This window comes from Odontesthes bonariensis, chromosome 4, assembly GCF_027942865.1.
Source record: "Odontesthes bonariensis isolate fOdoBon6 chromosome 4, fOdoBon6.hap1, whole genome shotgun sequence".
Classification (NCBI taxonomy): domain Eukaryota; kingdom Metazoa; phylum Chordata; class Actinopteri; order Atheriniformes; family Atherinopsidae; genus Odontesthes; species Odontesthes bonariensis.
Window position 1 is genome coordinate 32,273,372 of NC_134509.1, and position 144,179 is coordinate 32,417,550.

The 144,179-nt window shown below is 41.0% G+C and overlaps 3 protein-coding genes across 13 annotated transcripts; 2 read left to right on the plus strand and 1 right to left on the minus strand.

Annotated features, from left to right (window-relative positions):
- Positions 1-2,793: 2,793 nt before the first annotated feature.
- On the plus strand, positions 2,794-20,824 carry tab1 (TGF-beta activated kinase 1/MAP3K7 binding protein 1). Of its 9 annotated transcripts, none has more exons than XM_075463977.1 (11): positions 2,794-2,843; positions 3,544-3,677; positions 4,597-4,750; positions 5,200-5,295; positions 5,879-6,017; positions 9,761-9,877; positions 11,506-11,617; positions 13,728-13,872; positions 14,307-14,520; positions 18,942-19,095; positions 19,859-20,824. In XM_075463977.1, the coding sequence occupies exons 1-11, from the start codon at positions 2,811-2,813 to the stop codon at positions 20,394-20,396; spliced, it is 1,836 nt and encodes a 611-aa protein (XP_075320092.1). In that variant the 5' UTR covers positions 2,794-2,810; the 3' UTR covers positions 20,397-20,824. The 9 variants fall into 9 exon arrangements, with proteins under 9 accessions (XP_075320092.1, XP_075320096.1, XP_075320098.1 ...); XM_075463981.1 differs by having other exon boundaries at positions 20,171-20,824; XM_075463983.1 differs by having other exon boundaries at positions 20,174-20,824.
- Positions 20,825-24,575: 3,751 nt separating this feature from the next.
- Positions 24,576-98,424, plus strand: mgat3b (beta-1,4-mannosyl-glycoprotein 4-beta-N-acetylglucosaminyltransferase b). Of its 3 annotated transcripts, none has more exons than XM_075463987.1 (6): positions 24,576-24,728; positions 78,992-79,152; positions 81,400-81,847; positions 84,229-84,854; positions 87,485-87,767; positions 87,934-98,424. In XM_075463987.1, exons 2-6 carry the CDS (start codon positions 79,076-79,078, stop codon positions 88,429-88,431), a joined length of 1,932 nt encoding a protein of 643 aa, XP_075320102.1. In that variant the 5' UTR covers positions 24,576-24,728; positions 78,992-79,075; the 3' UTR covers positions 88,432-98,424. The 3 variants fall into 3 exon arrangements, with proteins under 3 accessions (XP_075320102.1, XP_075320101.1, XP_075320103.1); XM_075463986.1 differs by lacking the exon at positions 24,576-24,728 and adding an exon at positions 31,100-31,857; XM_075463988.1 differs by lacking the exons at positions 24,576-24,728; positions 78,992-79,152 and adding an exon at positions 31,100-31,857.
- A 20,122-nt stretch (positions 98,425-118,546) lies between these two features.
- Positions 118,547-130,827, minus strand: c1qtnf6b (C1q and TNF related 6b). Its single transcript, XM_075463989.1, has 3 exons — positions 130,758-130,827; positions 125,959-126,151; positions 118,547-122,439 (listed from the first exon to the last, which is right to left on the minus strand). The coding sequence occupies exons 2-3, from the start codon at positions 126,137-126,139 to the stop codon at positions 121,892-121,894; spliced, it is 729 nt and encodes a 242-aa protein (XP_075320104.1). The 5' UTR covers positions 126,140-126,151; positions 130,758-130,827; the 3' UTR covers positions 118,547-121,891.
- Between the last annotated feature and the right edge of the window lie 13,352 nt (positions 130,828-144,179).

Consider the following 144,179-nt stretch of genomic DNA (forward strand, 5'->3'; position numbering starts at 1 on the left):
TGTGCGCAGTCTCTTTCAGAAACAAAAGATAAAGAAGGCTCCAGGACCTGATGGCGTATCACCCTCTTGTCTGCGCGTCTGTGCTGAACAGCTGGCGCCAATCTTCACGCAGATCTTCAACTGGTCCCTGAAACTATGTGAAGTGCCCTCTTGCTTCAAAAGCTCCACCATCATCCCAGTACCCAAAAAATCTTCCATCACAGGTTTGAATGACTACAGGCCTGTCGCCCTGACATCTGTGGTCATGAAATCCTTTGAAAGACTGATGCTGTCCCATCTGAAGGACATAACAGGACCCATGCTGGACCCTCTGCAGTTTGCCTACAGGGCAAACAGGTCGGCGGATGATGCCATCAACATGGGACTGCAATTCATCCTGCAACATCTTGACTCCCAAGGGACGTACGCCAGGATCCTGTTTGTGGACTTCAGCTCGGCGTTCAACACCATCATGCCTGAACTCCTACACCAGAAGCTCACTCAGTTATCAGTGCCTGCCTCTACCTGTCAGTGGATCATCAGCTTCCTGTCAGACAGGCAGCAGCATGTCAGACTGGGGAGTACCTCATCAAAGACCCGGTCTGTAAGTACAGGCGCCCCACAGGGGTGTGTCCTCTCCCCACTGCTCTTCTCCCTCTACACTAATGACTGCACCTCAAAGAGCCCATCTGTAAAACTCCTGAAGTTTGCAGATTACACCACTGTCATTGGTCTGATCCAGGATGGGGATGAGTCTGACAACAGACAGGAGGTGGAGCAGCTGGTCCAGTGGTGCAGTCAGAACCACCTGGAGCTTAACCCCAAGAAGACTGTGGAGATGAAAATGGACTTTAGGAGAAGCACCCCCCAACTCGCCCCACTCACCATTCAGAACGACACAGTGTCCAATGTGGATTCCTTTAGGTTCCTGGGATCAACCATCTCACAGGACCTAAAATGGTCTCCCCACATTGTCACTATCCAGAAAAAGGCCCAGCAGAGGTTATACTTCCTGAGACAGCTAAGGAAGTTTAATCTGCCTAAGGAGCTGCTGACCACTTTCTACTCGGCGATTATCCAGTCATCTGCTCCTCCATCACTGTCTGGTTTGGGTCAGCCACCAAACGAGACAGGGCCAAACTGCAACGGACAATTAGGGCTGCAGAGAGGATTATTGGGCCAGGAAAAGGGCAGTAAAAATCTCTGCAGACCCCTCACATCCTGGTCACAAACTGTTCAATCTCCTCCCCTCTGGCAGACGATACAGGGCACTGCTTGCCAAAACCAGACGACACAAAGACAGCTTCTTCCCCCAAGCAGTCACTCTGTTGAACACCCAGGAATAGCATTGCCACCCATAGTTTCTATTTATTCATATTTATAATCAATTCAACTCTTACTGTTCTGCATTTCTAATTTTTATTATTTCATGTTATTGTTGAGTGTTGTACTTTGTGAGTGAAGTTACCGGAGTCAAATTCCTTGTTTGTTTAGTCAAACCTGGCCAATAAAGCTGATTCTGATTCTGAATACAGCCCCAGCATTTCGTGGTTGCCATGGTTCTTTATCAGGTTGCATCATCACAGCTTCATTTTCATTTAAAAACAAAAAACATTCAAGCCATGTCAATCAAAGTTCACTCAAACAGTGCTAAAAATGCATCACTAAAACTAAAAGGAACCCAGAAACTCACAAGTAGTGCATCTAACCTCCAACATCGAAAATGGCCGAATTGACCATTTCCAAATTCTGCACTCTTTAATATGTGTTTCAATGCAGGAACTTTTACTAACATCAAAGTTAACTCGTGTTGTGATGATCAAAATCGCTGAAACAAAAATCTAAACCTCACAGCTTACATGCTAGATTAGGTACAATAAAGTTGTAGAAATGAGTACATCCATGCTTGTGGCCTTTTCAAATAGGCTACGTCTAAGTGTAGCACAGGTACATTTTTATGCTCATCTTGTCAAAGAAATACTGCTCTAAACCATGGTCATTTTCTAACTTTAACTGAGTAGTTTTGATTATCAGTTTGAGCCTAATAATTATTCAAATTCTCACCCAGGGAAAAAATAGCAGTTGATTTTTCATAAAAACTTTCTATTACAAGTGAAAGTATAGGTTACTTTTTTTTTTAGCCCATAACACACAAAATTTTAATTTAAAAACTGTGTTTTGTAGCCATCAGGAAACTGAAATTGTATTTTGCTGTTAGTTGCAGTTCCTATACTGTCCATAGTGTGGCGGTATTATCAATTAAACCGGCGCAGCAACTAGCCGGAAAAGGACTCCCGCACCCCATCCTCACGCCTGCTTGTTGTTTTTTCTTATTAACTCTGTTAACACTGTATTAATCAAGTTAGTTGAAAAAAATATATTGTAAACATTTCATCTAACGCACACCTTCACACTTTTTTTTTTAATTTTGTCAAGAAAATAAATATATTCAAGTTGCTGCCTTCAAATATCGTCGGAAATTTGTCAAACCAGTGTCATCTTCTAAACATACAAAGGGGGGAGGGAGTAATGAAAGGCTATCTGTAGATAATTGTTAAAATAAATGTAATTTTTTTATGAACAATAACCGAATGCTTTTGGAGTCACTTCATGTAATGTAAGCAGCTGCTCAGTTAAGACACACACACATACTATATTCGTATTCATCCTAACGATGCCGATGTCATTACAGAAATTACAGGTATCAGCTTTTATATCTTCTGTGTCATGTATTATCTTTTAATTCCCATTAGTTCATAAACGTTTGTTTATATCGTTGAAGCTGGTATTTTGTACCTTGATGGTCTTGAACGCATCGAGCCCGGTCCAACATGGCGGCGCAGCGCAGGACTCTGATGCAGAGCGTAAGTTAAAAAAAAAAACAACAACAACTGCTGTTTAATACTCTCACTGACCCATTATGGTCATGTAGCACCCATCTGAGAGATGTTTGGGCTCTCTTTTATCTTTCTCCATGGTTGTGTTTGCTTGTGTTGTGTCATTAAGTGTAGATTCTAGTGATTCAGTGATGCCAGTGCTAGCTATTTTGAGTTGAGCTCATTAAGTGCTTTGCTAACAGTAAGCTAACTACCAACACTTTAGTCATCACAGTAATGTAATGTATTCTAGTCATCAAAACGCGGAGGATATACTCGGGATTCAGAGGGGTTAGTAATGTTACTTAGACGACCTTTGCCTTCCCAGATACACCATTGCAGACTTAATGAGTGAATTAGCCCGGTAGCTTGTATAAACTGCCAGTCAAGTCCCTGTGTAGGTGTTGACGTTTGTGACATGTTAGAGCAAACTGAGGGACAACAGAGAGGTATTACTGAGCTTTTCTACAGAGAATGACAAGAAAACAAGTTATGTGTGAATGTACTTGATGTAATCATTACTGCCCTGTCTAATTTTGGAGTACATCAAACCATAATAAAGTGGTGCAACTTCAACCAGATCTAAACAACTTGTGGTTTTCAGTTGACCTTCAGTCTCAGTTCACTAATTAATACTCTGCTGTGTTTTTAAGATGTTTTCAACCCCTCCTTATTTCTTCTATCATAGCAGCATCAGAGCTGGACGGATGACCTGCCCCTGTGTGAGATGTGCGGAGTTGGTACAGCACCAAACTGTGTGTACGGTCCCGACGGCAAAGGAACTCAGAGCCACCCCATAGAGGATGGACACCTGAGGTTGAGGTGAATAAAGTTTGGAATAGCGCATCAGATATGAAAGGAAAACAGCTGAAGAGGCAACAGTGATTCATGTTCGGGGCCTGCATCTCAAATTGGAAGATCACGATTTGGGAAAATGGTTCTTTAAGCTTTTAGTGCCACAATTTTGAGGGTGCCATTTCCGGAAAAGGTGCTGGGATTTTTGTGTTTTAAAACTTGTTGAAAACAAGCCAAAAAAGGAAAAAAAAAAAAACAGATTCTCTGCTGGTTGGAAATACGCTTAATGAAGTACCTTTCCACTCACTACCGCTGTACAGGTTTGACCCTGGTGACATTTCAAGAATCTGTAATGAGACCTATGTCAACATTTCTGTTCTTTGTTATGGTAGCAAGAAGCGTTTCTTTTTTCAGGTCACATGTGGAATTGAGAAACAGTCTTGTATGTGTAATAAGTGGTTACACTATATTGGTTAGAGATTACCAATCCGGCTCAAACGAGTAATATCACGCGTGACACAGTTTATTTTTTCCAAATATAACATATAAAGTAGATCCATGTGTTTAATCGGCCTCATATTTGCTGTTGTCACAGTTAGTGAGAGCCATGCTATGCAGCATAAAATATCACAACTACAACCATTGTTTACGTGTCCAAAAAAACCCCCAAAAAATAGCATTTAAAGCAATTTAGATCTGCACAATTTGTCAGGTTCTTCAGTTTGTGTTTACTGGGCAACTAAGTTACCCTCGAACGTGACCTATTATTTGATTCCTTTTTTTTTTTTTTAAATGAATGATTTATTTCAGTTCCAGTTTACACAAAATGTACTGCAACCCAGAGTCCTGGATAAAATATGTTATCGAGTCTAATCTTCTTCACTGTTTTTGCTCCTTGAAAGACAAACGTGGGCCTTGTGTTTGTTGTGTTTTCTCAACCAATTAGAGGTGAAGACGGCTGTTTCCTCTACGGGGTTTTCAACGGTTATGACGGCAGCAGAGTGGCCAACTTTGCAATCCAGTGTCTGACGGCTGAACTCCTACTTGGGCAGCTAAATTCCAGCCACACAGACAACGATGTCCGCAGGATCCTCACACAGGTCTGTGTTTTCTTTGGTCTCTTTGTTCCTGTTTGCTAATGTCTAAACCACATCTCACCCAACTGAATGCCTCCCACCTTTCTTTAGTGGTCATAACGGAAACGCTCGGATGTCCACGACGTCATGTTATAAGGGTATATGATATTTGGAATTGCACTAGAATATGCAGTAGTCACTCTATGACTATGGTGTATGTTCTTTGGATGTAGCTTAAATCTTGTTTTACTTGTACAACATATATCGAAAGAAAATGAAAATTATTCACACGTACCGAGAAAACACAAGAGATTGTGGCCTGGGCAGAGATGGTCATTTCTACCTTTTTTTTTTTTTAGTTTTTTTTTTTTTTTTAGTTTTTATCATTTTTTCTGCATGTCCTGTTTATTGATCCACAGTAAAAGCCATGTTTTACAAAGCCTCTCAACAATCTAATATGCGCGTGCTCACAGGCCTTTGATGTGGTGGAGAAGAGCTACTTTGATACGATAGATGATGCTCTGGCAGAGAAAGCTCACCTGTCCAACTACCTCCTGCCGCACAATGAGGTATACACATGTGCTCACACACACACATCCCAAAGCATATCGACAAATGAGAGCTGAACATTTAAAACAGGAGTTTGTTTCCATAGCAACTGCAGATTTGGGCATTTTGTGAGTCAATGTTTAGACGTCGGGGGATCAGCTAGTTCTGTTCGAACTGGTGTCATCAGGCTGTGTCCCCACATATGCTGGTCTCAGGCCTCCTTCTCGGGATCCAGATCTCCCTGCTTTTCTGTGCGCTCTCCTCCACCAACCCCCCACCCACTTTTTTTTCTTTTATCTTTTTTTCAATTATTAGGTGTATATGGCCCTTTTCTTTCTCTGCTATGCATGTATACACCCCCCCCCCCCCACACACACACACACACTCTCTCATTTTCAGTGACATTTAGCCTAATCATTTGTCTCTTGTCCACTGCACTTTTTCCTACCTCCTTTTACCATTTGCCTGGTTGTCCCTTTCCCCACCAACCCGCCTTCTCCTTCTGACTTTCTTCCCCTCTTTCCTTTCCTCTCTCCTCCTGTCACTCACTATGTTATCTTTATTCTCTCCATCTTTCTCTCTGTTGGACTCCTGGGTGGTCAGAATGTGTCATTCCACCAGCTTTCTCCTCAGAGTCAGAAGGTGCAGGAGCGCCTGAAGGAGCTGGAGCAGGAGGTGTCGGGCGGCGCTACGGCGGTGGTGGCGCTGATGCTCAACAACAAGCTCTACGTCGCTAACGTTGGTATGGACACAGGCTTTCACTGGCATGAGTTACGTTGATACCCGATTTCTTTGTTAAATCGAAGCACACGTTTATCATAAACAGCCAAAGCAGTTGACTGCATTCTGTGTAGAAGATCATCCAATTATAGACGGTTCTCATCTGACATCTTCTTTACACCAGCAGATGTCAGACTTGACACAAATTTGGATTCGATGTTTGGTTCCAGTCATAGACTGCTTTAGGTTTTGAGATGCAGACCATGTTGGGTCCGCCACATTTTAAAACCCGTGTTACTATAAACACAAGGCCGATTTAAGGGCTTAGCAAATAAAACCATCTTAATACAACATTTAATTTAGAATAACTTGATTAGCGTTGTGGGAGTGCATCGTGTTGGGGTAGTTAGCGCTGTCCCCTCACAGCAGGAAGATCTCGGTCCAAATCTCAGCTCGGCCCTTCCTCTGTGGAGTTTGCAAGTTTTCCCCATACGTACACGAGTTCTCTCCAGGTACTCTGGCTTCCTCCCACAGACCAAAAAGATGAATGCTTGGAATGACTGTGGGCGCGCATGCTTGTTTATCTCTGTGCTGGTCCCATGATGGCTGGCGAACTGTCTAGGGTGTATCCTGCTTCTTGCCTGATGGCAGCTGAGATTGGCTCCAGCCCCCCTAACTCCTAACCCTGAATGGGATCGATGCGTGTTTGGAAAATGGAGAAATTCATATTTCACATTATGGCTCGGACTCCACAAACGAAAAACAAATGATTTTTCTTGGTTGGGGAAACTGCTTCTGGCTGTGATTTCTTGTGTAGACACTTTTCGTGGTAATTGTTAAATGATAATTCCATTCTGTGTTAGTCATGGAATAAAAACAGAACGATGAAGGGTCAGAGAGGCCATTCGGATACAACTTTGTTTGTTAAAAAGAGAGGAAAATGTCATTGGCTGTGAGACAAGACAGTTCATTCATGAATAAACCAAAATGATTTGCTTCATCCTCTCACACTCGGATGATAATTCAAATGATTACTCGCCATGACATGACATCTTCTGGCTGTCAAAAATAGTGCTGCCACAAAAGCTATAAAAATCCTGTCTTGACTGCTGCTATTTTTAGCTGCTATGGAGGCTAATACTGGACTCACAACATCAGCTTTAGAGAATATGAGCGGTCCAGTTTTTTAATCATTTTTTGGGATTTTATGCCTTTAATGGATTGGAAAGTTCAGAGAGACAGGAAGCAGGGGACAGAGAGAGGGGAACAACATGCAGCACAGGGCCGTCCGTTGCAGGACTTTAACCGGGGCCAGCTGCAGCGAGGACTGTAGCCTCTGTACATGGGGCGCCTGCTCAACCCACTACACCACAGACCACCAGTAACAGCTTTTTAACCTGTTTGTTGCTTTTAACCCACAGCTTTCTATAGGCTTTGCATTTAACCTACCCATTCATTCTGGCTGAGTACATATTTATATTTTACAAGAAAGGGTCTATTTCTTCTGTCAAATTAACCCTGTTTTTTGGTCCAAAAAAAGAAAATCATCCCACAATAAGAGGGATGGAACCAAAGTAAACCCTGCAGCTGTTTTCCAGGAACGGGTTTGTTTTGGTTGTGTAAAACCTTTGGTAAGGTTCTATGTTGGACCATTGAATTCCCAGCTTGTAGGATGCAGGAACACATTTAGCCGCTGAATACCTCCCACCGACTCTGCTTTCACAGAAACATAAAGCGAGGCAAGGAGAGCGATCTGCTGTGTTTTTTTGGATATGAGTTGTTGTTGTTGTAAGTCAATAAAAACTCTAAAAATATAGTATGGTTCTCATATTGTAGTTCAGCCAATTGATTGCCTTAAATGTCACACACTGGAGCTTTTAAGTTTGACAAGACTCAAAGTAGTCTGTCTCCAAATTGCCTCATGTCCAGTTTAGTAAAACACTGCTACTTTGTAAAAGTGATGTGGCATTTGCGCACAGAAAATGCTTGTTTTTATTTTCCTTATCCCTAAACAAGACAAGCTCAGGAAAGCTTTGAGCACAGAACATGTAGACCATGTGTGTTACATTTGCTTTTTGCCTGAAACCCGGAGGAAAACCCCCTTAGACTGATTGAGTACCATGTCAGAAAGGAAGGCGCTTTATGCTGTGTAGAACGTTTTACAGAGAACAAGAACCGTGTTCCCAAAGCCGGTGTTTCCTGTGGCCAACAGACGGATGTTGGATTGATCTTGAGACTCTTAATTCATACCTGCAGTGTCGGTCTGTTTGCTGCATCCCCGTTGCCAAATCAGCCTCCTGCAGCCTTCAGCATCAAGCATGAGAACATAGTTCTCAGTGTGTACTTGTTATGTGCTTTCCTGTTTTCCAAAACAGAAAAGAGAGTCTCCTGTGAATATGATAATGTGTTATCCTGAAGACCATTTAAGATCCATCCACAAGGAGCCACAGTGAGTCCTAAAAATGGTTTTACTTTAAAGGGTTATCAAAGATGATGTCCAAGATTCTCAATGCTGCAAGCTGATACTTGTTGTATTGTTCTGCTAACAGCTGTGATTCTGGTACGGTGTAAAAAAGAGACATCCCTTTCCTTTTTTTCATCAAGCGGTACTCCTCAAAAAGTGTGGGCTAGTAATTAGTAATGTGTTAAGGCACTTGGCTTTCATGTGCGAGTCAAAAGTTAAACAGTTTACAGATTCCCAGAGAGGTTTAAGTCTTAAGACTAAATGTGCTCATTAAATCACTCCCAGCTGTTTGTTGATGTTAAATATATTTGAGCCGGGAGCAGGACTGTGTGTGTGTGTGTGTGTCTGGTGGGGAGGTGGAATACGTGAGCATTCAGCATCAGAAACATCACGTAACGACATTATTTTTGCACATATGAACGTGAAATCGGGCTCATCAAATGGACAGATGTTTCCAGACTGGCGTATCAGATTTAAACTCTCACCCTGATTAACACGAAGTGGTGTGGCTGTTTGAGTGGTCTTGTCTGATGATTAGTGTAGCAGCGCACACTCACATGTTCAGGCGTTTTCAGGTCATATACTTAAACTGGGTTAGTCTGGAGTTCCATGATGGTTCTGCTCATTGGCCCTGAAGTGTAATTATTAAAGTTAATTAGTCATTGATCTGTCCTTGGTCAGCTTTTATTTGGCTTTATCAGCAAAGAATTGATTTTCAGATACCACAGTGTACCACAGTTTCTTACTTTGTTCATTTCTGGGGTTCTTATTTTTTCCAGTTTCCAGTTCAGCTCCAGTAAAGGATGCGTTTATACTGTCACTATAAGCTGCCATAGCAGTGCTGTTAAGGTGTATCTGATAACGTACATTGTTTTCCGAGTGTCAATTAAAACAACTCAGTCCACAGCCTAAATGAATTAAGACTTAAGTGTCAAACATTTTCAATTGTTTAACGTAGTTTGAAGTAAATCGTTGTTTTCCCACACAGCCATATCCCATGTGCAACTGATGCTGCAGATGTTGCTGTCTCATTGTGACTTGTCAGAGGGCTTTTATTGGAAGTGTTCTGTTGTGTAAACGAGGTTATTGCACGAATAAAAAAAAAAAAAGAGCCATTACTATAGTTATAGTAGTAATATATAGTTATAGTTCTAGAAGCTCTTATCTCTGTTCTGCCACGTCAAGTTAAAATATCTGCCGTGAAGAAGGTGAATATGTAACACAGAGATAAGATTTGTGCTTTGATAGTCTTATTTCATGTTGTTGAGCACTTCCTTCAGCGTATTTACCTGTGTCTCCAGGTACCAACCGAGTTCTGCTTTGCAAGTCCAGCAGTGATGGCCAGAACCAGGTTCTTCAGATCGGTCGACCACACAGTACTGACAACGAGGATGAGCTGCAGAGACTGACCGCACTGGGTGAGATCCACAGACGTGTAGAAAGCTGTCCAAAGAAAATGTAAAGTAAAATCACTTTTTTTTTTGTTGGTCCAGAATGGCCCCTCAGTGTTTGTTCAGTTTAAAAAAAGAAAAGAAAAAAAGGTGCTCTGTAGCCGACAAAATCTATTTATGAATGTGTATCTGTTAACTTTGACACATTGCATGTGGGACTGTAAGCAGAGTGCTTTTGCTGAAGGTGTTAGGAATTTACATAAAGCATAAACTTTACACACTGTTGATAAACTCAAACTTTCGGGTTCAGCAGACGCTCCTTGGGCTCGTTGTGAATGAATTTATCACTTGGTAGCTTTCCTTGTGCTTCACGTACCCAAAACACATGATATAATCAAACATTTCCGAAATCTTGCGTCCCTTTGGAGTCTACTGTTATTACAGAGCGGGCTGTAAACGCTGCAGTAAGTCACTCGGATCTTGGGACAGTCACACTGTAGATCCCTGAGAGACCAATGAAACAATTAGCTGGGTAGCAGCTGGGTTTCCATTCACGAGCAAACAAAACCGAATCAATGTTTTGAAAAGAAATTGATTATATTTCATCGACCGGTTTGAAGTGAGGAAACCAGACCCACCCAGGGTGGTTGCATAGGCTGTGTTGCTGGAGCTTGTAAATTCAGTAGAAGTAGTTGTCCTCACTGGAAACAAACTTAGAGGAGGAAACAAAACAACAACAGCAGCTGCAGTGGACATCCTCAAGAGGAAAAAAGGAGAGAGCTCTTTCTCAGGAATAACCTTAATGTCTGGGAATATCGGGGATCTTGTGTCATATCTAGGAAAATGCTGGTTGGTCGTGCCAGTTTATTATTTTATTCATCTTTCAGATGTGAATCAAAAGCAGAAATGGAAGCCTTGCTGGTGTGTGAAAAGGAACATTTGTATTTGTTTGGCATAGGAAAACCCGCTGTTCTCAACCCCTTGAAAATGAGATGCTAAATCTGAATAGAGCATTGTCTTGATTGGCGATTGTCAATGATTACTCTATTTCTAATAGACTTTTGTCAAATCATTCTTGTGTCACGGCCTCATAATCTGCCACAGGAAACTAGAAATTTTCCAAAAAATTCAATCGAGTGGGCTGTTAAGCTATTAAGTGAGACTCCGCTCAGCCCAGTAGCTCATACTCCTTTCACCTGCAGTGTAAGGTTACCGTTCCCATCTCTTACACAGCTCTTTTGTTCCAGCAGCTGGAGTTTGACCCCAGCATGAGAACAGAATGATACAGAAAGGCCTCTGCCCAGGTGGACTACATACCTCCCCACCCACCTATCTCTGTATTTTTACCCATGACACGATGTGCAACGAAGGTGCAATTCTCCAGTTCCTGTTGAGTCACACGAATATTCTGCTGTTCAGGTCTCCTTCTGAATGATTCAGAAATAAACAACGGTCACTCCATTAACCCAGGCCACGAGCGACCCTGAAAAAAAAAAACAAAGACATTTGCATTGTCCTCTCCTCGCCCGGGTCCCGCTTCCCGCACCAATTCATTTCTCCCGTCCTCCTACAAAATGCGCCGCTCCACCTTTTGCTGTCATAAACGTCCTCATTGTCTGCTCCGCTGTGTGTCCAATGTCTCCCCTGTTGTATAGGTGTGGATTCAGCTCGCGTAAGGCAAGCAGGGCAGATAGCTGGACAGAGCAGCACCAGGAGGCTTGGAGACTACAGAGTCAAAATTAACTACAATGAAATTGACCTGCTCAGGTGAAGCCTGTCTTCATAACATTGCACAGTGGCCGTCCACACCACAACAGTTGTATTATGGTTTATTTGGCTTTTTTTTTCTTTCATGAATCAAACTTTTCAAAAAAAAAATCAGTACTCTAAAACCCCCGGAACAGTTCTGTTGCTGCGGTGAACTCAGTGAACTCCAACCTTAAGTTGGTCTCTCACTGTTGTTTTCTCACATCCTTTGTTTTGGGTATAAGCATGGTACAAACCTTTTCACATCATTCTCTGAAAGAGAGCAAATTCATGGGAATATTTGCATTCAACACAACTTTTTGAATAACTGTCATTATTATCTGACTGTTCCAACCTCCCTCTTTACGCTGCTGAGTAGGGCTGAACGATATATTGCATTTGCGATAATATCGCGATATGACCAAGTGCAATTTTCTAATCGCAAAGGCTGCGATTATTTAAAAAAAAAAAAAAAAAAAAAAAAAAAAGGCTGCGCTTATACTCTGTTCACGTGACATGCGCGAGTAAAACATGTGATATGATCAAACGAGATTGTCTAACCACAGAAGCTGCACTCAGGTCACGTGACACGGGGAGCAAAGTTATGAAACAGTCTACTGGAGAGGACTCGCAAGCAAAGCTGTAACCTACACAATGGCCTCAGGCTCAACAGAACCAGACCCTGCGGGGATGCTAGTTTCAAAGAGGAACTGCACATCAGTCGTGTGGGACTATTTTGGTTTTAAAGTGATGGTTCGGAGTAGATTCACCAGGTCATTTGAACCGTGACATCCAGCCAAGTAGCCCACCCGAAGTTTTTCCGATCTTGGCCGAACATCAGCCGAGTTAGCTTAGCCGAGTTAGCTTATCCCGAATAGCTTAGTAGGCTACAAGCGCTAACGGACCCTGGCAGTATCTCCAAAATTACCACACTAAAATCATATGCCATGACACCAAACTTCTACAGAAGTATAAATATGGTCTGTACTCACAAAACGATGCATTTGGAAGTTTGTACATAGTCCAGGAGTTTATTATTATCAACACAAGCCTGATAGCTTTTCTGCTGCTAAAGCTGCGTCGACGTCACTTCTGGGAGCTTCAAAGTAAGATGAGGGTTGATCTACTACTGTAGACAACAAAGCAAGGCTGCTCAATTTCTCCATTTATAAAATAAATTCACAACTCTACAACATAAAAATTCATGTAGAATATAGCACATACTTTGTTGTCTACAGTAGTAGATCATTGATAATAATAAACTCCTGGACTATGTACAAACTTCTAAATGCATCGTTTTGTGAGTACAGACCATATTTGTACTACTGTAGAAGTTTGGTTCATGGCATGTGTTTCCTTGTTCCTTGTCAACACTTTATGCTCAGATGTTTGTAAGCTCAAAATATACTATTGTGTTTGTTCAAATATACTGTTTTGTTAAATAAAAACGTCAGTCATCAATTCATGCATCACCTCATGTCATCATAACAGAGGTCTGTCTTCCAGGAAAGAACAGTTTAAAATTAATGTAATATAGTTTTAGCCATACTGTATGATGTATTGCTTGTCTTTGTTTAATAATACAGAAGACAAAGACCTTAAAAAATAATCGCATCGCAATCGCAATATTGGCGCGAAAAATCGCAATTAGATTATTTTCCATAATCGTTCAGCCCTACTGCTGAGTCTGTCTCAGCTCCATGAATGTCAGTCATTCTTTTCTCACACTTGGCGTTTCCTCTGCTGCCCAGGCAAAGCAAATCAGGATACCTTTGAATCATTCCAATTATGATCCTCAATCAGACACACAATAGAGTCTTTATAGAATTTTTCTCCTTGGAACCATAAAAACTGCAGGAAATTTAATACAAAACACACAGTGTGATTGATTCTTTGGATCAATGAGATTAAATTTATAGTCTGTAGGTCAGGGACACTTAAGTTTCTTTTCATCTCCTTTCTCTCCTTCCATATTATCTTCCAGTGTTTGTTTTGTTTTTTTTTAGTTTGGTCTTTCCTTTGCCGAAGTAGTTTAATTCCTTATATTCATGTTACTCACACCTGCTTCCACTTCTTGTTTGATCTTTCACTGCTGATAAATCCATCCTCTCCTGTCCTCCTCCACTATTAGTGCGGCCAAGACGAAGCCCGTCATCGCTGAGCCAGAGATTCATGGCAGCCACTCTTTGGATGGTGTGACAGGCTTCTTGTTGCTGATGTCAGAGGGTTTAATTAATGCCCTTGAGTCTGCCCACGGCCCAGAGCAGGTCAATCAGGTTAGCAGATAAGTCCTGAGAATGCTTTCCCACGCCCCTTTATTTTCTGCACACAAAATGTTTTTCTGCTTTTGTTCGCAAAACATCAACTGTGCTTTCCATGTAAATGTGCGTCCCTCCCTTTCTGCCCTGCTTTTACTGACCCTGCGCCATCCTTCATCTCCCTCTGCTTCTTATCCTCCTCGCTGATATCATCTCTGTTATTTTGTTGTTTCCGTTTCTAGTCTTTGGCCTTTGTGGTTCAGGTCTGGTTTCCGTGGCCCCTTTGGTTCAGTATCCACTGATGTCTTTTCTCCCTCTCTTATTCTCCTTTCTGATTGGAATCTTTTTAGACTCACGTCCTCTCTCATTATTTTTAATTGTGTTCATCGTCCTCACTTTTTCAACCAGAATCTCTCTTACTTCAACCCCGTCTTCTCTGCTGTACTCTGTAGGAAATTGTTGCCATGGTAGCAGCGGAGCTGGCCCAGCAGAGCAGTCTGGAGGCAGTGGCTCAGTCTGTGGTGGAGAGGGTCAAGCGGCTTCACCATGACGTCTACGTGTCCGGCCGTCAGAGGGCGACCTACTGTTCTCGGCACGAGGACATGACCCTGCTCATCCGCACACTCAATTACCCACTGGCAGACGCAGTGCTCACACCCACACAGGGTAGGAAATTTCACTCTGGGAAGGCCTGCCTGGAGACAAAAAAACCTCCTGTAATGCCCACACCATGACAGCATTCCTTCGTTAAATTTTTCATAGTTCAGAATCAGATGGGAAATGCATTATTCATGCATAACGCTGAAAAAGGTCGGGACCGGCGGCTTCCAACCTTTTTGGCCCGTAACCTTTCAAAACGACGCCAACTCTGAATCTCTTATCAAAGGTGCCATATTTTCATGCATTTTTGGAGCAGAGAGCAATTTTCTTCTCAGATATGCTTTTTTTTTTTTTTTAAATCATGCTCGACAAAAAAAAATTATTTAGTGTCTAAAATAGGGGGGGTTGTCATCTTACCAGACAAGGTGTTAGTTTCTGCTACTATTTAAGGCTACGGCTACACAAAGACGTTTTTCACTGTAAACGATACTTTTGCTTATCGTTTGGCTGTCGCGGCCACACGGAGCCGGCGTTCCCACTACCCCAAAACGATAGTTTTGGAGAACGGGTTCCAGAGTGGGAAGATCTGAGAACGGCGTCGTTTCGTTTCCATTGTTACAGCCAAAACGGATTCGTTTACATCTGCGTCACAGCCACATGGCCAACGCCAGTGACGTATACACATACGTCAGTGACCAGGACAAAAAGCGGCTTCGCGCGCAACATCCATTCAAAATCCGGAAGAAGAAGACAACACAACAAGGACAGACAGCGATCATCATGGACCCCACAACATTGATAGCAGCACTGCTGCAGACACTGCTAACTACAGCGGCATTGTTGAAGGAACAACGTGAGCTTTGCGTTGGTAGAAGTAGGGGCGTACACGCATGCGCATTGCTTCTTCTATTGTTCTGGTGTAACCGGTGGGGGTGGCTTACAGCGCACCTAGAGGTGTTTCGTGTGTACTGCATCGTTTTCAGCAAGCGTCGCGTTTCTATATGGACACAGAAGCTTTCCTGTGTGGTCGCAATCATTTTCGTACCCGTTTTCAAAAAAACCCTCGTTTCGTTTTCGTGTAGCCATAGCCTAAGATTAATTCAATCACGTACGCGTTATTTTTCCCACCCAAACGGGTGACAACAGGAGGGGATTAAAAAAAATTGCTGATTAACAACTAACTGTAAGACAGGTATATACTCATTTTGATCTTGCAAAACCACAGATAACTTTGTGTTTTGTACATGCTTTGTACATACTTAGCTTGTTTGGGTTTGTTGGGGTTTTTTTTGTTTGTTTTTTAGCACAAACATGGTCACAAACAATTTGACAATGTAGCACTATTCCTATATGGGTTCTGTCTGACTTATCAGTGAAAAAATATTATTAAGATCCCCCGTTGACACGCCTCTGTTCCTCTTTGGTAATTCACACATACCAAACAGGGGACTCGGCACCACATAAATACATACAGCCTATGGAGATTGTCACCGCTAGCTGGTGTGAACGTTGCTGTTAGGATTTTCCTCATTTTGGTTAGCAAATAACACTCCCCCATGAAGTCTCTTTATGCCTGAGCTGCAGGACAAATCATTTGTGGTATTTGTACAGGAAAACGGGTTCAGGGTGCGTCGTAATGCAGCTCATTGGAATGCTTTAAAGATCCTTTGACATGAAAATAAATGGAGGCTTTTATGTATTTTTATAGGCTTTAGTGGTTCCCTAATACTGTATCTGAGTTTTTTTCCCCAAAATTCTGCCTTGGTGCAGAATTACAGCCAGTCCCAAAAATGAGCTTTCCTTAGGATCCCCAGAATGAGCTGTTTAGTGGGGGTGTGGCCTTACTTACGCCTGTGGTACCTTCGCTATGGCACGGCAGCCCTATGCCGTAAAACTAGCGAAACCTGTTGAAATGAGCTTACTTTGACAATGTGACGAACTAGTTACTGAACAACCCTCCTAACACAGTCAAACATCAAGCAAGTGCTACACAAGACACAGCAAAAAAGGCATGCGTGAAGGGGAAAGCAGGAGTGAGGATTTTGACATTCTCAGCTGGTTGCTCTGGTTTGCAAAGATGCACGTAGCGCGAGTCATTTCAATCAGGGGAAAGGCAGATATCGTGCGCGCCATAACACCAACAGCAGGACGGCTATCAAAACAACAAATACGTACACAACACTTGCGTTACAGTAAATGAGGTGTCCACTCGCATACCTCATGCTATTTACCGTTACATTAGCGACAGTGACCGAGCTATTAGCTGCAGAGCTAACGACACAGACAGACTGACCGTTTTGACTCTGGAACCATGAATGACTCATTATCCTGATGAAATGCACTGAATTTACGGATTCATTCTTCTTCAGGAAGCTTGAAGTAGGGGCTTTTGGTCTACAATGAGCGAGCTAACCATCTCATGGGCATGCAAACACCTCCAACAGCCCAGTTGGCAGAGATAAGAGCTTGCAGATGCTATTAGCTGTATAGCTAACGTTAGCTGCTAACGATACAAACCCTTTCCTGTGGTAACAAGCTATGTAGCTATACTGTACATACAGGAAAGCAACACAATAATAGAGCGTTAAATTACTTACTCGGGAATGAGATCCTTCCCCATGTAAGGGGGCGAATGGGGCAGGAGACTGATAGGCGGATCGGTGCGGTGTCTGCAGTGATGCGGGCTCGGCTCTGCACCGGCCCGTCGCGGTGAAAAAGGAGCTGAGCCAGAAGGCAAAGCTCTCGATTTACCGGTCAATCTATGTTCCTACCCTCACCTATGGTCAGCTGTGGGTAGTGACCGAGAGAACGAGATCGCGAATACAAGCGGCCGAAATGAGATTCCTCCGCAGGGTGTCTGGGCTCTCCCTTGGGCTCGGTATTGGCCCAAGTTCTGGAAACATTCGTCTGTGAAATATTTGGCGCACACACAAATCTCTTCAGTTCTGTCGTCACTTTCCCAGAAAAAAACAAAATCTGTCCACTGGCTCTTTAGAGGTTCTGATGCAGGAGCTCTAAACAGATTTTTTACATCCATATACAGCGCAATGAGCTGGCCAAAGAGCTGTGGGTGGGGAAAGGCAGTTTATTGGCTCTGGGGGAAAACAACCTCCATGTCATAAGAGGCGCCACGTCATAACAGGCGGCTTTCCCGATCAGGCCATCTGCATGGTCACATTTCCAAAGGCGGAGAATAATTTCCAGTGCATGGTTTAGGTCTATCGTCATTTTTAGCCACTGGGGGACCGCAGGCAGGCTAGAGGATTAATGTTAAACAACCTTAAAAAGTGAAAATTTCATGCCATGGGACCTTTAATGTTTTAACCGTGGCTCTTAAAACAGCTGTGATACAAAGTTGATATTATTATATTGAAGATTTGTATATTGTAACAGCTGTGGCTTATGTAGATTGATAAATTGCTATTTAAAAAAATAATTACAAGTGCGCCGATATATTTGTGGACAGAGATTATTAATTAATCAAACGCAAGTTTTCAACCAAAAACTGCCACCTTCTGTTGTCCATCGCTTCAGATTTGTTGCGTACGTGTCCTGCTGTCGTTGGTTTATCTGACGTGTAACTGAATATCATGACTATAAATCACCTTATTGTTAGCTTTGTGTTGATACTGCACCTGCAGCTGCTTACCCCGCCCACTATTGAGTCCTCTGGGCAGTAAACATAATAAATGAGTGAGTCAACACTCAAGTAGGCCCCCGTCGGCGTTTTGAGAATTTCTCAGTGAGTCGGTGCCAATCACTCTGATTGGCTGATCGGTGTTGTGAATGAGCTCTAACAGACTCTTTATGTGAATGTAATGTCAACTGGTTGTGTTATTTTATTGAGCTTAAAGTTAAATAAGATTTAAAAAGTACAAATCAATGGAGACGATGTGTTAGTTTGGAAAAACAAAGATGGGTTTTTGAGTAGTCACGTTAAAACACGTCTATGCTAGAGATCCGCTGCACTCAAACTGCCTTTATGCAAACACAGCTTTATTTCTAGGCGTATCGGCACAGCCTTTCCCACACTGAGTAATGCACATAGACCATTTCCCCTGTCTGTGCAGGAGACCTCGTAAAGCTTTTGTAGATTCTGCAGCATAGCTGGCAGTTGGACTTTGCTGTGTATTTGAGTTTTACCTTTTCTGCTTAGATGTGTTCGACATCAGGAGACACAGCAGGCGGCCCTTTTGACACCGCTGCTTCTTGCCATTGGTGTCACTAAGAATACTAAATGGGCCAAAATGACGAGGTTTATGCTTTAGTTTAAGGTTCATTTTATGCTGAAAGTGCTTCAGTGTTTTTCTCGGTAATAGTCCTTACATAAAAGTTTGGTAAATGGTGTACCTCACACATTTTTCATGCCAGTACAAGTCTCAAGCCGTCGTTAACATGGTGGAAATAAGAATTAGTTTGAGATGAAAAGGATTCTAATTTCATGTCAATTTAAATATTTAATTGGATGTGTCCTGCACTTCTTTCAGGTGGTCGTATCTACCCCGTGTCAGTGCCATACTCCAACAGCCAGAGCACCAGTAAAACCAGTGTCACCCTCTCACTGGTAATGCCCTCCCAAAGTACCCTCACCAATGGAACTAACACAGCCTCCACCCTGGAAGAAGGCACCCCCACACCAGGGTAAGCTCAGGTTCTCTCTTGCCCCTTTGTTGTACTCTGGGTACAGAGTAACCCGCCCCACCCTACTTTTCTGTAGTTGTGTGGATGTGGTTTCCTCTGTGCGAGTGTCACACACAGACGAACACAGGAAGCTGCTTATCAAGTCAAATTGGAAGAGTAGTGAACTTGCTCACTCACAAAGTAGATACCATGTGTGTTCTGCAGAAACAAACAATTCAGAAGCAAAAATGTATTTATGTTGAGTGTTGCAGCTCAGCTGGTTGTTGTTCTTTTGTAAATAAAGACCAAACCTATTTGCTATTAACAACACAAAGGGATGCGATGGTGAGGGTGTGCCGTTTAAGGGTTAATCTCATTTTCAATACTTTTTGTGATTGCAAAACAACTTTTCGGCTCCATAAAGTTGGCACTTATCAGGAAACTTCAGAGCAGTTGGGCATTGCACTTTTTATTTTTTCACTGAAATGATAGCCGCTGGACTCTGAGTGAGCTTTTATCTCGTCAGGGTACCAGCTTGAAAAGCCCTGTCGCATAATAAGAATTACTATGACAAGATACGGCTGCTGCCTTGTGGTTGCTGCATCTCTTCTCTTTTTCTTTTTCTTCCTCTTTGTTCAGTCGTACAGCTCCTTTCACTTAATGTGTTCCACTCTTACTGTCTGTCACTTGCTGTCTGACTCACGTCTATATTTCTCTTCTTCATGCACCCTGGGTTGCCATTATCCACCCTGTTTCCTTGCCTCTCCTTTTTCCACTCCTTTAGCATGTTTCACCCGACTACCTGCCAAGCCTCTGTCGACATCTTAAAGCCCATAATTGAACTTCCTCTTTTCCCTCTTTCTCCGCTACCTCTCTCCACGTCTGTCTTTTCTCTTTCCACCACCACTCCTTCCCGTCCCCTCCCCACCTCCGCTTCCCTCTTTTGTCTCTCCACCCGTGACATGGACCTCTTCCCCTCCTATGACACCCCCACCTCTGCCTCCTCTTCCTCCTCCTCTATTCCGACCCTTATACCGGTCTCCTCCACTTTCCTCAACCACCCAACTTTCTCCTCCTACCCCTCCTCTCTCCCCAGCAGTCAGAGCCCCACAGCCACCCTCCAGTCCACCAACACCCAGACACAGAGCTCCAGCTCCAGCTCGGGGGACGGGAGCCTGTTCCGTCAAAGAGGGAGCCAGGCGGCGCAGCCTGATGAGACGGGCAGGGTCCCGCCCTACGTGGACTTCACTCAGTTTTACCGACTCTGGGCAAGCGACAACAGTGATGGTCAGAGCACCCAGGGGGGCCTGGGACCACAGTAAGGAGGATTTGGGGTACCAGTGTGAAGTATACAGACTGGCTTTTCTGGCAGCAGGGAAACAAATGGACTGTGAAGGAGCAGGGTTTAAGAAGTGGCCCACTTGATGGATCATGTGCTTTTAATGTCTCACACCAGAGAATAAATGACCTAATGTTGCATGTGGATGGAATTAGAATTTTTTTGATATCTTGTTATTGGGTGTTGCCAGTGAGACTGTGGGGAGATTGTGTCCAATTGTCTGTCATTCTGTAAGAGACAAACATGACAACATGTATGTAATCCAGATTGTAGAATTTATTGTCATGACCTGGAAGTTTGTGGAGTAAAGAATGCTTACACACTGCAAGGCCTTAAAATGTAATGAATGAACATGTTTGGAAGTGCTTTTTTATTTGTAATGAAAATACAGTATATCTCCAGATTATTCCAGATGCCGTGTAAGCTCTTCTTCATGCCCGTCTTGTTAGCGCACTCGACAGCTGGTATTTTTCCCCTGAAAAGAATCGCTTTGATGTCCTGACTTTCATCACAAAACATTCATCTACTTATGCTGAAGGCTGACCTGTGAAGTGAGTATGAAGACGTTTGTGGTGACTGGGAAGAAACACGTTTTTTTCTCATGAAACATTGCACAAGCCTCGGAGACACCAACAAAACACACCCACTCTTACTCCACATCCAATAGGTTTAATTTTCTGTTCAGCGGTTGGAAACTGGATCAGGCGAATAAGCACTTTTAAGGAACAATGGAACAAACTGGTAGGAGTCTAAAACCACATCTTCAAATGTGGTGTTTCATACCCTTTACGTATAAACTCAGATCTCACTTTATTGCCTCCAACAAAGACTTTTAATTTGCGTTGTAACAGAAGGAAATATGGGGAGCCAGTGTAGAGTCTTCCCAGGATGAAGGACCGTGATGATTTTCTTTTTCTTTCAGCAGTTCTGTAGTTTTTGCACAACATTTCAATAGCATTTCTCTTCTAGATTTCCAGCTCCATGAAATAGCATAAATGTCAACATGCAGGGAATTAAGTTGATTGAGGGAATTAGTTATTTTAGGGACATGATCTTTTAGATTGGCATACGTTTTAATCTTTGGGCTTGGTGTAAAACTCAAAAGAAGCTAGCTCAAATGAAGTCTTGAGTCATTAGTGTTCTATTCCAAGTGGAATAGAACACTAATGACTCAAGACTCTTGTCAGAGTCCAGTGTCATCAGATTTGAGACTTGAGTCTAAGCTGCGAGACTCAAGCTCACACTTCTTGCCTTTGATGTAGTGATGCAAGACGAGCATCACTGTGCAAGGATAGCGAGACATAGCGGAGCTTCAATTTTACGTTCTTGGCTATGAAGCGTGGTCTAATTTCTGCGCATGATGAGGAAGAAAAATGGAAGAAAAAAGCTCTTTGACAGTTAAGCAGCATAGCACTGACGGATTGTAAATGTGGAAACTTGAGCATCAGATGACAATTAATAAGGCAGTGCGAGTGAGAGGTTCTGCAGGAGCTGCAGGAACAAATGACGCCCGACATCAAAGTTGAACTGAGCCATCGCTCATTGCTTTTTTCTATCCCGTCAAGATTTCACAGTCAATAATCAGAACTTCCACATTACTAACAGAAAAGTCTTGGGTGGAAACTGCTGGATATCAGTTTATTAGTTATTTCCTCAGCATGAAACAGGGCTGTGATAACTGTCACAATGTCTGTGAGCATCTGTGAGATTAAAAGCATCAGTGTTCAATTTTCCCGACCTTATGTCAACATATTTTCCACAGCCCCCTTCTTCTTGGAGACCAGTATATTATCTCATTCCCAAGTTAATGTCGCTCAGCTATAAAGCTCTAATTGGTTTAATCAGGAAAGTCATTCAAATCTACAAAGCTGTAATCAACCACAGTTTGATGTGAATGATCCCAGAGAACCGTGTGGCATCAAAGTAGGCAGTAGCAAGAATCTTGCTGATTGCTCATTTTGGTGGCAACTCAGGCTTTCTTGCCGCTTATGCTACATGAACTTATTCAGGAAAAGGGTGTTCACTTAACCCTATAGCCTTCTGGACATTAGGAACATTAGGGTGAATGATGAGAGAGAAAAAAAGCTGCATGGTGCATTCTGCTTGTACCTTTCCTCTTCTTGTTGTATGTAGGGAAGTCTTCTGCAGAATCTCAAGGTCAATAATGAACTTAAGTCACATATGACAGGTAAACTTAGAGGACACTTGGCAAACAATATTCTTATCAGCCACCAAATTGTATCATACATTATTTGACTTAACCTCTAGTCTTTATCATGCAGGCCCACTTTTAGAATAATCATTAGACGGTTATTAATAGTCACATCAGATTTCAAACCATAATTTAATGTAAAACACCATCAGGGATTTACATTGTTACATTCGAAGCACACTGAAAGAGTGTAGTAGACACCTAATAAGTGATCATTCCTCTGATTTACTGACAACGCAGCAGTTATCGTAGTCACAAAGAGTCAGATTAAACTCAGGTGCTACACAAAAACACTGCAGCGTAATTTGAAAATATTCAATTGTTTATACTTCATCCATCCATTTGTCATTCCTGCTTCATCCTATTCAGGGTCACAGGGGGCTGTAGTCTAATCCAGCTGCCATTGGGCGACAGGTTACCAGTCCAGCACAGGGCCAACACAGAAACATACAACCACACAAGTTCATTCTCACAATTTAGAATCATCAGTTAACCTAACCTCTACAACAGCTCTCAGTGATGGTACTTGTACCCCCATTTTTAAATAGCTTATAGTTGTGTAAAACATTTATATTGTTGTTTTTCTACTGGATGCTTGAATTTCCTTTGGGATCAATAAAGTATGGATCTATCTTTCTATCGATCTAACATGCAGGTTTATTAACTGTGGAAGGAAGTCAGAGTACCTGAAGACAACCCGCACATGCTAAGGGGGGAACGTGCAAACTCCACAAAGAAATGACCCAGCTGAGATCAAAAAGGACATTTCTGACTGTGAGGGGACAGTGCTAACCACCACACAACCGTGTAATCCTATTTTTACTTCAGATTTCTAAGAAAACAAAAAAGATGATTGAATAAAAAGTAATGTATCGTGTATTTGGTCCTTGGTATTTTAATTATAATAGGCGGTCTTAAGAGGTTTTAAGTCTTAAGTCCCAACTGTTGCACATACAACAGTCAAATACAACTGTGACCTGCATGCATTGGTAAGGATGTCCATCTGGCTTCAATGCTCTCACGGGTGACTCAGCGTTTACAACTTTTGCCCAATTCTGATACCCATCACTGGACAATGCCACTTGCCCTGGATAAACACTGCTCTTTGATATCCAAAAGAAAAGCAGGAGCTGCCCAAAGCGCAAAAAACATGGCATTAAACAGACTTGCTCGTTAGTTAGATGACATCCGTGTGTGCTTGTTCTACTCTCGCCTGCATCAGCAATGCGACTTTAAAAGTTGGTTTATTTGGTCAAAGATTTCGTTTAAGCTGTGAAAATGTGCGTGTTTGCATCTACTGTCTATCTCTTCCAAAGAAGAAGCTTGATGTGAGATTAAATTACACTACTGAATGACAGATTCTTCTTTTTTTTTATCCCACTTGATGAAAATTTGCAGGTGATTTTGCGCAGGTGATGCCCCAAGCCTGTTTGAAAACGTAAGCCTTTGTGCTATATTTATCTTTAAAACAAACGATAGTTGTTCTCAAATAAATGTAGTGAGTGAAAAGCACAGCATTTGACAGTAAAGAAATTGTATAGATAATTACGTAAGGCAAACAATCATAAAAACTTATCTGAACTGCTTCATGTGCCTGGTGATTCCGCTGTGTAATCTTTGTAACCTCTTGTTCTTGGTCATGGGACTGCAGCCACTCCCATGGCTTTATGTTGTCTGTCAGGTATATGATCAAGTGACAGTGTGGGGCTGTATTTGTTGGTAACTTGAGCACAAGATACAATATCAGTACAAATGAACTTCTTGAATGTCTTCTTTTGAATTTTCTGGTGCGGAGTTTAAAAGGCACCAGCTACACAATCAACCTACCTCTCTGTGGGTGTGTTTTAAGACTTAAACACGCCTTGTTAGGTGCTGTATTTGTAATGCATCAACCTGTGGTTAACAGAGTTTGTTCAAACAACACCTACATCATTTTTTTCTTCACCTTTGCTGCCAGAGCTCCTTACTTTTGCATTGGAGCAGGAGACAAACAAGAAGACAACAGACAGGAGGTGGTTTTCCGGAAAATGGAGCCATGACTTTAACTCTTCACCTGATACTGCTTGCTAAAGAAAAAAACTGGGGCAGAAGAGAATAAGAAAGGTAAATACACAAAGCGCTCTCTTTTTTATGTTTAATCATATGCTAGCATATACTGTAGGAGTGACCACATGTGTACTGCTATTCTGGTACATTAGAGTCTCAGAAATGATGTGATTTAAACAATCACTGCCATCTTATTCTTGCTATTCTTGATTGGTCACTAATAATATAGTTAGTTTGCACAGCCTCTCATTGCTAAATCATATAGTGAATGAAAGAGGTATATTTCATATCGTAAATGCATTTAACGGCAGGGATACAATCTTATGAATCTTATCTCAGCAAAACCTAACCTATGAACCTACGGAGTGTTATAGAGGGTTATATAAGCTGCTTTCCTTGATCTAAAAGTGAAAAAGGTCTGCCAACACAGCTATCTTACAGCCTTTATGTAAAACTATGTTAAACTAGTTTAGACTGGAGACATCAATTGTCTTTTGTCTCAAGGCACACTGTACTTTAGATGTCTTTTTCCACACACACATACATTTAGATGTCTACTTTTCCTTGAATTAATTCTGGCTGTCTGCAACCAACTCCAGATTTCTGCCTGTCATTGTGGAATGTTATCGGCGGGGAGCTCGGTGGCCGTTGAAATGAAAGCTCTAGACAACAGTAATGTTTCAATATGTCTGGATTTGGATCAAAGTTGGTTATATCTTCAATGTAATCTGAGAAGGCTGTTGATTTTCTTTTCATTGGAATTTTTATATATATATATATATATATATATCTCTTAGGTTCTCCTGAGGGGACAGAAGTTTGCTGTTTTGTGTCAGTGTTGAATAAGTGCTTTCAATTTGTTCTTTTATTGAGGCATAAAGTTTTCAGTCTTTCCATGTCTGTATTTAGACTTTTCACCAAAATTGTGTGGGCTTTCGCAATGTGATGTAAACTTGTCCGATTTGAAATGAAAATGATGGCCAATAAGGTAACACTAGAGAAATTACTAAATATGTTGCTCTTTGGCTACCCTTACAGTTGTGGGATGTAACATTTCTGTCATATTTAGGAATCTGGAGTTCACAAAGTTAAAGCAAAGCGGCGGTGTTGCATCACAGGAGTGCAGGGCTGGACACCAAAGTTTTCTAAGATAGCTTCAAGTTAAAGATAGCTTTAACTTTAGTGAAGTTAATGATGTCATTTTAAGTGTTCCACTACATATTAGCTGATCTAACATGACTGGTTTTCATTTTGCAATGTTAGAACATGAGTGCAGTTAAAGCATAAAATCCAATTATTGTGTCTTATTTAGTGTTTTCATGTCTCGTGAAGCAGAGTCATTGTGTGATGGCCAACATGACTAATGCCACATATTCTTCTTGCCCAGACAGTTGACATGATTAGGTTTATAGTTAACAGTCAATAATTAAAGAAGTTTCTGGGATCGTTTACCTTTTGTCTCTTAGATTGTGCATGTTTTCATTTAACACTAAGAATACATTCTTTCAAATTCCTGGAAAAAATTAGAGTACATAGCTTTAGGGTCTTTAATTGTATCTATGACCTTGAGAGTAGGGTTAGGGTTAGGCTATATAAGGTAGCATCTTATTATCAGAGCCAAAACTTCAGCCAGACTCTCAGGTGATGATGCTAACAGGCTGACATCAATATTTGATGAAGAAAAGAAACAGCATGAGATGTGGGTCTCTAAACCTTCCCCCAATGACTACTGATTGCTCAGAGTGAGAACAAATGCTGACTTTGAAGATCCCAGACTGAGATGAGGGATGTTACTCTACAGGAGGCCCAGCATCCAGCTGGATTTGCTGCACAACAAGCTGAGGTGTTGCCAACTTCACCGGCTCACTTCACTGGTTAAAACGTGAAGGATCATAGACCACTGCAGGTCTGAATGTTGTCACAGATGCCAAATATCTAGAACCGGGGCCTTTAATTAGCTTGTTTCCTCCAGCCGTGAGTCTGAGAAAAGTAACACCACACTAACCCTGAAATAGTTATGGTCACAACAAACTAGACCAAAATGTCATTGTATGCAATGTTATTAGTTATGATTTGGTCAAACTGTGTTTTAAAATTATATTATAGCACAAATGTCAGAAAAAAAGTAACGTTAAGCAGCTGCAACATCAAAACTGCATAAAATCCTTTGTTTCAACAATCGATAGCTCTCAAGTGTTCTTGATAATACTATATTGATAACTTGAGTACAGTTTTTGAGGACAATGTCCCCTTCCAATCCAAGTTCAACTTTACTATGATAAAAATCTGTTTACATTTGCAATTTCTATATTCTATAACATTCGTTTTTCTCATTTCCATCCTGACAATAAATGTTTTGATTACTTTTAAGTAAATAAGTAAGAAAAGACTAAATTTCGAAATGTGAAATTTTGTACGATGCAGTCAACAATTAAGATCCTCAAGTCTCTGTTCTCTGCATCATGAGGAGTCAGCTTTGAATATTACCGGAAGACAATATTAGAACGTTTATAAAGACATCATGATACCGACACATGGTTGGTGTAACACAAAGTGCTCAAACATACATTTATGGTGGTGTTATCTGCCATGTTGGTTGTTTTAGTGCTGAAAAATAAAAACAAACACCATGGCAGAGAAAGTTAAACTGATCCATGTGACAAACAGTAGCACCTTGGCTTCAGCACTAATGAATGCAGTTTATTCCTGCATTATATGGCTCCATGTTTCTGATCCTTCATTACTAAGTTGTGAAAGACACAGCAGTTTATAAATATTTTAAACATGTTACAGCAATATAATACTTATTAAATGTAAATGTAGTTACATGTTGTATCCATGATTGAAGGTTGATAACAGTGGGTTTGTCAGGTACAGCAATTATTAGCAACCCCACCCAGTATCACGTGCCAATGCTCCTCTCTGTCATCATCATCATCATCATCAACTTTATTTATAAAGCCTTTTAACACAGCCGTGGCTGAAACAAAGTGCTGTACAACGCAAAATAAAACAAGGCATAAAACACAAGAACAATGTAAAAACAACAATAAACAACAACAATATTAAAATAATAAAAACAATAACAGAAACAGAGTCTCATGCTGGGTTAAAAGCCAGGGAATAAAAATGGGTTTTGAGACGAGTTTTAAAAATGGGCAGTGAAGGGGCTTGTCTGATATAAAATGGGAGGTCGTTCCAAAGTTTCGGACCGGCAGCGGAAAAGGCTCTGTCTCCTCTGAGCTTCCGTTTAGCCCTCGGTTCCTCCAGGAGCAGCTGATCAGCTGACCTGAGGTACCGGGCAGGAGCATACGGATGGAGCAGCTCAGAGAGGTAAGGCGGGGCGAGTCCATTTAAAGATTTAAAAACAAATCTTAAAATGGACTCTAAAATGCACAGGCAGCCAGTGGCGGGAGGCTGAAATGGGAATAATGTGCTCCCTCTTACGTGTTCCAGTTAGGAGGCGAGCGGCAGCATTTTGGACTAACTGGAGACGTGCGAGGGAGGACTGGCTGACTCCAAGATAAAGAGCATTGCAGTAATCCAGCCGAGATGTGATGATGTGCGTCACACAACCACTGCATACAGACAAGGGCTAAGCTACCTCAGTCAACAACATATATTTGACAAACTAAATGAAACAAAATAACATCCACATAAAAAGTCAAATTAACCAAAGTACCTGTTCACTCCCACTGCTCTACACTCTTAACTTAGTTTGCCTCACCCAAATGAGTAGTCAGGCAGCTCGCTTCAGCTTGAGTCTTTGTGCTCTTGTGTGCACTCAATGAAAACATGCCTCCAGCATATAAACCTCGGAGAGAGAGGTGTTTGTGTCCGCTTCCAAAATGAAATAACTTCCTGTGTAAATGAAAAAAAAAAAGTGACAATGTATGTATATTTTCACCTTAGTGAGGGGAATAGCAGCAGAGCATGCAAGAGCGTTTCCATGGTAATCATACCTGAATAGTTGCACCACTGACATAACAGTTTGTGCCTATAAACATGTGTTTTGAAATGGCTGACCAATTAAAATGCCAAACAGATTAAATGAATTGACATAAGACTAGACCAGTGTATTATGTGCTTGAAATAACCCATATCATCCTCTTATACAGGTTCATCATTCACAACATTAGTTTTCAAAGACTGCACATTGCTGCAGCACCTTTTATCACCTGTCACAAATGCTTGATGCTTTGATTCGTCAGAAATGGTGTGAGGGCATAGTAGAGGTTGCAGTTAAACAAAGACTTCAGCAGGGTGATGTAGAAGAGCTAATGAAGAAAAGGCTGCATTGCCAATGAAATGCATCGGGTTCGCAGTTCATGGGCGGTGTACTCTGCTGGACAGAATGTAAGTGTGAATTGAACTAATAATTCTAATATTAGAATTTGCATCTGGGCATCTGCAGCTGATACACACTGTGCAGAGAAATGGTATACTGTCACTCAGTACTTCTCTCTTCTCTACTAAATAAGCACGCTCTGGGGTCACTCTGTGCTCCATGTGTTAACTTATTACAGAAGCTATATTTTTATTTCTTTATTTTACAGTTTTAACCCTCTTACGACTACAACACAAAGGACGTAGATCTCCAATAACAAAATGGCAAAGTGTAAACATGGGGATTTCTCTGCCGTACGTCCTATAAGATATGAATAGTTGTGCATACACACAGTCATCTGAAAAAGAAAGTACACTCTTTCTATTTAGAAATTTTATGAATCAGGACATAAAAAAACCCAGAATATCTGGTTCTTATCAGATCTCTCACAGGTATAGAAACACTGACTGACAAGCTCGGACTAAATAACATTGCGTCATTAGATAGATAGATGGATAGTGTAGTATATAAGAGGGATGGTCGCCTGAGCCGATGTGGAGATGAGTGATGAAGAACTCTGGTGACACGAACTTAATCGAACATAGAAACCTTTATTGCATTCATCAGGTCCGTCTCGAATTTACAAAAAAGATGCATCAACTCTGGAGAGGTCATTGGCCAATGTTCGAATGAAATCTCTCCCTCTTTTTCATCTGCAGCTCATTTTTATGGGGTGTCTCCTTTTTACGTGCCTGTCTCCAGGCATCTTGCCAGAAAATAATGCATACGGACTTCACTCCTTTGGAATGTATTTTCCTCCGGATCTCCTTATTTGACTATATGCTTTCTCTGGTTGGGAACACATACACTCAGTGGCATTCATCAGTGACGTGTTTGGAGCCTATGCACTCAGCGACCTCAGTGATGCTTACTTTCAAATATTCTCTCTAAGTATCAGACACCTCAATAGATAGATAGATGACTTTATTCATCCCTGAAGGGAATTTAGCTCGTTTGTTAAATTATATATTTAACAAAAACAAAAGACAAAATGCAGAAGAAGTGGGTGAAAAAGTGCTTTCATAAGAATAAACAGGGGAAGTCCTAGTCAGATGCCGTTAATCAAAGGCACTTGATCAGCATCAAGTGTGAGCACATAAAACTGGAGGTTTTGTCAGTTTCCTGCTCTGGAGCATTCAGATAACATAATGCCAAAGAGGAAGGATATCAGCAATGATCTTAGAGAAGCAATTATTGCCACACGTCAGTCTGGGAAGGATCAGAAGGCCATTGCCTTCGTTTTGCAGTGAGAAAAAAATGTTCACAAGTGGAAAACATTCAAGATATTTGTCAATCTTCCCACAAGTGGACGTCCCAGAACCCCCCCCCCCCCCCCCCCCCCCCCCCAACATTTCTTTAAATCTTATCGAGAAACAATGAAAGTGTTGTTGTTGTTGTTGTTGTTGTTTTTTATCTGATGTAATATTTATTATCTCTTCCTATGTGAAGCCTATCCACTGAAAGCAAGATTCGACCCAAGAACCATCCTGCTCTGAGGGCAACCACTACAGCACCTCAAAGACCTCACGAAAGGGAGCCAGACTAATCTTAGCAGCGCGTGGTTCCGTCATACTGAGCTGACACACATGAGTGATGTGTCCCATCCAGCTGGGGCGCTGGGGTGGATCTCATGCGGTTCTGATCCACCAACATTCCCTGCATCTCACTGATCTTCTGGCGCCGCCTTCGGGCCACATTTTTAGTGAGTAAATGTATGCAACCAGCACCATCGTCTCTCCATTCTGGAGCCATGCAGGGGGCATAAATAGCACTCTATCTGGTTCTAAGTCTGGTTCGGTGTGCTTTTGTTTTGTTCCCGTGTTCCTGATGTCTGCAGAAAGTGTGGATATATGCAGGAAGACGAGACTTCTGGAAGCATCACAGGGGAATAAACAGTCCTCCGTTTAAAGCCCTCTCCATTCGTTTCCTCCCGCCTCCCTATCTCTCATATTTCAGATGGTATATTTCTCATGATTTACCCACCCCCGACCCGCTGATAAGCAGCATAACGGGGAGGAGCTCTCATTTCGCGGGGCTCCTCCTTCCCGTTCTCTTCGTTTTCTTTCTCGCCCCCCCAACACGCATACTGGTCTCCACCCCTTCTTTATTCGTATAGCCTGCTGTATGCATCGAGAGGGGAGATGAAAAAGCCGTAAAAGAGAGGGTCTTCGGGGGGTTCTTGTATTCTCCTGAGCGTAAAAAAAGGCGTCGCGGCGACTGCGGCGCGCCGCACGGAAAGAGTGGGAGACGCATCGCGGACAGGGATACAGAAGACAGAGGGAGGAGGCGGCTGTGGGTCGTAAACACGACAGAAAGCAGCGATTAGGACGGCAGACAGCAGCGATCACCCCCCCACCGCCACCCCCGTGTGCCTTCTCATCTCCCCATCTCCATCCTTTACACTCACCTCAGCGCGTTAAGAGCAGCCGTCGTTTTCCCTTTGTCTTGCAAATAGATTGCATTTACCGGTGTAGTTCGGACCTTCACGGGATAAACATCAAGAGGCAGGAACGGAGGCTGAGCCATCACCACGACCCACAGGATCTCTCCACCGAACGTCCTGCTCGGGACGTTCAAGCGGCGCGTCCGACCTACTGATTAAAGTCGGAGAGGCGAGATGTATGCAGAGTGAGCGGGTGGAAGCAGAGCCCGCGACCCCGGTTACCACCACCGACTCTCCGGCATCACCAATGCGATGGCATAGCGGCTCCTGCAGCAAAACGAAAAGGCTTGAGTCAGATCAGCAGGGCTCTCATCCACCATGAACCTCTGAAAGACAATCGGCACAGGCACAGATGGGTAAGAGGAGATGCTGTGTTTTCTATGAATTCCTTTTTATGTATATAATGCTTAGAGGGGGGGTGGAGCGGAGACTCCTGCCGTTCCACTAACCATGTTGGATGCAACGTAAGGGGGTGTATGTGATGAAGTTGTGCCCCTCTAATTCGGACGTAGATTTGTGGTTTGAGTTCGAGCCAATGGGTTCTTTGTTTGGTTTCTTGACTTTGTTCTAAAAACAGTATCTGCCAGGACTATTGTAGACTGATGAATTAGGCAATGGGCCTAAGACCTTTAAGTCAAGGGGTCAGGAAGGCCCTGTTTTGTTTTGTTTTTTACCTGAAAATGTCATGGAAGGAGACACAAAATGACAAGAAAGTCTCAGAAAGATGGAGAACAAAAACACTTGCAAAGTTAGCATAAAGATACAAGAGGCACACTGTCTTAAATCATCTAAATCAAATAAGTTTTTATGTTTTCAAGTCACTGAGTGACTCGGTGGATATATAAAGCACCAATGTTGTCAGGATTTGGAGTGAAATTCCCCTTTTGTTTGCCCCTAACTTACTTAGGGTGCCCACTGATACGACAGTGCTCTATGGGATACTTTTACGTTCTCACGCTGTCACACGTCCGATTTTTCACCAAAAACACCTGATCTGGTGACAGTGCTCGGTCCTGTCGCCACTTCATGGAGCCTCCCAGAGAAAAGCCTTGCCACACATCACCTCACCGTCTCTGAATCACCCTGCCCCTGGCACTCGTCTTCTGTATGCCACGGCTGCAAGCCAAGCTGACAGAAACTATTTTCATCTTGCGGATAGTCAGACTGACATCGAAACCTGCCACCACTGAGCCCATTGCTAATTTCCCATGAGAGGTAGTTCCAGCTCCCTGGCCTGTGCTGGAGGGTCAGGTATTGCTATAAAACTACGAGGGGGGGGGGGGGGGGGGTGCATGTAAATGAGAGGCTGGCTCAGCTGGTACCTGATAGACAGTTAATTGCAAGTTTTGTGCTTATGATTGAGGGAGATATTGGTATCGCTCAGGTTGTAGCAAAGCAGATGCAGGTTTTGACGGTATAGAAATACACTTGAGGTGTCCTATTGGGGAACATGCACATAAAGCACTTCCTCTGAAAGGCTGATGAACTGCAAAGGGAGCCTTTCAGTTGTGGAGCAGTTGCAGCCTGTAAAACCTTGCAGCTCTAGGTGTAAATGTGTGTCGCAGGGTATCAGTGATTATGCAGGTTTTCAAAGATGCATGTTGAGAGGTTCCTCATAGGGGAGTTGGAGTCGATGTGTTCATCGTAAGAAAGGCAAAGTGCTACTCCTCTACTCTTTCTGGGTACAATTGAACCAAGAAGCTTTTTCGTGAATTTGCTTTGGTCTTTTTATTTGTTTGGACCACAAACTGGTCCCATAACAGTGTATGTCAGGCAGTGAAGAGAGCAGAGAAAGAGCGGGCCACGGGAAAGCAGAGAGGGCTTCACTGTGTTTGCAGCTGCATCAGCTGAAACAGAGACACGCTACTACAGTGGCTAACTTGTGTCTTTAAATAGTCAACTATGGCTGAGCAAACATCCCAGAGCCCCCTGTTTCAAGCAACCACAATGACAAAGACCACATCTTGTGGGGATGTTGACCTTTTCACCGGGGTGATGCTTATGCTGAGAGACGGGGTAGTGGATTGGTTTGTGTGTGTGAACGTTTATGTTACATGATGGAGACTCAAAACCTGAGAGCACACCAACTTATGGGGATTTCTTGTAAGCGTGGGGACCAAATTGTGGCTCCCTTGAGCACAAAGTGTTGTTTGAGGGTTATGGTTTGGTTTAGGGGTCAGGGTTAGAATTATGATTTGGAAGTTTAGGGTAAAGCTGAGGGTTGGGCATTCAATTGTAATGGTTAAGGTTAGAGTAAGGGTCTAGGGAATGTATACAAGTATGTGTATGTATATATATATATATATATATATATATATATATATATACATATATATACATACACAGTATATATATGCAAAGATATATGACAAATGTGTATGTGTGTTTGCATAGAAAGGATGAAGAGGGAAAGAAAATATTTCAGGGGAATTTTATGTGGCTCTGTCATGAGCTGAGTTGGAGGTGTGGTCTGAATGGGGAAATAAATGCATGAATAATAAAGATTGAAAGTGGGTGGATGCCATGGATGACCTGGAGAAAAAAAAGCAGACTGATTGAACGAGCTCAAGGGGGGGTGAGATGGCTGTTCTGTCAGTCGTCTCTTTAAACAACTTGTGGGCTCAGATCCACCTGCGTCCCACAGCTGAAACTAACTATCTTTGTTAGATTTGATTTTAGAACTCATACATGGGATTCCTCCTTCAATTTTACTCTCAATGTGATTTTATTGAAATGATTAGCGGCGGACGCATCAAGAGTACATTTCAGGAAATCGTGCTACTCGGTAGGTATATAAGCTTTATTTCCCATTAAATGGAGATTTATGTTTTACTCTTGGCCACGGTCTGTAATTCCTGGCAGTTTTAACCAATAAATAGTCCAATGTGTCCTTATAAAAACTATATTTTGTTATTTTCTACTCCTTACCCTTTGTGTGAGCCTCTTTTGACAGGCATTCTCAGCTAATTACTAGTCCCCAAAATGTCAAACTATTACTTTAAGGCAGTGAAATGCAGTTTGACAGATGATTTGTCCTCTGCCCGTCTTTCCTCATGGCGACAGATAACAAACTTAGCTGCTGGTCCGGCGGTTTTCATGCCTTTACCCACAAAGAAAAAATTAATCATCAGACAGCGTCATAGCATTATTAGTTTGTTTGTGTTTTTGGTTAAGAGAAGACGATATTTCCAACTCTTGGCGGCAGTGACATGCAGTCTTCCCCACTCACTCGTTCTCTATTGCTAACCTCGTCACACACAGATCTTTCATTATGCTGCACACTCTTTTTAGTGCGTCTGACTCAGGTTGCAAGGTCGAAACAAATGGCTTTGCTGGCACACACGGAGGCTGTCAGCTGATATTGCAGAAGGTGATCATGGTACGCAGAGATTGGCATGCTGTTCGTGTGGCATTTATCAATAAGAAAAACAACCTAAATCAGATATAAGATTTCATCCCAATCTTTAAACTTGCAGGCTGCAGTCAGATTAAGAATTTTTGAAATTTCCTAAATCTTTGAAGTCTTTTTTTTTTGCAAGTTGCATTTTGTGAAACGTGAGAATGTCTGCAGGAAATTAGCACAAACCGGGCTCGTTGTTGCAGACATCTGATCTCCTGCCATGTGTGAACATCAGTGAAAGACATTAAAGACAGATTTACAATGCCAGAGGAAAAGTCCACTATCACATTACTGAAGCTACCTGTGAAATGGTGGCTTTTGTTCACAAACCTCTGGCTGCTGGGTTTGGAGCAGAGTAGATGGAAACAAGCCCTATGCAAAAACAGCACAGGTTAAGCATTACGTCCTTGTTTGCAACCTGCTCGGACATTATTCAAGTATGTTTTCCATCTCAGTTTAATTGTTCATTGAAAAGTTCAAATAAAGATAGCAAATCAAATATTTATAGCATGTGCGTAGTGTGAAACCCCCGTTGCTCAGAGGGCCATGTGTTTGATTATAGACAGCTGTCTCTGAATTAATCTGCTGAAAGAAAGTAGATTTTGTAACGTCACAACTACAGAGGAGCCAGTGTTGGTTCAGTGTTCACCACACAGAGATGTAATGTGAAAGTGTTAAACAGTTGGACACATTGTGCCTAGTGGTGAAAGTCATCGGACACTTTATGATTTTATGCAAAACATGCTCATGCTTTGCTCACAGAGTTTTGGTAGTCTTTGGCTCCATGTTCATATCTTCTCTGTATTTCATGGTACTATAATACCCTGACAGAAACTTAGATTCGTGTGCTTTAAGGATGCCCATTTAGCTCATAAGCTGTTCGCTGCAGACTCCTGAAGTTGAGATATTACGACCTCAAGCAGCAGCTGATGGATTCGGTAGTTCAGCAGAAGCTGATGTACAGGTTTAAAATAGAACAGGAGCAGAATAATCTTTAACTGAATGTAAATGATGTCCGGCTCCTTGTGACGGTAGACCACCTAGATCACCTGGATCTCTGCAGTGAGACGTGCTGTGTGGCAAAATCAGAGCCCAGGTTGACTTCGTGGAAGGCTGTGAGAAGTTAGTTTTGCTCTCTGTTCACGAGGGACAAGGCATTGTTATACACTTTATTACGTAGGTTGTCAAAGGGATGTTTTCAGTGCTGGGACACAAGCAAAAACACTGCTGTGCACCAAAGCAGGTAAGGCTCAGCTCAATAGTGTGTGAAAAGGGAGAAGATGGAAGCATTCAGCATGGGGAAAACCCATAAGATAATCCGTTTATGGGTATTTTCCTTCAGGGTGACTTCCTCTTCATGTGCAGCTCATTGTGTATTGTTTAATTATTTACCTGGAGCCTACAGTAGAATCAACCTCTGTGTTCAACATTAGCACCATGTGTGTAATCTCTGCTGTGCAGGGTCGTCTCAGGCTCCAGGAAGTCCAGACAGCTTCATACTAACCCTACCAAAAGGTTATGTTCGGCTGAGCACTGCCGGCCTCTGCTGCTGTGGGAATTAAGCTGTCTTCCACCTCTGATCTGGCATCCGTAGACTCACATGCACGCTCATGGACATGCACACTGCAATGATTCTGCCCAACAGCGTTCCTGGAGAGAAAAGGAGACAAATGCACACGTGCATTTTTTTTTTTTTTTGACTTGATTTTTTTGTCTTCAAATGAAGCTTTCTAATTCTTTTCCACTGCCCGCGCGTCTCGTAAACACGCAAATCCCCAACACGTACATGCATTGTGATGACTTCCTGCCCGCACGCACTGTAAATCCTGTGTTTATGTTTAAAGACAGGAGCATGGACCGAGTCAAAAAAAGACGTACTGGGTTTTAAGCAACATACAGGCTTCATGCTTTGGGGTTAAGTGTTCACAGCCATCATTTGTTGTTTAAAGAGTGTTTGACGGCTCCATGCATGAACAGTTCAGAGTTTTCACAACAAGCTGTGCGGGTTAAAAGAAACGCACAACGCTTGTAAGGTAGCGCCGCTGTGCTTTACTTTGATACTGAACGCTCACCTCTTACCCCAAACTACGAGGCTGTGATGTTACATTTTTCTCTGAGAGGTGTGCCGCTGAGTATGGCATGCAACACAGAGATATTGTAATGGGTGTTTTCTTGATAGATATACTATAGATATTGGAAGTTCTCTGTCATTTGGCAGTAATTAAACAAGCAAAACTTTGAAGCTTGAAACTCGGGTCATTAGCTTCACTGAAAAGATGGCAGGCTGAGCTAATGAGAGTTTTTGATGCTTAATGACACAGTGACTGTCTGCAGGGTGAGAAAGAGCAGGGCAAGGGATTGGTATTTCTAGGGTGTGTTCTTTTTGTTTTTATCCATCATTTCATCTGTCATCTTTTCTTTTCACACTGTCATAAACAAGATCCGGAAACTGCTGCCGTCCCTGTGTTATCATGGCTAGTTCAGGATTAACTGAGGATGCTCTTATGAGCCATATCAGGGGCATGAACAGACGACCAATATGACTTTTACAGTTTGAGGCATTACAAAACTAAAAATATGACAAAGGAAGCCCTGAACTGTTAGGCAGCTGAAATCCTTAATGTAGCAAGAATTTGCGTTCTTCTTTCCAATCTTCCACCTCGCATTGTAGAAAAAGGAGATTTGCAGCGTGCGGTGGCAAGCATATTTATTTACATTTTGCACAGAGCTCCAGTTTTTAAAAAGCAAACATCTATATACAATCAAAATGAAAAATTTAAAATAATTTGAAAACTTTTGAATGGTGTTTTTGTCTGAGGATGAACTGTCTGGATACACAGAGCAGACATGGGGCCTATGAGACCTCATCTAATGTAACCTGCACCAGAAGTTACACGTGACTCATCTAATGTCATGCTTGATCAGTTAACTGCCGGTGCATTGGTCTTCTCTCTAGCTCTCCCTCTCTGGCTGAAATTTAGAATAATGCTGCATAGTTTTCACCAGACCTTCCAAGCCCCAAAAATTTCACAGGGCCTTGTTAAGATATTTTTCTTTTGATTTGTCTGCCTGTATTAGTTTAATGTAATCCAGCAATACTAAATGTCCTCCCTGAAGACTAGATTGACACAATGTAAATTCTTCTTTCTTTGTTTGCATTGGTTTTATAGCAGAGGTCTTCAACAGGGGGTCCGCGGAGGTACTGCAGGGGGGTCGCAAAATCTTTTGTTGATTAGACGATTTTTAACATTTAAAAAAAAACATTTTTATTTTTTTTTTTTCAAACAGTTTTTTCTCACAAATTGTGTGCAAACGTGTGCCATCCACAGATGGTTTGAGGATTCATTGTCCCATCTACATGCATGTTTAAAGTTAAAATCTGTGGATTATTTGAATAGCTCAGTGTTGTATGCAAGATGTTTGTTTATAAATGGCAGTGGCACGGCCACCCTGTACCTTGCACATGTTTAAAATAAAAACATGAATATATTAACCTGTGTATTATTTGAATAGCTTAGTATTGAATGTACAATAACAGAGTAGCTATGTTTATACACGGCACCAGGCCCCGATAAATATAAAACACAATTGTATGCCATATAAATAGTAGGGGGGTCCCTGGCCTGAAAAACGTTGAAGACGCCTGTTTTATAGCATCCTGGAGTTTGCATGTTCTCCCTGTGTATGTGTGGGTTCTCTTCAGGTACTCCGGCTTCCTCCCATCATCCAAAAACTTGCATGTTAGGTTAATTTGTGACTCTAAATTGTCCCTAGGAGTGAGTGTGAGCATGCATGGTTGTTTGTCTCTGTGTGGCCCTGTGATGGTCTGGCATACTGTTCAGGGTGTACCCCGCCTCTCGCCCAATGACAGCTGGGATAGGCTCCAGCCCCCAGCGACCCTAAAGTGGCTCAAGCGGGTAAAGAAAAAAGATTGATGGAGATAGTATCCTGTATTTTAAGTGTCACTTTGCCTTTGAGCCATCTGTGCAGCTGTAATATTATTATTATTAGAGTAATTTCTGACACGATCAGCTTTACAGGAAAAAAAAAAAAAAAGGTGCCTTCAACCTCATCAACTCTACTGGTCATCATATAAACTTTGGACTTTGTTTTTTTCAAGTATATTTACCATTTTGCAAGTCTGTGCAATGACACGTACACTCATTGTTGTCTTTATACAGCAAAGAAGTACAGTGCAGTGATAGACCTACTTAATACTACTCTTTAGTCTCTGCAGTCTCTTACACACATACACAAACACACTATCTCTAAGGCAGGGGTTGAGGGGCTGTTGTTGTTATGATTAAGTATGGATTTCTGCTCTGGCAGGTCAAACTGAGTGTGGCTGAGCTTTATATGGATGAGGAGCACTCCAAACACAGCTGCTGTTTGTCAGAGACAGGACCGACCAGCCATCCATGCACCGGCATTACAACTTTTTCCTTTCCTCACTTGCTTTCTAGCTCCCTTCTGTTGCTCCCGTCTTGTCGTTTTAAAGGCTGCTTCTCTTTTCCAACTAAGTTTCTATTCGGTTTCTCTTTGGCTTACCCCTATCCTCTATATATATAATTACATAGATGCAGGCACACAGTGCTACTATGTTGTGTTTTTGTCAGTGAGCCAAGCTGAGTTGGCTCAAAATAAACCAGACCACCTGTCCAAAATAGAAGTTCTCTGTCCTTGAAGATTCATCTCTCCCTTTCTTTCAGTGCCCCAGTCTTTATTCCACCTACAGCCTCTTGGTTACCTCAGTATCTCATGGAGACTCTGGGACACCTCAAGTGTCCTTGTAGAGAAAATGATCCTGACCTGTGCTTAGCCTAGCATGTGTATTTATTGAGGCTAGAATGCAGGAATGTACCACTGCTGCACAGTTTATCTGGGGTGTCTGGTGCCAGTTGGAAATGTAGCACAAGTCACGGTGGGGTCAAAGATGAATATGCAGATCTGTTTGTGCGGTGTGCCAGATGGTGCTTGTTGATTCAGACAAAAAAGTTTAAGAAGAGAGCGTTGAAATAACACAACTTTGCGACAAATTCTCTGCTCATTAAGCCCAACATCTGTACATCTTAGTAATAACTGTATTAAATGTTGCCACATTTATGTTAGGCCTAATGTTTATGTTTATGTTTATGCATTTGGCAGACGCTTTTATCCAAAGCGACTTCCACTGGTAGGCGGGTAGAGAAAAGGGGTCTTGCCTCAGGACCCTTACTGAACCTTTCATGCAGGGGATGAACATTTAGGGGAACATTTAGTTGAGAAGTGCACACACTTTGCATGTTCGTATTGTTTCAGCTCATGGGCGACGTTATTTTGATCACTTAAAACACAGAGAAGCAGTTCAGCGCACACGTATTATACACGTTAGTTAGACAGCAATGGCTGCACTGACCTCGTTGTGCCTTCAGTTTAGCCTCTGTTGATGGAAAATGATTAATTCTCCTTTAGCATGTGCCGGGTGGTGTATTTCTAGCTCAGAGAAAGGGTGCGTTATTTTGCTTTTCCGTATATGAATACATGTTTATCAATAGGAGGGGTTACTTGGTGTGACTGAGGTGGCTTTAGAGGTGAAATTAGCAACCGTCCCATGCAGGCTGTCCACTTTGGTGTTTCATCCTGTCTTTGTATGTATAAGTAAGTCATGAAATTTGAGACTCCTTCAGAGCTACAGTGAACTTTCATTTATGAATACTTTCTTTTTTTTTCATTTATACTTTCATTTATGAAGTACAAATTCAATTTTGGAAACGTTGAGTGCGGTCTCACTGTGCTTTGTAAACAGGAAATTCCACCACACCTCTGATTGATGTGTGATTGTTTTTATGCCAGAAATAATCCTGCGAAAAAAATGTTGTTGTTGTCATTTTAAGACCATTTTTTACCTCTAATACGTTCATTTTATGCCATAATAATGCAAGCACAATCTTTCAAAGAGCAAGGAACATTTAATTTAAGAAGAAATGAAGACAAATGAGCATTAAAGTACCCCCCCCCCAAAAAAAAAAAAAAAAAAAACGACACATGAGCAGAGGTCCGTTTCACGAAGCAGGTTTAGTGAAAACTCTGAGGTGATTAACCCTGAAATGAGGGAAACTCTGAGTTTTCCGTTTCACAAAGGGAGGTAACTCAACCCCGAGAAAGAGGGGTAACTCTAGCCTGTTTCACAAAGAGAGGTAACTTAACCTCTCGGTCAGTTACCGTAGTAACAGACTCTACCTAACCAGAGGTCCGTTTCACGTAGCAGGTTTAGTGAAAACTCTGAGTTTATTAACCCTGAAATGAGGGAAACCCTGAGTTTTCCGTTTCACAAAGGGAGGTAACTCAACCCCGAGAAAGAGGGGTAACTCTAGCCTGTTTCACAAAGAGAGGTAACTTAACCTCTCGGTCAGTTACCGTAGTAACAGACTCTCTGAACCTAACCTGGTCGGGACCAGGTTTTATTCAAGAAACCTTGAGTTTCTTTCTGTCTCCGCCCTCTTTCAGCCACACACGCCATTTGATTTCCTCATTCATTCAGTCAGCAGAGCGAGTTCTTCTACTTCTAGAAGTCCATTAGGCACAGTAGGAGGCGACTTTTTTCACGAACATGTCCTTTTGACAACGATCCCGTGGATGAAGGTGCAGCATTATTGCGCAGAGAAATAAATATTCGTCGGAGATGGTTATCAGACCGCGCATAGATTTTTGCATTTACAGACAATTATCTTTTTGAGCGGCACCATCACAATGTGTTGGGACAAAAGAAAAAAAAGACATAAAAGACAAATAAATATTTGTATGAATAGGCTTAAAAAAGACATATATAGGCCTATTATATTTTATAAAGGCACTGTGTCTTGGGGGTGGATTCCCTCCGGGGATTCCCTCAGCCACTGCCCTCCCGTTAGAGGTGGTGGCCACCACCCGTTTTACGGGCATCTGCCTTCTTTCTGTTGGCTCAGTAGAAGTCTGTGTTAGTTTAAATAATTATTTAACAGAACATGATATAGATGATGACTCTAAATTGTCCTTCGGAGTGACTGTGAGTGTGTATGGTTGTTTGTCTCGTTTGTCTCTGTGTGGCCCTGTGATGGACTGGCGGCCTGTCCAGGGTGTACCCCGCCTCTTGCCCATTGACCGCTGGGATAGGCTCCAGCCCCCCCGCGACCCGACTGACGGATTCAGCGGTGTATAGATAATGGATGGATGGATGGTATAGATGAGAAGACATAGTTTATGTGTGTGAAAACAGCATTATGTTGGAAATAAAATAACTGCACAGTCAAATAGCCACTTAATATTTATTTTACAGTGTAAAACATGATCAAAATGAGGTATCTCCATGCTGAGGTCTCACCTGTTTGAACAATGTTTTTATATTTCATCTTAAACTGCTGCCAAGTGCGCTTCTCCCCCGCGAGATTGCACCTAAATGAAATAAATGAATGGGCTACCATTCAAGCAGTTTCCCTGTAATATTATTGTGATTGCAAAGGACTACATTTAAACTTACACTTTTGCTGCTGCAACGGTGTTGCACTTATTTCTAAAAACGTATTGAAACTCGCCGTATGAGCGCATTAAGATTTCCAATTCGAGGTTGGTGAAAAACGTAGCCCCTCCTCTTCCCCGTTGCCAAGGTGACTCGTCGAATCGGGGCTCCATTGATGCTGGCTTTTTAAAGTTGTGGTGCACGCGCTAAACTCAAGGTGAACTTACTCAGAGTTGATTAACCTCACTCAAATCAGCGTTTCTGGAACCGAAAACTCAGGGTTTTCTATCTCAGAGTAGATCAACTCAGAGATCAGGAATAGACTCAGAGTTGGTTGAACCTGCTACGTGAAACGGACCCCTGGTCGGGACCAGGTTTTACATAGACAAAGACAAATAAATATTTGTATGAATAGGCTTAAAAAAAGATGTATATAGGCCTATTATATTTTATAAAGACACTTGTGTCTTGGGGGTGGACTCCCTCCAGGGACTCCCTCAGCCACTGGCCTTCCGTTAGAGGTGGCGGTGCTGGGCACCACCCGTTTTACGGGCATCTGCCTTCTTTCTTTTGGCTCAGTAGAAGTCTGTTTTAGTTTAAACAGGCTTAATTATTTAACAGAACATGATATAGATGAGAATACATTTATGTGTGTGAAAACAGCATTATGTTGGGGATAAAACAATTGCACAGTGAAATAGCCACTTAATATTTATTTTACAGTGTAAAAAATTCATCAAAATGAGGAACCTCCATGCCGAGGTCTCACCTGTTTGAACAATGTTTTTATATTTCATCTTAAACTGCTGCCAAGAGCGCTTCTCCCCTGCGGGAGTGCACCTAAATGAAATAAATGAATGGGCTACCATTCAAGCAGTTTTCCCCTGTAATATTATTGTGATTGCAAAGGACTATATTTAAACTTCCGCTTTTGTAGCTGCAGCGGTGTTGCACTTCTTTCTAAAAACGTATTGAAACTCGCCGTATGAGCACATTAAGATTTCTAATTCGAGGTTGGTGAAAAACGTGGCCCCTCCTCTTCCCCTTTGCCATGGTGACTCATCGAATCGGGGCTCCATTGATGCTGGCTTTTTAAAGTTGTGGCGCACGCGCTAAACTCAAGGTGAACTTACTCAGAGTTGATTAAACTCACTCAAATCAGCATTTCTGGAACCGAAAACTCAGAGTTTTCTATCTCAGAGTAGATCAACTCGGAGTTCAGTAATAGACTCAGAGTTTGTTGAACCTGCTTTGTGAAACGGACCCCAGGACTACAAAATCGACTTAAAAAATCCTGCTGCTCTGGCGTCACGTTGGCCAAAAACGGTGACTTCCTTATAGCAACTAACACACATACTGGCAGCTATAAACATCATCCATTATTGTGGTCAGCAAACTTATTGAGGTCATATGCATATCTTTGGAACATTTTTAGTCAGTTTATCCAACCATCCTGTTAAGTTGTCTCAGCTGAAACACCAGAAGCCAAATCTTCAACTCCTCTCTTCAGCGTCAAGCCAGATTTTAATGTTGATTGTTGTTGATATTGATGTTGCTCATGTTGGGGGGTGGTATGTGGGCAGTGTGGTTGTCGGTGTGATGTTGTGTGTGAGTTTATGCATGAATTGATTTCATTATTGATTTTATTTTGTAAAGCACTTTGTGCTGCTTTTTAGTATGAAAGGTGCTATATAAATAAAGTTTGATTTGATTCATAAAAGCCAACCTGCACAATAACAGCATTTACCCAACTGTGCAAAAAAAGAGAAGAAAACAGCAATAATGGAGGTCTTCAAGGGTTAGTTTGTAGTTTGGTGGAACGTTTAAGAGGTTATGGATGTGTGTAATTGGCATTGCATTGTTTTTTTTTTTTGTTTTTTTTTTACTGACACATGCTCACCAGATGCATTCATAAGCTTAGCAACAGAAAGTGTTTTCAAGCTATAAATGTAATATTCTTAACAGTCTCACATGTTGACCTCATAAGAACACTGAGAGTTGTTTGGAAATGCTTTACAAACCACATGAGAGGATTTTTTTCACGCAAGTTTGTTGTCCAAACTAGAAGTGGCATTGGAAAGATCAGAATGACATTGCAGTATGTACCAATCACGCATTTATGTGCGTGTGTTTTGCAACTCATTTGGCCCACAGCATATCCCAGAATGCATCAGGGAAAACACCACCTTGAAATGGCAGTCAATGCTTATACTATTCATACAGAGCACAAAGGTTTAGATATTTTTAGGTGCTGAGAACAGTTGTGCTTTTTTCCTCAAAACCACAGGCATATCAGTGCTTTAGAGAAAAGGGCTGGGCAGACTAAATGTTAATCAGAAAGTTTCGTGTCACTTTACTACAAATAGGCATTTCATAACATGCATTCAGGTATGTGTGAGAGAAAGAGGAGCAAACTGAAGAAAAAGACAGTTCTCAACAAATCACCGGATACAAAAGGTGAAAGCTGCAGACGGGAGATAGAAGAGGGAGGTCGGGGAAAGATTATGATTCATTTATAACAGCAAAACAGCAGGTTGACCATATAGCATGTTTTGTAAGAACGGCAGTGACTCACAGACATCGCTTTACTTTTCTTGTTCGCTGTTGAGAGATGCATACGTCATTGAGGAGGCTGCCTCTGGCAGTGCGAAGGATGTGAGATGTGAACCAAGGTGGGAGAGGAAAGAGCAAGTGTTGTGTTTGGATGGATTGACTGATGGAGAAATAGAGGGTGGGAGTGACAGGAAGAGGAAATTCATATTCATCGGATTATCCTCCAGCAGAGAATCTCATCTGGGAAAGTGGCCCAGTTCTCATCGAACACACAAATGCACACACACTGCCTCAGAAGGCTACAAAAACCTGGAAAAGCCCTGCCTGGACTCAGTTAGCATGGGAAAGCCCCGTCTGTGAGGTTACTTGCAGCACTGTGGTCCTCCCAGAAAGACACTACTCGTTGATATTCATGTAAAATGCTTTGAAATTGTGTGTATGTATTTGTGTGTATGCGTGCACTTTATTTGTCTGTTCTCTTTGTTGAATCTCACTGGAATTCCTCCCACTTGATTACACTGTTTATTCTTACTGCATCCCTAAAGTCCTGCCCACCCGCCAGCAAGCTGAAGCCAGGAGGAAAGCCTTGATAGCGGCACAATGCTTTGTATTCCAAAGTTGTAGTTACCACTTCAAGTTAAGGCCAGATGCATGGAGGTTGTTGCAGATTCACTGAAGTGCCACGACACAGCCAACATTTGAAGACATGAAATATCCTGGTCCGTTTTCCACACTTTTTACCCCTAAAGGTGTCATCTCTAGGCTTTCCCGGTGGGCACAGTCTGAGGCCTACTGTGATAAAGTTGACCTTCTGCTACGTTTTTTTTCTTCTGCTACTTTTTTTTTCTTCTGCTACTTCTTGTTTACTTTAGATTGTAGAAAAGATCTGCTCTCCCATAAAAACTGTTAAATTAAAGCCTGAAGCAAATAGAAACATGATACAAAATAACAATTGGGAGGTTGAACCTTAGAAACCTAGTGAGTGAATGTCTTTAATTATGTTTGCCAGTATTTTAAAAAAGACTCACTTTCATAGAATGTCAATCTTTTACAGTCTATGTCTGTTACTGTTTCACAGCTAAAAGGTTTGCTTCCCGTTGCACTGATGTTCTGATCATGGGCAAATTTGGATACTAATCTACAGGTATAGGCAACATATTATTAGATATGAAATCTAAATGTTTAAATATCCTATATTGTGGGTATGCTTGTAATTATTTTAGTTGTGGATGGATGCGACGCCTCTGTGGACATGTATGCATGAGATGGCTGTATTCTTTGTATCAGCTGAGAGTTACTGGAGCAAATATAATGTTTTTATTCTGAATATGTTTTATTCCGTTGAGGAAGGATTAAAAAAAAAAAAAAGGTTTCACTCTGCCACCTTTGACACCCTTCAGAGACATTGACACTGAGTGCTGATTGCTGAATGGGTGGCCATTGTGAGCTGTCACGTCTGCTGCACCTGAGCAAAAAATAGCTCTTGAACCTTTCACAAAGATCGCTTCCAACTGCCATCTTGGAGGTAAGCTCTACGCCTGCGCTAGATGACGTAACTCTCCAGTGCTGAGAGGGCGCAGCGGCATGTGCGTCAATCAGAAAGGAAAATCAGATGGCCTTGTAGATAAAAAAGAAAAACAAAACCAACAACGTTTTTTTTTGCGTTTTTTTTCCTGTATGGACATGCAGAGCTTATTTATCTTGAATCAAGGTTGTCATTTTGTCCATTCCACACGGCCACATTCTTGCGAAAACCGTTTCTAGTTTTGTAGAGATGATGATGACAAACAGCAGGAGAATGTGTGTAATCATTTTCTTTTTGTCATCACCGCTGCCTTCAGTCTCATGCACTCGTCTGCTGTGTTTAACAGCAACTCAGAGTGATCCCTCTCTCACTGACGTGATTCAAATTAAAGGAATGTCGACCAGGCCCAACGAGCTGTTACAAATGATTGTGAACCTGGGGTATAAGAACCATATGAAGCATATATTCAGTTTGTTCATATCAATTCAAATTGTAGTTGTGTGTAATAATAACTATTCATTTCTATTCTGAATAGAAATGAATATTTTTTCCCCAAGAGTGATTCAGAACCACCTATGGTCCTGTTGCCGGTAACATTTCTGCACAGCTCTCCGTCTGTGGATGGAGATTTATTCTGTCCGTGGATGGAGATTTATTCTGTCCGTGGATGGAGATTTATTCTGTCCGTGGAGGTGACAGGGTTAAAACGTAAACTTTGAGTCATCAACAGGACAAGAAGGAGGTCTTAGTGGTATTAGTATGAACTCTGGCTGGTTTTCCTTGGCTGTCCCTACTGGACATCTGCAGGACCTCTGCTATAGTCCAGTGATTGTTGGTGGTGATGGTTTTGTGTCTTCTGCCTGAATCCTCCTTTCCTCCTGTGGCCTCCCTCAATTCACCTCCTGCTTGTGCATTTGGACAGATCTCCCCACAAAGCTGCCAGATTCATCATACCAACTGGCACACCTTTCATTAGTCTTAGTCCTAGTCCTACATTTTAAATGTCCTGGTTGTGTTGCACTAAATATTCCGTCTTATCTTATTTAAAGTCAGTCCTCTGGTGAAACGGCTCTTCTCTTTTTACATAAAATAAGATCCCTTTAAAGTGTCTTATATGCAGAATAAACTATTCCAGCCACCATAAAAGCTATAAACAGTTGACCTTGTGCTGCCACTTGCATGGAATGGGCCAGCTAGTTGTATTTGCCATCTCTGATAATGTGACCGACTCCTTCATAAGGATTCACTTCTACACCTTAGATTTAATCTTTGAGTTTTCCTTAAAGTTTTACAGTTTCAAACACATTTTTAGTACCAGTGAACACCAGGGTCTGACTATAAAAGAGCTTGCCAGTGGTTTTTATAGCTTTGGCACAAACACGTTGTATTATAAAGATTCTTCTTTGACATTTTCAAATGAATAGCATCATAAGAAATAAACCGTGGATTCCCGGAGGCAAAACTCTCCCTATTGTTTGTAGCAGTTCATAAAACAATCCAGGAATCCTTTTCAGAATCCTAAACTCGGATGGATTTCCCTGCTTCGTTAGCACGTTGAATCTTCCCCGGAAAGACACAATTCGGGGAATTCTCTTTTGGTTGAATGCACCATTGCACTTTGAAAACCTCCGGCAGCTCTGAAGAACACACTCTCACACAGCTCGTCCAGATATTATTTGTATTGTTATTGCTGTTATTATTATTTTCTTGAGCGTGCAGTTGAAATCCATTTGTTTCCATGTAGGACTACCCTTGAGAGGTTCATTTTGTCACAAATCTCTTTTTTACGAAAAAATATTTAGTTATAAAAAAAAGAATGACACGTGATGAATCAAAAGATCACGGACTGGATAAAGATAAAGATGGATAAATATTTTATATTTTAAATATTAAAAGATCTTGCGTGCTTGGTCCACCTTTCACTGTTTGTCAGTTCAGTATTCCACCCATTTAAGTGTGCTTCCAGTATGACAATACTCCCCATTTTAGATGCAGCTCTTCCTGTTCCTCCTGCCTCGAAGTCAAATACAGATTATCTTTTGTTTTCTGTTCGAGGTTTCACTCCGTTGGTCTTGCATTGTTCTGTAAAGGTTGCGTAAGCAGACACACTCATGTTGACTCTGGAATGGTGTGATTATTATTTTCTGTGACCGGTGACAGCTTTCAAGCAAAGATTGTATGGGAGATCAGGTGTGTTAGGGGCTTTATGCCTCTCTGTAGCATGGAGGTCACCCTAAAAATTGGAGGCAGCTCACTTTCAACATCTGCAATGAGACAATTACTCGTTTTGTATACATTTCCGTAACCTAAACGTAAAACTTAAAAGAAGACGTTGCTGCGGGCGAGTTTTCTTTGTCTGCTTTTCTGTATGTAAGGCACCAAACAAAATTTGGATTGTGTCACTCGAAACTTTTTGTGAATGAACAGTGAGATGATATTCAGGTTATTAGATCTTTATTAATGTGAAGAGAACCGAAACCAAACCAGACACCCAGCATAAGGTATACAGGTAATGCTTTGTCTGCAATTTCTGAAAATAGCTGAAAAAATAACTGACCATTTTAATTGAATAGAAAAAATGAATAGATCATTGAGTTAATGTATCAACTGCTACAAAATGGCATTGACTTACAATACTTTTGAGGACATTCCTTGCATAATATTGATTTTTCTTTTTGATGATATTGAACAAAAATGAAGTGCTATCATATTTTGAATTTGGCTAAATGTGTTTTAATGCAACATTTTACAATTATTTCCTCCCTCAGAACTGTTCTTTGTTATTGTTGGTCTAGATACTGGACGTAAGGTAACTGAATGCCATGTTATATGTATGTTACACATGTGTTATGTGATGCCCTGCATCCAAGCTGCAAACATGACACCTGAAAGTTATTCACCGTGATCTCTGGAGATTTCAGCCACACCTGTGCAGCACTAACAATTTCCAACAGCTTGTCAAATTATTTTTCATTTGATTTATTTTCTGATTTCCTAACTTACCTCAGAAATAATTATACTACATATGCTACATATATTTATATATAAAATAAAAAACTGTAACTATATAATTTCCCTTTGGGTATTAAAAATAAATATTATTCAGTTGAATATGAAAATACTTGAGCATTGAATCAGACTTTATGGGTTTATGGGACACTTTAATGATGCATTCCACTGCTGTTTCCTCATATATTTACTTACTGTTGGGGAAGTTTAAAACAATAGCTGGTCACATGATAGTCCTTGGCCATGTTAAAGGCTCTGTGAGGCTGCATTTGTGTACAGCGCTATACGGTCGATATGTTGAGCTTTAAAAGACCGGTCACAGTGTTTACAGTTTAGTAACCATTGTTAGCATTTAAACACAACTGCAGCTGACGAGAATGTCCTTAGGGATACTGATGAAGTTAGACTGACAGAAGGTCAGTCTTCAAATGGACAAGTTGACCTTTAGCTTAAACCCTTGAGCAAACAAATGAATCTCAGTCAAGTGTCCGGCAGTGTCCTCAACTAAACCCACTGAACCTGAAACAATGTAACAAAGAGAAAAAATGATGTTGTCACGGGGATTTACAGCATTATTTATTTTAAGGTACATAAGGTATATATTCACATCTATATTAAGATACTAAAATTTGTGTGATTATAAATCAGCGATTTTTAAAAAAAGAGCTCGAGAGCCATAAGTTGCTTTGCTAGTTTAACATGCACTGAGTTTACACAAATGAAGGTTTAGTAGCCATTATGATTCACAAGGATGACCAGAGTCACATTTGCTTCACAGTAATGTCATAACAATTCAAAGATGGCCTTAATGAGGATTATGAGTGTGTCTGACTCTTAGTCCTTGGTGCTACCACATCAGAAGTTGTGATACAGCACTATTTTTGAGACAGGAGGCAGGCACCGAGTTGAATGGGCCTCTTTGTTTTTCAGCAGCACTGTCTTGGACACAAGCCACACACACACACACACACACACACACACACACACACACACACACACACACACACACACACACAGACAGCTAGATAGAAAGATGGATAATAAGAGGCTCTGTACTCGTCTCATCTCCTAACAGGCGCTATATATTATTCCTGTTTGTGCACAAAATCTTTGTGTATTTTACACTTCTTAACACAGAAGGTAATCTTGTCTTTAGGCCTGTTGGAAATCCTGGTATCGTAACATTGGCATGGAGATGCAAGGAAGATGTGAACGTTTTATGTATTTTTTTTTTTTAATTCACTTATTTTTATTTTACATTTTTCAAGTTAAAGGAGACAAATGTGGTTAAGTTTAGCTTTGTAGATTTTTTATTTTTTTCTCTTTCGCTTCTACCAAGCTCCGAAACTAGTAACATATACAAAAAAGAAATTACAATAATAATATAAACTTCACTAAAAGCAACCATCACACATGCATATAACCCTTTAAATCCACGAAGCGGTACCAGTGTACAGCTTTAGTAAGCTAAAGCTTAGTCAAATGAATGTCTCTTATTTTAAACTGTGCTGCAGCTCATCCCCCCTAATGATGCTTATAAAATGGTCTGTTCCATGAAATTTTGCAGACTGCCAACGCTGCCATTGGCAGTGCATTTTGAGCTGTACGAAATAGTGGTTTAACATGACTACTTCAACTGATGATATTCATGTATTTGAGTTTACTGTTTTTTTTGTTTTGTTTAGTAACAGATTTTCTCCAATTTACTTTATTGCAAACATGCAAAACATCCCTCTAAAACTAAGCCCAAACTGCATTTTATCCCCTGACACAGCCGCCTAACACGGCACTTCATTCTGTTCGGCTTCAATCTGCCTCTTTATGATTACGGGCTGGAGAAACAGAAGCTCACAGTTAATTTGAACTGCAGTGATAGCATAACGGTGGAGATGTGATCAAGATGTGAGAGATGACTCATTCTGCATCCATGCCACACAAAAACACAAGCTTGTTTTGCTCTCTGACAGCAAATTTAGTGGACATATGACACATTGCAAATCACCAATCCAATATGAATCAACCAGCTGGAGAAAAAAGCCTGCAACACAAGCCTGTGTTAACACAAATGAATTACACACAAAATCATTCTGCTCACAGTTCACTTTGGAAACGTCTGCTTGGTGTGTTGCAACTTTTGGGTCCGTGAAACCCCAAAGAGACACGTGGATTACAGTGAAATATGTTGCAACTTCCTCATCAATCCAACCAAGTTACTTGTTTTCTTGAAACATTTTTTATTCAGGTAAGACATGACAATTTGTAAGATATCAGTAACTGAAGCTTGGTTCGGTGTTACAAATTCAACGTTCAGTTCCACTTTGTTTTTGTTTTTTTCAACTTAAAACCAACTATCGAGCGCATGGGGTGGCCAACCCGCGGCTCCCGAGCCGCATGCGGCTCTTTGACTGGTTTCATGCGACTCTTGCGTTCATATCAAAATTTGTGTTTGTGGTTTTTTTTATGTGCATGTTAGCTTCGTTTGAGTTCAATACGGCAGCGGTCTCCAACCGTTTTTGCTCCATGGACCGGTTTAATGTCAGACAATATTTTCACGGACCGACCCTTTCGAGTGTGGCAGATAAATACTACAAAATAAAATAATACAACTAACACAGACTCTGTGGTATTTAGTAAATATAATAATAAACTTGAATCCACTGTGTAGTTGTATGTAACTTTATTATCAGCGTCCTCCTGACATAACGACTCTCTGCCTTCTAACGCTCTCTGGTCGCTATGGTAACTCAACATGTCTTCAAAATGCAGCTTTCTTTTTCTTAGTGGTCACAGCCTCTTCTTCTGTCTCCTCACTGGGAAGAAGCTTTCCAAACACGTCTGTTTTTGACTCATTTTTGCTCGGTTCGTGGGTTTAATATCAGCGTTGATGCGTCACGTGACCGAGACGAGAGCGAGTCAAGAACAGACGGATGGAACGGAGAGAATTCGCTCATTTTTCAAAAATAATGTGGCTCTTTGTGGTAACACAGTAAAAAATGCAGCTCTTAGTCTCTGACCGGTTGGCCACCCCTGATCTAGCGCTCTGTAATTAGCACCGTGTATCAAAGAGGTCACCCCAAAAAGTTAGCAAAAAACAAGCCCTTCAAACCTTCGAAGGTCTCCATCTCACATGTTGTGTTGGTGGTCATGCGATTTGAACCTTCTTAGGTTAACTGCAACTCTCAGTAAGTTCACACAGAGAGGTGCTTCAATAGGACAATTGCAGTGTTCAGTGCCTTGCCAAAACGCAGCTTGACATTATCAAACGACCATTCAAAGGACTGTTTCTTACACTGAAAAATTGTAATATATATATGTATGTATATATATGTATGTATATATATGTATATATATATATATATATATATATATATATTCAAATGGGAATAGGTGCTCTGCTCAAGCTCCAAAGTGCCATCTTTTTGCATCTTCACTGACATGTACAGCAATCTCCCACAGAGAAAGAAGTGGCAGAGTGTTTTGAACATTTGCCATCAGACCTATTTGAATGAATAACCTGATTCTGCTCCCATGCATGTATGCTGGCAAAAGGACAGTGGTCCAATTAAATATCATGTTTGAACTCTAACCGTAGCTCGAATGAGCAGTGCATATGAACAGACTGAAACAGTGCATTTAAATGTTTAAGTTGTGGGCACAATGGGACTAAATAATGCATGAGATAGGACAGTTACACGCTTAACCCCTGCTGTCCGTCTTTTTGTCTCAGACACGGTTGCTTGTTACAGACTTTTTTTTGTATGTTTTTATCTTTTGATTTTTCTATTCTTTCTCTTTTTTCACTTTTAGTAGATGCTGCATTTAAACATCTCGACTCAGTTTCAAACCCTGCTGTACAAACACTAGTCTTGAAATTATATAGTTGAAGTTGGATTGCATCAATATCTCTGGAAGAGCTGAGCCATCCCACCTGGGAATGAGGACCACCTCAGCTAGCGACGATGTGAAATGAACAAATTTCAAAGAAATTAAACATCAAGTTTAAAGGAAAGAGGCTGCACAGAATCCTTTTGGACACAAAGGTGCTGGGTGGAAAAGCAGGAGAAAAGTTCTGTATGGACAGATGTTTAACTGTTGCTATTTGTCAACACTTAGTAAGAAGAACATCGAATACATAATTTTTTTTGGAGCATGATGAACAAATGTGTTTGCAATACTTCTGCGTTTTTTTCTTTTCTAAATTTAAAGGGACAGTTGTCCCAAGCTGTGCTTTCCCGCACTGCGATTTGCAGCAAAACATCTTTTTCTAAAGAACCGTTGAAGAACCGCTGCTATTTATTTCTGTGGAACCTGACTTGGTTTGTAACAGGAACTGTGTGTTTATTCAAGTGGATGTGTGTGCACATTGAAACATCCATCATTTACTCTTAAAGACTCAGTGACGGGGCATGAAGTTGGAGAAAAGACCCCCGACTGTTGTGTTCTCTCGACTGCTTTAGGAGCATAATGCAGCATTTTATCAGAGAAGAGAAGGGCCGTTTGTTTCTAGATGATTGTGTTTACCTGTTCAGCATACAGCCATGTTTGTGTTCAAATTATACCCCAGGCAAACTGCCTCACCATTGTCAGCATAATTCAGGAATTTGTTTTTGTGTTTCGGGTCAAGACTCTCTTTGTTTCTTAAAGGAGAAATCTAATTTGAGTCAAATCAAGGAATGTGGCTGTTTAACACTGTAATTAACAGTGACAGTGCAATGACTGTCTCACCCTTGTCAAATCACGAGTCTGTGTTGGCTGAAAATCTGAGGTCATCACCCCATTGAATAACATCTTGTCCTCGGAATTGTCCTCTTCCATTCATACCCATTGCTTTAATTAAAGAAGGCCACCCTCTTCTCCTACCCTCAGCTGCCTTCATGCCTTATCCGTCCTACCATGATCGCTTTTAAGGTCAGTGATATTTTGTTTTTCTTTGTTGAGCAGAGCTATCCATCCTGCTTTTCATAAAGTTAGTCAGTTGAAACTGAAGTGATCCAGGAAATGAAACTTATTCTCTTGCTGATGCCCAAAAATGTAAAAGAGTAAGCTATCCAAAGAGCAGGAAATTGAATGAGCAGTGTGCTGCTGGAGTGTGCAGTAGGTCTGTTGTCAGCATGTTCAGAGCCATGGTTCATAGCCTTTTTTTTGGCGTGTGCAGTTTTTTAATAAAAGAACTGAAATTAATTTGATTGGCGTCGTGCTCCGTCAGACTTAGAAGCTGGTTTCATGAGAGAAACAGAAAAAAAAAAAAGCTTTATTCAATCATTTGAAAATGCAAAGAAATACAATGAAAAAGAATACAAGAAAACTGCATGTATTAGGCAGATGTTTATATTTTTGGGAAACATGAAACAAGTCAGACCAACTTGTTAGATTTCTGCGATGGACTCTCATTCTTCCACCATGAGGAGGAGGGCTTAACATCACTTCATGGGATGTGTGTGTAAGCTTATGGATGATTAATGAGAAACGGACAGATGTGTCAGGTGTGGGTGAGGATGGAGGACACGGATGCGGACTTTAAAAAAAATAAAGGTTGATTTATTAAAGCTGCGGTCGGCAACTTTTTTTTAGTCATATTAGCTTGAACTGTCATGGGATTCTGGAAGTAGAATATTAAATAGGCTGTTTAGGAAAAATAACGAAATCTGTAGCTCCCTCTGAAGCCTGTAATCATGCTTGCAAAAACCGAGCGCTCCCGGCTGTTTTTAACCAATCAAGTTAGGGTGGAGGAATCCTACCTGTCAATCACAGCTTGTGCACACGCTGCTGAGCGTGAGTCTGCCCCAGCTTGTGTGCGCGCACACTGGTGTAAACTCACGTGCACAACCTCGTCCACAGAGGGGGAGGGGTTTGGGGGGCGATTCGGAGCTTGTTAGAAGTTGGGAGAGGGACCTGAAAGTTGTATCAGTTCGAATTTTCCGACTTTAGACTTGCAATTTTGAAAACCTGCCGACAGCAGCTTTAACAAAAAACAAAGTGCAAACAAAAGGCGCGGCAAAGCCGGATTCAAAAAACGTAACTATGAAGAACAAACAAAAACTCTTGGCATAGCAATAAATAAATACTTATCTTGGGAAGGGATGAGGAACATGGAACAAACAAGGTTTCTTGGCATGGAGAGCAAACAAGGTAGGCATGAATGGCAACAAAGATCTGGCAAACTAAGAGGGGAGACTGGAAACTAAATAGGGAGTGAGAGTGATTGGAGAGTGAGTGCAGCTGAGGGAAAAAACACAGGTGAAGTGAGTGAACTAATAAACAGAGTGCAGGGACATGACTAAAAACTAAACATGGACTGAACACAAAAACATAACCTAAAACATGAAACTAAAAACGAGTCCATGGGCGTGACAGAACCCCCCCCCCTCAAGGGGTGGATCCCAGACAACCCTTAAAAAGTCTGAGGGTGGGAGGGAGGGGCTCGAAGCCTGTCAGGCGGGGGACCAGAAACAGGCATGTGGCTGTGATATCGGCTTCGGGCAGCAGGAGGCGGTGGTCTGGCGGACGCCCAGACCGCAGACGGCGTGGCAGGAACAGGCGGTGGTCTGGCGGACGCCCAGACCGCAGATGGCGTGGCAGCAGGAGGCGGTGGTCTGGCGGACGCCCAGACCTCAGACGGCGTGGCAGCAGGAGGTGGTGGTCTGGCGGACGCCCAGACTTCCGTCGGCGTGGCGGCAGGAGACGGTGGTCTGGCGGACGCCCGGACCCCCGACAGGGGGCAGCAGGCGGTGGTCTGGTTGTTACCCAGACTTCCGTTGGCGTGGCGGCAGGAGGCGGTGGTCTGGTTGGCACCCAGACATCTGTCGACGTGGCGGGAGGAGGCGGTGGTCTGGTTGGCACCCAGACACCCGTCGACGGCAGGAGGAGGAGCCGGGGACCGTCCGACGGTCGGGCAGACGTCCGGCGCGGGGGGAGCCCCCCCTTTAAGGGATGGATCCCAGACATCCCCAATGTCTGGGGGTGGGAGGGAGGGGCTCGAAGAGGTGAGTCCATGGGGCGTGGCCCCATGGGCTCTGAGGCTTTGTCGGGCCCTGTAGCCTCTTTGTCAGGCCCTGTGGGTTCTTTGTCTGGTTCATGGTCAGGCCCTGCGGCCTCTTGGTCGGGTTCTTGGTCGGGATCCTGGTCGAGTTCTGGGACAGGCTGGTGGTCAGGTTCAAGGTCAGGCTCATGGTCGGGTTCTGGGACGGGTTCGTGGTCAGGCTCGCGGTCGGGTTCTGGGACGGGTTCGTGGTCAGGCTCGCGGTCGGGTTCTGGGACGCGTTCTTGGTCAGGCCCTGTGGCCTCTTGGTCGGGTTCTTGGTCAAGATCCTGGTCGGGTTCTGGGACAGGCTCGTGGTCGGGTTCTGGGACGGGTTCGTGGTCAGGCTTGTGGTCGGGTTCTGGAACGGGTTCGTGGTCAGGCTCGTGGTCAGGCCCTGTGGCCTCTTGGTCAGGTTCAAGGTCAGGCTTGTGGTCAGGCCCTGGGGCCTCTTGGTCAGGCCCTGGGGCCTCTTGGTCAGGCCCTGGGGCCTCTTGGTCAGGCCCTGGGGCCTCGTGATCAGGTTCTGGGTCGGGTTCGGGGTCAGTTCCTGAGGCCTCTGGGTCAGGCCCTGTGGCCTCTTGGTCAGGCCCTGTGGCCTCTTGGTCAGGCCCTGTGGCCTCTGGGACAGGCCCTGTGGCCTCTGGGACAGGCCCTGTGGCCTCTGGGACAGGCTCGTGGTCAGGTTCGAGGTCAGGCTCGTGGTCGGGTTCTGGGACGGGTTCGTGGTCAGGTTCGTGGTCAGGTTCTGGGTCAGGTTCAGGGTCAGGCCCTGAGGCTTCTGTGGCTGGGGCCAGCTCTTGGACGGCTGGGGCCAGCTCTGGGACCGCTGGGTCGCTGGACACTGTGGCTGTGGCTGCTGGGTCCTGGGGCTGCGGGTCCTGGGAGCCTGAGGAAGAGGAGCCGTATAGCTCAATTACCTCGTGAGGCTCCAAGCCAAAAACGTCCTGCGAGGCATCGCGCTGCACGGTTCTGGCATGGTTCCACACGCCCTCCAGGGTGTCGTCCCACACCCGGAGCCCCCCCTTTGCTGATAGGAACAGCAGGAGCTCCGCAGCCGCTCGCAGTCTTGCGAACGCGGAGTCCCGGTCAATACTGCGCCACAGCTCTTCGTAGAGATCCCAAAAACAGCTGCGTCCATATCTGGCCGGATCTTTCAGTCAGGTGTGGGTGAGGATGGAGGACACGGATGCGGACTTTAAAAAAAATAAAGGTTGATTTATTAACAAAAAACAAAGTACAAACAAAAGGCGCGGCAAAGCCGGATTCAAAAAACGTAACTATGAAGAACAAACAAAAACTCTTGGCATAGCAATAAATAAATACTTATCTTGGGAAGGGACGAGGAACATGGAACAAACAAGGTTTCTTGGCATGGAGAGCAAACAAGGTAGGCATGAATGGCAACAAAGATCCGGCAAACTAAGAGGGGAGACTGGAAACTAAATAGGGAGTGAGAGTGATTGGAGAGTGAGTGCAGCTGAGGGAAAAAAACACAGGTGAAGTGAGTGAACTAATAAACAGAGTGCAGGGAAACTAAGACATGACTAAAAACTAAACATGGACTGAACACAAAAACATAACCTAAAACATGAAACTAAAAACGAGAGTCCATGGGCGTGACAAGATGTAGCTGAATTGCCAGGAATTCAGAGCTTATTGCTTCATGGGAATTATTCAGTCTTGTATGTATTTTTTATTTAATTATTTAAAAGCCTTCATACACTGCATGTGTATGAAGGCTTCTGTCAGATGAGCCCATCTAGGAAAACTAGGTCTCTGTCCGTTTGTATTGGTGACTATTAGAGTGTGTGTGTGTGTGTGTGTGTGTGTGTGTGTGTGTGTGTGTGTGTGTGTGTGTGTGTGTGTGTGTGTACACCTGACTCCTCAGTCATCTTATGGGAACTAAGAGCCAGGGTAAGAGGCCATCTGATGCTGACACTAAGCCACTACCCTTATCATTTACAGTTTTTTCTAATATAATGAGCTGCCAGGAGCCTCTCACTCCTCGTACGTGCTGATTAACATTTTCTAGCCCACAAATCCTCCTCACATATCCAGTCAGTCAGATTTGTGATCATATGACCTTCTTATCAACAAGGGCATATATTTGCCTCAATAAAAAGGTTGCAGGTATCGTGAGACAAGTTAGAAAAGTTATTTTGCTTGTCAAGCAAGACTGAGTGAAAAGACGATGAAATTTTCATTCTGTGCTGCAGCTGTATTGGTTTCGCTTGCAACTGGTGAGCTTTGTTTTCATCTTTCAGTCAACCACAAGGTGACCCAAAAATCTTGTTTCATCAGCTTATTTCTCAGAAGAGTTTTTAATCACATGGAAATTCAGCTGAAGTGTGTTGTGTAAAAAACCTTCTTTCCAGCTCTGGATGTCACAAGGCAATAGATTTTGGCATGTTTTGTAAAAGTGTATTGAAAAAAAACCCCAAAAAAGACTCCTTTTATGTGGCACTGACAGTTGAGCTTGGGTACTGTCACACTATTGCTGCTGTAAGATCAATCCAAATAAACTGCATCGCAACCCAGAATTCAAACTCATACCAGGAACCCTGAGGCCACATGGCTAGCTGTGGTCATTTTGCACAACCAGTGTTGGGAGTAACGGCGTTTAAGTATGACGGTGTTATTTTTCCAGTAACGGAGTAATCTAATTAATCACTTTTCCCATCGTTACAACGCCGTTATCGTTACTGAGAATATAAAGTGGCGCGTTACTACAATTTGGTTGTAGGCTTTCGGCTACACATCAGCTGCATGCTGCCTGGAGAGAGCAGGGGTGGGGATGATGACACCGTTGCAAATGCGATGATGATTGGCTGTGTGGGCGGATGCCCTGCTCACGCCGTTTCACTGCACCCGCTGACGACTACTACTAAACACACAAGACAGCAACAATGGCGACGAGCCAGGGAAGTTCAAAGGTAGCGTTCTCTAACTGGAAGTACCGGCTTCTCTACTTCTACTTCTCACTCGTGGAGATAAAAGGCAAGAATGTGTATGTAACATGCACTAACTATGCCCAGGGAAAAAAGCTTTATCCACGTCTGCCTCAAGTAACTCAAAACTAATGTAGCACCTTACATCAACCCATGCGAATATGAAGCACTTGTGCTTCTGCAGCTGCTAACCCAACCCCAAGCCCAAATGCAGCTAGCGTGAGCCCCAGCGAAGGAGACGGAGCCACTCAAAAACAAACAACACTCCATTTTAGGGGTCAGAAACAGGTGACCACCATCACCATTTTATATTCAATATTTATGTTTTTATTTCTATACATCACATGGCAGGCTGCAATCTATTGAGTTCAAATAAATACCGAATGTTCTAAATTACGGTATATAGTGTTTTTATTCTTCAATCAGTTAATATGAACATATTTGATGTTAAATATGTTATAGAACGTAACAGCGTTATAGAACATAAAAAATACTGCGACAGTTACTTTGCTGAGTAACTAATTACTTTTACAATGCTTTTACAATATTTTTACAATGCGGTAACTGAGTTACTAACTCAATTACTTTTTGGGAGCAGTAACTAGTAACTGTAACTAATTACTTTTTAAAAGTAACTTGACCAACACTGCACAACAGATACACAAAAGTCATTATCATTTGACAGATTTGGCATAATATAATATATACATTGTTTATTTGTGTTCTCGATAGATGAGTTGTAACGAATATAATGAAGTGTATAAATCATACTAACATCTGTCATTTGATCATAATGAACAATTATTATTCTTTTGGCTTCTTATTATGTTGTCTGGGTATTTGTCAGATTATTGATAATGTGTTATGATATGGATGAGCTGCACAGTCATTAGATCATTTTTTTTTTGCCTTCTATAAAAAGGGAAAATCGACTCAGCGGGAGCATCTGACACTACCAGCCTACCACCAAGGGGATAATAGCTTAATAATTGAGTTATTAATTTGCCATTAGTCACAGTGAAATGTCTGCAGACTTCCTATGGAGTAAAATAGCTGTCAAAAATGTTTGTGTGCATAAACTAGAAATGGATGCATATGTTTTGATGTTCGTGTGCATAAACTAGAAATGTGTGCATAAACTAGAAATGCATGCATATGTTTTGATGTTCGTGTGCATAAACTAGAAATGCATGCATAAATGAGTCCAAAAGTTTTGACATCAAGAATCACGAGTTACGAATTACGAGTTACGAGTTATGCATGCAAGTTTTTTTTGTTTGTTTTTTTTTTAAACTTTATTAGTAATTCAACAAAATAACAGTTTACAAATGTGAGCATAACGCCAAAAAGAAGATAGCCAGGAGGAGCATAGGAATAATAATAAAAAGAAGAAGATGACCTTCATGATGCACTTACAACAAGAAAGCTAATGAACACAAAGACATTTGTGCCAAGGAATCTTTTGTAACAAAAAAATAAAAAATAAAATAAAATAAAAAATAAAAAAAATTAGGAATTATGACAACAGTTCGTCCAAAATCCCAAGTTGGGAACAGGCCCATATAGTTGTTTTTAATAAAAAAAAAAGCAAAAACAACTATATGGGCCTGTTCTCAACTTCGTAATTCTTGATGTCAAAACTTTTGGACTCATTTATGCATGCATTTCAAGTTTATGCACACGAACATCAAAACATATGCATGCATTTCTAGTTTATGCACACATTTCTAGTTTATGCACACGAACATCAAAACATATGCATTCATTTCTAGTTTATGCACACAAACATTTTGAAAGCTACTTTACTCCATTACTTCCTCCTTTCTTTCTTTTTGTACCAAGATGACTAGTAAGAACTAGTGGAATGTTTTCTTGTGTTTTCTTAAAGCCTGCAGCAGAAGCAGAGATGGAGACGTGGATAAAAAGAAAAGTCAGTGGGAGGAGAGAAAAGGAATGACAATGAATTGTCAGCTAGGGGAAGGCTGAAAACAATGACAACAGGTGTTGTTGGTGTGTTTGTATGTGAAGATTAGCATAAGCGTTAGCCGGGGGGAAGGAGCATAGCAAACAGCCCAGGCTTATTTACCAGCTCTCAGGGGGATCCGACATACTGGCGTGCCACCTCCTCTCAAAGAACACACATCCTGCAGACAAGTAGCTCGAGTGGCCTGACATTTCCCTTTTTCAATCTTTTCTCCCAGTTTTCTTTTTTCCTGTACATTCCTGACCTTTTCCAGTTTGTGCTGCAAATGTTTCACTTAAAGAGAGGAAAGAAGGGCCGGCCGTGATTAGAGCTCTTGAGATGCCAGTACGTTTGCCGAGTTCGCCAAATGGTTGAGGTGGACACCACTGTCAGGGAGGCACGAGCCGGATATAGAGCTACAGTAATTGTTTGTTGCTGCACTGGTTGGCTTTTGAAATTTCTAACATTCTTTGCGTATGCTCTTTGACTATCAAAGGGAGCTTGCCTTGAAACAGTCAAGCCATAATCAAGCTGATAATTTCACAAGGGTGGGAAACTAAACAATGAAAGGCCTGTCAGTCATCACAGTTACATGCACAGCTCAGTTGGGCTATGGTTACACCTCAGCTTCGCCACTTAACGGGACACCGTCCTTGTGCCGGTATATTTGAGCGGGACCAAAATCTAGTGATTGGCTGAAGCATGTGAGACACTGCAACTGTATGAGACAGAACGTGTGACAAAACGTAAGACATTTTTAACTTTCTCTGTGGGAGATGGTTGTAAATGGAAGCTGAATTCACTGCACAGATGTTTGTTCTAAAATCAGGGTTTTGATAGAGCAGAGTGGCAGTCTGGAAATACTCAACCGCACTGCTTTTTAGATAATTATCAATCTGGGCAGACAAAAACAGATATTTCAGTTTTCTTGGTAGGTTTTATTCACTCCCTAAGTTTTGATATTTTGAAGCCGTGCCAACAAATATTTTACATCGACACATTTGTGTTTAAAATGAAAAGCTTGCCAGTTACAACAAATCAGGTTTTTACAGGTCCTTTCAGCTTCACAGCAGATTTCTGCATCTTCCAAGTCAGTTGTTTGGTTTTCCAACCCACAGCTTTACCGCTTTGATTCACCTCATGACTGTCGTGAACACTGTTTAAATCAGCACCAGCTGTTATAAACTCATTACCTACCAAGCACAAGATGGATATAGTTATCTGTTGACCACAGCCAATAATTTAATAGCTTTTAGGAGTTAGGCGCTGATAAACTTCAGACAGTTTCATGTCACGTGAGAAAACCCAAACCTCTGGCATGAGAGATGGCAGTGTCACTCTCAGAGAGAGTCTTTCTAATATAAAAACCTCAAAAACTGTATTAGTCAGTCTGTGTCTCCCACTCTCCCTCAGTGTTCTTATCGGATGGATTGCCATTCTCTCAGGCTCTGATCTCTGAGAGTGACTTCAACAGAGAGTCCACACAACAGATGCTTACCTCTCTGTCAGCCAAGAGAGTCATAGTTTATCTTGTCTGAAGGTGTGTAGTCCTAGCTTTAACTTTTTCTCCGTCCTTCTGCATTTTTTTTCATGCTCTTAAGAAATAGCAGCATTGCTATTATTGCTTTTTTAAAGCAGTTCTGTGGCACAGATCATCACTCACACTGGCCCCATCCAGCAGTGCCCGTAGAATACAGACTCGTACTCCAGGTTGTTAGAACAAATGAAATTAAGTGAAAGCTATGAAACAGTAACAGTTATCTAATGTAAACTGCAGGAATTTGAATTGGACTACTACCATGTGTAATGTTGTAAGTGCCTTTTCTCGGTTTCATCAGCTATTCTTAGCTCTTTTGTTTGAGCAATTTGTCAAAGTTAGAGGTCTACTGATTTATTAGTTTGGTTTTATTAGTTTTCAGTTTATTAGCAAACCCTGGACCTCTCTTTTCATTGCTGTTAGTTATGGATTTTAATCCAGAGGCCCCACATGGATCACGGAAAAGAGTGTGAAACTCAGTTCAGAAGTTATATATTCCCCCTGCATCTTCATTCTTGTGGCTGTAGACTTTTCCTTTAGCTTTGCTTCCATTTCTGCTTCTAAAATGAAAATATTAAATGTCAAGTCTGTACACGAGAGGGTGCGGCGAAAAAAAGCTTAGCGTTGTACCAGGACAACAGCAAAACACAAAAGTAACAGTCTATTCTAACAAACATGTATTCACATGTACAGCCAAAACACTTCGTTTAAAACACTGAATCACCAGCTCTAAATTCCTTGTTCGCAGAACTTCCTGACCTGTTCCTGGAAGAGATAAGTGAACTGTGGCGCGCAGAGACGGGTCTTGTGATTGCAGTTGGCACCAGACTTGTTGTAAATGTGCACAACTCCGCAGAGGCAGAAATCTGCCAGACTTGACCGGACACTGTTGCTCTCACACATGCAGCAGGCAACTGCGGAGCAGTCTGTCACACTGCTTGAAAACTCCCCCCTCGGACAGAGAAAAGAGCTGTGGTCAACATGAGGGGCAGGAAACAGAGGACGTTTTTGTAAGGATGTGTGCGTGTGTGTGCGTGTGTGTGTGTATATGTGTGCGCGCGTGCATGTTTCAATGTGTGCCAGTACTGCTGGTCTAAAAGTGTTTTTCAGGGTTGTGTGAGGTGAGGTACATGTCTGTGGCATGTGTCAACAAATGGGTGTTGGAGTCAGCTGCACCAGTGCACCCTGTACAGTATGAATTAAGACCAACAGCTGAATTTGTTCACACTTTGGTTTTCAGTCACTTGTATGTCACGCGCGAGTTTGCAACTCAATCGAAACACAAAAAGGACCTGAACTTAAAAGCATTCACTGTAACTTTGAACTTTAATTATTCCTTTATTTGGGTTTTCAAAGTTGCATACAGCCACTGATAAGCTTTGAAAGAGATCAGCAACCTTGCTGCAAGTGGTGAGCTGAAGAATGAGTTGGTGATCACTTCAGTCCAAGGAGGAGCTTAACTTTTCATACATAACCACAGTATTTAGTCACGTCTTTTAAGTTCCTTTGCTTCTCTGCCAGCACATGTTTGTGTTTTTAATTCCACATTTGCTCTCTGCTTCTCTGTATTTGATTAATACTAATCTTTTACACACTTGTGCATAGACACCATTTAGACACGTCAAGACAATAAACATCTAAAAACCAAAATGTTGGATCTGTGTTCCAACAAAAAAAAGGCCCTGTTCATGTGAGCTGAACCCTCAGACCAGATGCACTTTCTTCGCTTCCTTTTTTTTTCTTTTTTAAAAATAAGCAGCAATGTGAAAGATGTCTATCTTTACCATACAGAAGTACACTGATAATTCCTTCCTGCTCAGAGTGTGATCAAAAGGGTGACACGAAAAAAGATGGAATTATAAGGTCTAAAAAATAGCGCATGTATGGTGAGATATCATATTACATTTGGGCTTTTCCTGAGGGACTACCTTCTACTCAGAATCTCAGGTAACTCTAAATTTGTAGTCATTCTGTCTGTAGTAATTTGTGACTTGTTAGCTTTTTTACATGAGACTTGGCTTTATTTAGACACAGCAGAGTTGATCCATTGTATTATAATCTCATGTATGCGTCTCATGTTGCCCCATGTTGCTTCTATTTGTTCAAACTAACCAATCCACATTTCTCCAACCTCTGTAGCATAAAAGAGGAACTCACAAAATAATTTACATTCAGAGAGCATGATTTACAAGACAGCGACATGCTGGCTGCAGCCTTTCTTTGAAAGCACGTCCGGTTTGAGAGCACATCTGACGGGACTGGAGGGCACTTGTTTTTCTTTTGTCATCTTCACAGGGAGTGAAGAACAGTGGGCAGCAGAGGCTTGAAGAGTGGGGCAAATAGTTTCGAGATCCTATCACTTTCTCATGATCAAGCATCTGGCAAGAATAACCCAATCCCCTCTTTCATCCTGCTTGTTGCCATTAGCATCTGCATTTCTTTCTAACTTTCAGCCTCTACTCTTCCTTAGAACCACTTGGATAATATTCCAGTCGTCAGATTTATTGCTTTAGAGTTATCTCACCTGGATTAAAGTTGTAGTCAGAAATGCGGAACTCAATCAACCTTATTGAAAGTGCTCTACGCCCTGACACTGCTTAGTGTTTTTCTTATCTGGAGGAAAGTCCCGTGCAGCAGCCATGGCAAACAGGTCGTGTTCCTTTGTGGTGTGATGGCATCAAAACTTCATTTTATAAATTCTGAACCCTGAATGACCTTGAATCAAAGTAAATCTAAAGAAAAAGGCTCAAAGAAGTTAGCTCATGTTGTTACATTATCCCTAGTTGTCACAAAGGAGTGGTCGGTCGCTGGTGCTATAAATAACTATAGTTCCGCTTTGGTGTGTTTATACTGTCAAGTTCAGCTGAAGGCCGTCCGTTTTTTTCCAACTGGACTCGGTTGCTTTTCTGGTTTCCAACAAGGTAACTGAGATGCAGCGGTTATTATGTTGCAGTCCATTTTGCAGTGATACTTCCGTGTCATAAATCCAGCACACTGGGGCTATGTATACACGTAGCCGGGTATTTTTAAAACCGAATATTTTCCCCCCTCCGTTTATAAAATAATTTGTATCCACATTACCTCGTTTTCGAAAAAAAAAAAACTTCCACACATAACCGAACATCTGCGTTTTCAATCACATTCATAAGCATCCAAACCTGTAGATGGCATTATTTCCCCAAATCCTACCCTATCAGAATAGCCCTCTGTTGGCGTCACTTTTTTGAGCACACTGACAGGTGATCGCATGACAGTGGACTGCCCCTCGATATGAGGACGTAATAATTCCGACAGCGACAGGAGTGAGGACCGGGACATGCAAAATTGTCACGCCATTCCTCTGGGAGTACGACTTGCATCTCAAAGTTTTCCCACCAGCTGGCAGTGCGTCCCGGTCTGATCCAAAACCGGCGTAGACGATTTTCGGCGAAGAACATGCCTACGTGGAGTTATTATGAGGGGGTAAATCATCGACCGCAATGTTGCCTGTCACCTGTGCTCTTGGAGCAGTAGTTGGGTGTGTAAAATCAAGGCTGTAAACAGCGCCTGCACAATAATAACCACCACAGTTCTCAAAGCATCCATGCTTCTTCAGTAAACAAAGGTCGCACGTTTGACGTCAGAGCAGATTTGTTGTTGCTTTGGCGCATATTGTGATGTTCGAAAACGCAAAACTCGGAGTTTTTAAAAATATTCGTTTATGATGCGTTTTCATGTGGATGACAGGTCCAAACGTAGAAAAATATATTCGTTTTAGCAGATACCCGGCTACGTGTGGATGGGGCCTGGAACTGACCCCTGTCTGCGGCATTTTTTGATTTCCTCAGGTGTAAGGCCAACTGGAAACACTGGATTCTAAGACAACAAAGCAAACATATTTGCAAAGCTGCACACTTATCACTCTCTCTGTCCTGACAGCAGGTAGCAAATAGCAACGATACTATTTGCAAAGGGAAGTGAATGTAAATAACACAGAAAATAATTACCTCGTCTTTCCTTCTTGTGTGGTGTTTTGGGGATATTTGTACATTCTATTATTTTTTTTTTTTTTTAGACCAGGGCCTCTGGATAGACACAAATCCTGGTCAGGCAGCTTTGGCTCGCCTTCGTCTCCCACTGCAGAGCTGGAATGTTGAATGTTCGGTTGTATTTACTGTTATACATTGACCGCCTTCTCCTTAATATCACAATTCACGTATTGCCTCTGGCTCCGTCCTTTTTCTCTACCGTTGATTTGTTCACCCACATCGTTCTCTATTTCTCACTCTCCTCGCTCTCTGCTGCACCTCCATTTGCACTAAGCTTCCTTTCACTTACAGTTAAGCTTTCACTTGAAACTGTTCCTCTTTCTCCCACAAGCGTTTCTCTCTTCATTTTACTCATCTTGAGTTCCTCTATTTTAATCCCTCCCTCTTCTTCTTTTTGTTTCTGTCTCTGATCAGGTTTTCTCTTCAGTGTCTCCAGTAACGTGTAGTGAAAAATCCAGTTGGCATGAGCTGTGTTCAGGTTTAACTGACTCCGGTTGTCTCGCTGTTCCTCAGTGCAGAGCTTAGTTGCTGCTTAGCTGCTGCTGTGGAGCTCATTATCAGCTCCACAGTACCGATCTGTCTTGTTTCACGATGAAAAAAAAAAAAAACAGAGTTTAATTGAACAGCCTCTGTAAAATTTGAATATATGGTAATCGGTGCATTGTTGGCTGGCAGCTTGTTAACACCTATGTGGCCACTTTTCCACTCTTGAGTTTCCTGTAATGCATAACACAGCACTATCCTGGACACAATGGCGCCACTCTCTTGGTCCATCAAGTCTGATCCTGCGTTCCACAATTACCGCCTGGACTGTAGACTAATGCGAAGACCATAAGGCTTAACTGGAGCGAAAATGGAACCTGTGAAGGGGCTTCAATCTTCCTGCTTCTATCATAACAAGGGAAGCAGGACAGACAATAGAAGTGTGTAAATGACTTCTCCAGCTTTGTGTTATTTTTCCTGTTTTTTTAATTTATTTTTTTATTTGGTGTTGACCTACTTTAGTTAATCCCTGGCCTGTGTGTAGGGCTGTACGTGTGACTGATATTACAAGTAAGCAATTTTGATTGTTGTATCAGTGACGTGGAAGGGACCAGTGTCTTGACTTAGCAGATTGACCAGATCGCTAGTCAGCTGTCTGATTTCGTAAAAATGTACTGCAAAATGCTTTCAGCTCGAGTGGATGGGATGAAAGACAATGCAGCAAAATGCGAGCAGGTGTACATTTCACAAAAGCTGTGTGGCACCGTAGTAGGATGTGCACTCACATGGGTAAATGAGCAGACTCTGAATCAGTGAAAAAAGCCACCCTTGTCTGCTGCCATTTCATTTTCTCACACAGAAATGATAAAGCCATCATTTCCTGTAGATGGAGCGCAGACACACTCGGATACACTGCGCAGTTGCACATCTAATTTGATTTTATACTCTCGCACACAAACAAAAATAATGACTTGAACATCTCAGGAAGAAACCGAAGCTGTAGCATTCGTGTCAAACAATTCCCGGTTCATCTTGCGTCTTGAGAGGAAGAGAAAAAGGGTGGACGGTGGGAGAGACATGCGGCAAATTGTTGCTTTTATCCTGTCTTGAAAATAATGACATACTTGGGGAAAGATTGCTGCAAGAAAAGCATCTTTGTTTGCTAAGGCCTTGTCATTACCACTAGTTTTCTACAAAAACAAAAACGCTTGCGCAAGCGTGGTCCACCATACAATCATAGTGTAGAGCTGAAGTACTCTAATTGTAACGGCTTGTCTTTTGGTTTCTACTTGGGGAGTGAGTGGGTGTGTCGAAAAGAAAGGATGGCTCGACGCTGTAAACCACTGTGAATCAGTACAGTGTTCATTATGTAGTGCTACACAGTGGTGTCCTCTTTTGTCGGAGATTGTTGGAAATTAGAAGGCTGAAACTGAGCATTGATACATAGTACCCAACATGTGTGTGGCCTACTGTTTTTAACTGATTCACCAAAACGTCCTCCTGTCGTTACAGCCATATACTTCTTTTGGTCAAATGCTTAAATACGTCCAATGACAACGTCCTGCAGGTGGAAAACCTGACTCATATGAGGCATTCAGAAGAGGACAGTTGAGCTGTTCAGTCAACACAGCTGGATTCTAAACCAGCTGAAGCAAGATTAGCGCACAGTAGGGAATCTTAACAGCTGATTAGGACAAACAGCACTAGAAACGGATGAGGGGAAACTCAATCCACATCAGGGTTGGAGAAAAATAGGAAAAAGAAATTTCATTGTATGATGCAACTTTCTCTGTGCATGATGTAAAACCATATTGATTTTCAGTCACATTCCAGGTTTTCCTCCGCGAGACATTTTGTCCATACTCTATCCACGAGAAACAAAATATCTCTGTATTTCATGTCAAACGTGGCCTTGAAATAATATATCCAAGATCCAAGACGGCTAGGAGCTCCTGCTTAAAGGGATGACATGACATGAAGCTGTATGACATCCCATATTAGCATAATCATTTATTAAATTTGACTTACCCCCTGCTGCGTCCTGTGAGCCGAGTTCCAGTCGAGTTTTGACGTTGACGAAGGTAGTCCGGCTATAAATAAAGCGTTTTGCTTCTCAAAACAATATGTGTTCAAAAGAGTAATACATTTTCATCACAAAATCGTTCATCCAGAAAAAGTCAGACCTCACAATCGCTTGGCGCTATTTTCTCTCCCTTCGTATCACTGTGGGCTGTGTAGACCGTGCAGACCGAAGTGCAGACCGAGCAGTCCCCTGCTTCCGAGCAGTAAACAGCGTAACAGGCGCGGCTGTCGGCAGGTGGCTGTACGGATTGATATGAAGGGAGAGAAAATAGCGTCAAAAGAGGCGAACTTTCCCTTTAATGTTACACTGCTTAGTTTAGTTACAATACAAAGCATGAGAAAAGAAGAATGTTTTCACAAAACAATTTTCACAATTATTTATGTTGGAATAATGTTGACTGCTGTATTTAAATGGCTCTGTTTACTAGGCCATTTTTAGAGGTAGGTTGGAATTATTTGTTCATTTATCTTGAATTTGTTAATGCGTCTAAGGTCTGTAATTGAACAGATCTGATAGAATTACCTGTTTAACATCACAGACTAAGTTACCTGTTATGGACTTAAGCTGACATCAAAACAGCGACACTTACTGTGACAATGACGCTGGCTACTACTTCTAAAAGTAACCTGAATAATGATTAATCAGTCATAGCCTGACATATTTTTGAACAGCATTAATCAGCGTTAAAATCTCTGCAGTGACCTTCATCACCTTCAAAAGAAGCCGTGTGATGAGGGTGATGGAAGAGGAGGAGTGTGTACTGTCCCAGTGAGAGCCACCTTCAGAACAAGATATTCAGTGCAGCTGATGGAAAGTTCAGGGTGGGAATATGTCGAGACTGCCTCTGTGAAATGCTGGTGTCAGAATGTTTGAGCCAAGAATCAGCGAAAGGAAGCTAAAAATGAAAGGAATGAAAGGAGTGAAAAGGAAGAGCGGCTAAATCTGCCTCATCAGAGGAAAAAGGAGCAGTTCAGCTGACAGAGGCTGTGCTGTCCCCGAGGTACACTTACTGTGCAGATTTTGCAGTTTGTAAACACAATATCAAGGCTTTAAAAGGTTATATGGTCCAGTAGTAGATGGACAGAAATTATATGTATTTATTTAGCTTCTAATACTGTCTAAATTTCTTGTGATCCTTGTAACATGAGAGCTGTCGCAGCCGAATCTCTTACGCATTTATCTTTCACTGATTTCTGCTGATTGTGTCTGATGTTTTGAGAAACTTTAAAATCACTCAAGTGATACTCTAAAATGAACCCACTTAATCTTGACACTGGCTCAGAGTTTAAAAATCTTTAAATGGAGAACAGGGTTATTGACATGATGTGTGTTTCATTGTGTTTTTGGAAATGTAGAGGCCTGTCTTATTTGACACATGAGGAACTGATAAATGTTGGACCGCTTCTGTTAGCTTTGACAATAAAGTCCCTCAGTTTGCCAGATTAGCCAAATTATTCATAATGCACTGATTATAAAGAGTGTAGGGATGAGTGTTGTTTTCTTGCTTCACTTCTATTGGAAATGTCCATCCATCCATTTTCTACCTACTTAGTCCAATTCAGGGTCCAGGAGGCTGGAGGCTATAGCAGCTGTCATTGGGCGAGAAGCAGGATACACCCTGGACAGGTCGCCAGTCCATCACAGGGCAACACAGCGACAAATGAGACAACATCCATTGGGAATGTGCCTGGTCGAAATATTCTGCAATTACAACTTCTTCTTTTTTATTTAATCCTGCTCTTGTGTTGTCTGCTTCGATACATTCTTCTAAGTTCAACACTATTTCCATCCATCCATCCATCCATTATCTTCTGCTGGTCCGGGGATCGGGTCGCGGGGGCAGCAGCTTGAGCAGAGAGACCCAGACGTCCCTGTCCCCGGCCACTTCCTCCAGCTCTTCTGGGGGGACCCCGAGGCGTTCCCAGGCCAGCCGAGAAACATAGTCTCTCCAACGTGTCCTGGGTCTTCCCCGGGGCCTCCTCCCAGTGGGACGGGCCTGGAACACCTCACCGGGGAGGCGTCCAGGAGGCATTCTCACCAGATGCCGGAGCCACCTCATCTGACTCCTCTCGATGCGGAGGAGCAGCGGTTCTACTCCGAGCCCCTCCCGGTTGACCGAGCTTCCCACCCTATCTCTAAGGGAGAGCCCAGACACCCTGCGGAGGAAACTCATTTCGGCCGCTTGTATTCGCGATCTCGTTCTTTCGGTCACTACCCACAGCTCGTGACCATAGGTGAGGGTAGGAACATAGATTGACCGGTAAATCGAGAGCTTCGCCTTCTTCTATCAAGGAGTCCGGCACTCCATACTCCCGGAGCACCCCCCACAAGAATCCCCGAGGGACACGGTCGAACACCTTCTCCAAGTCCACAAAACACATGTAGACCGGTTGGGCGAACTCCCATGCTCCCTCCAGGATCCTGCGGAGGGTATAGAGCTGGTCCACTGTTCCACGGCCAGGACGAAAACCACACTGCACCTCCTGAATCCGAGATTCGACTATCCGGCGGATCCTCCTCTCCAGTACCCCCGAAAAGACCTTACCAGGGAGGCTGAGGAGTGTGATCCCCCTATAGTTGGAACACACCCTCCGGTCCCCCTTTTTAAAGAGGGGGACCACCACCCCGATCTGCCAGTCCAGAGGCACTGCCCCCGATGTCCACGCGATGCTGCAGAGGCGTGTCAACCAAGACAGCCCCACAACATCCAGAGCCTTGAGGAACTCAGGACGAACCTCTTCCACCCCCGGGGCCTTGCCACCGAGGAGTTTTTTGACCACCTCGGCAACCTCAGTTCCAGAAATGGGAGGCCCCATGTCCGAGCCCCCCAACTCTGCTTCCTCATCGGAAGGCGTGTCGGAATGAAACACTATTTCATTCACTTAAATTCTCTGAGCTGCTACTCGTGTTTGCTTGGCCTCTAGAGATGGAGTAGTTCATAGGGATGGATAGATGGATATAGACAGTGAGATCAACCGTGGAACACATGTCTTCACCTCCAATACAGTGTGTGTGAATGGGGGGAGGGTGAGCCATAGAAAGACCTCATGAATTGCCACAGCTCTGAATTATGGATGTAGTTGGAAAAATGGAGGCACTCCACCGGCTTTTCCGATCCTCTCACCTCAGTTTATGCACTTTCTCGCTCATGCACACACACACTTTCATACCTGCTGGGCCAAACAATATAGGCTGCATACATTCACACTGCAGCTGCAGCACTTCCTAGCAGCTCTTGCATTTATACGTAAATGAAAGCTTAAGATACACCTAAAGCACGGTTGCATTGTCATATTCAAGTAGCTTCACACATGCGCATAAGCTTTCTGTGGCCCTTACCATGCCTACATTAGTGAAACAAACTTAGCTCCTCGGCTTTCTCCTGATATCAGACTCAACAAACCACCGACCTGTAAACTCATTAGAAGAGATGAATTCCCTAATTGTGCTGCTTTAGCTTGCTAAAAAGCTAGGCTGTTGGATGGGAGAAAGAGGTATAGTAGCGGATGGAGTGTTATAAAGCAGCAAACACAAGAACATTCAAAGTCATTTGCAAGAATCATCTGCAATGTTTGGACCTCATTTCCTGTTTTCCAACAACGAGTCAGAGCTAGTCACAATTTACAATCAAAACAGAAAACCCATTTGACAAATTCCCTTTTTAACCCAACAAATTAAACTTAAAAGAAGATCATAAAATGCCTCTGGTACATGTGGTTATCAGAGTTTCTGTTCTTTTGATGTCTTATGATGTCTTCAGGCCAGTTAAAGGCTGTGTGGCACCCACCCACGTGACATAAATACAAAATCAATAGCTCACTGCATCGCGTACGTTCAAAAACAGCTTATCGCAATTTGTATATGAAGAACATGACCCAGGACCTCCAGTCCAGTGGCATGCTACCAGATGGATCAGGAAAAAGACTTAGGATGCACCAGGGATGTGGGGCATGAAAACAGTGAGTGATAGAAAGTGTTAAAGCTTAAGCATTAGATACTCATTACATACCGCACAGTGTCTTGGAATCCACAGGTGTGTTCAAAAGTAAATGCTTTACTGAAAATCTAATTTTATTTGTGGTGTTTATGGGTGTTATTATTTAGCTATTAAGCCACGAAAAAAAATGATCTGCCAACAGTTCTTGCTCGTGTCTGTTTGCTTTTTTGTTTCACTATTTTTTGCAAAATTTCAACAAAATTTCTCTTATGATCACAGTATGTTTATTTATGTAGACCTCCATGCGATTGGCTGGTTTGTGAAGGAGGAATTGTGAATGAAAAACATGCAGCTGGGAAGTGTCTCAGAACTGTGAAAACATGGGAGAACTTCCAGCTTCCATCTTCTCAGAATCCATCCAGTAAAACTGATTTCTTTGCTACGGCCAACAACCACCTATAAGAAAGTCAGCTGAGCAAGCATGACAAGCAGGAACGAGAAAGGAAACTGGTCAGCAGTGGATGATGGCAGATTTCAGCCCTCAGAGGATCAGGCCAATAAGACTTCATGGCTGAAGCATTTCATTCTGAAATGTATCTGTCTTAAGTGGATTTTGCTGCCTGATTTATTAATTTCCATGTATCAAATAAGAACGTTGTTTTGTTTTTTTTAAATGTTACATGTTACAGTGCTTATTTGTTATGTATTGGAATTGATTTTCTCTCAGATTAGATGGAGAATATTCAGGTGTTTTAAGCTGTGGACTGACGCATGAAATAAAGAGCATGCCGTTTTGTCTGTGACCTGCAAGTCTTTCGATAACGGACTGCGGGCGTAAACGTAAAAACAGCCTTTATATGCACGTCATCACCATTCATTATGTTCTCCCTTCAACATAATGCCGTCTCTGTTTTTATAGAGACACCCATGAATGGAACAGTTTTTTTCACATATGACTCAGGCTTTTACTCTCTTTACTTTAGAACTGGTCCATGTTTATCTCTCAGTGGCATGTGCAATCTCAGGAAGTCTGACTTTGCGATTAAGGTTATTTTAAGTTTTAGAATTTCAGCTGAGAGCAATTAACGGTTTCCTTTTGTCCAAAAGAGAAGCACCTTAAGGACATTTTGATTGGGCTGAGCCTGTGATTTTTTGTTTTGTTTTTGTCTCTCTCCAGGGTGCTTGTTAGGTCAGGCCGACAGACTTCTCAGAGGCAGTGTGTGGTGTTGAGTTCCGTCCTGATTAGACAAACCAGCCTTTTCTCTGCTTAAAAATGCTTGTGAGGGTTTTAGTTTGTGTGTATGCGCGCATGAGGAAGCTCACTTCTTGAAGAGCGATGTGCGTGCACAGACGCACAAACTGAGCAGAGCTTTCCTTACTCCAGTTCTTATAAAACAAAGGCTTTAAAGCTCTTTTGAGTGGCAGCGATTCATTTATCATTCCACCCATGAAATGGTTTAGCTGACTTGTTGAAATTTTTAAAGCCACAAGCCACCAAGTGTGAGATTGTGTGAACTGAAGTCTGTCTGCCCGTGTTTGTGTCAGGAAATGGTTGTACTGCATACCCACTCATACTGTCATTTGTGCACTTTTGCTGGACTCAGGCCCCTTTATATTGGACCCCCTCTCTTGTTTGGGTGCTGACAGAGTTACGTGGGTGTGTGCCCGCCGGGTCTGTACAACGTGTGTTTTCAATTGACAAGGCAAATTTGGTCGGTCTGTAACGGTCTTGGTTGCATTACATAATTGTTGCAGATGCACAGTTGCTGAAAGACTGACACTCTGGATAAAGTTGTGCTTAGGAGGGCCTGGAGCAGACCGGTGGCTCTGTTCCTCTGGAGTTTGGTCAACCGTGTCGCTGTGAGGATATGTGAGACAGACTTAGTTTGGTTTTCTTTTTATAGATCTTTTTATATGAACCACAAATGTTCTCAAAAGGGTTTGTCAGCATGAGGAGTGAATGCTGTTTTTTGTTAATTTCAAGTCAAATATGTCGACTGGAAGAAATAACCGTTCTATCTGTCAGACTTTATCCTCAGTGAACAAGTAAAATGTAAACTTGTAATGAAAAGGTGCTTTTTAAAATGATTGTGGAGCGACGCCTTTTATTTATCCAGGGAATCGCATTGAGTCAAGAGGTCTCTTTCTCAAGAGACCTGTTTTAGAGAAACACTCAATATAGAAAGACGACAATTGATTATAGACTGACAAAGATACAGCAAAGGCTCAGTACAGTAAAAGCACTATAATAAGATCATGAGGAACAGATTAAGATGCTGAAAACAGGAACACGTTTCCAGAGATTTTTCAAGTGCCATTAAAGATTGTTTAAGATATCCCACTAGAATCAAATTGGACAGCTTCAGATGATGTTGTTAAGAGTTCCAGGTTGAAGTTTAAAATGTTGTGTGAATTGTGATGTGAAAAAAATGTGAGGTTTTGCATATAAGGACATAAAAAAAAAAATCATCTGGTCTTCATTAGGTCTTAGAATGAGATGAATATGACCTCTGATGTAACAACACATGACGTATCACACCGTGTCATCATTTATGAAACACAGCAGCTAAGTACACACACAGGGTAAATAACAGCTAGGGGCTGCTGATTAAATGTACTTGATTAATTGATCATTGACAACTGTAAGCACTCTATCATCAAGTTTTGGCAATTTGCTGATCTGAAGCATTCAGGTGTGTGCTCACACAATGACAAGAAGAAAAGACATCAGCAATGATCTTCGAGAAGCAACCGTTGCTATCTGGGAGGCTTATATGGCCACATACAGTCCATCATTCTTCAGTGAGAAAGACATTCATTTATTTCATTTAGGTGCAATCCCGCAGGGGAGAAGCGCTCTTGGCAGCAGTTTAAGATGAAATATAAAAACATTGTTCAAACAGGTGAGACCTCGGCATGGAGGTACCTCATTTGGATCATGTTTTACACTGTAAAATAAATATTAAGTGGCTATTTGACTGTGCAGTTATTTTATCCCCAACATAATGCTGTTTTCACACACATAAACTATGTCTTCTCATCTATACCATCCATCCATCCATTATCTATACCGCTGAATCCGTCAGTCGGGTCGCGGGGGGGCTGGAGCCTATCCCAGCGGTCAATGGGCAAGAGGCGGGGTACACCCTGGAGGCCACCAGTCCATCACAGGGCCACATAGAGACAAACGAGACAAACAACCATACACACTCACAGTCACTCCGAAGGACAATTTAGAGTCATCATCTATATCATGTTCTGTTAAATAATTAAGCCTATTTAAACTAACACAGACTTCTACTGAGCCAACAGAAAGAAGGCAGATGCCCGTAAAACAGGTGGTGGCCACCACCTCTAACGGGAGGGAAGTGGCTGAGGGAATCCACCCCCAAGACACGAGTGCCTTTATAAAATATAATAGGCCTATATATGTCTTTTTTAAGCCTATTCATACAAATATTTATTTGTCTTTTATGTCTTTTTTTTCTTTTGTCCCAACACATTCTGATGGTGCCGCTCAAAAAGATAATTGTCTGTAAATGCGCGGTCTGATAACCATCTCCGACGAATATTTATTTCTCTGCGCAATTATGCTGCACCTTCATCCACGGGATCGTTGTCAAAAGGACATGTTCGTGAAAAAAGTTGCCTCCTACTGTGCCTAATGGACTTATAGAAGTAGAAGAACTCACTCTGCTGACTGAATGAATGAGGAAATCAAATGGCGTGTGTGGCTGAAAGAGGGCGGAGACAGAAAGAAACTCGAGGTTTCTTGAATAAAACCTGGTCCCGACCAGGTTAGGTTCAGAGAGTCTGTTACTCCGGTAACTGACTGTGAAGTTAAGTTACCTCTCTTTGTGAAACAGGCTAGAGTTACCCCTCTTTCTCGGGGTTGAGTTACCTCCCTTTGTGAAACGGAAAACTCAGGGTTTCCCTCATTTCAGGGTTAACAAACTCAGAGTTTTCACTAAACCTGCTTCGTGAAACGGACCTCTGAACACCTTGCAGTGACTGAATCAACCATGAACTCCTCTGTATACCAAAGGGCTCTTTAGATAAATGTGACACAATCTGACCGCTAAACCTACGCTGCAATTGGGTCGTGTAGCGGAACAATGATCGCTGACACAGCAAAAAATCTTGTAAAAACAGAGGAACTAAGGTGTTGTAATGGTAGGGTTAGGGTTAGTTAACCCTAACAGGACCTTGAAGAGAGCTGCGCGGGAAAAATGATTTTTTTAATGTTGAAAAGAAGAGTGGCCAAAAATTCCTCTACAATAGAGTGAGTAACTAATAACTTCATACAGAAAACAAGTACTTTGTGTTATTGCTGCTGGTGATTTTACAAGCTGAAAAACCGTGGGCTATACTTTGCTATACTATGCTTTTCACACCTGATTCTGTATTTAATTTTTTTCTTAAAAGTAAAATATGACATGGTGTAATGTGTCAAAAATCTGAGGTTGTATCTAATTGTAGTACCTGGTGAAGAGGATTTTTGGGAACACTCAAAGTGACACCATGCATTTTGTGTAAATGTATTTCCATAGATCAGCTGTGACGGTCTGCCTGCACACACATGGACATGCAACGCATTAAATAAAAGCATCTACTCAGTTCTTTTCCTTCCCAGCACATAGACTGACGCTCCTTGTGGTTGTTTATCACTTAGATCGCCCTGCCAAGCCTCCAAACCAAATGTTTGGTCTGCGTTTGTCAGCCAGCGGTCGGGGCTTTTCCAAGCTCTCCAGGACAGCAAGTTCAGCACTAAATACCAACTGAGTCAGAGAGAGGTTGGACATCCTTTAAGAGGATGGGTGTGAAATCCAATTCAAGCACCGTTACAAGAGACATCAGTTTCAGTTGTCATCAGTCGTCAGTTGTGTAAACGCAGAAAGTCGAGGCTGCCTGAATGAAAACACACTCGCACGCTAAAAAAGTTTCCTTGGAATTTCCATCTTCCCTTAGTTTAATGCATTCTAGTCCTTTGCTGCCTTTTTTTTTATGCCAATACTTTTTATTGTTTAGATACTATATTTATATCTCTTTAGACATTCATAAGGTTTTAAGTTGACAGAACAGACACACACACACACACACACACACACACACACACATCCAGCTGTGTTTGCCAATAAATGATCAAAACACTTGGCCCATTAAAGAGGTCAATCAGCTGACAAGTGGAACTTCCCTGAATGTCTTGTCCCAGTACCCCACTTCTCATCAACGTGTTCTGGTCCCACCAATGTCTCACACGGGGCCTGTTGATACAAGTAAGATCTGCTTCATGAACATTCTGAGGTGTTCACGTAACCAGGAGCCAAACCACAGATCTACTGTTTGAAGGGGACATATTTGGTCATGCTTCCTGTCCTGAAAATCTTGATCTTGTGCTGCTGTGCAATAAACGCACTCAGTTGAGCTCTCTTACATTGACCACCTTTGTTTTTTGTTTGACATCAGCCACAGAATCGTAGACGCGATTTACATGACTTGTAAAACTCCACCCTGTACATTATCTGACAGGCAGCTTCGCAGGCGAGAGGAATTTTGCAGCACTAGCCTGGCAACATCTGTTGGCACGAACACATTGGCATAAACTCTACAGTCATGTCTTGGCTTAGAGCTGTCAAGGTGTTCCGGAGTCTGCATAGAACACCCACGCGATGTCGGCGGTTGCCCAGTTTGTAAGTGCTTTTGTATATGAATTGGTGATGGGTTGTATCAGTGGGAATTGGTGTGAACTGGTGAATTACCTCCCTCTTCACTTGCTGCTATTACTCTATTTAGTATGCTTTTATTTATAAATGGGACATGTTCCATTTCATTCTTTCCATTCCTAAATGTATTTGGGAGGAGGTAGAGATGTGGTGTCAGTGCTCGCTTCCTTCTCAACGGATTTTGTGCTAAGCTTTATGGGAAACTGCAGAGGGAGGAAGGGAAAAGGGCAAACGTGAAGGGAAATTAGAGATGACAAATAAAGTGGGGGAATTGAGAGAGATGAAGACAGGATCTGACAGTGGGAGATGAAGTGGTGCATTGCTCCCATAATACATCACAAACCACCAGTTTTCACCTCATCATCTCTCCTTTGACATCTTTGCCCTTCTGGTCATACGACCTATTTCCTCTTTTCCCAGGATATGGTACTTTGGAATTTCTGGCAGAATATCTTCTAGAAAAGCTATCCCATAACACATATGTTTTTTTTTTCCTTCCAGATCTGGCTACAGATATAGATTCAGAATTCATTATGTGTTTAGAGATGCTGTCCTGCTGTCATATCACTAGTTGCTCTCTGGCTTGTGTGTGTGTGTGTTTTTTTCCTTTCCCTAGATTTTAGTCAAATGACGAGGATTGCATGCAAAGTAACTGCCGGGATTCTGATATTAAAGCTGCAGCTGGTGGGAAAAGATCTTGGAAGCCAGAAAAAACTGCCAGAATTTTGAAAACAAAGCCTGTGTCCCGCAGCTCTCTCCTCCTTTCTCTGTTCTTAGCCACTCCCCATTTGGGGTACATGTCCACACGGAGGTGCTCACCATGACTTGCATTTGATAACTAGGATAACTACACTGGTAAAAAAAAAAACACATAGCTATCTGGACAGCAGACATGCTTGTGCAGCAACATTACACATCAGACTCCTCATGTAAACATGGTCAGACTGTTTTTAGGTACTTCACATAGTTAAGAGTGTTCTTTCATCACTGAAAGCATTTGCTGATATTTGTATGCATTTTATTTCAGTTGTTTACAGACTCTCTTTGCCTCTATTTTTGATTTTCTTTTCCAATTTGCATAATTTTCCTTGTCGGCAGTTGTCGCCAATGCAAGGACAACCCTTGCATTGGCGACTTTCCCTGCAGGCACTGCTGCCATTAAACTCAGCAGAGCAGTGTAGAGCTTTGTTGTAGACCAGTATAGAGCAGCCAATGGCGAATCATCTGCCTAACAAGACCAGTGATTGGGCAAACCCACCCGGCACATTGTAAAAATATCCGCAGGCCGAAATGGAGCCCAGAGGAGATGCATTAGTATAGTTGTCCTGTGTGCCCATTAGGGTTACAAATTGCTTTCGCCAAAAAGTTTTCGCCTGCTGCAGCTTTGAACAGTGACAAAATCCTCCCCACCTTCAGTGGAGTCTGGCTAGTCACATTCCAGTCAATACAATATTTTCACACATAAGCACCAAATAGTTTCCGGTAAATATGCGGGCCCTACGGTCCAGACTTTCTTTCCAATTGCTGTCTCACAACAAGCATTTCCCAGCAGAATATTTTCCGCTGGAGATTTGGCCCCGCAGCTGTAAATGCTGGCATCTGCGTACGGGGCATGCGACGCAGAGCATGATGCAAAAAGTTTGTGATCCTCAACTATTCTTTATTTTGAAATTTGTTCAAACTAGATGTTTGGAAAAAATAATTGAGCCCCACACATAGAGTATACATGTTTTTTCTATATTTTTTCTTTAGAAAATTCCTAAGAGAATCCATTAATTTCTCATCCAAGTACGTTATCATTTGATCACATAATTCATATAGAAATCTCACCTCATCAACAAGTAATCCAGGCTGCAACTATCATCCTCTATCAAAGGGCAAGCAACGTGTGCATCTTTAAATCTTCAGACTCCCAACCAAATAGAAAAAACAGACGGATAGAAGGATATAATGCAGGCTCCAGGGCCCATTTTACTCCCACACATTTCTCCTGTTATGTAGACTATTTTTCAAACAAAGCAAAAGAAATGGTGCCTTTGTTTTCATTTGTTTTTTTTTTTCTCAACCCCAAGGCCTTTTTCATTTGAATTAATCACAGGTTACACGCAGAGGTAAAAAGTGCAGATTATGTTAAAGTTAGAATTCCCAAACAGAAGTGACTTTGCACATTAACTTGGTATATTTCTTAATATCTCTCTATTTCTTTCCTTTCAGGATGAAAATGCGGCGGCACAGAGTGTTCTTGCTGTGCACGGTGGGTCTGTGCGTCATCTCCTTCCTCCACTACTACAAGGCCCTCCATTACGTCTCTCTGCTGCGTGAGCTCTCCGCTCCATACCCCAACATTAAGTCCTTCATTATGGTAACTGGTTTCTTCTGGAGGGAGAAGGGTGCAGCTGCCACCCCGCTCAGCCCTGCTTCTCCTGAAGAGGCCCCACCGCTACCTGCTCTCCGGCACTCGGACCCCAAACCCGGTGGAGGGGCAGGTCCTGGAGGAGGTGGAGGAGGGGAAGGCTTGGACCTGGTGGTTGAGGGTGCCGTGATTGGAGGGCCTGGCATCGTTGGCCATGAAGGACTTGAGATGCAGCGGAGGGAGGAGCCAGAGCCTCCCCATCCATGGGAAAAACCAGAGGAAAACCAACTGGGAGACCCGCCAAAAGAGGTGAGATGGGAAGACGTTTACAGTATTATTTCCTGAGAAACGAGTAAAACAGTAACACCTGTAATGTAATGTATTGTAATGTTTTCAACTTCAAAAGAACTGTCTCAAAACATCAACTTTCTTTGAAAGGTTGAGTATTTCCTATCATGAATATAGCAACAAACAATGGTTTATGATAAAAAGAGATAATGGAGTACATACATCCTTACCGTAGAGTGTCAAAATCCGTGCTTCTCTGTTACGGCAGCTAGACCAGCTGTAAGTGCATGTTAGTGCCACCAGTTTATCCCCACTGAATGAACCACGCTCTTTGTGATAAAAGCCTCCCACATACAGATACATTGTGTTGCCAAAAGTATTGGCTCATCTGCCTTTCTACACGCAGATGAACTTAAATGACATCCCATTCTTAATCCAAAGGGTTTAATATGACGCCGGCCCACCCTTTGCAGCTATAACAGCTTCAACTCTTCTGGGCAAGCTTTATGTGGCCGACCACTCCGTGGCTGAGTTGCTGTCGTTCCCAATCACTTCCACTTTGTTATAACACCACTGACAGTTGACTGTGGAATATTTAGTAGCGAAGAAATTTCACAACTGGACTTGTTGCACAGGTGGTATCCTATCAGGACACCAAGCTGGAATCCACTGAGCTCTGAGAGCGAGCCGTTCTTTCACTAATGTTTGTAGAAGCAGTCTGCATGCCGAGGTGCTTGAATTTATACACCTGAGGCCACGGAAGTGATTGGAACATCTGAATTTGATCATTTGGATGGGTGAGGGAATACTTTTGGCAATATAGTATATGAGAAGAACCCACAGTAGTCTGGCTTCTCTGATATCCGGTATCAAGTATGGTTTTCAAGAATTATTCATTAATGTGGTTTAACAAGACTACAACATGATGCAGTCTTATCTTAATGCTGTGGTTTGTAGTGACAAAGTCACAGGAAGGATGCTAGCACGTTCTCTGATAAGTCTCTGCTATTTCAAGACGGAGACTGTTTTCATTTTGCACAGGTTAAAAGTCTGTTGAAGCTGGTTTGTGTTCATTTGAATATGCCATAATAAAAACTCTGAATAGACCCAGTTTACAGAGCAAGTAAAACAACATTTGCATGGTTCTAACACATCGGCATTATTTTGCAGCTTCTGCTATTTGAGTGGTTTCACTGTTCAAATGAAGAATACTTTTCTTGCTGTTAAAAAAATCTTTGCGCTGCTACTCAAACTGCAGGAGTATAACTAATACATTCCATAATAGATAAGATCAAATCTCACAATAAACATAAAATTCTGGTCGCTGTTCAGTTGTGTCATTGTGCCCTGGGGGTAATAAGCACAGACATTGTTCTGTCACTCGTGTTCTTTGGGACTTTGTTGACCACCAACAGGAAGGTCAGAATGTCTCAGAAATGCTGTGCTTTGAATTGTGCGTAATATGTAATTTCCTTGTTAAAGAATCATTGCATTTAATACTGAAAGAGAAGATGAAAATGAAAAAGATGAAAGATATTTTCGGAACTCCCCTTGAACCAATTCTAATGTAATACTGCCTCAGATCTTATTGATTACATCTGTTCTTTCACTTCCTTCCACTTTCCACTGTGTCGTTTTTTTTCTATCACTGTGCAACTAACAACGTTCCACAAGTTCCCACGTTTATTTTTCTTGGAGCTTGAGAGACAATGAAAACTGCTTTGTTGTCACATATGCGTAGCACGTAGCAGTGCAATGATTCACTGCAAGATGCTGCAAAGTAAACCAGCCTTGAGTTTATCAAGAAATAATCGCTTGCAAACCAATGTTGTAATGGGGTATTTACTGTGGTGAGTACAGCACAGCACTGTTGTTCTGTTTTTGCTTTACTTTTGCAACTTTAGCAACCACTTTAGCACAACTTTAGCAACCAATTTTCATTTATTTATATCCACTTTTATTTTTACTTGCATGTGATATGTGATAGCTGCTGTATTATTACTAAGCAACCTGTAAACACGCATTACATTACATTAGTTATAAGTACATTAAAACAAAAAGTCAGTTTTACAGGGGCAGATGTTGTTATTGTTTTGGTCCATGATGTATATCATATACATAATTTGATGCGAGCTTAGATTATATAACTCTTTCTAAAAAAGTTTCTTAGCAACTTTTAATTTTAATGACAATAAAGCCTCATGAACATTTGTTAAATAGTGAACTTTAGAGTTAATACCCCTTCAATGATCGCAGAAATGAATTGCAAGCAGTTTGTTGGTTTACATTCAAATTCATCAGTGATATTCAGATGAATCAATGATTACCAGGATGTTAGTATTTAGCTATTTGAATTGAGTCAAGTAAGTCATTTTGGATTTTTGTCCCCTACCCCTTTGCAGAGGAGAGCTGAAGACTACCATGCAAAATCTGTTAGGCCAGACCTCCAAGAAGCACCAAGAAAAGAACACAGAGTGGTGTTCCTCACGGACCCCTTACAATCCATGGGGGACCTTAGCACCCGCACTCACCAGCTTCAAGATGATAAAACACCTTACTTTGTCCGTACCAAAGCTGGAGCCCTGTGCTTCCGGCAGGGGACGGAGGTGGCCGCCTCAAAGGAGTACTCTGTGAAGTCAGGCGGGGCTGCAGCTAATGGAGCGGGGGAAGAGGGCCGTGCTGGGGCTGCTGCTCAGCGTAAACCTTTGGAACTCCAGCAGCAGCCCTCCATCACACCAAAGGCTAAGGGGCGATCGAGGGGCAACGGGAAGCGGCTGGTTAAGTGTGTTTGTCGGCCAGGATGGCATGGACCTTACTGTGGGGTGCCCACCATGGTTTACCACTCCAATCTGCCTACAAAGGAGCGACTGACGCCCAGAGAGACCCCACGGAGGGTGATCAATGCCATCAACATCAACCATGAGTTTGACCTGTTGCACGTACGCTTTCATGAGCTTGCGCAGGCTGTAGATTTGTTCCTCGTATGCGAGTCAAACTTTACTGCCTATGGAGAGAGACGGCCTCTGAGGTATGGTTTCATTTTTTTAAACTCTTAGGTGAGGATGCATGTACATGTGTGGAGATGATGAAAATGTGTGTTTAATCTCCTTCTGAGCTGTTCTATGGCCATGAGCTGATTCTTTTAGTGTGATGGTATTGTATCGTTAAATGGAATACACGCTCAGCAAAGCTTAAGCTGGATTAAACACAGCATGGTAGGACATGTAGCGCAGTGCTGTCAAGCAAGGAGTATAATCATATGAAAATAAGTTCATGCTGTGTCATCATCTGAATAATGAATGAAAGGATCTGGGGATGTATGTGTGTGTCCTGTATTTTTCCCATCTGGCTCAGACATTGCTGTCATCTTGCTGGGGACTGGACAAAGTACAGTGTCGAGTTTGAAGTTGCTTGAATGAGTGTTAGCATTACCTCATAACGACATTAGCACTTCAGAAACCATAGTTTATAGATTCAACTTGTGAGAGAAAATATTAAATAAGCTAAGGCTGACTACGACAAAGTTCCAGACAATTGACAGGATTTGACCACTGAGCATAACATCGTCTATAGCTTTGCTGATATTTAAGTGCCTTTGTAGGTGATGCATTATGACATTAAAAGAGTTCAACTAATCAACTGAGATCTAAGATGTCCTATAAAATATATTGTATATGTATTAATTCCCTCATGGGGAATTAATACATGCTTGCGAGCATATATTTAGGTGTCTGAAGTCACTACCAGCTCAAAAACAAGTCTTGCATTTTTTTTAGGCCCACTGTCTGAAAACGTTATTTTCACTGAGTCGTCAAGATTTGAAGGGTAAATTTACGTCACATTACAAAGTTATCCAGCCCCCTGTCTCATTATCTCCGCCCAGTATCAACTTTAGATGATGTTGCATTCCCTGTATCTCGGAAATGGGATGTTAAAACTTTTTTGCACAGCATTTTGCTTTGATATTATCATCAAATCTCATCAGCAGTTACATAGTTCAGTTAACTGAAGGACTGAATATACAAATAATGCCATACCAGTACTTTATTTAATGTTTTTTTTAACAAGACAACGAAATTTTACTTCTAATTTATGTCCTTAATTTGAACCAATGTCATTTGTCATCAGTGCAGTGCCTGTAACCTAAGTTAGAAAAACAAACATTGGTGACATGTAGCCCAAAACACAGGAGAAAGGAGCAATAGTGAAGAGAATTCATGGAACTGATATCTGTCAGGTTGGGTTGGATGGAGGACACGGATGCGGACTTTTTTCAAAAGAAAAACTTAGTTTATTTAACAAAAACAAAGAACAAACAAAAAGCGCGGCAGAGCCAGATTCAAAAAACTTGACTGTTGGAAAAAGCAAACAAAAACTCTTGGCATAGCAATAAATAAATACTTATCTTGGGCAGGCACGAGGAACATGGAACAGTTTCCTTGGCATGGAGAGCAAATAAAGATCCGGCAAACTGAGAGGGGAGACTGGAGACTAAATAGGGAGTGAGAGTGATTGGAGAGTGAGTGCAGCTGAGGGAAAAAACACAGGTGAAGTGAGTGAACTAATAAACAGAGTGCAGAGAAACTGAGGCATGGCTAAAAAACTAAACATGGACTGAAACACAAAAACATAACCTAAAACATGAAACTAAAAACGTAAGTCCATGGGCGTGACAATATCTTACGGAGGCTTTTCAACATGAGTTCTAAGTGGTGTTATTAATCAGCCGACAGCCATTCTGCAGTGTTTCTTAAACGATGAATTACTTTTGATGAGACTAGTTCTAAAAGAGAGACCTTTAGCCTCCCAGCTGTCCATTGTCAAACTGTAGATACGGTCAGTTATGTATTTTTATCAGTTTTATGAGCACTCTGAGCTCTCAGGCTATTTACGTTATACTTGTATAATATACTCTATACTCTCATACCTTGATAAATATATTCAAGGGTTATTGAGTGCCACAGATCTTAAAAGAGGCAGAACCTGCCAAAGAGAGAGGCAGAGTGGAGTCAAAAGGGTCACTCCGTGTCCCAAAATCATCCGTTTGAATAGAGATGTAAGTACTTGGATGTAAAAGGAGCTTCTACAGTTTGTCTGTGTTATTTTGACCTCAGCATGTCACAGACATTTAATTGAAACCTCGGTAAATTACATTAGCTTGTGAAAAATAGGGCGTGCTATTTCCAGATATTAAGAATGTGAGGAATTTATTCTGTCAAGGTATGGGCTTGTTATAGTCACCAAATGTAAGCCATGTGCAGAGGAAGATGGTCATCACAAATGTAGATTGTGTCAAAGACAAAAAAAAAAGAAAAAAAAAGGGACTCAGAAATAAAAACATTGCTCCATAATGGAACTAGTTGGAAAACAATTGTCAGAAAAGTACAGGTAACAGTATACTCTGCATTACTAAAGAAGTACAATTTTAGTTTGACAAAAAAAATCATTAGATAGAATAAACAGGTGGTTGAGTTTAAAACACGAATACAGTCAAACAGCTCATTTCATTTCTCTGTGATTGTGAACAAATTGGTTCACCATGTAGTAAATAATTTAAACCGATTGCTTCTTGGCACTGTAGGGAAAATACCCAAATATCACACCACTTGAAAGTGTGAGCTGCACTTTGATGTTTTCTCATATTTGTAATCTCCCCAGTTTTCTGCGACTCCTCCTCAATGGTACATATGACTACGTACGTCACAAGATCCTATACGTATTCCTTGACCACTTCCCAGAGGGCGGTCGGCAGGATGGCTGGATCGCAGATGACTATTTGCGTACCTTCCTGACACACAACGGCATGGCCAGGGTGTTGGGTGCAAGGTCAGACGATGTCTTCGTCATTAACGATGCAGATGAAATCCCAGCACACGAGGGCCTACTTTTCCTCAAGCTGTTCGATGGCTGGACAGAACCCTTTGCCATCCACATGCGCAAGGTAGCAGCAGAGTCATGTGCTATGCATGAAAACTAATTGTTCTGTTTAAACAGCCTTCTTTTCTCTTTGTTAGCCTTTTGAATAAAGAAATGAATATATGCAATATAATAACCATATTTCAAATTGTTACCAACCCTATTTTATTATCTTTTCTCTCTGTGTCCAGTCATTGTACGGCTTTTTCTGGAAGCAGTTTGGATCTCTAGAGGTGGTTTCAGGCTGCACACTAGGAATGCTCCATAACGTCTATGATGGGGATGGCATCAAACTGCGCCGCCGCGAATATTACACCTTGCCTGGTTTCCGCAAGTACGAGAATGACACTGGCCACATTCTGGTGCAGTGGTCAGTGGGAAGCCCCTTCCACTTTGCTGGGTGGCACTGTTCTTGGTGCTTCAAACCCGAGGGGATCTACTTTAAGCTGGTGTCAGCACAAAATGGAGACTTCCCTCGGTGGGGTGACTATGAGGACAAGCGTGACCTCAACTACATTCGCGAACTGATCCGGACAGGGGGCTGGTTTGATGGCTCCCTGCAGGAATATCCACCTGCGGACCCCAAAGAGCATATGTACGCTCCCAAGTACATGCTGGAGCACTATGACAAGTACAGCTACCTCCTGGAGAACCCTTACAATAAAGTGTCCAGACTGAGCGAGGGCTAGTTGATCAGCTGGAGTAAAAGATGTGAAATAAGTAGTGTGGCCCCAGTGAGGCCTCGGCACTGAGCTTTGCTCACGAAATGGTACAGATGAACATCTCTCATTGGAGCTAAGTGTATTTCCACCAGGCAACACTGTTGTTGTAGGGATTTTAAATCTCTTTTGGGGTAAAAAAAAAAAAAAAGGGAACACTGAATCACATTGTCATGCATTTACAGAGAGCATCGAAAGGACGCAACCACTGGATAAACAGAATCCTAGATTTCCCCATTCCTCCCTTCTTTTTAGGGAGAGGCAAAGCTATATCTTGACCATATGTAGTCATCTTGGCCATTTCCTTGCTTTCTTCACCTTCCTGTTGGACACATCTGTTCTCTGAAGGAAAGTGGCAGCTTCAAAGAAAAGCCAGGGATACTTTGCAGGTGTGTTAAACATGTGGAGATGACAAACTCTGACGTAAAGGACTGTGTTGTTTTTATTTTGTTTCTGTCTGCGTTTACTGAAGTTTACAGACCAGCTGATGTTTCTGCTTCTCTCACCAAATGTCACCCCATCAAATGTCTTCCTGTCATTATTGGTGCCCTCTCTCCGAAACGTGACTCATGTTCACATTTCACTAGCCTCTTGAAACCCTGCCATGTTAGAGGAACGACTCGGTGGGGAGATTTCTGCTCACTCGTAGACTCACATTCATCTACAAGCACCTTAGTTTTGTCTGTGTCTGTAAATGGTGTGTGAAGTTTGTTTTTGCGTTACGAAGGGCAACAAATTCAATGAGTGGAAATGGTAGGTAAGAAAGAAATATTACCAGCAGAGGTGAATCTTCAAAAGAGAAAATGGCGTGAGTGTGTATGGATGTGTTTCCCAGAGCTGACAGACAGATCTGAATAAATCATGCCCCAGTTATCGTTGGTCCGATCAGAGAACAATCGAGACGAGATCCCCCCTCAGTTTTTTTTTCTCTGTCTGTCTTTGTTTCCTTGGAAACTAGCATATGTGAACAAGGAGACAGGATCACCGTTGTTAAGATGAGTGGGTGGGTTCACATCAGTGAAGTAGCTGCAGTGTTCAGACCAGGTCAGCCCTGAACAAGTCCCTTAGGTTGAATATTCAGCTTTCTACTCGGCTACCACTTGTAGAAGAAGTAGTCTGACTATGACTCCTCCACTGCACCAATTTTCTTTCGCCTGTACTTTCTCTGTTTGCATTGCTACATTCTATTTTATTTTTAATTTTCTCTTAACTAATTAGGGATATTTTTCACTCTTCAGTTCACTTATTTTTCTGCCCCGTGTTAAATAAGCTGACATCAGACATTCATCCTTCAATTGTCCTCTTTTTGCTTCACTTATGCTGACTCTCACTCCATTTTCAGTATGCATTTATTTGATATCAATCCTCACAAGAATGTACCATTTCAGTGATAGAGATGTACTTATTTTCTCTCTGCCTCATTTCCCTCTCTCCATCTCAAGAGGACAGGGTGGCTGTTACCATAGTGATGCCCTGAGATCACTAACATATAACCATTTAGGCTCGAGTACTCATTCCTCTTCCTCTTTCCACATGGCTGGGGGCTCAAATCACCCACCCAAATCGTTTAGTAGAAGTTGGTGATGGTGTGGATAATTTGGCGTACCTTTGTCAACAGATCAAGACAAAGTAAATACATTGATTTCAAATATAGATTGACTGTATCTACCACCTGCTTCTTCAACTCCTGTCCGAGGCTCACAGTTTGAGTAAAGAAAATGTAGCAAAACCTTAAAATGTAACAGTTTGATGGTGTTGCTTTGATTTAATTTAGAAACTACACACCGGGAAAGATTGTTTCAGTACAGAATGCTTCCAAAGCCCCTTTTCTTTTCACCCACGTGTTTCAAGTGCGCTTGAGTCAGGTGTTGAGCCCTCAACCTTTTTACGTCACTTTCAGCGTTGTCATCTGAAACCCCAAACTGTTTGACTAAATCCTCGCATTGGCCATGGTTGATAAGCGGTATTTTGCAAATCTTCTGACCAGCCTCTGTCCCTCAGTTTAACACCTTACTGGCTCTTCAAGGCTATAAATCATTGTGGGAAAATGAGATAAGCCAGCAGGGAACTTGACAGTTGTTTCGGGTCTCTGCTGCTGGCTCGATGAAACTGTGGTCTGCAGCAGCAGCTGTTAGGGGTTTGGCGTTGGTGTCAAGAGCCAAAGTACTGTCTAAATCTAGAGGGACTGCAGAGAAATTAGCTCTAAATAGGATTTTAAGTGAGCCAAACCCAAACAGAAAAGTCAACAATGTTGACTGCGATGCTTTTTGTTTCTAAATTAGATTTCTTGCCTTTTGAAAGCTTAATGATTTATCATGATTGGTAGAAAAAAAAAATGGCTGGTGAATTTTAAAGAGAGAAAGGCAGTTTGGTGCCTGCTGAATGTTCCAGATGGTAGCAAATGGAGACGGTAAATCATTAACTAAGGCAGCAGTTCTTCAACTATCTGCTCTACTGTTTTTTCTGATTTTGTGGAAACCATCTTTTTGGGGATATTCTAGCAAAAAACTCTGTTACATGTATTCTGATCTCAGCCGGAGCAGACCAACCTGTTTATTGTGATTTTCACAAAACAAATATAAAACATCCCTCAGACTTCGTGGTCTCAAATCGCAGTCACATGCAGACCTCAGTCCGTATTGCTGATGAAAAACTATTCCAACCCCACGTCTACATCCTGTTATTTGCAAAGAGGGGGAAAAAAGCTTTAGTTTTAGTTAGACGCCATCTCAGAAATGCAACCACAAGTGTGTCCCATCAAGGACTGGGGCGGGTATTTGTGTTTAAGCCCTGCCAAGAGGCATTTAACTCAAGGAAACTCCCCACTTTTAGCCTGCTGTAATCAGGCAGCACATCTGCTGAACAGCACGCATGTTTTCATATCTACATGTATTTGTGTGTCTATGTGCTCATGTTCAATAGGCTAGGTGACTTGGGCCAAAAAAGGGTGTCGCTGAAACACAAGCCAGGCTTACTTCACTTTGCCTGTTGCCCCTTATCACTATGGCAACAATCCCCTTGATGAGTTCCTTAGATCCCTAACAGCCAGAGGCCATCCACCAAAACTGCAGACCAGTAGTGTAGGAGGGGAAGAAGTGCAGAGAGCCAACAATCAGAGAAATCACAGAGCAATTTCTTACTTATTCCACTTACAGAACTTTCCCAAAGAAAAGAAAAAAAAGGCAAAATGTCTCAAAGCTCCATCATTATTTGTTCACAATCAGTTCAAAATCACTGAAGTTAAAAGCAGGGGCAAGCTAGAAGTTAAATATGAATAAAAACTTTTATCCATCTCTCAAATGCAGGCAGAGTTGTGCAACTGTCACTGATTTTGTATATATATTTATGTATATAGACTTTACATCTTTTGTTCATTTAAAACATGGCTCCCACTCTGTTTCTTCCAGAGTGTCGTGTTCACCTTTGGAACATCCATCCCCCCATGTCAGCACCGTATTACCACAGAGTGAGCATTCACTTGTGTCATGGCAGATTTAAAACAAATGCACCCTTTGTGCTAAAGCTAACAAGTAGGTTGTAAACACTGCAGAAGCCATTTTCATTGGCTGGGCGTAAAAAAAAAAAGAGTTCCGAGAAAAATTGTTTAAAATGGCAAGCGGTCAAGTGAGAGAGCACTAAGTAAGAAACCTTTTCACTGGTTATGGAGCATTTATAAGGATTCATTGTATCTACTCTGATGCTGCTTCGCAGTTTGGAGGGAACTCCACAACTTATCTCCTTTAATCATACCACAAGAAGTCAACATACAACTATGGTTATTATGTCTATGCAAGGGGGATAAGAAAGTTAAGAGAGAAGAGAAAGAAAAACTCAAGATGCATCAGATACCTGTAAGAAAAATAACTGACCAAGGAGCTTTTTAAAGGTTAGACTGTTAGACTGACTCATTTAAATCTAACCAAATAGAGATTGGAATCAGTTTTTAGAGGCAAAAACTACATACAAACACTGCATTAATTTATACAGGTGTCTTTCTATGTTGCGTAAATGTTTGCAATAGTAGAGTCTGTAGCCAGAGCAGTAAAATGATCAAACTTGACTGCATTTAGGTCAGTCTGTTAGGTTGCAGTCTAGAGACTCATCAGAGCAAGACTATATAGATTGTTTTTTTACACTCCATGAAATCATTGCAACCCCTGTGGGGCCCTGATAAAGTAGCCGAGGCAAGTTAGTGTTCCCCCAATGTTTATTTTACTACTACAGCCTTGCTTTGAAGATCCAGGAAAGGAAAGCGCTGCTGGCTATAACCATGGCATAGTTTAGTCATGAAGATTTCCTGTCACATTCAACATCTGTCTGAGACATTTTACCAAAGACACAGACTTTAAATCTTATCAGGTTTGTGTCATGGTAATCTGCGGTAAACATAGATTCTGTTGATTGGAACAGGGACAATGAATTGGGTGCAAAATGTGAAACTGTAAGTGAGACGCAGAGATGCTGCTGCAGACAGGTTTGGAGTTGGGTTGCTAGGAAACAGCTCTGAACAGGCTTTATATGCTCGTAGTTATTGATATTACCAACAGGAAATAACAACGTGGAAGGGGTTAAACTTTGGGGTGGTCTAAATTTAGAATGTAAGCGCTATCAGGGGTGCTTTACCTTCTGCATGCATGCTGTCAGGTCCACAGCACTTAACTGCGTCAGGTCACCATTTAATTCATTCTTGGATATCAGACAGTTCTACTCTTCTGTTTAACACAATGTAGTGTTTTCTTTGACAAAAGTATGAATATATATTAAATCATTTAGATTTTTTTTTTAAACATGATTTGAATTCCTTAACGTACACATGATTTGGTCTTTACAACTTACCCAAAATCTGAAAAGAAAGTTACTTGAAAGCCCTGATTATTGGCAAAACACCAGTTTAAGAACTCGAACACATGTTTGTAACTTTCAGCTGGTTGAGTGTTTCCTCTACACATGACCTACAGGGCATTGTTGCACACAGACTAGCTGACTGGCTGCCTGTCTGCAGGGCTTACATGCCTCCACGGCTCTCGACCCCTGCCAGCATTGTGGCTTCCACCAATTGATCTTTTCCAAGAAACACTGGCAGCTAGCAAGCCGGAAATCAAAGGGAGGAGAGTGTAGGGGTTCAGTGGAAACGGGGTCCATTCTACTGGAGTCTCGTTTTGTTCCAGACATTTTTCAAGTTCTCCATGAATGGCTCTTGCGCGGATTTGGTAAGTGTGGAGATGACTGTGAAGAGCATCTTGACGAAATAAGGTTTGCATTTTAAGCCTTAAATCAAATCAGAATATTGAGTTCTTGAGAAAGTATTTTGAAACTGGGACCAGCGCCAGCCTCCAATCAGGCCGTCATGTGGGTTGTAAACATGTTATTATTTTCTTTGTGAAAGCAGGCACATTCGACAAAGAGAGCAATCGCATTTGCTCTGACAGTTTGCATCGATGTGTTAACACTGATTGGAAAGTACTCAGTCTTAAACCACAGACGCTGCATCCAAACAAAGTCATGTCTCTAACCTAATTTTATGTGCTTAGCTGCTCCTGCAGGCTTTAATTGGGTCTCATTACACCAATTGCTACTATATAAGACTAGGATTAAAATGTAAGTAGGCTATATTCAAATAAAGAAAAAAGCCCCTGATACTACAGTATCTCAATGAGGTCGTAACTGTGTGTTTGCGGTGTCCATCGCTTTGCCACCAGTCTGATATGGGATTGGTTGTGAACAATACTTACATTTACATGTATTTAAAGATGATATCAATTAAATCTGGTGTAATTTAACTTGGAACAGTCCTTATGATAATTTGTTTGGCTTCTGTTTGTTTATCTGAACTAACCAAAACACTTTTTTGAAGATGTTTGGATGAGATGACATTCCATTTACTTCAGTTGCAAGTGGATGATGATTCCTCAAAACCAGACTAATGAAACCAACACTGTGTAGTTAGACATAGTGCATAGGTACATAAGGAAATCCAAGTGAAACTTTCAAATCCAAGTGAAACCTTCCCTCGGTTTACAGTCATGTTATTGTTAAAATAGACTGCCGTCATGTTCTGTTCAGAAAATCGGCCAACTGGTATAAAAGGTTGATACGAGGTAAAATAGCTGTATCATACCATAAAAAGCAACATCCCACCTCATTAAAGCATTAGCTCAAGTAGCTTTTTTGAAGATATATATAGATGGATTTAAATAATTTTATCTTGATTTCAAAATTCCATCTCTGTAAACATGTCAGGTTTTAGCATATGAATGTTTCATGAATTAGCAGAAGTGTTTTTGTTAGTCATAACACTTCTAAATGTGTTCCAGGACAGATTGTTGGCTTTGGGGATAAGTATTGAACCAAACCGGTCCAGAGTCCATATGTTATGACATGACAGATCAAAAAGATGAAAGTCAGAGTTGCACATCAGAAACAGATGGACGCAGTGACACATACATTACGTGCCTGAAAAGGTGGGCAAACAGACCGGCCGACACATGGCTGCGGATCAGATGCCATCAGAAACTGGAAGAGAGACATGAGTGTGTGCATGTGACTGACTCCTGCTATTCATGGCTAAATGTGCAACAGTCAAAGGGAAAGCACCATTTCTGCTTTCGCCCAACTTGCCAGTTAATATATTTTAATCCTTATCTGGAGCACAAATAACAATAAAAACAGGAGAAGAACTCAAATTTTCCCTGGTCTTCAGTCGATTTGTCAAGCAAGTTTCACCTTTTAATCGTGGAGAGGTTTGGTCAGCTTTGCTTGTTTGGATTTTGGCCACTTGGCCAAATAATTGGCAGATTTAGGCACACTCTGGCTGCCTACAGGCTGTTTGTGATGACCTGAATTTGGGTGAGATGCAGACCTGACTCAGTTTCAGCAGCCAAACTTTGATTGGTGCTCTTCGGCTGATTCTGGGACATCATTCATGCCACATTTGAGCTAGGTTATTTCTACAGGCCTGCTGGATTTAGGCAATGTTAAGGACAATGTTTTGGCTGTGAGGGCTAGTGGGACAGAACCAAGAAACAGTCTTCATGTTCTCATCATTCATAGACAGAAGCCTACTGAAAACAATGCAGATTATTTCAGATCACCGCCTTCTAATTACATTTATAGCGGCAAATTAATAGCCACAGACCAAGGTGTAATGTTAAAGTGTCCAAATGATCATGTATGCATAGTTTTATTCCTTTGTATGTGGTTTGCATGTGATCTACTTTGTAACCTGAGCCATCCTGCAAAGCTCAGAAACTGACTGTTCCTGCTGCAGTCTGACCTTAATTGAGACCGAGGCAGTGAAACAGAGGATGGTGGGGTTAGAAGAAGGGCAAATGAAAGGGGGAGAAGAGTATGGGGGAAAGTATGAGTGTGAGTCCCTTGAGGGGTTTGAATTCCCTGCAATCAGAAACAGAAGCAGAGCTGGAAAGAGGGAAAGAATGTTCCTTACAATCATAGACTTTCCATATTTGCTGTCTCTACCCTTTTTATTTTGGTTTGCACTTGTTCTTTTTTGTGTTTTGGCTCCTTGATTTTAATGTGTCTTTAAGGCAATGAGTGACTACGTGTGTGTGTTTGTGTGTGAGAATGAACGTTTAAGTTCATAAGCACTGTCGCAGCCTACTGCTCGAGTAGACTTCCACTCCACCTCAGAGATCTTTTACGTAGACACAGGTATCTTTTATCTAGATTCCGATCTGGACACGTGCTCAGAAAGATACACACACACAGTGCGGCCTCTGTTTTACTCTGTGGTCCGACTGTGGCCACATCTTCTGCTTTTCCAATAGCCAGACCACTGTAGGCACTCTGTTTGTGCCCTCGCTGTTATGTGATCGCTATGAAGGCTTGCCATTGTGCTACTACAAAACATTTTTGTCACTGATCAGTTTCAGTCTGGCACACAGCAACACGGTGCCAGTTTGATGCTTTTTTTGTATGTGCTGCTCTCCCTCCAAATAGACAAAAAAAAAAAAACTACCAAAAAATCTGATGCGGAAAAAGCTTTTTTTTAGTTGCATGCTGAAAAACAATACTTCTGCCTGCAAAACTTTGAATTGCACCTTATTGGGGGAACGTGGTTTTGTTTGGATTTTTATGCATACACATATATATATATATATATATATGTATGTATATATATATATATATATATATATATATATATATATATATATGGGGGATGTATACTGTTTGATTATTTCTAATTTTGATAAATGATGTAATGTTAGCTAGTCGAGCAATGTATGTATCTTAAACAGGGTTATGATTTTTTATTTCTATTGTTCTTTTTATAATCAATAATGCCAGATTTTATTACAACTGATTCAGTCTCTGGTGTTTTGATGTTGCACAACCTCACAAAGCAGCATCAGAAATGCTCTGCAGTCCAGTTAACAACAGGCTTCCAAAACTGGAATGATACTGGTTTCAACCCGGTAAGACTTGATGCGACATGCAAGTGTGCCTTTCAGGCCTTAATAGGTTAAAAGACTCAATATGTACAAACTAAAATCAAACATTGTTTGATTGTATGATTAAACAAATGTTAAGGTTGTGTAGATGAAGTTTATGATGAAAAAGCTAATTGTCAAAACAACCAAAACGTGTGTCTGCCCAGATATATCTGAAGAAGGCACAAGTTTTCCTGCCAACTGAACATTTCTGCAACAGCGGATAAAATGTGACTGCCTGACTAATTTCTGCTGCTTAGTGAAGCATTGTTTGCATCATCTTTAACACACACTGGCCCCTTCTCACAGTGACCACTAGGAGGCGCTTTGCATGCCCCCCTCATATACCAGACAAGTATTTCTTCTGCCTTCCTTCCATCTTTGTCCTTGAAAAATGAACAAATGACACTGACAGAAAACACACGCGCACATCAACAATACAGCCTTGGCAGATGACTGGCGCTCGGCACGGTGCTGCCACCCGGTCTCATGTCCTCCGGGCAGAGTGTTGTCTGCAGCCAATTAACCAACAGGGCTGCTTGCCAGGTCTAATCCCCTCCACCCTCCCACTGGTTTGCCAGAATTAGCCCTCTGCTCCTTACACAGACTTTGTTGTGCTGAAATGACAAAAATAAGTAAATATGGTTTAAAAATGTAAGCTGGAGAAGTTGGGTGTGTTCTTATTAAAAATGCTGGTGAAATTGAAGGAATCGCAGCACATTGTCTTTCTTTTTCTCCTTTCTTTCTTTATAAACTAAATGAGAGCAGATTACTCCCCTGCCTGAGTACACTTTAATTGAAAACTAGTTGAAGCCGATGATCCTTCTCATGAATTTAAAATGTGTTTCCAAAAAAGTAAATTAAGAAAAATGACTCTCCTTCCTGTCCGCACGTTGTGCTGATGCACGATAACTTCGCTCTGTCCCCATGCACTGATGATGATTGTTGATAGTTGCATAGGTTTATTTTTTTTTAAATAAAATTGTTAGTCTGTCATTTAGTTGCTTTTACTTTTGTGCTGTTTCTATTTTATGGTTGATGGGTCACTGTTGGAAAGTATGTGTTTGTGTGAAATAGAGTGTGCATGAACTGTTCCTTACAGTATGTATATGCGAGTCAAGAGAAAGATATTGCGTGTGCTCTGTATTGTTTGGCTCCCTAATACACATCAGCCCTTCGCCTGAGTTTATCATTGTGCCAGTGTGTTCAGGTGTTCCCTTGCCTCCATGACCACTCATTCAAATAAAAAGAAAGGAATGAGAGATGAAGAGGAGGCACAGGACCTTTACCCTCAGGGGGCAAAAAAACACAAATGAGAGACAATACTTTTGAAAACAAAAGGATATTTTTCTCCTCTGTGGGGTCACAAAGAAGAGTGTACATTTCTAAGTTAATTGAAACTAATGAATGAAAAACTCATTTGTTCTCAATATGAATGGCTGTATGTTAACCATGATCAAAAAGTAACGAGTTCTATGACATAGACATATAATAAATTAATTTTAAAAAATGTGAACACTGTTGTGTTTGTGTCTGACTTTGAGGCATCTGACAAGGTGAGGGTGAGAAAACGCGTGAGTAGATGCTCTGCTTCTAGATTTCGGTGACTTGCGTCATCCATCGCTCATCTCACTAGAGGGCAGCACTGTGAAACACATCATTGCATCTCTTGAGGCTGCGTCAAAGTTAATTTTAGTTTGACTTTAATTTGGTTGCAAATTCACAATGGTCAAAACTGCAAAGACTGAAAGAGATATTTTATTCAACTAATTGATGTACATCAATGTATTACGAATTAATGGAAAACAATTTTTTGCTGTCAATACTCGTAATGCTGATTGATTTTAAATTAATTGTGTTATATTTTTCCAGTCAAATTAGGAGCCCTGAGACACAATTTCTCATCATGACAGGATTAACATATTTGGCTTAGAAATGTTAACTGGTTAAAACTGGCCTTCTGGCCTGTTTTGACCCTTTAGTCATCCTTGATGTTTTGTGCTCTCCCATTTTGGAACACGTTTAACTAACCTCCAGTATGTTACAGTTACTGTAAGACACTATTATTGTAAAACTTTATTTAGGGCTCTGCAGAAAGTGAGCAAATGACTGAATAAAGCCTTTAAAAAGTTGGTGTAACATCAGATATATTTAGTGCCAAACCACAATATATCCGTTAAAAATGAAGCAACAGTTAGGAAACACAAAGCCCAACTGGCTGATAAGATAAAAGGAAAAAAAAAAAAAGATGTGGTCTCACCACATATCAAGGAAATTCCCTATTTCCCTGTTAGCTGTGCTCTTAGTCCACCAGAGACTCATCTTCAGGAAAACGTCTGTATCTTTTTGCTCAAACAATAAAGTGGTACATTTCTAACCTGCATCAAATCTTGAAGTAATACCTGAGATTTTGGATATGAGCACGAACCAAAAGTATAAAATGGAAAGGGGAAAAAAGTGGAATGAAAATCAGTACTCTCTTTTTGTGTCATCTGAGGCCACGACACCACAATGACACATCCATCTGCAAGGACGGAGCCACTTTGTGTTAGAACATCCAGTTAACGGTTAAGTTTGGGTGCCAGATCAGCCACAGTGGACAAGGGTGTAACAACTCCCTGCCCGGCCACACAATCCAAAAAATGTGCTGCCGCTGTTTTTCTCGGTCTGAAGTGGAGACAATGAACTTTAAATATCTGAGGACACTCTCACACAAAATTACTGCCAACATCTGGATGCACAGAGCAGACATGAAATATACACAGATGCAGGCAGGCCGCATGAAAATACACACTGCATTTCTGATGCTTAGTGCTGCATGGTAATCATAAAAGCTCAACAAAGACCACGGCGGAAAAACAGGTTGCTCTGTTGTTCAGCTAAGAGAGACACACCACCGGTTTCCCAACAACCCCAAAGCAGAATACTTTCATTGAAAAATCACAGAAAATGTGTAAATATTCCAAGAATGAATGTTTCTATGTTAAGGAAGGGTCAAGTGACTGCAATGTGAAACCACTGACAGAATATCTACAGAGAAAAGCAACCTTTTCTACAGTTCTTGGTCCTCCAGAGCATTTAATCTTCGGCTTAATATCTTGTGTAATTGAAATGAGTTTAACTGAACTAAACTGAATTTAACTAAATTGAGTAGAGTTTTCTTAGTTCCTTTGGCGAATTGAACTGTTGCATTGTAAAGAAATTTAAAAAAAAATTGTTTTTCAAAGGAAAAAAACAGAGACACAAAGATAACTCTTTCATCCATAAGGAGTCCCCTGTACTGACACACAGCCTCAATGTAAAAGGTTATTTTGGTGGAGAGGAATGATCTTTTAAACCGGAAGTACTGAACCTTTCTCTTTTTTTTGCTTACCCACCAGCTGTTTTGTCACTGTTTCTCTATCGAATATTACTTTTCGTATTTAGCAACACTCCTTACTGAGTAAACAGCAACAAAGTTATCAACTGATGTTAGCCTATGCACACAGAAGAAGGTGGGAGACATCCTTATCAGTCCAAAGCAAATATTTATCATGCAACTGGGCAGCCTGCTGAGACTTAGCATTCCCTTCAGGGGAGTAGCTTTGATTTCTGACAGCGTATTCAGAGACATTTTCAGAATACAAGCAGGGCTGTATTTACCTATCTACACCTGCACTTTTTGCATCTTTCTACACTGGATTGTGAAGCTTTTAACCTTTGAGTTTCCAATTTTCATTTTGACATTCCGACAACTATGCATTACTGTGTCTACTTCTCTTACTTTGTCTTTATGCATCATTATACATTACATTATACATTACATGTGCAATATTTAATGCCATAATAACTCACTTTCCAGTCAGTATTATGAACTGTGGTTCATCTCAACCAAACCTTTTTTTTTTTCTAATTGATTATGACCTATGTCAACATCTCAGCAGCTAATGAACACTCAGTTGAAACAATGTTTTCCTAAATTACAATAACCTAACAATATACATGGAGCGAAAACAAATAATTAAATGTACTGTTGTGCAAAATTTAATTTTGAAGCTGGAAATGACTCAAAGGCCACGAAAAAATAACCTCAACAGAAAACTATTCCCCTGCAGGGAAGATGAGGGGCCATTTAACGGATCAGAGCAGAACAGCTTGTACCATAACCATTACATTGTACACTGTGAATGTGTGTTTTTTTTCTAACAGCACAATAGCTGACAGGACAACATAATTTCCAGCGGCATATTTTCCATTATTGAGCTATGTACTCATTGCAACCAGCATTATGGAAAGGAAGGTCATAGCATTTAAATAAAAAGGGAAACAAACCGTTTGCAGAGCTCCTGCACTTGTGTTGCATTTCATCCTAAAAAGTTCATAATGTGTGTTTGTTTTCTTCCTTCATAAACTCAAGGCAAGATGTGGTCCAAATTTGTTTTCCCCTTTAAGCCTAACAACTTTAACCAGTAAATAGGGACATGTATGCACGACCAACAAAAGGAAAAGCACTAATAACCATGTAATATTTTTAATCTATCATAGACACTAAAGAAAATAACTAGAAGCAGCTGTGCAACAAAATTACAGAAAATAACGGAATGTTACTCCTGCAAATTATTCCCAGTTGGACCTTCATACATGGATTGTTCTCGACATCATAATGAAGCCATATATTTTTACCCTGTAAAGTGAATCAGATATAAAATGTCAACACTTTTATGACTTCCTTCCACTGAGGCGTGGCTTCAATCCCCCCTGGCCCTGGAAAGTGAGGCAGCAAATGTTAGCTCCTTTTTTTTTACTTGTTGGTTTAGAACTGGGACAGAGGCTATGATTTTCATAAAGACACATGGCCTGTTTCTCCTGTAGTAAGAGGTGTGCTCTACTGTTACAGAGATTTTACAAACTTTTCATGGCACAATTGTCCGTTTTGACATCAAATTTACCACATCACTGCGTTATCAATAAAGTGAGATGACTTCCTTGTGTGTTATTTTGTTGTTGTCTGTTATGTGTGTTTAAATGGCGAAGCCAACATGTTCTAGCAACCCCTAACATAAATATTGTGACTCCAGAGAATAACAGTATAGCTATGAAGAGAAGCTATTCAACACAGCAGAGGAGGCATACGCATTTCCAGATTTGGATATTTTTCACATTTTGCAAAACGAGAAAGTGTAATTAATATACTTGTTTTTCTACTTGAAAAGGCTAATACCTAATGTCTCATATCTTTTCATTTACACCTTCCATCTGTTCATGGTCATGTCAAATTAAAATGCACAGTTGAACCAGAATCAGAATACCTCAGTCTGCTGGAGAGCTTCATTTGATGTTGTTCACTCAGGTGTTTTATTGAAATGTCAAAGAATAACAAAGTTTTGAAAGCTGCTGAACTATAACAATACAAACTAGGATATAATCTCTCTATGTCTGATATTTGATTTCTTTGTGACAGACTATTAGCTTTCAAAAAAGCCACTGAGAGACAAACAAATGACCAAGGTCACCTGGTTGAAGTGTTTATGTATTTATTCATTTATCTGTTCATTTAAATAAGCAGATACTCAAAGTGACACTAAAAGAACCCCAACTGAACAAAGCATTGAAGAAATGAATAAAAAAGAAAACACATATCACTGATGGTAATGCAGCAGAACTCTGAAACAATGTATGTTTTCTTTTCCTTGGGAGGAATTGGTAGAGGAAGCATATGAAAGGAAAAAGCTTAGATATGTGGAGTTGGGGGCAGAAGCAGAGCAGCGAGGATGGAAGGTTAGAATCTGTCCAGTGGAAGTAGGATGTAGAGGATTTGTTGCAAAGTCTGTTGTCTCATTGTTGAGGGAGCTGGGTGTAACTGGACAGAGTGTGAGAAAAATAGTGCAGGAGGTTTCAGATAAAGCGTTACAATCCAGCCAGTGGATTTGGATTAGAAGATGCAATAGCAGCTGGGGGCCCAGCAGGGGGAGCACTTAGGGTAAACAGACTTTTGAAAAAGCAAAGAAGAAGTTCAAGCTATTTAAGTGGAGGGTTTGGCACATGTGATCCTTTTGAAACCAGGCGGCCATTTTGGGTGAGTTGGCTTGGAGTGAGTTGTATGGATTTGTTTTTGCTGGTATTTTAGTGATTATAGGACTATTTAGGTGAGTTTGTCTGCTGAATCTGCTAGTGTGTCTTGTCCTTCCTCCACCTCTGGCACCCTCTATATTTTCACTACCCCTACCCGAACCAGGGTTTGAATCCCATTCCTGCTTTTCTTACCTCTTTTATTTCTTCCCCCTACCCGAACCAGGGTTTGCATCCCCACCCCGCTGTGACTGGTGTGCAGTTGGTGAGAGTGAGTTGTATGGATTTGTTTTTGCTGGTATTTTAGTGATTATAGGACTATTTAGGTGAGTTTGTCTGCTGAATCTGCTAGTGTGTCTTGTCCTTCCTCCACCTCTGGCACTCTCTATATTTTCATTACCCCTACCCGAACCAGGGTTTGAATCCCATTCCTGCTTTTCTTACCTCTTTTATTTCTTGCCCCTACCCAAACCAGGGTTTGCATCCCCACCCCGCTGTAACTGGTGTGCAGTTGGTGAGAGGATGAGGTAGATTATGGTCGTTGTGGTGTGAGGGGCAGTGTTGGCTGGCATTAGGGGGGTGACTCTGGGACGCCAGTGGTCATTGTCTAGCCTCCTGGAGGTGTCGTGGGCCCAACTAGACGAAACACTGATGAAAGGAGGTTCCCACCTGATGACCCCAATGATATGTTGGTCAGCACTGCTCATTGATCTATATAATACGGAGTGTAGGGAATTATTCACTGAGTCTGGTCCTTTATTTTATTTTATTTTATTTTTTATTTTCTTTAGCACAAGTTTCTTGTGTTTATATTGAATGGTGTGTCACTGACACTTTGTTGATCTCAAGAGTGGTGTGAAGAATTATAAAGTCTGAATGCAGTGTAATAATGTTGTCATATAAAACAAACAGATGTCTGTGACAAAAACCCAAAGCAAAGCAAGACTAATTCAATCCTTGTGATGTTAACAAATTGTCAAACCCTGCAAAAAAAAAAAAAAAAATGGTAAGTGGAATGTTTTTTGGTGATCATTGTGTAAATAAACAGCCCCATTTCCCCAGTAATTTATGGGACTTTGTGTCAGGCAGCAATCAAACTTTTGTTCTTGTTATTTTGGAGGTGATCCTCATACATATGCAGGCAAGTGATCTTGATAATTATTCTTTCACACAGCTAAAAAGGGAAAATTCCAGGCCCCCGTGAGTTCAACTTTTGTACTATCATGAGTCTCTGGATTCAGGTGTGTTTTCCTACAGTGTCATTTTCCCCTTTTCCCTCGTGTGTGTATTTTCTTTGTTTCCCCCAGTGTGGCAAGTGTCAGTGTGGTGTGGGTGTGGTTGACTCCCTCCTCCAGCAGGTTCTCAAGGCGCAGCTGTTTCTCATCAGTCATCATCTACGCTGCTTATGTTCTCCGGTCAGACTTATATTCGACGCCAGATCGTTGTAACTCCTAAGTGAAATCCCTTCCAAGAAAAGCTGCCTGCCGTGAACCCTGGATTCCTGCTGCCAAACCCGGAGAGAAAACCCTCCTGGAGGGTCAGACCCGCACCCACCAGTTTGAAGAGACTCACCTGGAGACCATTCGGACCTAAAAGAGGAGCTGGATTCCGGATTCTCGACTATATATTAATCTCTGGAAAAAACTTCAAGTTTTACTAATACTGTAAACCTGTAATTCTTATCCCCAGTCCACAGTCTGCCTTCACTTCTAATTTGGATATCATCACAATGCATCAACTTCAAACTCTGTCTCCATTCTTTCAAACTTGGTAAATCCCATGTTGTTGTGACTGCTGCACTCATGATCCACCAGGAGGACTGATACAACAATAAAGTTGAGAGAATTCTTTGAAGGGGATCACAAAATAAATCACTCAGCTTTATTTTTGCAGTTATTATCGTTACCTACAGTTGTTCTCCACCGTGAACTAATTAAGCAGAAATTCCTCAATACTTGGAGAAAAACCACGTAGGATCTGTAAAGTGACCTTGTGTGTCAGTGTTAACGTTAGTGTTAATTTAAACCTCCTGCTGCTGCAAAACTCTGGATCGCTGCATGGCAGAGATGAGAGAAAGCCTTGGGCTGAAAAGATCAGTATTGCCTCTGCATTGCATGGTGCTGTGTGCACGTGTGTGTGCATGTTGCTTCTGAGAAAAGCATGGCGTAGGATCAGTTTAACTAGGCCAAACAAGTCTGTAATTTGCTGTCCAAAAAAGAAGTCAGAGCCAGACAGCCTGTTATTTTGTGTGTTCATGTGTGTGTATGAGTGAGTATGATTAAATGAATATCTGCAGGCTTTTGGAGGTTTGGATCATCACTGAAGCAAATTTGGTCCTCTAAAATCTGAAAGTTCTGTTGATCTGATTGCATTGTGGCTACATTTTCACATATCATCATTGGATACTCTGAACATGTACGTTATCCAGGTAGGTTTTTTTTGTCTGTTTCAGTTTTTTCCTTTGTACCAGCAGTTTTATTGTCTTAACCAGGGATCTAATTTCCTAAACCTAACAAAGTGACTTTGGTGTGTATTTGTAACCTAAGAAAAGCCGTTTTTGTGCACTTTCAGTTGCTCTTCTTTTGCTGTTCTACACTTTTCAGACTCCATGGTAACAAGAAGAGACATTCAGCCGAACCAGACTGAGGTAGGCTGACCATGTGCCTCGACTGGTCAGATATTTATTATGTACATTCATAAGTATGTGAGTTGAGGCACACACTTGATATGAGTGATGCATTGCTTTTATTATCACATTATCCCTCTACTTCCTCAGTTCAGCTTGCTTTCCAAGCTCCAGTTACCTTTAAGAGACAAAAGTTGGCTCGAGTGGGATCATACTCCGTGTGAAGTGAGGGTTGTTAGTTACAATTTGCAGATGAGGTCACATCTGATATAAGGCAGCATGTGGACAAGAAATCTTGGCCTTTTGACATAATATTGCTTTGCTTCCAATTTTCTTTAAAGGAGACAACTGTTTTCAGCTGTGCATCTTTGAATTGACCACCTTTCACCCCTAAAGCAATAGTTCTTAGATCTCTAACAGGGGTGTAAATTACCTAGTCAGGACCCTGAGGCTCGTTTGGCTACCTGGAGGAAAAAGGCTGCATATAGCTTGATATAAAGTATGTAGATTATTGCATACACAAGTAGACTCAAAGCAAGCATTCCTGTTGCCAGACCTTACCTGCCTTTAATAGTGTATTCATAACATGTGAAGTGTACAGAAACTAATTTCTTTTTTTCTATCTTTGTCTGAAATGTAGTAGAATTTAGTTTCTGTTTTCTTATCTGTTGTAACCTTACCATAAGCTTAGGTGAAGAATGGGAGTGTTATAAGGAAGCTGCACATCTCCTGCACTGCTTACTAATGTATACCTAATGGGGGATTTTTAGGCATTGGATCATCCTCCAAGTATCAGAGAAGACCAATACATGTAAGTAACATTGCATCTTGTATGCTAATTGGGTCCAAGCTTGGTGAGTTGATGCAAGAGCATGATATTTACAGATTTTTTTTTTTTTTTTTTCCCTGTAGCTGCCATTATTCATAATATTAAAACACTGGGAAGAAAAAAAGATATTTGCACAAATATGCAATAATCGAATGGAAGACTGAATGAATACTGTGTGTAAGGGCCACAAGCTTTATAGGGATTTAGCAGATTCTGGATATAACAAGTTCATACAAGATTGAGAACACAAAGCCTCTTGAATGACACCAGGTAAGATATTCATGTGCCAAACACTTTTTTTTAGGATCTGATAAGTAAGATTCTGAATATGTTTAAGCGTGAGTATCCACGTATGGCTTACATCTATTGTAGCCTCTTTGGCAGTACTTTAATCCCATAAAAACAGATTATGACCAAGGACAACTCCTTGTGTTTACTCCAGTAATCTTCTTTTTCTTTTTTTCATCTCAACGTCACACACCGTGCTGGGAGTAGATAAGAGCTCTGACCTGGGGCAAGTGTTTCTCAGTCGACATATTGTTTTCAGCTCGGAGGGAGCACCAGAGCAGATCAGGACCTGGATCAGAAGAGAAAACATCTCCTAGAGGATTGCCCTGTCAGCTGTCATCCCTGGCTCAGTAGGCCAAACAGCTAAATTAGCCTTTGATAGAGAGATAAATAAGAGGGAAAAGGCATTTTTCTTCTGCCTGTACGTGTGCCTGAGGAGAAGTCTCTTTTCCCAAGAAAACCTTGGAAACACTGTCTCTTGGACTTGATTTGAGAGAAATGCTAGCATGTATTTAATACCTGAACTACCTTTAGTTATTTAAAAAGGTTTTTAGAAAGATTTGAAATTGATAAAAAAAAAGGTGAAATATATATCTGAAATTCTTAAGATATCATTCCATTTCTTCCACCATATAAACAGGAAGGTGTGTGGCTTCAGCTTTTCAGGTCATTGCTCAGCTCCAGTGCTGCAGTGTTTTTAATGACTAACCCACAGACATAAACCAAAGTCTGTTAGGAAGAAAACTGCTTAAGCTTTACTGCTGGTGAACTGAATGTGAGTTGACTTTAGATTTTATGAATCATATAAAGTTTCCACCTTTTTTTTGAGCAACTCATCCTGCCCCTGCTCTCCACTGACTGACCTACTCGGCTGGCTCAACATTTCACATTGTTTCCACGGACCTGAAACAGCTCATCTTTTCTCGATTCATGACCCTTAGAGCAAAATAAAATAAAGCCAATGGAGCATTGAGCAGTATCTGGCAGTGCATCCTCCCCCTCTCTTGTATCGGACTCACTCAGCAGCGTTCTGGTAGTGTTCTCCTTAGAGCTATTACCCAAACTTTACACAGGGAGACTTTAACAATGGAATGGAGGGAGGTGAAGGTTGACACAAAGCCATAGAAACAGACACTGCATTGGAAAATGTTTAAATGAGTTTCAAATCCACTTCAACTAAAATGTGCAGTAAATAGGCTTTTTAAACTGAGATGCAGTTTGATTGCTGAGTTCATGTTTCAGACAAAGTATTCGGGTTTGTGGTTTTCCGTTCTGTTTTGTGACTTTTGGTCAGATTTCAGATTTCTGTGTTTTGTTTGATTCTGTTTTCTTGCTTGTGTTCTCAGTATTTTGGAGTTATTGGTTTGAATTATATGCGTGGGTTCTCTCCGGGTACTCCGGCTTCCTCCCACTGTCCAAAAAACATGCATGTTAGGTTAATTGGTGTCTCTAAAATTGTCCTTAGGAGTGAGTGTGAGCGTGTATGGTTGTTTGTCTCGTTTGTCTCTGTGTGGCCCTGTGATGGACTGGCGGCCTGTCCAGGGTGTACCCCGCCTCTCGCCCGATGACTGCTGGGATAGGCTCCAGCCCCCCCGCGACCCGACCGACGGATTCAGCGGTATAGAAAATGGATGGATGGATGGTTTGAATTAGGATTTATTTTCTGTTTGAAGACAATCTTAACAATCTTGATTTTTATATTCTCTTTTTATGGTTTTCCTTGGTTGTTGGGCTTGCTTTTGTTTTTGTATTTATCTCTAGTCTTAGAATTGTCTTTCCTCCCTTGTGTTCTTGTATTTATCTTTTACTAGTGATCTTAGTTCACTTTCTAGTTTGTTCTGTCTTAATTTCCCATATAGACTAGTGGTTGTCCTCAGTCCCCTCTGTTTGGTTTCCTCCTCACACACCTGGTTTTCAATCATCACAGCTGCAGTCTCTTGCTCATCAGTGTCCTATGCATTTAAGCTCCTTGGTTTCTCTCGGTCCTTTTCTGATCCTTGCTATTGCTACTACTGTTTGTTTGGTCTTTTGTTTGTTTCAGTTCTAAATTACACTTTCAGAAGTTTAGATCTGCCTCCGGTCTGTTGTCAGTACTTTGTCCTCAACAAACTCCACAACCCACCAAACTTTAACACAATGCCAATGGAATGCATTAAAGTTGCTGTTTTATACTAAATGAAAGACAGTGACTTCTACCAACTAAGTTCCTGCAGTGGTTTGAATTATAGTCGCTATGATCCAGGCATAATTGTGTTTTTGTCTGGCAAGTCCAATAATTTTATACAGTCATACTGTCAACTTGCGTCGTTACACATACAATATTCAGTATTGAATTGAAAAACTTTGAATCAACACTGCGGTTAAAGGGGCGCTTTCAGAATGTATCAAGTAGACAGTGTAATTACAATATTTGAAAGCCTTAGAAGCCTCTCTCTTAGAAAGAATGGCTTTTTATGATGATCATCAAATATGGTCAACCGTGATCATAAAAGCTTGAAACTTAAGTGTCACAAAGCATAAGTGAATGGGTTTGAGTCGTATCACATTATGATTATGAGGCATTTTAAACATTGTGGTGCACTTTGGATGTCATTACTTTTTAAGACTCTAACTTTTGGTGTTTCTTTTTATCATTTTAACAAACACACACACTATGGGGTTTTTTTTTCTGTCATGCAATGCCTCACTCCCATATTAGAGGACACATAAATTGTGGTGGTGAATGACAAATAACAATGAATCCCAGTGCTTGTTGCACAACAAGCTAACTTGACTGTATATGGTATGAGTGCATGCATTTTGAAGGTTTGGGGCAATTCTTATGATGCATTTTATACATGATATTTAAACTCCCAGACCAGTGATAATCTTCAGCATTTAACAGTTTTACCTAGTTTTTCAACTTTAGTCAACTGGATACTAAAGCTGTAGGAACAACAAATGTTAGTTTGCCGCTTTGAACACATTCAAGGAGAGAAGACAGAGTCAAATATGGACATTTGGAGGAAAACACATTCCAAAGGCGCAAAGCCTTATACATTATTTTCTGGCTATATGCCTGGAGACGGGGACTCGTAGCATCTTCAGGGCTACCAAATAGGGGAAAGTTTTATCCCGCTTAAAAAGGAGCAGCACCTACAGGGAGTCAGAGATTGCATTCAACATTTGGGCTTGAAGGATCTCTCCACACTTGATGCATCAACCTGTAATTCTGAGACAGACCTGGTTGGCAATAAAAGTTTCTGTGTTCGACTAAGTTGGTGTCAGCAGAGTTCTTCCAGCGTTATCTATAGGCGACCATCCCTGATTTACCACAGGGGTTACAGGAATTGGCTGACAGCTACAGTACGTTGATTACGGTAGTCAGGTGACAGTAAATCAATCTGCGCACGTGTTGATAGTTTAAAATTTTGTTGGCCGAAGTAAAAAAAAAAAAATATATATTTTTTTAAAAAGCATTCTTAATGGTTACTATTCTGGGATGTGAAGTCATAAAAGCTTGCTGGAGGACTGAAGGACTTAAGGATCCTTTGAAGATCTTTCAGCGAAATATCAAGGACGCTTTTATGCGTTGTTGTTGTTCTTAAGGCACCAACAATCCTTTGCACATGTCAAAGCTAGTGTACACAAAAGATGGATTGATGCAGGCAGGATGCGAGTTTACATTTTTGTTGTTTTCTTTACTTTATTTATTGTCACCATAACTTTTGCATTGTAATGTTCTCCATCAGAGTACAGCAAAAAATTAATTAGCGGTATAAATCTCTCTTAGCCAGTTAAAAGCTAACAGCGATTTAACAGTGATGTCAGTGTTTCAGCTCTTGTGTGTGTGTGTAGAATATAACTGAAGGTTAAAGGGATATTCCGGAGTAAAATGCACTTTAGATCAATTTACGGGATGTTGGGAGTACATACGTTGAGTTGACATCACAATCATGTCATTCGGATGTGTTTTGAGAATTTCGATTTGACCGTTTTTAGCCAAAAGTCGTTAGCCTGGAAGTGAATGGGGCAAATCATGGCACCGCTACAAAACGCTATTTTTATACCTCTTCTACAGCTCCAAACAACATGACACTTACGTGGTAGTGAGTAGAGGGTCCCTAAAGCCAAACCGAAGTGTCCCGAGGTCTTCATGTGGTCGGATATAGAGTCCAGAATGAATTTAATCAAGCCAACCTTTCCGGAAATGTGTCTGCTGCAGCTGCCGCTACAGATCGTGGTGAAGTTGGTTTGATATTGGATATTTGACAGATATTCACAATAAGGAAATAAGGTGTCTTTTTTTTCGAACCGGGGCAAGGAGAGTGGCGTAGATACGGCGACGTCTTTGTTGGAGGCGATGGAAAATGGTAAGTGTTGTTCTTAACAAATGCATGTTTTATATCGTAAACAAATGCATGTTCAGTCTTTAACTTGTGTAAAAAGTTACACATGTGTCTCATGTAAGTTGTTCTGAGTGAGCTAGAAAATAACGCTGTTTTGGAAGGCTAGCACAGTGTCTCACCTATGCAGTTACGTGTATGCGTTTCGAATGTTCACACTTTTTATTTTTTTTCCCTCAAGACTCGGTTTGTGCAACCGATGAGTGTTCGGTTGCTGAGGTCAGCGAAGATCCTCCAATCCCGCAGGCTTCAGAACCGACATTGGCATCGCAATCTACAGCTGAGGCAACAGCTGCTATCTGCATTCCACCGGCACCAACACTGGCGTCGACGCCTGTATCTGAGACAACTCTTGCTGTTTACTTTTGTACTGTCTTTTTTAATAAAGAGCTTGGTTTAACTAAACAATATGAATTGTCAACTGCATTACACATTACACTCCATCCTTGTGTTTACTTTTGACTAACCGCGGCGTGACACTTGTAGTCGCCTGAAACCGACGTCACGTTAGTGGTGAACGGGCCGACTCCGCCCACTTCCAGGTCACGGTTTGTGTGGAAAAGGAAATGGTACTGGTGCCGTGTCGTGTAGTGTCGCGCTATATCGAACCGAGTAGAGTAGGGCTAGCTCGGCGGTGGAAAAGGGGCATTATTGTCATGTGCTGCTTCTATACCGTGTGCTTTCATTTTTCGTACATGGGTACAATTGCTTTTCCGATCGTGATAAATAATGTTTTAAATTTTTGCTGTCGTTCAACAGAACAATTTACATCTTGGCTGCTTTTCATGCAGTTTATGTCCCTTGTACAATTTTCGTCGGAGAATATAAAGCATGTTGGCAATGTGTATATATCAATCTGAATAAAATCAAACCAACAACAACCAAACAGTGGAGACTGTAATGTGAGAAAGGACACAAATTACAAGACTCTTATACAAACAGAGTACATCCAATTGTTTGTGTCTGTCTTAAATTGTACTTGTGCAACCATCTGTATAATCTTGGTGTGACCTTTTCTTCTGTGTACATTTTTAACTGTCATCCTACACACACACACTCACACACACCAAACACAAAAATAAACATCCATCAATGTCAGTTTACCGCTAAAAAAATAAAAACAGCTTGTCTGGTACCAGCATAAACTCAAGATGGCCTATATATGTGTCCACTAGGTAATGAAACATACACAATGCAGCTCATTGGTATTTGCACTCCATCTTGGAGGGGCGTAACTCTTAAATGCCAAGAAATTATGTTGTTTACTTTGGATGTTGAATGAGAACTTAGCTGGCTCTCTGAGCACGCTTTCCTGTCTGCTCTATTTACGCTGAAGCTGCAGACTGTAGATTTTCAGATTTAGGAGATTTATATTTTGGAGAATTTGATTCTTAAGTGTTGCAATTTTGTAACAGGAATAATCTGTGGGGAACGTGTTGTGTTGTGTCTTTTAATATTGCATACATATTTTAATTCAGCCTTCAGTTTGTCTTCCTTTTGTGAACCCATCAGCTGCTTATTTGCTACTACCGGTTCTCCTACCCCCTCCCGTCTCATCTTTCTTACCCCATCTGCTCCTCAGTCCTGTCTCTATCTGACAGATGCGTGTGGTCAGAGGTCATGTGGTCGTAATTAGGAGAGCCCAGCCTCAGCACTAGGCCCCGATTCCTGTTTCTAATCTTCAAGAGTCAGGCTGCAGTTCAGACCGCCCTGAAAACAGCTGTTAGCCTCGGGCTCAGCCCTCAAACTCCTTAACTGAAATAAAACTGTCTTTAACCTGTCTTCATAGTCTTGTAACATTTATCATTACTTTTCCTCCACCACACAGCTCCACACTTTAATTTCCCATCTTCTTGGTCAGTTACATAACTGATAAACCACACGCGGGAATGCTCAAAGTACCTCACAGTACCAATACCATGAATACTTATGGCAACTTTATGAGCTACATTATAAATCTTATGATACCACCCACCATCTTTTACAGGGAATTGTTATTAGTTAGTTAGTTTTGGATCATTAGAAAAGATCAGAGGTTATAGCTTCCCCACTGTTTAACCCCACCCTCCCCTCTTTTCTTTTCTTTTCTTTTAGTATGTCCAGCATCTTCTGGCCTGTTTTCAAATTGTTTTACTTTGCAGGTGGTTCCTGTTATCCCTTTAGTCTTCAAAAACTTCTCCTGTCTTCAGTGGTTTTCCTGTAGTTCTGTCAGTGACATTTGTGTCAAGTGGAAAATTTGAGCCAGTGCACACATTTTCCACCGAAGAAAATTTGAACCAGAAAAACAAACATCATGATGTCATTCAGAGAGAAATATTGGAGACAAAAATGTATCTAGACCAGGGCAGTCCTTATGTTAAAATGTATTCATAATGTGACCTGTCCCAAATGGACTGAGAGCAGGCCTGCTTACAAATCTGCTGTATTTTCTCTAGTTTTATTCTTGATTCTTTAATCATGAACAACAAGGACGTCAGAGGGGAGGTGGTGGTAGGCAAGGAAAAATTAATCTATATAGTGCAATTCAAAGTGTTTTACACTCACCGCTGGACTGATAGTAAGGCATACCGGGCATTTGCCCGCTGGCCTGATGACTTACTGGCCTGCGCATTTTTTTTTTTTTTTTACGAAATATAATATAATAAAGATTTAAAACATAACGCAATATGTGGATAACGGTATATGAACCCTCCTATTGGTGCATGGTAGATTGGCCCTTTAGTCATGATTGATTGAAGCCTGGGCCAATGAGGTGAGGGGCAGGCCAATTAGGCCTACCCCTCCATCTCATCCTCGGTTGGTAGGTTGGTAGTGCCAGGCAGAGCGATAGCGGGCAATATGGATGTTAGTGGGAAGAAAAGGAAGGGTGGCGCTGAAAGAGCCAGGGATCAAAAGAAAGCAGCCCTTCAGGCAGATGCTGCGAAATGCCTGAAAATATCGGATATGTTTACTGTAGTTTAGCCTACAGTATTACATTTATTATAATTATATTAACTAAAATGAATTAATTAATCTTTTAATATAATTCCTTAACTTAAATTTAAGTAACAAGGCTGAAAGAAATGACACATGTCTAAAAAGTAATGTGACCTACGGACAATAGATCATAATTTTGATAAGCCTATAATAACAGTATTTTGGGAGAACTTTTCATAATGCTTCTCAGTGTTAAAAATGTTTGTGTCTCCTGGTGCACATTGATCGTTTAAGGCAGTGATTCCCAACAAGGGGTTAGGGGTACGTATACCACAAGAGGTACGCAAGCACACTGCAGGGGGTACGTGGAAAAATTAACAAATGTGTGCAGCATAGTCACATAGAGCATGAGTGAAGGGGTGCTCATGGTGTGACAAAAAGGCTTAAGGGGTACGCACGTCAAAAGCAGTTGGGAAACAGTGGTTTAAGGGACCAAAAAAAAAACATGCTTTCACAGCGCAGTTAATTTTTTCCCCTTCAATACCTGGTGGTGGCCTGGTCTTGGTTAAAAATGCCCGGCCTGAAAAATTTCCCCAGTCCAGCCCTGTTTACACTGAACATAAAAACGTCAAAATTAAATGTTTGCAAAAAAAGGATGGAAAGATGCAGATCTTAAATTCAGGAGACGTGAGTTCAAGACCAGCTCGGCTCATTTATTTTTTTCACATCCATGTTTTCTTTTTCCCTTTCATTCTCTGTTTGTTTGGGCATCACAACTACTCTGTTGCTTCTATGTATGACAGGTTTCTCATAGCTTATGTTAGGATTACTAATTTTACCAGGTGCGTTGAGAACTGCTGCCATTGGCCTATCTATGTTGATTTGTAACACCAAAGGGTCCTGATAAAGGGGCATTAAGGGGGATCATTGGAGTAAGAAATGTTATGTTAGCTCTTTAAATCAGTGTAACGCAAAACAGCAGTGAGCATGAGTATAACGTCCAAAGCAGTATAGCTTTTCTTTCCATCATTATAATTACCAACAGGTGACTGTGGGAATATGAGGACCCTTATGGCCCTCTGCTGATTTAGAGGTCTTCCCCCTTGGGCATTCTTGAGATCATTTGTTTTAAACCTCATATATGTAACATGACAAACAATATTTATTACTACAGCACAACTTGTCTCTTCTTTTTGTGTGTTGGATTGTGTGTTGGATTGTTTCCTTGCAACAATTGAATGTTCTGCAAAATATTTAAGTTCATGTCAAAGAGTCGAACTCTTTTATGGTTAAGAAGCAGGCTTTGATAGCGTAATCAGTACGAAGACTGGCAATCAGCCAAAAACATCTGAATAAAGATAGATCAGTGCGTCACAAAAGGCAACTACAAGCATTTCTACAAGGCAAATAGTTTAATGAGAAACTAAAGATATTCAAGTGTGCATCAAGGTTGATGGAGTTTCTCTGCTCCTTGGTTTACATTTGAATTCCCCTCTGCTTATCTGTCCTGTAAACCCTCTACAAAAAGCCCTTTAAAAAGTAAATTTATGGCAACTCCTCTTACAGAACTCAGATAAGTCACGTCCTCTTTCCTCTGATTAAGGTGTACTTTAAGAACCTGATCCTTAGGCAATGGGAATGTGGAGACAGAAAACTGCTCCACTTATAAAATAATAAACCAAACGGCATCAAGTCAGTTTTTAACTAGACTAATTATAAAAAAAAGTTTAAAAAAATCTAATCAAATTAAAAATTCAATGAAACATCTGTTAATGCTGTGCATATGTCCTTAATTTTTTCACACTTTCGTATCCTTACAGTAAGGGGTTTAATAATAGATGCAATTGATTAGAACAACCTAATCCTTACAGGTTGACCGTAAGGTCATCTGTGCATGTTGACATGCTAGCATCAAAAGAACACTCAAAGGCCTTTTGCTAATATAGAGAAGTCAAAACTACAACTGTTAAAATAAATGGTCCACTATGAATTATATTACAAGAAAAATCACCAACAAGTGATACAGATTTCAAATGACAGCCAATTTGTCAAGAACAGGCTGCCCTACTAAGTTCAGGTCAAAAGCTGAGCATTGGGATGAAGTCCCCAAGAATCCCTAAATTTCATAACAGGTTCTTTATGAAAGTCTTTCAGCTACAAAAACTAGCTTGTAGTAATTGGATATGCACGGAACACGTGCCAGGAAAAAGTCTAATCTGTCCAAAAACAACATTAGAGCAGAACTAGTTTTCTCCCAACAAACATGAAGGTGACGGCCTTTCCTTTAGAAATAATATTCTCTGGACAGACAAATCAAAGACAGCTGTTCGGCTGCAGTGACAGTAGATGCGTTTGTTACAGACCAAGACATCTTTACAAGAGAGGAACGTCAAACCAACTGTAAAACATGGTTGGGAAAAATTTCTAGATGGATTACTTTTCCCCCTGGGAAGCTCGCAGTCATTGCTTTGACCAGCCCAGTGATACCTGTGTATGAGCAATGCAGACATTAAGCCTCCTCGCCAAAATGTAGAATAAAAATGCAGTCCATGACTGTAAAATGTTGAGATGGCAACGTATCCCTAGGCTGCTTCTTTCTGCAGGGCAAGTCCATATGACATGATGGGATGTTTATTTTTCCACCCCATACCGTATATTTTGTGCTATTTTAACTGAGCCATGTCTTAATTCTAATTAAAACTATTTATGAGTGAAAGCAAAGTGAGTGGGCTAGCAGTAAATACAAGAAAATTCTCAAGCATCTTGCAAATGAAGGAATTTTGCACGGAAAAGTCATCATTCATGTTAAATACTTATTTCGTTAATTTTGGCATGGGGCACGAATAGTTACTGATCCCAAGGGTGTACTGTCCTCTTGCAGAGAAGAATACTGCATTTGTTGACAAATCGCATTTCTTTTTTGGTGTCGTTAAAGACTGTGGCTCAAACTGCTGGAATAGAGAGGCCAAAACAGCAAGCCCTTGGTTCGACTTCGATTAGTTCCAGAAATAGTTGGCTTATGACACATTTTTTTATCATTCTACTTGTTTGCCAATGATTATCAAGGATATAGCTGTAAAAATGCTGGTTAAAAGTTCAGACTTTCTGGTCTGATTTAAGGATATTCACATCCAAATTGTTTGGAATTAAAACTTTTTGATAAGGAAAATCCACTTTTTAAGGGACTGAAAGTTACTGAGACAAATCAACGGTAAAATAAATACATATATTTTTCTGTTGAGAATGATTTGCAGGTAATTACTTTAAGTCTGGAATCCAAAGACATCAGCAAAGGTTGGGTTTCCTCCTGTGTGATCCTTTGTCAAACCCTTCAGCAGCAGTTTGTGGATCTTTCTGATTTTTCCATCTTCTGCAGCCTGACCAGGTTGACACCAGATTATTGAGTCGGCCACTGAAGAATATTCCCCTTGTTGTGGGTTATTGCTCATATGCATCCCATCAACTTTTTTCAGAATCTCAGCAGACAGTAAATCCCTGCACTGTGCAAAAATGAATACGACTGCTTCTGCCATAGTTTCAGTACACATTAGAGACCCCATATCACTTGATACCATGGATGTCAATACCACCACATGATGATGATGATAGTGTGCGCTTTAGATCATGAGACATGCCAAGTTTTTTCCATATATTTATCAGCCTGCCACTCTGGTACAAACTGACCTTAGTTTAACCTACCAAAGAAGTATTGTCAGTTTTGGTCGGCAAATACTAATCTGGCTTCTCCATACTTGAGGCTTAATGATGTACTTTGTTTACTTTTTGCTCTGGTGAAATTCTCTCCTTATCACAGAATTGGATAATGATATATCGTCCTCCTGGAGAGAGATCTTCACTTAACTGAATGTTATGTTTTATTTTTCCATACAGCTTTTTTTTTTTTTGTCATTTATTTTGCCAAAGAAATTATTTTGGCGGAACACAAATCGGCCTCTTATGTTACTCCTGTTTACTAAATGCAGTCTTTTCAAGTATTTAGGAATCCACTGTTGGATCTAATTACAATTGATATGTGGGGGTATTTTGCCATCTGCTCAAACTTTCCTAAACACCAAAAACTAGGCCAAATTATACACTTTGAGTGTTCATTTTAACTCGCAGCTCTTCCGTTGTGCATGTTGGAACAGCCTCCACTATTCTGGGCTGATAAACCACGAAGGTTGCCTTGCTTTGTTTCCCAATAGAGCTTTACAGATCTCCTCTGAAGGCTTAAAGTATTTACAGTGCCGCAGTCTGCCTTTCCTCGAGCAAAGCCTCCCTCAGGATGGCATTAAAGCTAATGGGAGAGATATGGCCCAACAGATGGAGTTGGCATGCTGCGGACTCATCCTCAGTCTCTGGGAGTTTGAGATGTCCTTTTTAGAAAACTGGCCAAGTCAAAGTTGAAATACCATTTCCCACATGGCCTTGAATGACATCACTGTGAGCCAAGATCTACGCTGGATGGTGTCATTTGCAAAGAATTAGTTGGGTGAGAGAGATTTTTTTCCTCAGAAATGTGGAATGCAATAAAATTTGCATGTGCTCAGTGGTTTAAAAAAGTGCTTTATTTTTTTTTTTTTGCACAGAAAATAGATGCTCTTGATTTCATGTGAGGTTATGACAACTTTCCATTTCTTGAAATCAAGTGTCCCTATTGCAGCTCAGTGGTACAGAACACAAAGTGACTCCACAAGTGAAGAGGAAAATTGTTTTCAAATGTGAACACACACCTACGCAGTCCAACCCAAACAACAAAGTCGTGACAAATTTGAGGCTATTAAAGACAACCAATATACAACTATTTACAATAACTGCTCTACAGTTTGTTGTCTCTTTAAGAATACACACTATTAATTATTTTTCAAAACCCTGATTCTTTGTTGCACTTGATAAAACAGCACCTTTATGATTCATTTAGATATGCAGGGATGTTTTCAAACGGCCAGTTATCCAAAATTACAATAACAACGAAAGAAAAGAATGAAAAAAGAGATGTATGCAGATGAAATGGCTTTTGTAAGGCTTGTGTAACTTCCATTTTTTTTGGAAAATACACTCTGGGCAGGTCTTTGTCTGTTTGTGTGGGGCCAGTCTTTGTGAAGCGTTCCAATAGTCTTTTCTGTGGAATAATTCAGTAAATCGGGATAAGAGAGAAAGTAACAATGACATTGCTCAAGTGTTCATATTTTACTTTACAATGCCTGTCTCCCTCTGTTGTAATAGATACAATGCTAACGTGGTCCCAAAACATTGCACAGCCTAAACTCACTGAATAAAGATATCAATTATTTCAAACACGTCTTAATTAAAATGCAGAAATGTTTGCATGCTCAGTGTGAATATAAGTCTTCTTCATAAGGCTCCAAATTTTCTTTGTTTTTGTTTTCTTGCATACCTTCATGTAAAACAAATTATTCATTTTTCAGGACAGTATAATTGTTTAAAAAATGAAGTACTGTTGTCAAGCTTTTAAATGCAATTTTTTTCTGTTTGTTTTTATGGACCGAGCACTTCAAACTGAATTTCCACTTAATTTCATTATTTTTAGCTTGGTTATGACATGCATTATAAGAGATTTAAAAGGCAGACACAATTGCACTTTAGGAGCAGTACAAATGTGAAGAAACAGCGGACACTGTGAGGTGTGCATCTTTTCGAGCATAATATTAAACTTGACGTGTCTGCAGTACATTGAGAGCGAACTGGGTGACCAGCAGAAGTCTCTTACCATCAGCATCACAACAGCTCTGAGCGAAAGTTTGACATTTGAGTCAAACCACTTTCTTCAAATGATGTTTAACGGGATGGGACACCATCCTCACACTTCCAAGAGACTAACAGTAACGGTCTTCACAACCTGGCCCCATGAGCGTTTAACATGTCTGACAGAGACAAAATGTGGAAGATCCCCTTCAACAAAACTGCCACCATTAAAGACGGATGCCAAAACTGAGGGGATTTTCACAGGGCTCTTCCAAACACACTCGATGATAATTAGAGGTTATACAAATCGTGCACCCAAACAGCATCCTGGTTCAGTTAAAGAACAAGAATACGATAGTAATTTCCTGGAAACTCATGTCCTATCTCGAGGACAGGAGGTATTTTGTTGAAATTGGTAACTGTGTCTCAGACCAAATGGCTATGACCTGTGGGGTTCCCCAGGGGTCAATCCTGGGACCCCTATTGTTCAATCTGTACATGCTTCCATTAGGCCAGCTAATATGTAGCTATAACGTGTCCTACCACAATTATGCAGATGACACTCAGATCTACGTGTCACTGATGGCAGGAGAATACGGGCCTGTAGATACATTGTGTCACTGCATTGAACAGGTCAGTGTGTGGATGCAAAACAATTTTCTCCAGCTAAACTCATTGAAACTGAAATCATTGTCTGTGGCCCACAGAAACAAAGAGAAAGTGTTATCAGTCACCTTGAGACTCTCTCTCTAAAACCTAATAATTAAGTTAGAAATCTCGGGGTAATATTGGACTCAGACCTGAACTTTAGCAGCCACATTAAATCAGTAACATCAGCAGCTTTTTACCATCTAAATATGCCAGAATCAAAGGAATAGTGTCAAAACCAGACTTAGAAAGACCAATCCATGCGTTTGTCTCCAGCAGGTTAGACTACTGTAACGGCCTGCTCACTGGGCTCTCTAAACGGGCTGTAAGACAGCTGCAGTACATCCAGAACGCTGCTGCTCGAGTCCTGACTAGAACCAGGAAATACGACCGTATTAATCCAGTGCTCAGGTCTCTGCACTGGCTTCCTGTCGCTCAGAGAATAGACTTTAAAACAGCTCTGCTTGTGTACAAGTCTCTTCATGGTCAAGCGCCAAAGTACATCTCTGACATGTTAGAGCCATATGAACCAACTCGGGCTCTGAGAGCCTCAGGGAGGGGTCTCCTGCTAGTGCCCAGAGTCAGGACTAAGCAAGGTGAGGCTGCGTTTCAGTTTTATGTCCCTAACATCTGGAACAGTCTTCCAGAAGATGTGAGACAGGCCTCAACTCTGACAATGTTTAAAATCGGGCTGAAAACAGTTCTATTTAGCTGTGCATAATGAAGTATTTTATCTGCACTCTTCACTTTTAAATTAATTAATTAATGATTATTTTTTATGGGTTTTTTGGAATGATTTCTTGTGATTTTATGTAGCTGTAAAGCACTTTGAACTGCCTTGTATACGAATTGTGCTCTACAAATAAAATTGCCTTGCCTTGCCTAGGAAGTATTTTGTCTATTTATATTTCGAAATAATAATTTTCAGAAATAAGGTCTATTTGGTTCTCGGATGTGAAACATAGTGACAAACACACATCTACAAACTGAATCTAATTTCAACATGGAGACCTCGACTCATCTTTGTGGCTCTGGGGATATGATGTGATAGGAGCTGACATTTTCAGTTTGCCCCCAGAAGCATAAACTATCTACATTATTGTAACCAACTGGTGGATCTCTATGCTCAAAAGAAAAAAGTTTTCCGCTTCCGCATGGCTACCCGTCATCAGGTGTGAGTGGGACAGTGTTTTGTTTGTAATTTGGATGAACTGGCCTCTTCAAGTCTTCCCTGTGAAAGGCACAATGGAAGAATTTATTAAAAGGTGTGACAGAAGTCTGTCTAAATGCAATTCGGTCTGACAGCTACTCACAGATGCACAGATTTTCTGATTCCTGATAAGTAACACAACCTGTGATTTTCTATGATGTTGATGGAAGGACTGACCCAAGAGGGAGCAGCAGCGCAGTTCAGTAGAAGAAAAAACTATTTAAGTTGTACAAAATTTTATTTCTTGTGCAAAGGAAGTATTTAAAAAAAACAAAAACATTTTGCTAACATTCTGCCAATCGTTTAATTTTTCCCTCTCTCAAACTTTCACTGGATGCTAGGTGCCACCAGATATCCATTGAAGGTGATGTAAACATCTACATCATCACTGTAAATAGCGTTCTCCCTCTCCCTTTTGTAGAGCCGAACCCAGACCTCATCATTCAGAGCCAGATCCAGCATGATACTCTGACTCTGCATGATAGATCTCTCGCTAGGCTGAGCATAAAGGATTGCTTGCTCCTTGTCATTGTGCATCAGGTGGAGGTACGTCTCCTTAAAGTTCCAAGTATGGATGTTGATGTTGAAGAAGTAGATTCCGGGCACGTAGCAGTAGAACTTGCCTTTAAACATGTTGAAGTGCTCATAGATGTTGACGAACACGGTGTCAAACACCAGTGCTTGGTAGTAGTCCAGGCTGTGCAGAGACTTGCGACGCCCCACAGAGAAGGAAGAATGAGGGATCTTGCAAGGATCTCCAGGGGCACCTGCCTGGCCTTTGCTGCCTTTAGGGCCCATCGGTCCTCGGAAGCCAGCAGAGCCTTCCAGACCTGGTTTTCCAGGAGTGCCCTTGTCTCCTCTGTCTCCTTTATCACCTGGAGGGACACGATGAAAACACAGTTGAGGGGTGCAGATAGACAGACCTCAAGCTTAAAAGGGATTCTGCATGTCTATGGAAGATACCAGGAAAAAACAAGTTAGCGCTTCCTGGGTAAACAACCAATCAGAAGACACCGTTAATTTATCCATGCACACAACAATACTGAGCCTTTTCTTTGTCTGTCATAGTGATTATTAAGTCCAGAAATGGCAATAAATTTGAAAGAGTGCTATTTTGTTGAAATATTAGTGCTAATTGTGGACTTCAAGACTACACATTCTCACAGAAGTAGGTAAGACACGTGTGTCTGACAAATGTGAGCCATTTCTGGATTATGATCACAGTCTGTGACTGTATGAAGTTTCTCCTTTATATGAGGCAGTGGCACATACACATGTAAAAAACATGAAAGTAGGGCTGCATTTATCAGAACACGAGTGCTAAGCTACACACTTTCATGAATACAAATGTATTCCACACAAAAATAAATCACAGTATCTTAATATGAATCATTCTGACAGTACACCTCTATCAAGTACACTGATTAAAACATAGATGTCCAAGTGTAGTGTGTGAACTTTGACAGGTTGGGTTGTTTCAAGTCCAACACAACGAGCTGTGTAGTTCCTGGCAATGCCCATTACAATATTTGTCAGCAACTATCATTTTGCCAACATTTAAAACTTTTTTGGACCTGTGATCATACATCTATTACTGGCTTTTCATTTATTTATTTTTTTTACAATGAAGACAGTGTGGCTTCTACCCGAAACATGTGCTTCAAACAGATTAAAAAGAAGCTGTAAGAGCAAACGCTTCACAGTTGGAGACACTTTTCGTTGAGGGATGACATGTTTCTACAGTGGCTGTGGTAAAGAAATACGTCAAAATCATCCCGATAGATCCAGAATTGTAGCTTTCCAACAGCATCTATAAATCTGTACCTGTTGTTAAGATGGCCGGTAAATTTCAGGAGTATATCTAAAAAAAACTGGGACGATTCTTCTACTGATCTTATTGTTGCATATTTTCCTAACAGTTGAAATCTTAAGAATCTAGAACATTCATTCTGAGATCCAGAGAACACGTCCAATAAACATATTTACTAGTATAAAAGAGGGAATTTTTTTTTATGATTTTGCCTTTCATCTAAAATGTTTTTCAGCCATAATGGACCTCCTGAACATTCTTAACACTGTGTAAAAAAGGACTTCAAATCTTGTAAATGTCACTGCAGAGTCCAAAACACATGCAGATTTAGTTTTAAACGACTCTGTCACCCTTTCATCCCCCTAACCTCCCGATTATAAATACACAGGAGTTGGAACAGCACTCAACCAAATCAACAATCAAGTTCTCACATCTACTGCTCCTACATTTCCTCCTGCTCCAACTTCAGCCACAGTCCTCTAATATTATGCCCAAGAAGCCGCAGCCTCCATTCCATGCTCTGGCCCTTGGACTGCGTTTCATTCGCTTAACTCTGGAAACACCCTGGCCCAGCCTCTGGTTCCAGCTACCAATTACCTGCACAACTAAATCAGCAGGAAAATATGTGGCTATTTTAAAAGTGGCCACAATAACACACACAATCCACATTAACTCACTGCAACTATTTTTGCTCTTTTGAGAATGTTTAAGCACCACAATTTATTTTATGTATTACAGCCCCTCTATAAAACTGTAAAACTATGTAGGCAAGTGTGTGTGTGTGTGTGTAAGAGAGTCAAGAGAGAATGATTTCTATTCCTCTTTTGTGGCTCAGCTGCTGAACTGATTTAGGGGTTGATCTTAGGTCAGAACAGACTTGGCATGTTCAGTTATCGAAGGGCCAATACGGCTTTGGTTCAGTTGCCTGCTCAGCATCTGATTTCGGTTACATGTGTTCCCACAAATGCTTTTCTCTGGCTGTGATTGTGCACTTGTTGGAAATCCCTGTCTTTTTTAAAGCCTTTTACACTGGGACACCGCTGATTCCTCCAGGCTTATACATTCACAATAATGCAAGGCAAACCTACGAAAACAATTAATCACAACACACACATGTTCTACATTGACCTTCTTTGCAGCCTGACCAGTAACATTACCTCGGACAACCTGTCGCTGACTGATTTGGCTGTGACCAGAATGAGTTGAATCGGCCAAGTGTATTAAGCAGATGTCTTCATGGGTCCACAGAGTTTCTAGGACAACCAACTGAGGAATTTTGCTGGTCTGAGTACACATTTTTTTTTTCATTGCAATGTAGCTGGGTTCTCTTTACTCACAGCAGGCCTTAAGTTAGAATGTCTGGTTAATTGATATGTATCACTACCCCATTTATGCCCAGCTGCCACAGCTAGACTAACAGCCCAGCTTTGTTCAAGTAAGTTTGTGCCTATTGCATTAGTCACAGAATTAAAAAAAAGGTGTACAGATTAAAAAAAGTGTAAAGGCCCTTTTCATTTCTTTTAATTCTGTGAGTGAAGTGGTTATACTTACTCAAATTTCTTAAAAGTAAATGGAGAAGACTTGTAGTAGTAATTGTTATACACAACAAACCGAGACCTCACTGTTGCTGTGTCACAAGCACTGTCACAAATATATGTCTGATATTTTTGTGTCCAATACATTGGAATTCAAAGCCAAAAAGACTTCTAACAACAAATGCAATAAAAATACAAGCTTGTTCGGCATTTATTGAGATCTATATAGTGTAAGTTATGCTGATACAGACAAAGTAATATGCTTCTCTCAGAGCCAGACTGCCTTTGTATAAATGGGCTTGTTTGTGCTTGTATAAATTCTGTAGATAGCAAAATGTATTTTTCCCCCCTCTGGGCTTCTTTGCCTAATGGCTCACATAAATGAATGTATTCATATGCTTTTCCCATGGCAGATACTGTAATTTATTCGATCATTAATTTTCCATACCCACTCCATCCTTGTCAGGGTTCCGAGGCGGACACTGTCGAAAGTTGTGAAATCTACCAGCACTTCAGGCTCTATGCTCACAAGATGTGAAAGAGAGACTGATTTTTAAGTGGTTTCTGGTTGTTTCTATTAGTGGTGCATCTAATTTTCTTGTCAATGGCAGTCTTTCCTTTTCCTTTTTTTTTTTTTCGTCTAATTTCCACTTAACCATCAATGCATAATTACACTTTGCAGTTCTGTTCTAGCATGATTGCTCTTTTGATTAAGTACTACTTTTGTCAGGCACACAGCCATCTGGATAAGCAGAAGCACTGATCATGGAAATGTAGCTCACAACATGGAGCTAGTCACGGACATTCATGGGTGACAGATTTCAGTAAATTACTGTCAAAATCCCCTGCAAACACTGTACTATAAGTGTAAACTACCTGTGAAACAAAAAATAAAAAAAAAATATATAAAAAGTTGGTCCTCGTGAATTCCTTCAGGAATCATAAGAAGAGCTGAAAAGTGGAGTAGCTAACATATACCTATAAATTGGCGCTTGTTAACTCTACAGTTTGCAATCAACAGTAGCAGAAGGCACTGACGCTCCTGATACCTTTGAGAATAGTCATGTTGATGACAGTTCTGACTTCAGGCATTTGATAATGAGCTGTGGCTGGTTGAGGGTCTTGATGGTCGCAGCATCGTCTGCAGAGTCTGGAAGGAGATCTTGAGGGGGAGGGGACGCAGCAAACCAAGGGGAGGAACAACAGCAGCCTCAAACACGCTGTCAGCATGGCTATAACGACCTACGGAAGGAACAAAAACAAGGCAAAGAGAGTTCATTTAAAAAAAAAAAAAAGATTAACTTCTGACATTCAGAGGTCTTGGAGAAAGAGAGAAAATGTGGTCATTAAATGTGGTCAATAACATTTTGATGCAAAAAACATCAGTAGGGATTATACATCCGATATGCTTTCACAAACATTTCTGAGGAAATGTGTGCGCTGCACCCTCTCTAGTAAGCACTGTTCCTCTGTCACGTACCCACAAGGCAACAATTTCTCTGCCGCCGCTCTCTATAACTAAAATATCCACAAATTATAAGAAAGAACGTTGTGCTTTACATTAAAGCTACCCATTGAATGAGCAAATAAACAAACTTGGAGTTAAAAAAGATAATACAAGATAACCAAAAAATTGAATTCATCATCTCTGTAAATAAACACTAAGCATGTGGTACTTGTTGATGCTTCTTCCCAAAGTTTCTTAATATAAACATAAATACATATGTCTCTATAATGACTTCTGGGAGAGCAGGACCCTCCAATGTTTCAAATGCCTTAAGTCTCTCAAGTTGCTCATGCCGGGACTCCCTGGAAGAGGACATCTTTTTTTTACACTGAGGGACTTTCTTGCCCAAATATGTGTAAAAAAATAATAAATTAATGTTGTATAATAGCAAACAGATTGAAAAAGGACACATTTCCCATTCTTCTCTCAGCATTTGACTTATCAGTCATCTATGACTTTGGCTGTGGGTCTTCTTCACTTTTATTGACAGCTGCTCCTTTGATCTTCTTCCAGTATGGGGAGTTTGAAGTTAAGTAGTTGCAACTTATTTTAAGCTTTCAGACTGACTGATGTATGATTGACTACACCACAGTTCTTATTGCTGTCTTCCTATTCAGCAGCTTTAGTTTGCTTGTTCATATCAGCTATAATAACAAACAATTCATCAAACAATTAAACAGCTGACATAACTGAGTTTATAAGCTCCAGATAATTCAGTTGGCTCAATGAGAGGATCTTTGATTTTATGTATAGCAGGGATGTCAGTGTTTCTGAAACCATCAATGTTTGTTGATCAAATAATCCCAAGTAATTACGTTTATCAAAACGCATACATTCAACTATTCAGTCTCTAAACATACTTTGTTCTGCTCAGTTCTGCAGGAAGCTGAAGTGTATCTCAGCCGATATAGAGCATGGAGCATAGTGTGAACAATTTTCATAGGAACTACTTCCTACTGTGGAATAACCCCTGCTGAAAGCTGTTTTAATAAAACAATAACATTTATGTGACTTTGTCTTTGCCCTGCTCCTTACCTACACAAAGATGGCAGAAAAGCTTAATGCATAGACTGTAACGATGATGGTGTCACTACATTAAGTTTAATTTAGGGAATGTTGTTGTCTATACTTGTACTGACGATCAACTTTAAAGGTGATAAGCAGTAAGAACAGTTTCTTTAGGCCGCCCCCAAATTGTTTATAAAAGACTAAGTACACTTGTGTTTTTAACTGGATATTCTTAGATGTAATTTATTATTCAAATGTAAAGCAATCTTTCCAAACAAATGAAGGACATTCTTACTGTTGTAAACCAGCGTATCAAAAGTAATAAATCAAAGGTACATATATTTACTTGTTGCCTAATTAATTTATGTACAGCAACTCTTATTACAAATCAGCTGAAAAGACTAATGACAGTCAGAGACTTCTCCCTTGTATCTTTCTTTGGGTTTACACTAACTCCTAACAATTTTATGGGGATGGTGTGACCCTTATTCATCAACCACATCCACTTGACGTTTATTTGTTTGATGACATTAGCTGCCACCTTCTGAGAAACAAAGCTGATGAGAGATTTGCTTTTGAACCAGAGCCAAAAGGATGTTCTTTCTGTTGAATGACATTTGCTCCTCATCTAAGAGACTGATATGTAACACCAGTTGTCTGAAAAGCAAACAGTGAAAATGAAAACAAGATGAAATGTCAGAGAAAAACGAGGAAAGAAAACAAACAGGGACAAGACGTATGAGAGGAATAACAGAGCGATTCTCTGGGGTTTTTACAATGATGGATGGATAATAACAGGATTCAAGATGATGGATGGAGCATGACGATGAGAAAATGAAATAGAGTAATATACAACTTTAACAGTTATTACCAAAATGTGTATTTCTGCTGCAGTGAGCCAGATATCAGAGAACACAGAAGTGCTTACTTCCACAAAATGTTTGGTTCAAATGTATCACATTTATTTTTCACTTGCTTTGATCCATAGTCTACAGTTTTGATCGATAAAACAGTGCCTGCTACAACAAAATGGCTTCAATTCCTTTAAAATTACTCAAACTAAAGCTACAGATTTGCAATGAATACCATAAAGACGGGATGAACGGTGCAGCTTGGAGGTGCTTACATTGGAACATTGAGCTAATGTGGAATCTAAGTGATTATTTGAATACTTTTTTCTTCTTGGAGTGCTGTTAACTGTGGATTTACTGCACTGATACTAAAAATGACATTTTGGAGACTTCAAAGAATCCCACAGGCTTCTGAATATTTGCACTGTGGTTACCACAGTTTTTCTCAGTAGGGTAGTTTATCTCAACAGTAAATTTGACATCACTGGAATGCAGCCTACAGACAAAAAGAAACAGTGTTCAAAAAGGAAGAAAATGACATCCACTCGTCTGACTGTCTGTGATTTCTGCCTGGTACCCGAGCCACTTCCTGGTTGTAGCTACAAAGGTACTGATGTAGCCACTGATAAACTGCTGAGGAAGGTAAAGTGTGCTGCCAAGCAATAAAACAATTGTAATCACTGTTAATTGCAATTTTCTGAGTAGTTAATTAAGATTAATTGCATGATTCCATGTAGTTAATCAAGATCATTCATAACCCACTCATATAGAAATCAGCGCCACTTCTGGTCTCCGCCTTACCGGGGAAGCTGCCGAAGTCTGGTTGCTCCCACAGCGTTTGTTGTAGTTTTGTGGTTGACTTGCTTGCAATAATGTAAGCTGATTGTAATCAGTCAAAACTGAGCTCAGTGATTCAGAAATCAGCAGTCTCCACTGGAATAAACAGGGGATCATAACTGTAATTGACATGGTTAATGGGGTAAACGTTACAAAGTGGGATTTGGGATTTTGGGAGTTAACTGTGATGGTTCTTGTTAAATTGATAAAAAGAATGCATGTGCTATTTTATTCTTGCTGATGTGAGTGCATTTTCCTGACATCCACAGTGACTTTTATAGACACTTCTCATTGTCTTCCTCCCAAAAATGTCCCCATGGTTCATTTGTTCATGCAAGCAGGTATAACCACAAATTCAAAATAAATGAGACATCTGGTGGTCATTGGAAGCAACTGCATGTGTGGTGTAAAATGATGGTTGCATAGAGCTACTGAAAACTAAATTCAGTCCCAGCTATATCTAATGTAGCTCTTAGCTATAACCCTAACCAAGATATGGTATTGCCTATGTCCAACCAGGAAGTGACAACATTTCCTTTTAATATGGTATGACATGAAACCAAGGCAAAAAGCAAAGTTCCATTTTCGAAGGCCCCAAACATGATCTTTTTCTTACTATAGACAAACAGTTTTGACTTCCAATCCTAAACAAGTAATATTATTCCCTAAACCCAACCAGGAAGTGAGACAAATATCTCAGTAAATTGTGTTAATAACTGGATGTAACACAAAAGTTAACACACATACACACACATACACATATATATATATATATATATATATATATATATATATATATATATATATATATATATTTATATAAATTTATATGTAAACAAAACAATAGATTTTCACATGATGCAATTTTTGATAATGCAACATGCTACGATATAACATCAAGCCATTTAAGCCATTGTTGCCTACTTAACAAGACAGAATAGTTTCCGAATAAAGAAACATCAAATAAACATATTTAAGTTAGGTAACCTCCGGCAAAAAAGGAAATAGTTGTAGCTAATGTAGTATAAAGTACATTATGAGTGACTAAACACCATTCCCTTCTTTGGCCTACAGAAACCATGTGTTCCATCATTAATTTTTTCTCAACATCCCCCCTGCCCTGACCCTCAGGCCATCAGACCCCTCTCCCTCCTTGGTGTGTGCACACCTCGATCCATGATCATGAGCAGCTAGCAGCCTAATGAGCACACCACACTCTGCTGATACTGGCAACCACAACACACATCCAGCAGATTCATTTAAGAAGCCACGTCAACAGCGCCTGAGCATCAATTTGGCACGCAGCTGCAATCCGGATAAACCACTCAGAGCTACACAACTGAAAACACACGCAAAGCCGGGCAGTGAGCCGGCGCGTGAGAACGCGCACGGCATTGTTACTGTACCAGTGACTTTTGGAAAAAAAAAAAAAGAAAAGATTACTGCTGCTGAGTTGGCGACTTCTAAATAACTTCTATAATCCTGCACGTCTCTGCAGGCACGCAGCTGCGCCGCCGGGTGTTCCTTAAACTTCTAACTTTTTCCCCTTTTTCTCTCTTCGGCGAATTATCATGCAGAGTCGCGTCGACCGATTGTTGTAAAGCCGCTGTCACATCATGTCAGAGTGTGAAGTCGCTTCTCTTACCTGGTGGATTCTACCGCACTCGAGGAGGAAAAACACACTGCTGCTGTCAGATTGAGAGGTGGAACAACTAAGAGGAAGCCAGTCTCTAACTCCCCCCCCCCCCCCACACACACACACACACACATACACACACACACACTCCCTCCCGCTCTGTCTATACACTCACACAGAACACACATACAGCACATGCCCTTACTGCCTCCATCATGGATTAACATCAGAAGTCAACAATCAGTCAGTATTTTTCCCTGTGATCACCCCCCCACTTATATCACTCCATTTAAACAGCTCAAGCATCACTCCTACTGAAGTCATTTATACTGTTTGCATGGGGGGGATTCAATATAGGTCACTACTCCTCCCTCTTCCTCCTCTATCCACATTTTACTTTTCTGTGCCAATTTTACTTGGATTTGCTCCAAATAAATCTGCACTACAGCACCTCCCGCACAGTCTCCCTGTAATTAATCAGTTACACTGTGGACACTCGTCTTTTCGTCCCCTCAACTAAAATGCTCCGCATCTCTGTGCAAAACCCCATTGTAGTGTCAATAGAACTTGATTAGGCAGATAACGGAGTCAGACACTTTAACCCCACTGCTGACCTGTGAGGAGCAATCCACCCTCATCAAGGTGAAGTCGAAGGTTCAGCAGGCATGTTCGTATCTCCTGGTCATCCTGGTTGCTCGGTCCATTCCACCAATGGTCCCATTCATGTGCACAAAGTAAATCATATAGATTTGTAAACTGGGAAAAATAAATGAATAAAGACAGATGCACACTGTGAGTCATTCTCTTATTATTACAATTGACTTTACATACTCAAAGAACACCTGAGGGCAGAAGAGAATATCAATTTTAAACCTGCCTACCTTTTTAGTCTACCTCTTTTTATCCAGCAGGTTATCCAGCAGACTTATGTGATCAAAGTCGAAGTAGAACAAAGTCATACTTTTGTGACCCTGGCCTGGGGCAACATAAACCCTTTCTTTCTCACTGATGGAAATGTACTTGGGGTTTGGGGGGTTGCTGTGATGGTAAAAACAGCTCATTACACAGCTCTTGTGTTTTTTTCTCGTCTATAAAAAGCACAGAGATTTCATGGTGCATCTATCTTTACAGTAACATCCTGATATTTACCAGGAGCTGTCTTGAGCCTGCATGTGTTGGTCACCTTCTTTCTCCTTTGCCTGACTCTCCATCACCCACACTCCCCTTCTTCAATAGGAATTTGGCTGTGTTCTGCTTGTTCTTTTTCCTGTCATCCTAATGGTGAAGAGCCAGACAACCAGACGCCTCGGAGGTGACGGGGCAAAAGAGAGTGGTTCTACATGGACACTGTATTTCTGCAACAACAAAATGTCCCATTGTCACAGGTTGTAAGGTTTAGTGTGGAGAAACCAACTGACCTAAACACCCACTGCTTAGTCTGGAGCTCTCATTCACAATTTCTAAAAATAAAGTATTAAGTGTTTGGATTTCACCAATCCACAGTCAGGCCGATTCTTTTCAAAATGGGCAAAATGAAAGACTATTGCTACCGTACCCAGGAGTGGTCAGCCAAGTAAGATCATCACTCATCAAAGCATCATAAAAGCTGTGTAATGGTCTGTGAGGTCTAAGAGGAAGCCAAAGTGACTCATAAACAGCTAAAGGCTATTTTCACATAAGCTAATGCAAATGCTGATGGTGTTAGTGTTCCCTTTCACCATCAAGAGAACACTAAGCATTAGTGGTGCTTTCCGAAAGGAATGTTGCCGCCTATCTGCAGTTTGCTAAAGATCACAGAGAGAAGCCAGAAGGTTGCTGGAACACTGTTATGGTGACAAATAAGGCAAAAGTTTTACATGTAGACGAGAGGCGTTACATTTAAAGATGGGAAAACACAGCATTCTGGCATTAACATTTTGTCCTGTATGTTAAAGATGATGTTGGTTAAGTCACGGTGATGACTGTGGGCCACTTTTTCATAGCCTCCAGTTTATGACTTGGTTGTTACCATCTTGGGTATTTGCAGCCAAAGGTAACTTGCAAGGCAGAGATCTGGCTGAGAATCTGGGAACTCTCTCATGTGATGATATTGGAAAGTTTTCCTTTATGATTAATTGATCAGTTGTGTTCTCCATATGGATTTTAATAGGACTTGCATGACAAACCATTAGGTCAAATATATGCAGAAAATACAAAAATCTGGGGGTTCGTTGCCATGTACAGTTGAAGTCATTACATAGCATCCACACCCTTTACAATAAGCAGTTATGATGTGAAGTGTAGAGACAAGGTAATACATGTCATCTGTTTGCTGCTGTCTGGACACCCTATAGCTACCTGTGAAAACGGGTGGTTCACATTTTATCCACACAAAGTATAATATTGACTGACATTTCTCTCAACAACAGGCAGACCTTTGAGGAGACCTTGTGAGCAGACGGAAACCCAGACATAGCCTTCAGCTAAGCTTTCTAACACAATACAACAGGCCGATGAAATGATGAGACTGTGCAGGGCTATGTTTGTGAGATCTTGCGTGACCCTTAGAGGGCAAGACAGTTGAAATTGCCTCTTCTGCCAAAGACCTTTGGATCTGTAATATGGAATACAAACTGGGAAATTCAACACAACCAGGTTTCAATCATTCCCTTTAAAGTGGTGACACAAACGAAAAATTGAGCACATGGATAAATCAATCTTTCACAGCTGAGCAGGTTGTCGGGACTCTGAGCCATGTTTTTAGCACAAACTCTTTGGGGTTGCTTTTATCTGAACTTGGGACTGATTTCAGTGGAACGTGTAATGAAAGACTGCAACAGTTCAGAGCTTGAGATAAAAGCCTGACAAAAAGACGATGGGTACTCTTACATGATGCATTTTCTGACACAACTTTTTGTAATAAATACAATAATGATGTGTTGACATAAACAAAACAAACATGTTGAAATTAAGTAAGCTAAATATCCCAGCTATTTTGATAATGAAAAAAAAAAGTTAAATCTTTTAAAATGGGATAGATGCTTTCAGTTCTTGTAGAAATTGGAACATTTAGGAATTTAAAAACTATCTGAAGGTCAGAGACTTTGTCTGTGTTTGTGAAACCATTCTACTAAGGATGATTTAAAATGACAGGAAATGCATAAGCATGGGGAAAGGGGATAACACAGCTCCAGTTCTAGTTCGTTGCTCAAAAGTGGCGGCTGATTTGTTGACAAAAGTAAAATGCCATGAAGCCTCGAGTTATCTTGGGGATGTTGTGAAATAAATTGTCAATCTTACAATCTGCAAAGTAGGTATATTTCTACATTTTCTTAAAAGAGGACAGTTTTTTGGCACAGAATGTTTTTTTAAATTTCATCCAAGTCTGCAGTCATTGTTCTTCTGTGTTTTGGCCTCCATATGTTCCAGGTTAGTACTCCCCCTGAGGTCTACATCCATTCATGTTTTTCCAGCTGTAGTATGTGTGTGTATGTATCGTTAACTGCAGGATCAGAGTGTTTCATGACATGGATGCAGATGGAACTTTCCATGTGTGGCAAGCCTTAAATTGAGATGGGTCACTTCCCGTGGAAGTATAGGCCTACATACTGACACCAGAGTTTAATTTGCGCTTGATTCGATATTCCTAGCAATATGCAGTCTTTCATGATGTGTTGAACCAACACTGATGAAGACAAAACTGCTTCAAAGAATGTTCCTAAGATTTCCATATGATCATTTTTGCCTCATTGTGTAGCCAAAAAGAAAATTGGTTGGCGTTTGTCTTTGAAACAAACAAAAAAGTTTGGATGAATCACGACTGAATCCATGTTTAGATTACACTGATTCGGTGATCCTACTCAGGTATCATGAAAAAAGCATATTTATTTTTACTTTTTCAGTGCTGCTGCTACCCTGTAGTAAAATCATAGTGGAGGCAGATTCACTGCATTACAGTAATACAGCACAGCCTGATGTTGATCAGGTAGGAGTACATATTCATCCACATGACTCCACATGTCAGAAACATTCATTTTCAGTCCTTTTGAGACCTTGTTGCCTGTGTGTAAAACTATCTCTCTCTAGCATCTTGTCTTTTCTTCTGTGTGTTTCTCAGCTCTTTTGTATTTTTTTTCTTTTGAGAATAATCCAGTTGTATCAAGTCCCAGCTCAGCGTGATGACTTTGGGTCCCATCTGTGGAAATTCAGTGTGAATGAAAATGAAACAGATGGTCGGAGAGTTGATCATGTTTGTGTGTCTGTTTGTGTGAACCATGAATCTTATTTGAAAGGGGCAGGTGTGTGTTGTTTGTTTTTAGCAATGTCAATGTCTTGACTGAAATGAATAAGTAGTTTATGGTTGAGGACTACCTAACTTTCAGTTCCCCTGAACTGAAACACTAATTACTCAGAAGCAACATATGTAAACATGTCACAAAAATGATTTTGCAGTTTCATTTACATTTTACATAAGCTCAAGCTGTAAGCATTATACTCAACAATTTGATTGAAATTTCCCCACTTCATATATGAATCATTCTTTTTCAAGTTGTTCTTCATTTACAAAGATGGAAAGATAGCGTGTTCTGCATCATCAGTGGAATGAAAATGTATTTAGGCATCTTAATGGCACGATCATGCTTGGCGGTGTTGTTGCTTTGGTTTCTGAGTCCCAAGTCGGGCTGAGCAGATTTCCCGGAGTCTGGATTGCTCCTGCAGGCACACCTGCTTCTCATCTGCCCTCATCAGGACACTGTTATTGGAGCTTAAGGAGCAGTCCTCGCCAGATTGTCTAACTACCTTTGTGGTAATTCGGCCGACTCCAGTGTTTTCCTCATTACCTTTTTTTCCCAAGTGCTCGTCTGGTTTCCTTTTGCCTGTATTGCCATCCAAGGTTGGATCCATCTCATCAGCCTCTTCCACTTACCTGCCTACTCGCTCCACTGCCGACTCAGAGCCGGATTCAGCTCACACACTTCATTAATTAATAAATTCTGTTTCTCCATTTCTCCCAGTGTTCTGTGTCTGCACTTGAGTCCATACCTTCAGGCGCCGAGTCACCTAGCCGTGACACTTAAAATGTGAACATCGTGACAAGTTAGATTTAAACAAAAAGCTGATCCACTCTAATGTATGACCATTGTAAGACATGATGCAGCCTGGTATATGAATTAAACATTTCATTGTCTGCTTTTTGTTGTTGTTAAAAATGTTCCCCTTATTAACCTCCCAAATGCAATGTGATTAGTCTGAGGGATTTAAAGAGGATTTAATGAAGAATTTACAGTATTCTAAAGCAAACTCAAAGTTCAGGAGCCACCATCACTAAACCTTTCACAGCAAAACTAAACCTATTCACAGAACAGAAATCTTTGTCGTTTGTCCATTTCTCATCATGCCACACAGCACAACTTGATGCTGTAGTCCACGATTGCTGTTTTATTCGTGTCCACTGGCATGAAAAACAAAAAGTTAAAATCTTGCATCTCTTAAAACAAACCAATAGATTATGTTTTCATGTCCGTTGCACAATTTTTTGACAGACTTTTGCATCATTGCATCCAAACCAAGTACTGTACCTTGGGTTTTCATTCATCACCTCCATTTTTGTGTAAATATTTCTACCCTTGTGCAGATGGTTTGTATATTCCAAGAGTTCCCAGTGTTCCTGGTATTCCTTGTGTGGTTTTAGTATGTTTCTGACAGTTTGTCAGCCCTTGCCTCCTACCTGCCCCTTTACTGCTTGATTTGCTTCTCTGGCTGCTTCCTTGAGCTTGCATGGCCTCTGACAGTGAAATAAACAATTTGGACTGGAACCTGTCTTGTGTCCATCATGCAATGAAAACTTAAAATTTGCATCTTTCAATTCTATCTTTTTAACCTACAGTTTTTATATTTTAATTCTTGTATCTATTGCACGTACATACTTATAACATTTATGTTTTCAAACTATCTATCTATCTATCTATCTATCTATCTATCTATCTATCTATCTATCTATCTATCTATCTATCTATCTGATTCGTTTTAACAGTTTGATCAGCTCTACTTTCACCTGTTTATTCACTTTTAATAAGCTTCAATCTGTTCATTTTAGCGTAAATTTAAATTATGGCTTATACATTAAAAAGATAATCTTCTATTTGGGAATTAAAGCAACACCAGAGAGGTTAGTGAACCTTAAAACTACATGCTTCTGACTCATTTTGAAGTACATTGCACTTTAGCACTTTGGTTTTCAGACCCATACTACACCATTTTGTTTTCCGACCTCTTGATATTTTTGTGGGTTTTGGTGGGATCTTTGTGCCTCTTCAACTTGACAACATACTCATGTGTATGGCTGTACGTTTGCAGGGCTCACATGGAGAGTTTTTTCATGGCAGTGGTGTTATATCCCACAACTGTAGGGGGAGCCAAAGAGTATAAATATTTCCAAATTGCACCTTATAGGGCTTTTTGGCTCCATACACTGACGAGCTCAGGAAATACTGTGGGAGCAACAAGGGACAACATTTGGCCAGTGGAAAAGCTTAATTTTTTACTTCTTGTTACTGATAAACTACAGTTAAGTGATAACACTGTCAGAGAGTAAGCAAACCAATTCAAGCATATGTTTCCCTTACCCAGAAAATCCGTTTTCATGTTAAAAATTATGCATAAATGCTAAGACACTTAGCTAAGCAGTCACTTGACCTTTACACAACTGACTTCACCAAAGTGAAGAGAAAAGATGTCAGTGTCATGTTTAACGTTGTTTGTTTTTTATTGCACATTTTTTGACGATGTGACTACATTTTAACTCAATAATATATTCAACGAAATGTGATCGCTTGTGCTTTAACAGAGGACTTGCTGCATTCCTATGTGAGACATTAAAATCATAGTTAGTCAGAATCTGTATTTATGACTCATAGAGCTCATTGAACTTTGATGCATGTGACAGCTCCTCATTCAGTCTCTCATCCTCCATCTCTCACTGTCTACGCCCACCACTTTTATTCCCACATCTCTTTTTCATTCTAAAATCTCCATTTTATTCTCTTCCGTCCTAATGTCATATCCCTCGCTCCCTAGCCGCACAGCATTACACCCCAAAAAAGAAAATGTCTTAAAGGCGAGATCCAATCAAACAGACAGCTTTCTTTTTTGGGGGGTAATTTTTGACCTGTTTCAATCCCAAATCCTCTTCATGTAATTTTTTAAGTAACTTTGAACCTTTTTTCTTCCTCACCCTTTTTTCTGCCGCTTCTTTGTGATCTCCCTTATTCTTCCATGTGTCCTATCTGCCCACTACCCTTTGTTTGCTTCAGTGCTCATGTTTTTATATTATTCAGCTGACTCCCATCCTCTCACTCAATATCAGTATCATTCTACAAACTAGGCTGCCTCTATCATATTCATCATCATGTTATTTTGCAACAGATTTATGAACGGCACTATTACCTTTGAAAGATTCTGTGGATCTAAAATCTGGAAACATGAAGTATATTATCATAGTAAGTGTTGGCAGGCAACAGGTGCTGTTGGTGTTTCTTCTCCTGACTACAAACAAGCTTTGATTATTGTCAGAACAGTGAAGACAAAAGTCTCTTTCAGTGATCTATGTTTTGGTCGTGTTTCTATTTAAAATCCTTAAAGCACAGACTGATACTATGTGAAAAAGAACAATGGATCCTACCCATATCCCAGTTTCAGATTCTTATTACTTGGCAACATCTCAACTTTTTTATTCTGATCTTCATCATCTTTTTTCTTGAATGTCAAACAATAAACAGCTCTATAAGAGCTCTATCAATCCATCAAGCATGCATGATATAATCTTACAAAGAAAACATATGAAAATCTGCTGTAAGTAGAAAACATTTTAACCTGAGTTAAACAAAGTCACTGCATTGCTCCCCCTCTGACTGCTTCCTGTTTATAAGAGAAAATTGTATTTATGTTCCCAGGGCCCTAAGTTCCTAAGGTTTTCAGTTCTTAACCGCTAAAGGCCAAATCAAAACCTTTTATTGTGTTAACACAAATTAACTTTGCTGTTGTTTTCAGATCAAATTAGTTCCATTTCAAGTTTAAATATTTAAAAGATATGCAAGTATTTGTTTCAAGAACATGGCATCAAAACACAATAAAACCAGTAGTAACAATTTTCTTAAATATTTTTTGGGGCTTTTTATGCCTTTAATTATAGGACAGTTGGGGAGAGACAGGAAGCAGGGGGCAGAGACATGCAGCAAAGGGCCGCTCGGTGCGGGACTCGAGCCGGGGCCAGCTGCAGCGGGTACTGTGGCATGGGGCGGCTGCTTAACCCACTACACCACCGACCGGCCCAATTTTCTTTGATTTTAAGGATTTGCAAAATTCATTTTTTATCTGTGATTTTCTTGGTCAAAATTGACCCAGCAGACAATTAGAGTCTGCTGTTTGACTGTGTCGAAGGAGACTACAGCACATATACATAACTAAAGAGAACATATGAGCCTGGGAACATAGGGATGGCTCTAAGTGTGGGCAATTGACATGAGCTGCAGTTTCACAGCTTTGATTAAATCTCGGTTTCAGAAGGAGTCAGTGTGAGTCCAAATAATCAATTGTGCATTTTTTCAAAAAGTCAGAAAATAATTGTTACATTGTCTGCTTTTCTGATCTCTCTATGTGTTTTAATTTTTTTCGTGTCACATAACAGGGTAAAAAAAATATTATAAAAACCAAACAGTTCAAGAGCATATTGACTGATGTCCTTCACGTCTCATCTTTTCTAGCGGCGCACAGAAACAAAGCCGCAGTACGTTTCTTATGATGACTCATCTGTACGCTTGTGTGTGGCCGGGGTGGTTATGTTTCACTGATTTCACAAACTGCAAGTTATGATTCTGACTTTTGCTTTTGTTCTGCGCGAAACTCAAGCACTTTGATATTCTTAAACAAATATATCCATGACTATTGTTTGATATTCTTGTTCTCTCTGCCACCTCGCTTGCTTTAACCCACTGATTGGTGTCGGTTGTATTTATACGGATACGCATATACACGCAAAGAGGTTAAAGCTGTGAAGCTGGCAATGTAATGCTGTATTATTATCACAAATCAAAGCTGGAAAATGAGACACCTAATCCCCAATAAACTTGACATGAATTAAAAGGTGTCCCTTTTCAAAGAGTAACCAACTGACCTCATAGTCTTCTTGTCAAAGTTGAGCCATTTGGGGGATTCTCGTCAAGGATTCTCCAAAAGGCTCTCAGACACGCCAACTTGTTTTTGTTTGTAGGACACAAGAGGAAAAGGTGAAGATCCATCCTACCAGCTATGGAATTTAAAAGAGTTTCAGCCCTTTTACCATTTTACTAGAAGCTACTGTGATTGCATGAAAAAAATGTACAACTCACTTTTTGCAAAAGAAGCAGATTTATATGAAACGAAAGCGACGTTGGCTGAAGGTTCAAGGTTAGATTCTATGCATTGGTTACACTAGTTCATGGTCAAACCTGCCAAATTCTGAATGGACACAGTTCTCTCAGATTATAAAACCTTAGCATATGCCGATGACGAAGGCTCAAGCTAAAATGGTACATGGCTGTCTAGTGAAAGATTTCAGAACTATATGGATACAGCTGGGTTTCTCATGTCTTGTGTCTCACCATAACAGCATTTTGAACTGAGTTGTTGGGTATCGTCTATGGCATTCTTATCAAGTTCTTGATGATGAGGATTGAATAAATCCAACATCCAGTACCACTGGATGTCCCTTAAAATGACCAGCATCTGAGGCCTGAATAAATGGCATTGAATGAATTTTAACAGCTCAGTCCAAAGGAACAGCCAGGATAGTGTTGACTCTGGAAAGAGTTCACCTTCAGCGGAACAGGAGGGACTCGCAAACTGTCCAGTGGATTCCTGTTCGTGATCCTCAAGGTTTCCTGCTTTATTTCTGATTACGTTTTAAAAACTTGACCAAATTTTTTCTTGCTCCCAGAAGCTGCTCTATTCAATGATGTCTTATATCAGACTTTCTGAAAAGGTCATATATGCTCAGTGATATTTTTCTGACGATTTACATGGACATGTTTATTCGATACTGACTTGTAAAATTTTAAGTTTGCCAACTTTATTATCAGCATGTAACATGAATCTTAGACTTGGCATCTGGTGCATCACTTTATAGGTGGCTTTGCCGTTTGTGACTGAAAAGCATAGGCGCCTTGTTTTTTAACATGTTTAACGTTGATTGGATTTTCTACTATAGATTTTGACACAAAAAGTAAGCAGCTTAATTAGACTAATAACTGGATTTGTGTTAATTTGCTACATTCTTCTAATTTTTTGTTTTTCATTAAAGGACAATTTCGGTCGTTTACAACATCCAGCTGTATTGCCCAATCTACCCATGATTTAGCCATAGCAAAGACGCAAAAAAATGTCATCCGACCCTGACAGTGTTGCTTGCACGGAGATTTCGGACTGACAACATAGCCATGTGGGCATCAATTTATATTGTGTTTTAAACGCTATTTTTATACCTCTTCTACAGCTCCATACAACATAACACTTACGTGGTAGTGAGTAGAGGGTCCTTAAAGCCAAACCGAAGTGTCCCGAGGTCTTCATGTGGTCGGATATAGAGTCCAGAATGAATTTAATCAAGCCAGTACCTGTTCTCAATCAGAGCTCTTCCGTCAACATGAGGATATCTCACGCGAGACATCACGTCACGTGACATTTCAAAATTCCAACCTGTTAGTAAGCTAGGCTTTGCTGTTGCATACAACTTCATTTCACTTTCGAAAGAAATACTGGACTATGTTTGTAAAAAGAACGGCAACGAAATTGTGACTTTCCAGAGCGTGTTACTCCACACTCGGCAATCAACTACGGACTCACGTGACGTGAGATAGCCTCATGTTGACGGAAGAGCTCTGATTGAGAACAGGTACTGGCTTGATTAAATTCATTCTGGACTCTATATCCGACCACATGAAGACCTCGGGACACTTCGGTTTGGCTTTAGGGACCCTCTACTCACTACCACGTAAGTGTTATGTTGTTTGGAGCTGTAGAAGAGGTATAAAAATAGCGTTTAAAACACAATATAAATTGATGCCCCCATGGCTATGTTGTCAGTCTGAAATCTCCGTGCAAGCAACACTGTCAGGGTCGGATGACATTTTTTTGCGTCTTTGCTATGGCTAAATCATGGGTAGATTGGGTAATACAGCTGGATGTTGTAAACGACCGAAATTGTCCTTTAAAAAAAATCAATAAACTGTAGAAATAAGCTGGAGGATAAGAAAAGTTGGGGGCAGCATTTCACCTTAGTGGTGGATAGCATGTGGAAAATGTGTGCTTCAACACATTTCTTGTCTTTATAGATTCTTTTGCCGTTCCCTTCATGTTTCCTGCTGAGCCTCTGTGCACTTTAAACAGCCTCCTCCCACGTCTTCCTTCTCAACCAGTCTAACCACGACTCCCAAGATAAATCTAAACCATAGTGAAAACACACAAAGCTTTCAGCTGTTCAAGTCATCACTGAAGGAGAGGAGCCCAGGGGAGCAATGGAGAGATGAAGAGAAGAAGAAAAAAAGTACTTTTGAAAAAAAGAATAGTTGGCTGTCTTTTCCATCACTGCAGTGAGTCAAAGGCAGTTAAATTGTAAATGAAAACAGTCCTAACAGCACCTGAACCAGGTTATGACATGAAAACTGTGGTTATTATTAACTTGTTTTTAAAGGTATTCTCTATTTGTTTTCATTAGTAAAATAAAATAATGTTAAAAGTCAAAACAAATAAGAAAAAGGCAAAGGAAAATTGTCTGGGTCAGCTATTTTCTGCTGCATTTATAACTCCATCAACAAATGTAACACTTTAGGTTGTTTTATTCCATTTCTTGAAGTGAACTGTTGTGTACATGATCCATTTTGAACAATGCATTCTATTGAATTTCTAGTCAGAGTTGCAGGGGCTTAAAAAATGACTAAGGCAGAATAACCCACAACTTGGGTTTTAGTCCTGTCAGTTTTGGAAAGGGCTAATATCCGTTGTAAGTCCAGACAGAGTTTGATGTGTAGGCAGCTGTTTATCCACCCCACCAGTATGGTTTTATGGCAATGTCACTTGGTCAGTTTGTTTTTACAGAGTGTTGTGACTTCTAATGACACATACATCCCGCACTGCCGAAAGGTCAAACCCTGCACTCACTCACTACCTCAGGATACCTCTCAGCAAATTCAAACATTAGCATGAACAGAGTGACAGAAGCAGGTAAACTCACATAAAACTATTGCTTGCTATGAAAAAAATCCACAAAAAGTTGACCAAGACTACAGAAGATACCAGATTTTGCAGCAATCAGAAATTTAAGATGGTGGAAAAAGATCGCTCCAGCCGCAGTAGCAATGAATACTGCAGCACTTCACAGAGAGTACACTTTAAATGGCATGCCTTTAAACACCATAAATCTTCAAACTAAACCAGATGTTAGTGCATAAACAGTAGCATTTTTAACCATGCAATGCTGCAACTAGAGTGGTAGTTTTAATGAGGGCCTCCTCGTGCTAACACTTAAAGTAGCTGTGTGTAGTATTTAGTGGCATCTAGAGGCAAAGCTGATAACAATAACAATTGAATTCTTTCCCCTCAAAGCTTTTGAACCACAAGTGGCTACAAAGAATCCTTGAGGCCTCTACATGTAGCTACCTCCAAATACACATTTTGAATCAACTTCTTCAAGTTTTCTTTCCTAACTGTGTTGGATTGAACCATTTTTTGGTATGATGTACACACATTTCTTATGATGACATTTATTAATATCACCTGATGCAACTCCTATGATGATGAATGAATGATTAAGATTTTAGTGTTTTGTAAGAACTGAACACTGTATATGAAGTCAGCACAGTGAATCAGCTGTTGCTCTGGGAGTAGTGAAGAATTGCACAATTGTCTGTGTGTAGGAAATTGAATCTCAACCTTTTCTAGAGAATTTTGTCATTTATCTGAAAGGGAAGAATGATTTACAGTACTCTATATGTTGGGAAGTAGCTGAAGCGAGGACCTAATGGCAGAAAAACTCTGGTGGACAGCTGAATGAGGAGCAAAAGATCAATTTAGATACATTTAAAGATGATACAAAACAGATCAGGTGTGGAAAAAGAAGGTGGTCAAACAATGACTTGGCAAAGATGAAAGGAATCCAGACCGTATACAAAGGTATATAAAGACTATGGTTAAGGTTTAGGAAGAGTTCCTATGTTTGAATCAGCGGATCTCTGGTTCAATCCTGAACTTCCTAGTCTTCATGTCAAGGTATCCTTGGGTCAAGATATGTGTTCCTCAATTGGACATATCACTCCGTCTGCAATGACTACAGTGAGTTTCAAATGATAAATTGAAATATTGCTAGTGAGACAATTATATTTCTTAACGTGCTGCAGTAACCAATTAGCAAGAAACCAAAAA

What these genes read in the sequence shown, in the direction of transcription:
- tab1 (XM_075463977.1), top strand. Translation starts at nt 2,811, where the DNA reads ATGGCGGCGCAGCGCAGGACTCTGATGCAGAGC. An exon ending in GCAGGACTCTGATGCAGAGC is followed by an intron (nt 2,844 to 3,543) that starts GTAAGTTAAAAA and finishes CTTCTATCATAG; the next exon opens with CAGCATCAGAGCTGGACGGA. An exon ending in GCCCAGAGCAGGTCAATCAG is followed by an intron (nt 13,873 to 14,306) that starts GTTAGCAGATAA and finishes TGTACTCTGTAG; the next exon opens with GAAATTGTTGCCATGGTAGC.
- mgat3b (XM_075463987.1), top strand. Translation starts at nt 79,076, where the DNA reads ATGTCTTGGCTTAGAGCTGTCAAGGTGTTCCGGAGTCTGCATAGAACA. An exon ending in TGTCGGCGGTTGCCCAGTTT is followed by an intron (nt 79,153 to 81,399) that starts GTAAGTGCTTTT and finishes CTTTCCTTTCAG; the next exon opens with GATGAAAATGCGGCGGCACA. An exon ending in GGAGAGAGACGGCCTCTGAG is followed by an intron (nt 84,855 to 87,484) that starts GTATGGTTTCAT and finishes TAATCTCCCCAG; the next exon opens with TTTTCTGCGACTCCTCCTCA.
- c1qtnf6b (XM_075463989.1), bottom strand. Translation starts at nt 126,139, where the DNA reads ATGCTGACAGCGTGTTTGAGGCTGCTGTTGTTCCTCCCCTTGGTTTGC. An exon ending in CAACATGACTATTCTCAAAG is followed by an intron (nt 122,440 to 125,958) that starts GTATCAGGAGCG and finishes GTGTCCCTCCAG; the next exon opens with GTGATAAAGGAGACAGAGGA.